General features: G+C 56.8%; 1 protein-coding gene across 1 annotated transcript; it reads right to left on the bottom strand.

Annotated features, from left to right (window-relative positions):
* Positions 1-129,120: 129,120 nt before the first annotated feature.
* On the bottom strand, positions 129,121-131,112 carry LOC126449163 (uncharacterized). Its single transcript, XM_050091009.1, has 2 exons — positions 130,111-131,112; positions 129,121-129,618 (listed from the first exon to the last, which is right to left on the bottom strand). Exons 1-2 carry the CDS (start codon positions 131,110-131,112, stop codon positions 129,121-129,123), a joined length of 1,500 nt encoding a protein of 499 aa, XP_049946966.1.
* Positions 131,113-144,179: the final 13,067 nt, after the last annotated feature.

The following is a 144,179-nucleotide window of genomic DNA, read 5'->3' as shown; positions in this document are numbered from 1 at the left end:
AAACGCACGCACATTCCCCTTCGCACTGACACCGACCGGCTCGCTACCACACACCTCTCGGCAGCCGTTTCACGCCAATTCGCCACACCGCCCACACAGTCGACAAGCGCCCGCCCTGTACGGCACACGCAACGACGCAGCGCAGCCAAGGGCAGGGCAGCACACGCAACACTACCTCTCCTCCCTCTCTCTCTCCGCCGCCCGACGCGCCAACCGCCACACCACACCGCCAGCCACTCGCAAATTGTGCACTGCCACCAGCCACACGTCCAACACGCCGCGCCGCCTCCGGCCACCCGCCAGGGGGCGCTCACGTCCGCGACAACAGCGCGGCCCGCCGGGCCGGGCCGAACCGAACCGAACCGAACCGGGCCGCCGCTGCTCTGCACTCGGCACGGCCACACCCTGCTGCAGACCGGGCTCGTCTCTCTGTACGCGTCTGCCTGCGCATCAACACAACAACGACCTTTTTTTTTTTTTTTTTTTCTCCCTCTCTACCGCCACCCCTTCTTCTCGCGTTTTTACTCGTTGTTGCAGCAGCGGCGCACACCTACACATCCACAGCCCCAGCCGAGCCGGCCTCACCTCAGGGCCCGCCGCCAGCGTCTCCTCCTCGGGCACAGGTGCGGTGCTGTGGCCGCCCATCCAACCGCATTGCTGGCCGTCCAGCCGCCAGGCGTTCCCACTGCCGCGAGCCACGCCGCGCACCGACCCTGCTGCAGAAAACGAAGCATAGCCAGAGACCGACCGGTACACAAAGCAAGCCGTCGCCTCGCCTCTTGTCCTTCCTGCCTTCCTTCCGCCCCCGCCCTTCTCACACCACCGCCTCTCCACTTTCGCCCCCCCCCCCCCTCCTTTTTTTTGTTTTTTTTGTTTTCTTCTTTCTTTCTTTCTTTGGCCCTCTCTCCTTCCAGCCATGGCGGTTACGGCACCGCCTGCAGCGGCAGATTTTTTGCGCCCACAAGCCTACTCCTACCACCATTAACCTTGCCCTGCCCTGCCCATCAACGTCGCAGTCGAACCGACGCTCTCCAACACACTGCCCACGTTCCTTTCTCTTTTCGGCCTACGCCCATTACGCGCCGCCGCCACAGCACCTTCCCTTCCCACAACACACCGACGTCACCACACGCACCCAAAACAGGGGCCACGACCGTGTTCCTCGCCCACTCCCATCCCGCACGGTACGCACATTCCCAACTACTACCGCGCACCCTCCCTTTCCAATCTGTGTGTCTCTCTGTGTCTGTGTCCTGTCCGCGCGTGACGCCTCTCAACATCCGCCGTCCCCCGTCCCGTTTTCGCCCCCATGCCGTCGTCGCGCCGCCCCTGTCCGCCCCGCACCACACCATACACCGCTGCTTGTCCCGGCCGTTGCCACCAAAGGCGCCCACCGCAAACGCGCCACGCCGCAGCCCCCGTGCGTCTCGCGCTCGCTTGCATCTCCGTGCCGGCGCTGCCTCTCTTCCCGCTCGCACTCGACCTCGACAACACAGTCTTTGGCTCCGCCACTGCGTGTTCCGGTGGTACGCACGCTGCAACACCTACGTATTCATTACCAGAGCGATGGCGAGGCATGACAGCATCTCTGTCTGACCAGAGAGTTATTTATCGTTGCTAGTCGGCGCTTGGACCGCGCCAGACGACAGTAGTGGCACGCACCGGGTCGCCAGGAACAGTTGTTATATATATTGTAGCGCGAGTCGGGAGAGGTAGTAGTCGGTCGACAGTAGTAGCGGGTGGACGGTTGTACTGAGCGGGCGTCGGCGGCGTGCTCTGCTCGTCTCGCGACTCTGGTCACGGTTCGGGACGATGTATAGTATATTGTGTTATAATCAAAAGGTAGTGTGAAGCTGCATTGCGCAAATCTGATAACGTATGTTCATTGTACTTATTTTGTTCAACAACAAACAAAAGCCCCACTATTACTTTTTTCTAAAGTAACTCTTGTCTTTTAACGAAAAACATTCACTTTTTAAAGACTACTTCCTATGGCATTTCCCTCCAAGGAGTGCAATTCATTACCAGCCAGCACTCATTCATTGCACACAGCTGTGTAAGGGGTATCTACAATTGAGGGGCGGATATAAATGCAATTTTTTTTTTTTTTTTTTTTTTTTTTTTTGTTTTTTGTGTGTGTTGTAACCTCCCCGCAAATTTTAAACTAATGGACAATGTTATTTACGGACGCTAATGGACATTGCGCTAATTGTAACCTCGCCCACAATGAGAGGTATTGAAAATGGCAACAAAAATGTGCAATTCGCAATCTGACTCAAATATAAATTCTTCACAACATTTAAAGTCCGTTCAGCGACAGGAAACTTCAATTAAACCGAAATATCGGTCTTTGGCCCTGTGCAAAACAATCAGAATTTAAAGTCTTACCTCAGAATAAATGGATGTCACATTTCTGCTCTTGTTGTTGCGCAGCGCTTGGAGGAACTGCATTGCAAATAATAATATTCTCTTTTTTTTGTGATTTTAGTGACATTTTTCTTCAAAGAAGTGGAATGAAATGTGAAGTGCAACGAACTCTTTAGTTCAATAAAAAAATTAAATGTTTGAAAAATGCTTTTGAAATAGAAATTATTATTGGGGAACTTGTTGGAGAATAATTACAATAAATAAAATTCTTCATTATCTAATGATTATATTAATTGACAGTATACCTTATTCACCATCTTGACCAGTGTTGCCGACCGCCTACATCACACAACCGCACTCGGCTGCTACTACTGACCGACCGCTCTGCATGACGACTATTAGCGTACTGCACGCGACGACTACTGACAGAGTACAGCCCTCAACTAGACAGAGCTACAGACTCGCAACGACTGACTGACTGGACTGACTGACTGACTGAGAACCGCTCGCAACACTCGCGCGGTCCAGCGCAAACTCTCTGGTCACAGATGCTACAATGTCTCGCCATCGCTGCTATGTTACATTACATACGTGTTTCAGTGTTCTTTTTCATTGGGGTAACGATCTTTGGCTTTTTTTATTCTGAATACAGGGCCAAAGGTCAACGCTGCTGCCCTTATACAATTTATCACGTTTCATTATGTCTGTTGCAATGTTACATACGGTTCATTCTTTCATTAATCTTATCGTTGGGTTTGTTTTGTAGGACGTTAACATTCTTCTGGCACATTTTTATTATCATCGGACTCTCTGCTATTTGTGCAGGGAGGTTATACCTGGGTCCATTTCATTTCATTTACATTTTAATATTGATAGACGTTTTGTGTCTTTTTTGTTTCTTGTTGTTTTTCCTTCTTTTTTTTTGTTGTTTTTTTTTTTTTTTGTTGTTTTGTTTTTCCCGCTCTCACCACCACCCGCCGCATCACGCCTTCCGTTTTCTTGGTTTCTTTTCTGTTCTTCAACTGCTTCAACATCACCGCGCCCCATTTCCACACCACAGCCATCAGCCTCCAAGACGGGCAGGCGCAGTGTGCCATTTCCGGCGCACAAGCACACCCGTACGGTACTCTCCTCGCCCCCACGCCACCAACAACACAGCGACCACGCGGCTTTCAGGCACGGCACGGCACCGGCGAAATGCGCCGCCCCCGCCCCTCCGCGCATATCCGTCCGTCTCGCCACGTTCACTGACAGCCGCGTCTGCGGCTACACCACGACAACCACAACACAACACCGCTCCCCTCCCTGGCAACTCATTGTTTTTCTCCTCCTCTTTTGCACAAACCACAACGCCGAGCACAGGCGCAAGCCACCCACACCGCGCCCCTCCCCGTCCCGTCTTTGGCCGCCGCTCCTCGTTTGCCCCCTCCCATCTCCCGAAATGCCATGCCAGCAGCGTTACGCATGCCCCTCCCCTGTCCACACAACACTACCGCCAAACGAACAGCCTTCCGGGCCACATGCAGGGCACGCCCACCTCCAAACACTGCCAATTCACGGACGCACGCACACACACACACACACACACACTCACTTTCTCGACACCTTTCTGTACGGAGGGTGCGTCATCTCGACCGTGACAGAGTGACGGCAACTATCGACGATCCATTTCCCCCCACTGGTACAACATGTCCACCAACACCTACATACATCATTCAAGTACACAGACAATAGCATACACACAATGGGAGGGCACACGAACATGGACGGCACGGCACTGTCATACACTCTTCCTCAGAACCATATCAACAAACGTTACGTACATCCGGGAAAGCGAAAGCGAAAGCAAAAGCAAAAGCAAAAGCAAAAGCAAAGGCAAAAGCCCAATGCAGCCGTCAAAGGTAACGTTCACCACGGCAGACACTTGCAGCCGCGCCGCCGTTAAACGCATTTCAGTGCGGCTCCAATACGCCTCCGACGCGGGAACGTTCCGTTGCTCTACGAATGCGTTTCTCCCCTTTTTCCCTTCCTCTCTCTTTTGCCCCCCCTCTGTCCTTTCCTCCTTGCACTCTTGCCTCATTCCTCACGTTCTGCCCAGACATTCGACCGATCAAAGTCAACCTTTCGTTACCGTTCTCAGCGCGACGGTGTACAACAGTATGACGGGTGTGCCCAAGACTTCGGTTCAGTTGCGTGACGCCGGTCTATCGCGCCGATCGACAGTTACTCAGGGGGCGACGGATCGGACCACGTCACCGACACACAAAACACTTTCAAACAAACAAATACATACATACCGGATGGACACAGACAAACACGTGTACAGACATTCGCCAAACAAACGACCGCCGCCGCCGTCGTCGTCGTCTAGCGTCGCGCTTACTGTACTGCACTGGACACGCGTGCATCTTGAATGACGACATCGGTGTGCGTGCGTCGTACGCAATCAGTCAGACACGGCTATCAAAAATCAGAGTCGAATGGTACATCATCGTGCGTGTCGCCGTACACGTACAGTACAATACAACAACAATGCGTCTTAATGGCACGTTCATTTCAACGTCACTCACACACCTCCACGCTGCAGTTGCGTCGCACCATTGTCAAACTCGGCGTACGGCAAAGGGAATAGTGGGCGGCAAAAACAACCAAACAAAAACATTTCACATTTCACCCTCGCCATGTATGATGTGCAAAAAAACAAACCCGCAAACGGCCGTCGTTACGGCGACACAAAAGTCGCCGATCGCACTGTCCCCCCTCGCAGACAGGTAACACACACACACACACCCCAACACCAATGGGTCAAAACCACTCCAACGAGGCGTGCCACCATTCCACGCCACGGCGACCAACCTCGTGGCCGTACCCCGCAACACGCTTTGACGCGCCCACAATCAAAATGCACACATACATCACAGCCGTCCACACAAACAACAACAACAATTCCGCCCTTCCCGCAAAAGGCAAGTTGGTGGCCCTGAAAAGGGCCGTTTTGCCGCTCTCGCAACGGAGGAGCCTTCTCCATCCTTCCATTCCAGAGCCACCTCCTTACTTGGAGCTCGTGTACTTTGTCACCGCCTTCGTGCCCTCGCTCACGGCGTGCTTGGCCAGCTCGCCAGGCAGCAACAGCCGCACAGCGGTCTGGATCTCGCGGGACGTGATGGTCGAGCGCTTGTTGTAGTGCGCCAGGCGAGAAGCCTCGGCCGCAATGCGCTCGAAAATGTCGTTCACGAAGCTGTTCATGATGCTCATCGCCTTCGACGAGATGCCCGTGTCAGGGTGCACCTGCTTCAGCACCTTGTAGATGTAGATGGCATAGCTCTCCTTCCTCTTGCGCTTCTTCTTCTTGTCGCCCTTCGAAATGTTCTTCTGCGCCTTGCCAGCCTTCTTGGCGGCCTTCCCGCTAGTCTTGGGCGGCATCTCGAACGAACGTACGGCAGCAGCAACACCAGTAGCAAGCGCTCCGCTCTAGTCAGCGTCTCCCCACACAGTGGCACCCGCCGCCAGCCGCCGCCGCACCTTTACCAGCTCGCCCTGTTGCGGCCGCCGACCAATGGGGCGCGCGCGCAACCGGCCGCCGCACCCGAGCCCATAAAGCACCCCCACCCCTGCTGCGCCCTCTTGCCAACACTCAGCAAGATCTATGAGCGCCTCCTGCTAAGACCCATACAACAACATATTACCAGAGAGCAAATTCTGCCGGATTTCCAATTTGGGTTCCGGCAGAACCACTCTGCCCCACAACAGGTCATGAGAATGGTTGAAGCAGCCACAGAGGGCTTCAACCACAGAGGCTACTGCGGGATAGTGCTACTAGACGTAGCCAAAGCCTTTGATTCAGTCTGGCATAGAGGGCTACTCTACAAGTTGTACACACAAGGGTTTCCCGGGAGCATAGTTCAGCTCATTAAGAGCTATCTCACGAATAGGACTTTCTCCGTCAAAGTAGAAACTGCCACCTCCACCAGAAGGCGTATTCGTGCCGGGGTGCCACAGGGATCGGTCCTGGGGCCCGTATTGTACAGTTTGTACACTGCGGATACTCCGACGGCCCCCCTGGTGCACACTGCACAGTACGCTGACGATACAGCCTTCTACACGAGAAATGCGAACAAGGACCTGGTCATCCGTAGGCTACAAAAGGTTTTAGATGACACAGAAACTTGGGCCCGTCGCTGGCGCATCACGATCAACTCCGAGAAGACGCAGGCAATGCTGATTACCCGCAGGCTCGGAAGGCGCGAACCTCCTCAACGTCCCCCCCTCCACCTTCACCTAAATGGAATCCAACTCCCCTGGCGCAGAACCGCCAAGTACCTTGGCGTAACCTTGGACTCTCGTCTTACGTGGAAACCCCACATAGACGAGGTCCACAGGAAGGTCTGCGCCAGAATGTCCATTCTATACCCTATCCTGAACACAAACAGCTCCCTTCCCTTCCCAGTAGCAGTAAATGTTTATCAGGCCCTGATCCGGCCAGTAATGGAGTATGCGTGCCCTGTCTGGGGATACGCGGCAAAGCAGCACCTGGACAAACTCCAGAGGCTGCAGAACCGCGCCCTCAGAAGGGCACTGCATCTACCACTCGGATTCCCCATAGACGACCTGCACGCCGCAGCCGAAATCCCACTCCTGAGAGAGCGTTTTCAGGATCTGGCAAGGGCCTTCTATGAGGGTTCTTCCAGATCCGAAAACGCGCTCATCCACTCCCTAGGTCGGTATGACATGTCCCGCGACAAGCATAAGCGCCCTATGACGATCTTCGACGATTAAGTCAAAGAGAAAATCCCAAAACCCAATCCCTAATCCAGTTCCTTCCCATATAACACCAATCTTTTCGCCTACCTCAGGCAAGTACTAGACTCACACACAACAAACATCACAAGTCACAGACACCAAAAAACTATAGAAAAATCACACACACACGTTCACAGGGGAGTAAAAGCCGAAAGGCTACAAACTCCCCCATACACACTTCCCCAAAGAGGGGAAAGTAAAAGATGTGAGCAGGCAGCAGGCAGGCTGCGCCGGCACGCACTCCGCTGCTCGACTCGCTGCCGCTCGCACCGGTCGTTTTCGTTTCCGTTTCGTGTGCACCGTCGCTAGCCCAATCGCCATGTCCGGACGCGGAAAGGGAGGCAAAGTCAAGGGCAAGTCAAAGTCCCGCTCAAGCAGGGCTGGGCTCCAGTTCCCGGTCGGCAGAATCCACCGCCTCCTGCGCAAGGGAAACTACGCAGAGCGCGTCGGCGCCGGGGCGCCCGTCTACCTCGCCGCCGTCATGGAGTACCTCGCGGCTGAGGTGCTCGAGCTGGCCGGAAACGCGGCCCGCGACAACAAGAAGACGCGCATCATCCCGCGCCACCTGCAGCTTGCCATCCGCAACGACGAGTAGCTCAACAAGCTCCTGTCGGGCGTCACCATCGCACAGGGTGGTGTCCTGCCCAACATCCAGGCCGTCCTGCTGCCAAAGAAGACCGAGAAGAAGGCCTAAAGGAGGCCAGGCAATCGCAGCGCCGCGTGCTCCCCTGCACGCAACGCGCTTTGCCGGCTCGGCTCGGCCCACAACAATCGGCCCTTTTCAGGGCCACCACACAAACCTACGTCCAAAGCAAAATTTCAGTCGTCCTCGCCGCACCTTGTTTTGTTTTTAACTTTGCACTTTCACAGCACAGCCGCCGCCGGCGCACGTCCGCCATCTTGTCGTCCACACAGCCCGTGTGGCCCAACACACACACACACACACATTTTGCACGGTCGCAGTCGCCTTCCAAACGACAACGGCAGCAATAATGACCATTGTTAAAGGGAGGCGTGTCGACACACCGCCCTCCACTCCCGCGCGCCGCAACGGCCGTCGACACGAACGAAACAGCTGATCCGGCCGCCTATGCCCACACGCCTAACACACAGAGCCAAACCACGCAAGCAAATAATCACCGCCTCTCGCACAACAACACACAGCCCGCCATCTCCATCGCGATCGATACAAAGACACACAATAACAAACACAAACGAAGCAGCTCCACTCTCACACACACACAGCCAGCCAGCCACATGACACGTTTCCTTTCCTTCTCCCCTCCCAGCCACATCACGTCGCTCAAACGGAAAGAAACAAACAACACAGCGCACACACGCAGCAACAACAACACAGACTCTTTCGCACTTTTCAACTTCCGAACAGTGTGGTGGCCCTGAAAAGGGCCGTTTTCTAGTCTCTCCCACCCACAAGCACGGCCGCGGGAAGGCCAGCGCCCGCTGCGACGCAGCCTAACCGCCGAAACCGTACAGGGTGCGCCCCTGCCTCTTCAGGGCGTACACCACGTCCATGGCCGTCACAGTCTTGCGCTTGGCGTGCTCAGTGTACGTCACCGCGTCGCGGATCACGTTCTCCAGGAACACCTTCAGCACCCCGCGGGTCTCCTCGTAGATCAGACCAGAGATGCGCTTCACGCCGCCCCTGCGAGCCAGGCGGCGGATGGCGGGCTTCGTGATGCCCTGGATGTTGTCGCGCAACACCTTGCGGTGCCGCTTGGCGCCACCCTTGCCGAGCCCCTTTCCTCCCTTGCCGCGGCCTGTCATCCTTCCTTCCTCGGGCAAAGCAAAACGTGCACAAACAGCAGCTGCAGCGGCTGGCGAGTCGGCTACGGTCTGCGCCCAGCGACTCCGTTACTCATGTGCCTACCTGAGGCACGTGTGTGAGCAGGGTAAGCACTTGTGTGCTGTTCCTGCAGGACCTGAAAGAGATGTTTTTGAAAAGACTTCCTAACTGTTGTTGGGGTCCTCTCGGTGTATATCTCGTGGGTCCTGGTGTTGTTGGGGGAAGGGTTATTCCCGCAACAGGTCCGGCCAACGGGTAGTTGGTCGATGGTGTTGCTGCTGGCCCAAGCCCCGAATGAGCCGATTGCGGGATTGACCCGCTTTTTGGTAAAACTGACGTGCTAGGACTCGGAATCGGTCCCGCAACGTCAGGATGCCCGTGTCTTCATGGAGAAAGGTGGTTGGGTAGAACCTGGGAAGGCCCAGCGCAAGCTTCAGCGCCTTGTTTTGGACGCATTGTAGCGATCGTATCGAGGAGTCGGCGGCATTGCCCCACACCACGGCCGCGTACTCTAACACTGGACGTACCAGTGTCAGATACAGCGTGATGCCGTGACGGGAGGGCAATGTGGACTCCGGGTTTAGCAAGGGATAGAGTGCACGAAGCCGCCCTATCGCCTTGTTTCGGATCCACTGGATGTGTGGGGCCCAGGTGAGCCGCTGGTCTAGTCTCACTCCGAGGTAGGTAGCTGTTTTTGACCACGGGATGGGGCCTCCCGCGATGTGTAGGGCTTCTAGGTTTGGCGGCACTCTGCGCTTCGTGAACGCCACCGCCTGGCTCTTGCCAGCGTTAAATTTAAGGCGCCACATGGTGGCCCAAGCACCAAGCGCTTCACATCCTTGCTGGAGGCGACGCCCCATGGTATGCGCGTTCATGCTCCGGGTGAACAGAGCAGTGTCGTCCGCATAGAGGGCCAACTCTACTCCGTTCACTCGCGGAGCGTCGGCGGTGAAGAGCGAGTAGAGTATGGGGCCTAGTACCGATCCCTGCGGTACGCCGGCACGTATGGGTCTGTTTGTGGACCTTCCCTGTTCTGCCCTGACGTGGAAAGTCCTGCCAGATAAGTAGGACCTGAGAAGCACTCCGTGCGACGTCGGTACCCCGAGTACAAACAACTTGTAGACGAGGCCGTCATGCCACACGGAGTCGAAGGCGCGTGAGACGTCCAGGAATACCGCCCCAAGGTATTCCCTCGTCTCCAGCGCCCTCATAGCTGGTTCCACGAGGCGGAGCAGCTGGTGGGTCGTGGAGTGACCTCCACGAAAACCAAACTGTTCGTCTGGCAGTATGTCTTCCTGGTCCACGTGTTGCAGAAGTCGCCGCACGTAAAGTCTCTCGAAAACCTTCGAGAGACATGGGAGGAGGCTGATGGGTCTGTAGCTGGATGGCGACCGGGGGTCCTTGTCTTGCTTCGGGATGGCCACCACCTCGGCATGTTTCCACACCGAGGGGTAGACACCCGAGGCCAGGATTTCGTTAAAGACTGTGGCCAGGTATTGCTCGTACTCCTGAGGAAGATTTCTAAGGAGTGAGTTCGGGATGCCGTCGATGCCACCTGCCCTCCGGGCATTGAGCGATCGGAGTTGCAATGCGACTTCTTCGGCGGTGATGGGGTCTATGCTGTCACCCTCCTCTCGTGCTTCGAGGAAGACTGGGAGACGTTCTTCCACTAGACGGACGTGGGCCACGTCGATGTCTTCTACCACGGGTCGGAAGTTTGCCTCAAAGGTGTCCGCTAGGACACTTGCCTTGGCGTCCGGCTCGCAGTAGTGGTCCTGACCGAGTTGCAGGGGGGGAATGCGCTGCCTGCGGCGCAGAAAACCTCTCACGACTCGCCATGCACTGCCGTCATCTGGGTCGAGGGACTCGACAAGGTCGGCCCATGCTTGGTTGCGGTGTTCGCGGACGGCCGCAGTGATGGCACGACGCATGCGGTTTACGCGGCGTTTCGTTTCTGGCTGTCGCGTTATTTGCCACTCACGGAAGAGATGGTTCTTCGCAACTATAAGCTCCCGTATTGCTTGCGGGAGGCGACGCGACCTGTCTTGCGGCTGACGTGTGCGACCAGGTGTGGCAGTCTCTGCAGCTCGCAGGAGCGCCTGATTTAGGGAGGTGATGGCGGCTTCCGCCCCCACCTCCTCCGGATCAGGGGCATCTGTGAGGTACTCCCGTACCTCGGTTTGGAAGTGCTCGACGTTGATATTTTTGAAGGATGGACGACCGGCCCGCACCGCCGCGCCGACGACGTCTACGTCGAAGATCACCGGCAAGTGATCTGATGACAAAGCCGTCCTCGTCTCGGCAGTCGTAAACCGATCGACCCCCCTCAGTATAGCAACGTCGAGAACGTCTGGTTGTCCGCGCACTGGGATGTGGGTTGGGTCGTAGGGCCCTAGAATGATGGCGCCGTGTCTGAGGGCGGCGCGTTCAAGTCGGCGCCCGCTGACATTTGTGAGGCGGGAGTTCCAGTAGGCGGACTTTGCGTTAAAGTCCCCCCCGATGAACAGCCTCCCCTCCATGTCCAGTAGGGTGTCGAAATCGGCCTCTTGCAGAACACCCCGCGGCGGCCGGTATGCCGCCACGAAGGTGATCTTGCCGACAGACGTGTTGACGGTCACGCCGGTGGCTTCAACGTGCTCGAGTTGTGGCAGTTGCACCGGGTAGTGCCGCAGGGACGACCTAACATACGCCGCCGTTCCGCCGCCGTGGGTCGGCCGGTCGGTGCGGTAGCAGCTGTAGTTTGCGACCCTGACGTGCACACCGGGTTTTAGGAATGTTTCACAGACGAGGCAGATGTCTACTGCCTCGCTGTATAGAAATTCCCTGAATTCACCCTGCTGCGGTATGAGACTGTTTGCGTTAAAAACGCAAATAGTCAGGCCATGGGTATGGTCGTTATCCATGACTGGGGGGCTGGGCGATGGCCTGGAGGGCCGTCGCAGCTGCGGAGACTAGACTGGGTAGTTGTGTCATGATTCTGTTTAATGTTTGCAGTAGCGTCTGCAGATCATCTGTGATAGCGCTCGCGGCCGCGGTGGCGGGTGGCGCTGGGGCTGTACTAGGCTGGCACTGTTTTGCGATGGGTGTCTGCGCAGCAGGGGCAGCCTGTCCATTTCCGGCGCGGGTCGGGGGGGGCGGTGGGAGTAGCCCAGCAGCACTGGGTTCCGACTGTGTGTTGGTAGGTGGTTGCAGGTTGCGGGCGGGTAGGCGGCGTTCACCGCGAGGCGGGGCCTGCTGTTCAGCAGCCCGTCTCCCGGCAACGGACGCAAAACTGACTCCTGGCTGCACTTTTTTGGCGGCCTTGCCACGCTTGCGGGATTTGAATGCGTTACAGCCCCTGTAGCTGGCAACATGCGGCTCACTGCAGTTGCAGCATTTGGGCTGTTCGTCGCGCTTTTTTTCGCAATCACGGCTTTGGTGTGCACCTGCACACTTTACGCAACGCGCGGGCATGGTGCAGTTGTGTGCAACATGGTCTAAGCCTTGGCAAGAGTAACACTGAAGCCTCTTGCCTTTGGCCTTGAGTAGTTCGACTGAAACGTCGATGTCCGCAATTTTGTCGAGTTGGAAGATTTTCCTGTTGTCCTCGTTGTCCACTAGGACGACAAGGAACAACGGCATCTTTTTGTGCGTACGCGGCGATGTCATTAATTCTACCGTGCGCGCGGAAAAACCCGACTCCGCGAGTTCTTGTTTAAGGTGGGTAGGGTCCATCTTGATTGGCAGGTGACGTATAACCACCTTTAGTAGCTTCAGGGACTCGGTGTTGTGGGTATAGCAATGGAGTCCCTGATCCCTAACGAGGTCCATGAGCTTTTTGTGCTCGTCTATGGATGCTGGGAGGATCTTGTAGACGTTGTTCGCTTGGACTTTGAATGACTTTACTTCCACCACATCTTTAATCATGCGGCGGAGGTCCATGAACTCGTCGTCCCACGTCACGACTACTGGAGGGGGGCGTGTGTGTTTACGTGCTGGGGCGGCGGGTTCCGCTTCCATGACAACTTCGGTTGCCTCTGCGAACCGATTTGATGTGGCTGGCGGTGGGGCGAGCACCTTCTCCAGCCTTTTGGGCTTGGCAGTGTGCCGCCGGTTTGGTACGGTAAAACCGTCTTCCTCGGCAGCAGGGGGCGCTGTGGGGGCGTCTGCAGCAGCAGCCTTCTTTTTTGTTTGGCGCCCTTCAGGCGCGGTTGCTGCGGTTTGTTCCTCAGAGTCAGAGGTGGCTGGTCGTTTCCGTGATGCCTGTTGCACATCCATCGGCATTTCTGCCGATAAAAGTGTCCCCAGGTTGGCTTCAGGAATTCCTAGTAGAACTGGCGTTGTTGGGTGCCGTGTTGGGTTTGGGTGGTCGCTGTCAGTCAGTCCCTGTACGGCGAGGACTGGCGCACTAGCGGCTTCTTCACTAGGATTGTCCGTTGGGGCGATCAGCAGCGCACTGGCTTCTTGAGTAGCCAAGACTGGTGACGCAACACCATTCGGGGCCGCCTCCGCCGGAGCAGCAACATCTTGAGTTGCTACACCCAGCAGGGCTCCCGGCGGAACAATCGCCTCTTCTATGGCCGAGCGCGGCAGTTCACTCAGCGGAAAGGAAGACTCTGTTTGCGGCTGTTGTGCCAGGGCGGCGGCTAAGTCGTGGCGCACGAAATGTTCGTACGCCTTTGCCGCGGCCTCTTTTTCTGCGGGTGTATTTGGCTTTGCTAAGCGGTTCATAATCACATACAGCTCAACGGCAGAGATGGGGCGGTAGCCTGAGGGGGCGCAGGAAGCGCCGACCGTGGACGCGGTATCGCTGTAGGCGGGTGGTGTGGCGGATGTTGCCGCCGTCAGAGTGCGATCTGTCGGAACAACATCCTCTATGGCGGTTAGGGAGCTATTATTCGGGTCCATGGGGCACCTGTAATTGAGAAAGAAAAGATGTAGATATCTAACTCTAGTGATCGCGGACTGGTCCCACGTGAAGGGGGTCCTGGATCACAGCGTGCCCTAACGTTCCCTAGGCGTGACGCAAATCGATTCCTGAATCGATTTGTGCCACAGCCAGTTGCAGATAACACGACAATTTTGCCGCTAACCAACCCGCGCGCGAGTAGTCAGCAGGAGAGACAAGCTTTTGCTTTTGCCACGCGGACGCCGTTGACCAACGCACCTTAACAAAGGCGCGCAGACAAAGACGCGCGAGAACAATAGCGCGAGCGAGACAATAACAGCTGCGGTGAGCCAGAGCGTCCTCTCGCTACGGCGGCTCAGCGCAGACTCTGCGCCCAGCGCGCCCGCCGCCCCCCTATATAGACTCTGGCCCGCCCTCCCCCCACCACGCGCAACCGAGGGCATATAAGCGCAGCACGGAGGCGCGCGGGCCCGTTGTCTAGGCAGCACCGGACGCCGCGCCGCACCTAACCTCCACGCACGCCGCTCCGCTACCGCTACCGCTATGGCCCGCACAAAGCAAACGGCCCGCAAGTCCACCGGCGGAAAGGCGCCGCGCAAACAGCTCGCCACCAAGGCGGCGAGGAAGAGCGCGCCCGCCACCGGAGGCGTCAAGAAGCCCCACCGCTACAGGCTGGGCACCGTCGCCCTGCGAGAAATCAGGCGCTACCAGAAGAGCACAGAGCTGCTCATCCGCAAGCTGCCATTCCAGCGCCTAGTGCGCGAGATCGCCCAGGACTTCAAGACCGACCTGCGCTTCCAGAGCTCCGCAGTCATGGCCCTGCAGGAGGCCAGCGAGGCCTACCTCGTCGGCCTCTTCGAAGACACCAACCTGTGCGCAATCCACGCCAAGCGCGTCACCATCATGCCCAAGGACATCCAGCTCGCGCGCCGCATCCGCGGCGAGCGCGCCTAAACCGCGCCGCGGCACCGCACCGCACCGCACAAACAAAAACGGCCCTTTTCAGGGCCACTAACATCTCTCCGTCGCGAGCAAACTTTGTCGGTCGCCTGCCTCTCGCCCCGCAACCCAAAAACAAAAACCACCACTTCCCGTCCGTCCGCCACACCCGCTCACTCTGCCTGCCTGCTAGCAGCGCGCAACAATCACACATCATCCCTCCCCGGCGCTCAAAGCGCACAATACCCAACGGCCGACGTCACACCGCACGGGTGGCTGGCCGGCCGCCGCTTTCGTTTCGAAAACAAAAAAAACCCGCACTCCAACTCCGACGGCCAACGGCCAGGCAGGCGCGCTCGCTCGCTCTACACGCCACCGAAATCCCCCGCCGACTCCTTCCACATCTCAACGTGCCCCCCGTTGCAAAACATAACACACACACACAAAGAAACAAAACAAAGACCAGACACGACTCGACAAGACAGACATCCGAGAAGAACGAACGCAGGCAAGCCAACCAACGTATTCAAACAAAACAACGTGACAGAAAACCACAACCGTCGGCCGCCGCCACAAACACGGCGACAATCAACCACGACAACAACAACAACAACAACAACACCGCTTACCGCTACCGCCGCCCACACCCGCCACCGACCCCCGCAATCCAACCACCACGGCACGCAAACAGCATCCCCACGGGCATACAGAAACGCCAGACAGACAGACACCCACACCAGACGCTACACGACAATCAAAACCTTCCCCGACGTGCTTTGATGGCCCTGAGAAGGGCCGTTTTGGGCCGCGCGTCTCTTGCGCGCCACTAGACGACGACGGGGGGTGGGGACGACGGAGTCAAGCGCCAAACCCTTCCTTTCTCCCATCTCTTTCTCCTCTACTCTACTTCTTCTTCTTGGGCGAAGCCTTCGCCTTAGACGGCGTCGTCGCCTTCTTCGGGCGCGGCGCCTTCGGCTTCTTCGTCGGAACCTTGGCGGCCTTCTTCGCCTTCGACGGCGACTTGGCCTTGGCCGGCTTGGCCGCAGCCGCCTTCTTCGCACCCGCGGGAGCGGCCGACGCCGCAGACGCCTTCTTGGCGGCGCCCGCCTTCCGACCGGTCGCCGCCTTCACGCCACCAGCCTTCTTTGCGCCGGCCGCACGGGCGCCCTTCTTCTCCTTGCTGGCCGGAGCGGCGCGCTTCTTCTTGGCACCGCCAGCACGAGCCTTGCCGCCCTCGGCCGCCCCCCCGCCGCCGGCGCCGGCAAGCTTGAACGAGCCGGACGCGCCCTTCCCCTTCGTCTGCACCAGCTCGCCCGCCACGACGGCCGACTTGAGGTACTTCTTGATAAACGGCGCCAGCTTCTCCGCGTCCAGCTTGTAGTGCGCGGCTATGTACTTCTTGATCGCCTGCAGCGACGACCCGCCGCGCTCCTTCAGACTCTTGATGGCGGCCGTCACCATCTCAGAGGTGCGCGGGTGCGCAGGCTTGGCGCGCGGCTTCTTCGCAGACGACGCAGACTTGGCCTTCTTCGTAGTGCCGGTGGCGGCGGGTGCCGCAGCAGTCTCGTTCGTAGCCGCCTGATCTGCCATTTCGACGACGCGCGTAACACACAGCGAGAGCGAGAGCGAGCGGGACGGCAGGCAGGCACGCAAGCACAGCACAGCAGCAGAGCAGAGAATCACAAGGCCCAGCCAGTGTCGCGGGCGGGCGCGGACGGCCGAGAGAGCGGCCGCCACTCTGCGCGCCGCCGCGCCGCGCCTCCCGCGCTTGCTACCGCCCAACGTCCGACAGCCTGTGCGGAGCAGCCCCAAACCTGCGCCACAACCGCCCGCGCCTTTCAAACCACCGAGGATGGGGCTACACACAGCCACACCACAGTCGCCAACCAGTCGCCACGGCAGCGCCGCAAACCACGGCCAAACTGCAGCTACCGCGCGCTACAGCCTGGGTCGGCCCGCCGAGAATCGCCGCCCCCGCCCAAATGCCGCCCCCACAGCCCCAGCCGACGACCCGCCACAATGGCCAAACCTTCGGCAAAACTCCCACACCGTCGCCGCGGCAGCCCGGCCAGCGCGGCCGGCGCCACAGCCACACAAGCCGAGGCGTGCGGCGATGACGGCCGTGCAAACGCGCCTCCGCCGCCCCATCGCCTTCCGTCGCCCTCCCGCCGTTTCCCGATCGGCCCGCAGCCGTCGGGCCACATCGCGCGCCGTCCTCCTCCTCTCGCCCGCCAACATTCACAGCCGTTTCTTCAACAATTGCCCGCCGCAAACGGACGCCGCCTGCGCAACAGGCGCCGCCGCCCCTCGCCGCTTCCGACCCAACCCCTCGACCGAGGCAAACCGCAATCCGAATCTACAGACCAACCCAATCTGCCGTCAGCACACACGACAGCCGACCTTACACGTTACGCGTTACACATTACGTTTACACGTCTAGGTTAGGTTAGGTTAGGTTAGGTTAGGTGGACGTGGGTTAGGTTAAGGGGACTTGGGTTAGGTTAAGCGTCAAACTTAGGTTAAGCATTCAAACACGTCAGGCGTCACAGGCTAGGTTAGGTTAGGTTACACGTTAGGTTAAGGGGTCAGTGCTAGGTTAAGAAGCGTCAAACGTAGGTTAAAAAAAAAAAAAAAAAAAAGCGTTCAAACGTGAGGCGTGAGCCGGACAGCTTACCTTACGTAGACGTTAGGGGCTCACAGGCTGAGCTCACCTCGCCACACCACGGGTTAGGTTCGGTTCGCTCGGCTCAGCGTAAAGCGCCGAGGTCAGGGTTACGTTCGTTCACCTTCGGGCGCCACACTTTCGGTTGAAAGGTCGCGACGGGACGACGTCGGCAGGCACGCCGCAAACGAACAAAAACGTACAGACGACGTCGAAAACCGCCGACAGACGGGGGAGCAGCACGACCACGACCAGATACCGAGCGCGAACCAGACACACGCGAACCACCCCCACCGGCCAAAGGGCACCACACAACAACCCAGAGCACCACGTGTCGACACCAGAGCAACCCGCCGCTCACGCGACATGGCTGGCACCGAAGGGCAACCGCCCGCAACTGCGCTTTCCGCGCCGGCCCGGATGCACGTCGTGCTACAACAACACCACTACCGTACACAGCCGCTGTTCACAACATCACTATCATGCGCGCCCGCGGCTCGCCGCCGTCGCAGCCGCAGCCCCAACGCCAGCACTTTTGCACCACCATTCACACGCACCGCAACACAGCTCGCCGACACAGCCGAACAAAACAAACACCACACAACAACAGCAACAACGCCGCCGCCTCTACTTGTGCCGGCGACCCACCCCGCCGATGGCGCACCTTTCGCCAGCCGGCAATCGACACACACGCACCCACCCACCCACCCACCCACCCGGGGCCCAGTGCAAAACACAAAAAAAACACACAAAAACAAAACAACACAAACGACACGGGAAGCGCACACCGCCACTTCGCGCGCACGCCACCAACCAGTCGTCGTCTCAAAATAACAAACACAAACAAAATAAACTAACAACTAGGGCAACACAAAACAAAAACGCCTCGCACGAACCGCCCACAAAAAGGACAAGCACACGCACAGCCTCTGCTGACGACCACGACGCAGCGGCACGCTGCTCCTGTCCCGCGCCCCGCGCCCCACTCGATTCACAACTCACGCGACACCGTCAACGACGGGCTCGCTTCCCGCAACCTACCACCTTTCCGCCACGACGCACAGCCCCAGCCCCACCCGACGACGCCCGTGGCAACGACTGCACTTCCACCACCGCCTCCCCCTTCCCCCCCAAAACACACACACACACACACAGCCAGCCAAAAACGCACTCGCGACCCACACATGCACGTGCATCGGCACACGCCAACCAGTCAACGTCGACAACCACACGCAAGGCTCGAAACGAAACCGGCGTCCTTCCACGTTGCCATCAAGCTACGCGACACAAGACACAAGGAACCAACACAACAGCCGGCCCCACTAATTCCCACTCTCACGCCGCAAAAAGCACACCGAAACCGCCAAACGCACGCACATTCCCCTTCGCACTGACACCGACCGGCTCGCTACCACACACCTCTCGGCAGCCGTTTCACGCCAATTCGCCACACCGCCCACACAGTCGACAAGCGCCCGCCCTGTACGGCACACGCAACGACGCAGCGCAGCAAAGGGCGCCCGCAACACATACCTCTCCTCCCTCTCTCTCTCCGCCGCCCGACGCGCCAACCGCCACACCACACCGCCAGCCACTCGCAAATTGTGCACTGCCACCAGCCACACGTCCAACACGCCGCGCCGCCTCCGGCCACCCGCCAGGGGGCGCTCACGTCCGCGACAACAGCGCGGCCCGCCGGGCCGTGCCGAACCGAACCGAGCCGCCGCTGCTCTGCACTCGGCACGGCCACACCCTGCTGCAGACCGGGCTCGTCTCTCTGTACGCGTCTGCCTGCGCATCAACACAACACGACCTTTTTTTTTTCTCTCTACCGTCATCCCTTCTTCTCGCGTTTTACTCGTTGTTGCAGCAGCGGCGCACACCTACACATCCACAGCCCCAGCCGAGCCGGCCTCACCTCAGGGCCCGCCGCCAGCGTCTCCTCCTCGGGCACAGGTGCGGTGCTGTGGCCGCCCATCCAACCGCATTGCTGGCCGTCCAGCCGCCAGGCGTTCCCACTGCCGCGAGCCACGCCGCGCACCGACCCTGCTGCAGAAAACGAAGCATAGCCAGAGACCGACCGGTACACAAAGCAAGCCGTCGCCTCGCCTCTTGTCCTTCCTGCCTTCCTTCCGCCCCCGCCCTTCTCACACCACCGCCTCTCCACTTTCGCCCCCCCCCCCCTCCTTTTTTTTGTTTTTTTTGTTTTCTTCTTTCTTTCTTTCTTTGGCCCTCTCTCCTTCCAGCCATGGCGGTTACGGCACCGCCTGCAGCGGCAGATTTTTTGCGCCCACAAGCCTACTCCTACCACCATTAACCTTGCCCTGCCCTGCCCATCAACGTCGCAGTCGAACCGACGCTTGCCAACACACTGCCCACGTTCCTTTCTCTTTTCGGCCTACGCCCATTACGCGCCGCCGCCACAGCACCTTCCCTTCCCACAACACACCGACGTCACCACACGCACCCAAAACAGGGGCCACGACCGTGTTCCTCGCCCACTCCCATCCCGCACGGTACGCACATTCCCAACTACTACCGCGCACCCTCCCTTTCCAATCTGTGTGTCTCTCTGTGTCTGTGTCCTGTCCGCGCGTGACGCCTCTCAACATCCGCCGTCCCCCGTCCCGTTTTCGCCCCCATGCCGTCGTCGCGCCGCCCCTGTCCGCCCCGCACCACACCATACACCGCTGCTTGTCCCGGCCGTTGCCACCAAAGGCGCCCACCGCAAACGCGCCACGCCGCAGCCCCCGTGCGTCTCGCGCTCGCTTGCATCTCCGTGCCGGCGCTGCCTCTCTTCCCGCTCGCACTCGACCTCGACAACACAGTCTTTGGCTCCGCCACTGCGTGTTCCGGTGGTACGCACGCTGCAACACCTACGTATTCATTACCAGAGCGATGGCGAGGCATGACAGCATCTCTGTCTGACCAGAGAGTTATTTATCGTTGCTAGTCGGCGCTTGGACCGCGCCAGACGACAGTAGTGGCACGCACCGGGTCGCCAGGAACAGTTGTTATATATATTGTAGCGCGAGTCGGGAGAGGTAGTAGTCGGTCGACAGTAGTAGCGGGTGGACGGTTGTACTGAGCGGGCGTCGGCGGCGTGCTCTGCTCGTCTCGCGACTCTGGTCACGGTTCGGGACGATGTATAGTATATTGTGTTATAATCAAAAGGTAGTGTGAAGCTGCATTGCGCAAATCTGATAACGTATGTTCATTGTACTTATTTTGTTCAACAACAAACAAAAGCCCCACTATTACTTTTTTCTAAAGTAACTCTTGTCTTTTAACGAAAAACATTCACTTTTTAAAGACTACTTCCTATGGCATTTCCCTCCAAGGAGTGCAATTCATTACCAGCCAGCACTCATTCATTGCACACAGCTGTGTAAGGGGTATCTACAATTGAGGGGCGGATATAAATGCAATTTTTTTTTTTTTTTTTTTTTTTTTTTGTTTTTTGTGTGTGTTGTAACCTCCCCGCAAATTTTAAACTAATGGACAATGTTATTTACGGACGCTAATGGACATTGCGCTAATTGTAACCTCGCCCACAATGAGAGGTATTGAAAATGGCAACAAAAATGTGCAATTCGCAATCTGACTCAAATATAAATTCTTCACAACATTTAAAGTCCGTTCAGCGACAGGAAACTTCAATTAAACCGAAATATCGGTCTTTGGCCCTGTGCAAAACAATCAGAATTTAAAGTCTTACCTCAGAATAAATGGATGTCACATTTCTGCTCTTGTTGTTGCGCAGCGCTTGGAGGAACTGCATTGCAAATAATAATATTCTCTTTTTTTTGTGATTTTAGTGACATTTTTCTTCAAAGAAGTGGAATGAAATGTGAAGTGCAACGAACTCTTTAGTTCAATAAAAAAATTAAATGTTTGAAAAATGCTTTTGAAATAGAAATTATTATTGGGGAACTTGTTGGAGAATAATTACAATAAATAAAATTCTTCATTATCTAATGATTATATTAATTGACAGTATACCTTATTCACCATCTTGACCAGTGTTGCCGACCGCCTACATCACACAACCGCACTCGGCTGCTACTACTGACCGACCGCTCTGCATGACGACTATTAGCGTACTGCACGCGACGACTACTGACAGAGTACAGCCCTCAACTAGACAGAGCTACAGACTCGCAACGACTGACTGACTGACTGACTGACTGACTGAGAACCGCTCGCAACACTCGCGCGGTCCAGCGCAAACTCTCTGGTCACAGATGCTACAATGTCTCGCCATCGCTGCTATGTTACATTACATACGTGTTTCAGTGTCTTTTTCATTGGGGTAACGATCTTTGGCTCTTTTTATTCTGAATACAGGGCCAAAGGTCAACGCTGCTGCCCTTATACAATTTATCACGTTTCATTATGTCTGTTGCAATGTTACATACGGTTCATTCTTTCATTAATCTTATCGTTGGGTTTGTTTTGTAGGGACGTTAACATTCTTCTGGCACATTTTTATTATCATCGGACTCTCTGCTATTTGTGCAGGGAGGTTATACCTGGGTCCATTTCCATTTCCATTTACATTTTAATATTGATAGACGTTTTGTGTTCTTTTTTGTTTCTTGTTGTTTTTCCTTCTTTTTTTTTGTTGTTTTTTTTTTTTTTTGTTGTTTTGTTTTTCCCGCTCTCACCACCACCGCCGCATCACGCCTTCCGTTTTCTTGGTTTCTTTTCTGTTCTTCAACTGCTTCAACATCACCGCGCCCCATTTCCACACCACAGCCATCAGCCTCCAAGACGGGCAGGCGCAGTGTGCCATTTCCGGCGCACAAGCACACCCGTACGGTACTCTCCTCGCCCCCACGCCACCAACAACACAGCGACCACGCGGCTTTCAGGCACGGCACGGCACCGGCGAAATGCGCCGCCCCCGCCCCTCCGCGCATATCCGTCCGTCTCGCCACGTTCACTGACAGCCGCGTCTGCGGCTACACCACGACAACCACAACACAACACCGCTCCCCTCCCTGGCAACTCATTGTTTTTCTCCTCCTCTTTTGCACAAACCACAACGCCGAGCACAGGCGCAAGCCACCCACACCGCGCCCCTCCCCGTCCCGTCTTTGGCCGCCGCTCCTCGTTTGCCCCCTCCCATCTCCCGAAATGCCATGCCAGCAGCGTTACGCATGCCCCTCCCCTGTCCACACAACACTACCGCCAAACGAACAGCCTTCCGGGCCACATGCAGGGCACGCCCACCTCCAAACACTGCCAATTCACGGACGCACGCACACACACACACACACACACACTCACTTTCTCGACACCTTTCTGTACGGAGGGTGCGTCATCTCGACCGTGACAGAGTGACGGCAACTATCGACGATCCATTTCCCCCCACTGGTACAACATGTCCACCAACACCTACATACATCATTCAAGTACACAGACAATAGCATACACACAATGGGAGGGCACACGAACATGGACGGCACGGCACTGTCATACACTCTTCCTCAGAACCATATCAACAAACGTTACGTACATCCGGGAAAGCGAAAGCGAAAGCAAAAGCAAAAGCAAAAGCAAAAGCAAAGGCAAAAGCCCAATGCAGCCGTCAAAGGTAACGTTCACCACGGCAGACACTTGCAGCCGCGCCGCCGTTAAACGCATTTCAGTGCGGCTCCAATACGCCTCCGACGCGGGAACGTTCCGTTGCTCTACGAATGCGTTTCTCCCCTTTTTCCCTTCCTCTCTCTTTTGCCCCCCCTCTGTCCTTTCCTCCTTGCACTCTTGCCTCTTTCCTCACGTTCTGCCCAGACATTCGACCGATCAAAGTCAACCTTTCGTTACCGTTCTCAGCGCGACGGTGTACAACAGTATGACGGGTGTGCCCAAGACTTCGGTTCAGTTGCGTGACGCCGGTCTATCGCGCCGATCGACAGTTACTCAGGGGGCGACGGATCGGACCACGTCACCGACACACAAAACACTTTCAAACAAACAAATACATACATACCGGATGGACACAGACAAACACGTGTACAGACATTCGCCAAACAAACGACCGCCGCCGCCGTCGTCGTCGTCTAGCGTCGCGCTTACTGTACTGCACTGGACACGCGTGCATCTTGAATGACGACATCGGTGTGCGTGCGTCGTACGCAATCAGTCAGACACGGCTATCAAAAATCAGAGTCGAATGGTACATCATCGTGCGTGTCGCCGTACACGTACAGTACAATACAACAACAATGCGTCTTAATGGCACGTTCATTTCAACGTCACTCACACACCTCCACGCTGCAGTTGCGTCGCACCATTGTCAAACTCGGCGTACGGCAAAGGGAATAGTGGGCGGCAAAAACAACCAAACAAAAACATTTCACATTTCACCCTCGCCATGTATGATGTGCAAAAAAACAAACCCGCAAACGGCCGTCGTTACGGCGACACAAAAGTCGCCGATCGCACTGTCCCCCCTCGCAGACAGGTAACACACACACACACACCCCAACACCAATGGGTCAAAACCACTCCAACGAGGCGTGCCACCATTCCACGCCACGGCGACCAACCTCGTGGCCGTACCCCGCAACACGCTTTGACGCGCCCACAATCAAAATGCACACATACATCACAGCCGTCCACACAAACAACAACAACAATTCCGCCCTTCCCGCAAAAGGCAAGTTGGTGGCCCTGAAAAGGGCCGTTTTGCCGCTCTCGCAACGGAGGAGCCTTCTCCATCCTTCCATTCCAGAGCCACCTCCTTACTTGGAGCTCGTGTACTTTGTCACCGCCTTCGTGCCCTCGCTCACGGCGTGCTTGGCCAGCTCGCCAGGCAGCAACAGCCGCACAGCGGTCTGGATCTCGCGGGACGTGATGGTCGAGCGCTTGTTGTAGTGCGCCAGGCGAGAAGCCTCGGCCGCAATGCGCTCGAAAATGTCGTTCACGAAGCTGTTCATGATGCTCATCGCCTTCGACGAGATGCCCGTGTCAGGGTGCACCTGCTTCAGCACCTTGTAGATGTAGATGGCATAGCTCTCCTTCCTCTTGCGCTTCTTCTTCTTGTCGCCCTTCGAAATGTTCTTCTGCGCCTTGCCAGCCTTCTTGGCGGCCTTCCCGCTAGTCTTGGGCGGCATCTCGAACGAACGTACGGCAGCAGCAACACCAGTAGCAAGCGCTCCGCTCTAGTCAGCGTCTCCCCACACAGTGGCACCCGCCGCACGGCACGGCACGGCAAAACTTGACGGGACTTTCGTCCGCTTATGTGCTGAAGGATCGCTCTTGGCCTGCCTTCAGAATGAGTGATTAGGTTCGAAATGGCTTTGTTATGTTTCTAGGTCGGTATAAATGGTAAAAATTGATAGGTTAAAAGATCAGGAGTGACCCAACTGCGGTGAAACCGTCAGTTGGTACGGTATCGGCGCTGGAGTATCAGCGTCGGATGGGCGTAGGGAATATCTCCAACAGGACGACGAAGGACTGTGAGGTGATCATGTGGTGAATTTTGTAGGAAGGCGAGGGTGTTTGAGGCGCGAAGGCGAATTTGCTGGACCAGCGGAGGAATGTGGAGAAGTCTACGGATATCGTTGTTGGAGACATATCGTGGAGCGTTTGATATGATCCTAAGTGATTTGCTTTGTACTATTTGTACCTGGAGAACATGTGTGTCAGCTGCTAGTCCCCACAGTTCACAGCCATATAGTAGGAGTGAGAGGACACAGGACGTCCAGATGAGTAGCTTAGATTGTGTCGAAAGGCCTGGGCTCTTCAACAGAGGGTAGAGTTTGTGTGTCATTCCGTAAGCCTTGTGGCAGACGCCATCAACATGGGGTTTCCATGTGAGGCGGCTGTCGAAGGTGAGACCAAGGTAGGTTACTGTCTGAGACCATGGTATGCGTCGGCCTTCCAGCTCTACCAGGCGAGCCGGCGGCGTTCGTTTGTTTGTAAAGAGGATGGCCTGTGTCTTGTCGGCATTAATTTTTATTTTCCATATGTTGCTCCATTGAGTGATCTGTTCTAGGTGACGTGTGAGGTTCAGAGCGATAAATTGGAGGTTTCGGTGCGAGTTGAATACTGCAGTGTCATCCGCGTATAACGCGAGATGGTTGTTGACACGGGATGGGATGTCATTTGTGTATACTGCGTACAGAATTGGGGAGAGTAAAGACCCCTGAGGTACACCAGCTTCCACGGGCCGGATTGAGCTTCGGTTTCGGCCTTGCATGACATAAAAGGAACGCCTGGTTAAGAAGCGTTTGAGAATGTGAATTATGTGGAGAGGGCAGCCGTATTCTGCAAGTTTATATAGTAAACCGTCGTGCCATACTCTGTCAAACGCTTTTTCTATGTCCAGCAGGACCATGCCTGTACTTTTGCGCTCCAGTTGCGCTGTACGGATGGTGTCGTGGAGGCGGATGAGTTGGTGGACCGTGCCATGGCCCGCCCGAAACCCAAACTGTTGTGGAATGAGGACTGAGTGTGCGTCGAGAAAGGATTGGAGGTGGGAGAGGATAATACGTTCGAGAATCTTGCCAAGGAAGTTGAGGAGGGAAATGGGGCGGTAGTTCTGTGGGAAGAGTGGATCTTTTCGAGGTTTCGGGAGGGCAATGACACGGGCCAGCTTCCATACAGGAGGGAAGTAGTTGTATGAAAGGCAGCTATTGTATAGATTGACCAGATAGGAAAGCGCAGTTGGAGAGAGGTGGTGAAGGAGGGCCGGCCGGATACCATCGGGACCGGGGGCTTTTCGGGATGGTATGTTGCTGATGTATGTCGCCACCTCCGGTAGAGTGACCGGTGGAAAGATGGTGTCAGTATGACGGCGAAGGAGCTGACGGACCCGGCGATGGACGCGGGTCTCGTGGGCGTCAGCTTCGTCGTCGTCGACCTCGTTTAGGCGAAATTGGCGCTCGAGGGTATGTGCGAGGGCCTCCGCCTTGTCCTGAGGTGAGTACACCAGGCCTTGGGGACCATGGAGGGGCTGAGAAGGAGGAGGAGTGGATGTGGTCTCTTTTACTATGCGCCATAGACGGTCGGGGCGGTCAGCGGCGTCACGGAGGCGCCGATTCCATGTTTGATCGTGGACCTCTTGTAATCGAGCTCGAAGCTCTTGAGCTAATGCTTGCCAAATCCGCTTGTCGACTGGGTCGCGGAGGCGTTGCCACCGGCGACGAAATCGACGTTTTGTGCGGATTAATTCCTGGACGTCTGGCGGAAGGTCCAGGCGACGAGGAGGCTGAAGGACTCGTCGGGAAGAGGTGCGGTAACATTCAGTGAAGATTTTTGCTAATCGGTCCGCCGTCGGATTAATGTGGCTGCGGCGGGTGATGGGCGGAAGCTCAAGGACATGGAGGTCAACGAGTTGTTGGTAGCGTTCCCAGTTTGTATTGATAACGTAAGCCGGACGGAGCTGGTCTTGTGGACGTGCGTCAAGAAATTCGAGGGTCACCGGATTGTGATCAGAGTCAAGCTCTGAGATCACAGAGATGCGGTGGACCCACGGAATATCCCGAGCCAGAAAGATGTCAAGGATATCAGGACGGTAGCGAGCTGTTTTGTGGAAGTGAGTGGGTGAATCTGGAGCAATGACTCGGATAGCGGCATTCAGTTCGAGGTACTGAAATAGCCGACGTCCATTTGCGTTGGTAGAACGGCATCCCCACGTCCCGTGCTTGGAGTTGAAGTCCCCTCCCACGAGGACCTTGGGGCCCAGGTGGAAGAGGATATCCAAGTCGGTCGGGACTATAGCGCGAGCGGGGGAGTTGTAAGCTGCGGCAAGGGTCAACGGCAGTCCATATAGCTGTATATCTATAGCTGTGGCTTCCAGGTGTTGCATGTTCGGTATCTGCCGGAGTCGGTGCGTAATGCACTGTTTAACTAGGATAAGAGTGCCGCCGTGTGGCCGATCCGCGCGGTCGGATCGATATGCAAAGTAATTGGGAACGGAAAACTGTTGGTGAGGTTTTAGGTGCGTTTCGCAAATAAGGGCTATGTCGACACCTCTGTCTTCCAGAAAGGCTTCAAGGGAATGACGTTGGCGTAGAATACCATCGGCGTTCCAACTGATTATACGAAATGGGCGGTGTTGATTAGGGTCCATCTGAGAAGTAGGAGATGAAGGCAGAAAGGATTATCATTAGTTTACTGAATGGGTCAGAAGCAGAATTGAGTTGTTGGATAGTAGAACGAACAAGAGAGATGATTTTGGGAATGTTGAACTGCTGCAACAAGGCAGCAAGGTCAGCAAGGTGGTTGGAAAAGGGGAAGGAGAAAGTAGGGGGCGGGGGTGCAGAGGGCTCTGGAGAGGGGTTTGCAGTTCCCCAAGCTGAGTGGGGAGCAGTCGCCGGTCGTGAGGCAGGACGTCGCGGTGGCGTCGGCCCCGTGCCGGCAGCAGAGGAAGATGGTGGAGTAGGGGCGCGACGTGCTCGCAGTTGTGGAAAATTTTCAGTATTAACTGGTGGAGCAGCTGGCGTCGAAGGTGCCGAGGCTGCATGAGTGGAGGAGCTGCGAGATTTCACCAGCGCTTTTTGATATGCTGAACATTTTCTGTAATTGGCTGGGTGAGCCTGTCCGCAATTGCAGCATTTGGGCGGGTCGGTAGGTTTCTTTTGACAAAGTCGTGTGAGGTGGTCAGCGCCACACTTGACGCAACGCGGCAGGCGGCCGCAGTTGCGGGAGCCGTGTCCAAAACGCTGGCAATTGAAACATTGTGTCAAGCCAGATTCGTTACGGTATGATTCCACATCCACCTTCATGTGAAGGAGGAATTTAATTTTATAGACGTCGTATACATTTGGTGTGCAATGGAGTACAGCAACAAACAGGGGCCATTTAATATCTGTAAGTTTTCCTTGTGCGTCTGGCACCTGCTGGTGCATAACTGTGACAGATTGTACTGTGAAGCCCAGTTCCTCCAGCGCTTCCTTGACGTCAGCGGGAGGGGTCGTGGGTTCGAGGTGCCTGACGACGACCTTCAATATTTTGAGGGGGTCGAGGTCGTAAGTATGGTATTGAATGGCACGTGCTTTTAGGTACTCAATCATATACCGATAATCGGAAGGATTTTCGAATTCATATCGGATATTGCCCCTTTTGTACTGACAGGAAAAGGAACCCTTTAGGTGCCCCTTCAGTTCCTTTATTCGATCGAGGTAATTGGTTGTATCATGAACAATGATAGGTGGCACCTTTGGGGTTTTGAGAGGAGTAGGAGCCGGGAGATTGTCAGAGTTTTGTTCAGCTGGTGTGATATCATCTAAACTTTCGTATCTGTTTGACGTCGGTACTGTAACCTCGTAAGCCTCAACCATGTCGACCTGACTGGTATCAGTCGGCGCATGGGAAGCGGAGGTATTCTGAGGCGGAGCAGGGTCCTGACGGTCGGTTGATTGTTTCTTTCTGTCAGGTGCCCTGGATTCTGTTGATTCAGAATCGGTAACCGAAGGGGGATGCGCGTGCTTGCGAGAGGCATGTGAGTACGGCGCATCCCGCGCCTTCGTTGTTGATTTCATTGATTTACGACGTGTAGCGGGAGCTGCAGCGTCAGCGGAGCCGGGTGTAGGGGCGGCCAGGACGGCTTCGTTGTCACCGTTAGGTATCCCGCCGGAGCCTGACCCCACGCTACTCGGCCCTGGGCCGGTCGAACCCAGCTCAACGCTGTCAAGCTGCGTCTGCTCAACCGCTTGATTGATATTTTCTTTAGTAATTTGAGTTATCGGATCCGACAGCCGCCGGTGATCTGATCGACTGGAAGATAGACAAGATTCGGACGAATACGACAATAATTCGGCGCATGACATGATATTCTTGCCAGACGAGGGAAACAACCCACGAGAACCGGCAGAGGGAGCGGCCATCGTGGCCTTTGACTCCGCCGCGGACGACGAAATCAACGCGCGCGACGACCGATAGCAACGCAGAAAATAACCGCCTCGATTGAAAGACGATGCGGAACAACGCAGAAAGCGAACGTCCGACTAACGCCGAACACAGAAAAACGCGCGGAAAATACACTCAACTATCACGTAACACAGCAAGCGCTCCGCTCTAGTCAGCGTCTCCCCACACAGTGGCACCCGCCGCCAGCCGCCGCCGCACCTTTACCAGCTCGCCCTGTTGCGGCCGCCGACCAATGGGGCGCGCGCGCAACCGGCCGCCGCACCCGAGCCCATAAAGCACCCCCACCCCGGCTGCGCCGGCACGCACTCCGCTGCTCGACTCGCTGCCGCTCGCACCGGTCGTTTTCGTTTCCGTTTCGTGTGCACCGTCGCTAGCCCATCGCCATGTCCGGACGCGGAAAGGGAGGCAAAGTCAAGGGCAAGTCAAAGTCCCGCTCAAGCAGGGCTGGGCTCCAGTTCCCGGTCGGCAGAATCCACCGCCTCCTGCGCAAGGGAAACTACGCAGAGCGCGTCGGCGCCGGGGCGCCCGTCTACCTCGCCGCCGTCATGGAGTACCTCGCGGCTGAGGTGCTCGAGCTGGCCGGAAACGCGGCCCGCGACAACAAGAAGACGCGCATCATCCCGCGCCACCTGCAGCTTGCCATCCGCAACGACGAGGAGCTCAACAAGCTCCTGTCGGGCGTCACCATCGCACAGGGTGGTGTCCTGCCCAACATCCAGGCCGTCCTGCTGCCAAAGAAGACCGAGAAGAAGGCCTAAAGGAGGCCAGGCAATCGCAGCGCCGCGTGCTCCCCTGCACGCAACGCGCTTTGCCGGCTCGGCCCACAACAATCGGCCCTTTTCAGGGCCACCACACAAACCTACGTCCAAAGCAAAATTTCAGTCGTCCTCGCCGCACCTTGTTTTGTTTTAACTTTGCACTGTCACAGCACAGCCGCCGCCGGCGCACGTCCGCCATCTTGTCGTCCACACAGCCCGTGTGGCCCAACACACACACACACATTTTGCACGGTCGCAGTCGCCTTCCAAACCGACAACGGCAGCAATAATGACCATTGTTAAAGGGAGGCGTGTCGACACACCGCCCTCCACTCCCGCGCGCAACGGCCGTCGACACGAACGAAACAGCTGATCCGGCCGCCTTGCCTCGGAAACCCCAACGCCGCCGCAAACAAACACACAGAGCCAAACCACGCAAGCAAATAATCACCGCCTCTCGCACAACAACACACAGCCCGCCATCTCCGTCGCGATCGATACAACGACACACAAACGAAGCAGCTCCACACACAGCCAGCCACATGACACGTTTCCTTTCCTTCTCCCCTCCCAGTCACATCACGTCGCTCAAACACGGAAACAAACAAACAAACAACACAGCGCACACACGCAGCAACAACACAGACTCTTTCGCACTTTTCAACTTCCGAACAGTGTGGTGGCCCTGAAAAGGGCCGTTTTCTAGTCTCTCCCACCCACAAGCACGGCCGCGGGAAGGCCAGCGCCCGCTGCGACGCAGCCTAACCGCCGAAACCGTACAGGGTGCGCCCCTGCCTCTTCAGGGCGTACACCACGTCCATGGCCGTCACAGTCTTGCGCTTGGCGTGCTCAGTGTACGTCACCGCGTCGCGGATCACGTTCTCCAGGAACACCTTCAGCACCCCGCGGGTCTCCTCGTAGATCAGACCAGAGATGCGCTTCACGCCGCCCCTGCGAGCCAGGCGGCGGATGGCGGGCTTCGTGATGCCCTGGATGTTGTCGCGCAACACCTTGCGGTGCCGCTTGGCGCCACCCTTGCCGAGCCCCTTTCCTCCCTTGCCGCGGCCTGTCATCCTTCCTTCCTCGGGCAAAGCAAAACGTGCACAAACAGCAGCTGCAGCGGCTGGCGAGTCGGCTACGGTCTGCGCCCAGCGCGCCCGCCGCCCCCCTATATAGACTCTGGCCCGCCCTCCCCCCACCACGCGCAACCGAGGGCATATAAGCGCAGCACGGAGGCGCGCGGGCCCGTTGTCAAGGCAGCACCGGACGCCGCGCCGCACCTAACCTCCACGCACGCCGCTCCGCTACCGCTACCGCTACCGCTACCGCCATGGCCCGCACAAAGCAAACGGCCCGCAAGTCCACCGGCGGAAAGGCGCCGCGCAAACAGCTCGCCACCAAGGCGGCGAGGAAGAGCGCGCCCGCCACCGGAGGCGTCAAGAAGCCCCACCGCTACAGGCCGGGCACCGTCGCCCTGCGAGAAATCAGGCGCTACCAGAAGAGCACAGAGCTGCTCATCCGCAAGCTGCCATTCCAGCGCCTAGTGCGCGAGATCGCCCAGGACTTCAAGACCGACCTGCGCTTCCAGAGCTCCGCAGTCATGGCCCTGCAGGAGGCCAGCGAGGCCTACCTCGTCGGCCTCTTCGAAGACACCAACCTGTGCGCAATCCACGCCAAGCGCGTCACCATCATGCCCAAGGACATCCAGCTCGCGCGCCGCATCCGCGGCGAGCGCGCCTAAACCGCGCCGCGGCACCGCACCGCACAAACAAAAAACGGCCCTTTTCAGGGCCACTAACATCTCTCCGTCGCGAGCAAACTTTGTCGGTCGCCTGCCTCTCGCCCCGCAACCCAAAAACAAAAACCACCACTTCCCGTCCGTCCGCCACACCCGCTCACTCTGCCTGCCTGCTAGCGGCGCGCAACAATCACACATCATCCCTCCCCGGCGCTCAAAGCGCACAATACCCAACGGCCGACGTCACACCGCACGGGTGGCTGGCCGGCCGCCGCTTTCGTTTCGAAAACAAAAAAAACCCGCACTCCACTCCGACGGCCAACGGCCAGGCAGGCGCGCTCGCTCCCTCTACACGCCACCGAAATCCCCGCCGACTCCTTCCGCATCTCAACGTGCCCCCCGTTGCAAAACATAACACACACACACACACAAAGGAACAAAACAAAACAAAGACCAGACACGACTCGACAAGACAGACATCCGAGAAGAACGAACGCAGGCAAGCCAACCAACGTATTCAAACTAAACAACGTGACAGAAAACCAACCGTCGGCCGCCGCCACAAACACGGCGACAATCAACCACGACAACAACAACAACAACAACACCGCTTACCGCTACCGCCGCCCACACCCGCCACCGACCCCCGCAATCCAACCACCACGGCACGCAAACAGCATCCCCACGGGCATACAGAAACGCCAGACAGACAGACACCCACACCAAACGCAACACGACAATCAAAACCTTCCCCGACGTGCTTTGATGGCCCTGAGAAGGGCCGTTTTGGGCCGCGCGTCTCTTGCGCGCCACTAGACGACGACGGGGGGTGGGGACGACGGAGTCAAGCGCCAAACCCTTCCTTTCTCCCATCTCTTTCTCCTCTACTCTACTTCTTCTTCTTGGGCGAAGCCTTCGCCTTAGACGGCGTCGTCGCCTTCTTCGGGCGCGGCGCCTTCGGCTTCTTCGTCGGAACCTTGGCGGCCTTCTTCGCCTTCGACGGCGACTTGGCCTTGGCCGGCTTGGCCGCAGCCGCCTTCTTCGCACCCGCGGGAGCGGCCGACGCCGCAGACGCCTTCTTGGCGGCGCCCGCCTTCCGACCGGTCGCCGCCTTCACGCCACCAGCCTTCTTTGCGCCGGCCGCACGGGCGCCCTTCTTCTCCTTGCTGGCCGGAGCGGCGCGCTTCTTCTTGGCACCGCCAGCACGAGCCTTGCCGCCCTCGGCCGCCCCCCCGCCGCCGGCGCCGGCAAGCTTGAACGAGCCGGACGCGCCCTTCCCCTTCGTCTGCACCAGCTCGCCCGCCACGACGGCCGACTTGAGGTACTTCTTGATAAACGGCGCCAGCTTCTCCGCGTCCAGCTTGTAGTGCGCGGCTATGTACTTCTTGATCGCCTGCAGCGACGACCCGCCGCGCTCCTTCAGACTCTTGATGGCGGCCGTCACCATCTCAGAGGTGCGCGGGTGCGCAGGCTTGGCGCGCGGCTTCTTCGCAGACGACGCAGACTTGGCCTTCTTCGTAGTGCCGGTGGCGGCGGGTGCCGCAGCAGTCTCGTTCGTAGCCGCCTGATCTGCCATTTCGACGACGCGCGTAACACACAGCGAGAGCGAGCGGGACGGCAGGCAGGCACGCAAGCACAGCACAGCAGCAGAGCAGAGAATCACAAGGCCCAGCCAGTGTCGCGGGCGGGCGCGGACGGCCGAGAGAGCGGCCGCCACTCTGCGCGCCGCCGCGCCGCGCCTCCCGCGCTTGCTACCGCCCAACGTCCGACAGCCTGTGCGGAGCAGCCCCAAACCTGCGCCACAACCGCCCGCGCCTTTCAAACCACCGAGGATGGGGCTACACACAGCCACACCACAGTCGCCAACCAGTCGCCACGGCAGCGCCGCAAACCACGGCCAAACTGCAGCTACCGCGCGCTACAGCCTGGGTCGGCCCGCCGAGAATCGCCGCCCCCGCCCAAATGCCGCCCCCACAGCCCCAGCCGACGACCCGCCACAATGGCCAAACCTTCGGCAAAACTCCCACACCGTCGCCGCGGCAGCCCGGCCAGCGCGGCCGGCGCCACAGCCACACAAGCCGAGGCGTGCGGCGATGACGGCCGTGCAAACGCGCCTCCGCCGCCCCATCGCCTTCCGTCGCCCTCCCGCCGTTTCCCGATCGGCCCGCAGCCGTCGGGCCACATCGCGCGCCGTCCTCCTCCTCTCGCCCGCCAACATTCACAGCCGTTTCTCAACAATTGCCCGCCGCAAACGGACGCCGCCTGCGCAACAGGCGCCGCCGCCCCTCGCCGCTTCCGACCCAACCCCTCGACCGAGGCAAACCGCAATCCGAATCTACAGACCAACCCAATCTGCCGTCAAGCACACACGACAGCCGACCTTACACGTTACGCGTTACACATTACGTTTACACGTCTACGTTAGGTTAGGTCAGGTGGACGTGGGTTAGGTTAAGCGTCAAACTTAGGTTAAGCATTCAAACACGTCAGGCGTCAGAGGTTAGGTTAGGTTAGGTTAGGTTAGGTTAGGTTAGGTTAGGTTAGGTTAGGTTACACGTTAGGTTAAGGGGTCAGTGCTAGGTTAAGAAGCGTGAAACGTAGGTTAAAAAAAAGCGTTCGAACGTGAGGCGTGAGCCGGACAGCTTACCTTACGTAGACGTTAGGGGCTCACAGGCTGAGCTCACCTCGCCACACCACAGGTTAGGTTCGGTTCGGTTCGGTTCGGTTCGCTCGGCTCAGCGTAAAGCGCCGAGGTCAGGGTTACGTTCGTTCACCTTCGGGCGCCACACTTTCGGTTGAAAGGTCGCGACGGGACGACGTCGGCAGGCACGCCGCAAACGAACAAAAACGTACAGACGACGTCGGAAACCGCCGACAGACGGGGGAGCAGCACGACCACGACCACGACCAGACACCGAGCGCGAACGAGACACACGCGAACCACCCCCACCGGCCAAAGGGCACCACACAACAACCCAGAGCACCACGTGTCGACACCAGAGCAACCCGCCGCTCACGCGACATGGCTGGCACCGAAGGGCAACCGCCCGCAACTGCGCTTTCCGCGCCGGCCCGGATGCACGTCGTGCTACAACAACACCACTACCGTACACAGCCGCTGTTCACAACATCACTATCAATGGCGCGCCCGCGGCTCGCCGCCGTCGCAGTCGCAGCCCCAACGCCAGCACTTTTGCACCACCATTCACACGCACCGCAACACAGCTCGCCGACACAGCCGAACAAAACAAACACCACACAACAACAGCAACAACGCCGCCGCCTCTACTTGTGCCGGCGACCCACCCCGCCGATGGCGCACCTTTCGCCAGCCGGCAATCGACACACACGCACCCACCCACCGGGGCCCAGTGCAAAAAAAAAAAAAAAAAAAAAAAAAAAAAAAAAAACCACAAAAAAACCAAACAACACAAACGACACGGGAAGCGCACACCGCCACTTCGCGCGCACGCCACCAACCAGTCGTCGTCTCAAAATAACAAACACAAACAAAATAAACTAACAACTAGGGCAACACAAAACAAAAACGCCTCGCACGAACCGCCCACAAAAAGGACAAGCACACGCACAGCCTCTGCTGACGACCACGACGCAGCGGCACGCTGCTCCTGTCCCGCGCCCCGCGCCCCACTCGATTCACAACTCACGCGACACCGTCAACGACGGGCTCGCTTCCCGCAACCTACCACCTTTCCGCCACGACGCACAGCCCCAGCCCCAGCCCCAGCCCCACCCGACGACGCCCGTGGCAACGACTGCACTTTCACCACCGCCTCCCCCTTCCCCCCCAAAACACACACACACACACACACACACACACACACAGCCAGCCAAAAACGCACTCGCGACCCACACATGCACGTGCATCGGCACACGCCAACCAGTCAACGTCGACAACCACACGCAAGGCTCGAAACGAAACCGGCGTCCTTCCACGTTGCCATCAAGCTACGCGACACAAGACACAAGGAACCAACACAACAGCCGGCCCCACTAATTCCCACTCTCACGCCGCAAAAAGCACACCGAAACCGCCAAACGCACGCACATTCCCCTTCGCACTGACACCACCGACCGGCTCGCTACCACACACCTCTCGGCAGCCGTTTCACGCCAATTCGCCACACCGCCCACACAGTCGACAAGCGCCCGCCCTGTACGGCACACGCAACGACGCAGCGCAGCAAAGGGCGCCCGCAACACATACCTCTCCGCCGCCCGACGCGCCAACCGCCACACCACACCGCCAGCCACTCGCAAATTGTGCACTGCCACCAGCCACACGTCCAACACGCCGCGCCGCCTCCGGCCACCCGCCAGGGGGCGCTCACGTCCGCGACAACAGCGCGGCCCGCCGGGCCGGGCCGAACCGAACCGAGCCGCCGCTGCTCTGCACTCGGCACGGCCACACCCTGCTGCAGACCGGGCTCGTCCCTCTGTACGCGTCTGCCTGCGCATCAACACAACACGACCTTTTTTTTTTTTTTTTTTTTTTTTTTTTCTCTCTCTCTACCGCCATCCCTCCTTCTCGCGTTTTACTCGTTGTTGCAGCAGCGGCGCACACCTACACATCCACAGCCCCAGCCGAGCCGGCCTCACCTCAGGGCCCGCCGCCAGCGTCTCCTCCTCGGGCACAGGTGCGGTGCTGTGGCCGCCCATCCAACCGCATTGCTGGCCGTCCAGCCACCAGGCGTTCCCACTGCCGCGAGCCACGCCGCGCACCGACCCTGCTGCAGAAAACGAAGCATAGCCAGAGACCGACCGATACACAAAGCAAGCCGTCGCCTCGCCTCTTGTCCTTCCTGCCTTCCTTCCGCCCCCGCCCTTCTCACACCACTGCCTCTCCACTTTCGCCCCCCCCCCCCCCTCCTTTTTTTTTTTTTTGTTTTCTTCTTTCTTTCTTTCTTTCTTTCTTTCTTTCTTTCTTTCTTTGGCCCTCTCTCCTTCCCGCCATGGCGGTTACGGCACCGCCTGCAGCGGCAGATTTTTTGCGCCCACACGCCTACTCCTACCACCATTAACCTTGCCCTGCCCTGCCCTGCCCATCAACGTCGCAGTCGAACCGACGCTTGCCAACACACTGCCCACGTTCCTTTCTCTTTTCGGCCTACGCCCATTACGCGCCGCCGCCACAGCACCTTCCCTTCCCACAACACACCGACGTCATCACACGCACCCAAAACAGGGGCCACGACCGTGTTCCTCGCCCACTCCCATCCCGCACGGTACGCACATTCCCAACTACTACCGCGCACCCTCCCTTTCCAATCTGTGTGTCTCTGTGTCTGTGTCCTGTCCGCGCGTGACGCCTCTCAACATCCGCCGTCCCCCGTCCCGTTTTCGCCCCCATGCCGTCGTCGCGCCGCCTCCTCCCCGTCCACCGCCGCCCCTGTCCGCCCCGCACCACACCATACACCGCTGCTTGTCCCGGCCGTTGCCACCAAAGGCGCCGACCGCAAACGCGCCACGCCGCAGCCCCCGTGCGTCTCGCGCTCGCTTGCATCTCCGTGCCGACGCTGCCTCTCTTCCCACTCGCACTCGACCTCGACAACACAGTCTTTGGCTCCGCCACTGCGTGTTCCGGTGGTACGCACGCTGCAACACGTATGTATTCATTACCAGAGCGATGGCGAGGCATGACAGCATCTCTGTCTGACCAGAGAGTTCTTTATCGCTGCTAGTCGGCGCTTGGACCGCGCCAGACGACAGTAGTGGCACGCACCGGGTCGCCAGGAACAGTTGTTATATATATTGTAGCGCGAGTCGGGAGAGGTAGTAGTCGGTCGACAGTAGTAGCGGGTGGACGGTTGTACTGAGCGGGCGTCGGCGGCGTGCTCTGCTCGTCTCGCGACTCTGGTCACGGTTCGGGACGATGTATAGTATATTGTGTTATAATCAAAAGGTGGTGTGACGCTGCATTGCGCAAATCTGATAACGTATGTTCATTGTACTTATTTTGTTCAACAACAAAAGCCCCACTATTACTTTTTTTCTAAAGTAACTTTTGTCTCTTAACGAAAAACATTCACTTTTTAAAGACTACTTCCTATGGCATTTCCCTCCAAGGAGTGCAATTAATTACCAGCCAGCACTCATTCATTGCACACAGCTGTGTAAGGGGTATCTACAATTGAGGAGCGGATATAAATGCAATTTTTTGTTTTTTTTTTTGTGTGTGTGTTGTAACCTCCCAGCAAAATTTAAAATAATGGACAATGTTATTTACGGATGCTAATGGACATTGGCGCTAATTGTAACCTCGCCCACAATGAGAGGTATTGAAAATGGCAACAACAATGTGAAATTCGCAATCTGACTCAAATATAAAGTCTTCACACAACATTTAAAAAAGTCCGTTCAGTGACAAGAAACTTCAATTAAACCGAAATATCGGTCTTTGGCCCTGTGCAAAACAATCAGAATTAAAGTCTTACCTCCGAATAAATGGACGTCACATTTCTGCTCTGGTTGTTGCGCAGCGCTTGGAGGAACTGCATTGCAAATAATAATATTCTCTTTTTTTGTGATTTTAGTGACATTTTTCTTCAAAGAAGTGGAATGAAATGTGAAGTGCAACGAACTCTTTAGTTCAATAAAAAATTAAATGTTTGAAAAATGCTTTTGAAATAAAAATTATTATTGGGGAACTTGTTGGAGAATAATTACAATTTTTCATTATCTAATGATTATATTAATTAAACAGTATACCTTATTCACCATCTTGACCAGTGTTGCCGACCGCCTACATCACACAACCGCACTCGGCTGCTACTACTGACCGACCGCTCTGCATGACGACTATTAGCGTACTGAACGCGACGACTACTGACAGAGTACAGCCCTCAACTACACAGAGCTACGGACTCGCAACGACTACTGACAGACTGACTGACTGAGAACCGCTCGCAACACTCGCGCAGTCCAGCGCAAACTCTCTGGTCACAGATGCTACAATGTCTCGCCATCGCTACTATGTTACATACGTGTTTCAGTGTCTTTTTCATTGGGGTAACGATCTTTGGCTCTTTTTATTCTGAATACAGGGCCAAAGGTCAACGCTGCTGCCCTTATACAATTTATCAGGTTTCGTTATGTCTGTTGCAATGTTACATACGGTTCACTCTTTCATTAATATTATCGTTGGGTTTGTTTTGTAGGGACGTTAACATTCTGGCACATTTTTATTATCATCGGACTCTCTGCTATTTGTGCAGGGAGGTTATACCTGGGTCCATTTCCATTTCCATTTCCATTTTAATATTGATAGACTTTTTGTTTTCTTTTTTGTTTCTTGTTGTTTTTCCTTCTTTTTTTTTTTTTTTTTTTTTTTTTCCCGCTCTCACCACCACCGCCGCATCACGCCTTCCGTTTTCTTCGTTTCTTTTCTGTTCTTCAACTGCTTCAACATCACCGCGCCCCATTTCCACACCACAGCCATCAGCCTCCAAGACGGGCGGGCGCAGTGTGCCATTTCCGGCGCACAAGCACACCCGTGCGGTACTCTCCTCGCCCCCACGCCACCAACAACACAGCGACCACGCGGCTTTCAGGCATGGCACGGCACGGCACCGGCGAAATGCGCCGCCCCCGCCCCTCCGCGCATCCGTCCGTCTCGCCACGTTCACTGACAGCCGCGTCTGCGGCTACACCACGACAACCACAACACAACACCGCTCCCCTCCCTGGCAACTCACATTGTTTTTCTCCTCCTCTTTTGCACAAACCACAACGCCGAGCACAGGCGCAAGCCACCCACACCGCGCCCCTCCCCGTCCCGTCTTTGGCCGCCGCTCCTCGTTTCCTCGTTTGCCCCCTCCCATCTCCCGAAATGCCATGCCAGCAGCGTTACGCATGCCCCTCCCCTGTCCACACAACACTACCGCCTAACGAACAGCCTTTTCCGGGCCACATCCAGGGCACGCCCACCTCCAAACACTGCCAATTCACGGACGCACACACACACACACACACACACACACACACACACTCACTTTCTCGACACCTTTCTGTACGGAGGGTGCGTCATCTCGACCGTGACAGAGTGACGGCAACTATCGACGATCCATTTCCCCCCCACTGGTAAAACATGTCCACTAACACCTACATACATCATTCAAGTACACAGACAATAGCATTACACACAATGGGAGGGCACACGAACATGGACGGCACGGCACTGTCATACACTCTTCCTCAGAACCATATCAACAAACGTTACGTACATCCGGGAAAGCGAAAGCGAACGCGAAAGCGAAAGCAAAAGCAAAGGCAAAGCCCAATGCAGCCGTCAAAGGTAACGTTCACCACGGCAGACACTTGCAGCCGCGCCGCCGTTAAACGCATTTCAGTGCGGCTCCAATACGCCTCCGACACGGGAACGTTCCGTTGCTCTACGAATGCGTTTCTCCCCTTTTTCCCTTCCTCTCTCTTTTGCCCCCCCTCCTTGCACTCTTGCCTCATTCCTCACGTTCTGCCCAGACATTCGACCGATCAAAGTCAACCTTTCGTTACCGTTCTCAGCGCGACGGTGTACAACAGTATGACGGGTGTGCCCAAGACTTCGGTTCAGTTGCGTGACGCCGGTCTATCGCGCCGATCGACAGTTACTCAGGGGGCGACGGATCGGACCACGTCACCGACACACAAAACACTTTCAAACAAACAAATACATACCGGATGGACACAGACAAACACGTGTACAGACATTCGCCAAACAAACGACCGCCGCCGCCGCCGTCGTCGTCTAGCGTGCATCTTGAATGACGACATCGGTGTGCGTGCGTCGTACGCAATCAGTCAGACACGGCTATCAAACATCAGAGTCGAATGGTACATCATCGTGCGTGTCGCCGTACACGTACAGTACAATACAACAACAATGCGTCTTAATGGCACGTTCATTTCAACGTCACTCACACACCTCCACGCTGCAGTTACGTCGCACCATTGTCAAACTCGGCGTACAGCAAAGGGAATAGTGGGCGGCAAAAAAAAACCAAACAAAAACATTTCACATTTCACCCTCGCCATGTATGATGTGCAAAAAAACAAACCCGCAAACGGCCGTCGTTACGGTGACACAAAAGTCGCCGATCACACTGTCCCCCCTCGCAGACGGGTAACACACACACACACACACACACACACACACACACACACACACACACACCAACAACACCAATGGGTCAGAAACCACGCCAACGAGGCGTGCCACCATTCCACGCCACGGCGACCAACCTCGTGGCCGTACCCCGCGCAACACGCTTTGACGCGCCCCCCCACCCACAATCAAAATGCACACATACATCACAGCCGTCCACACAAACAACAACAACAATTCCGCCCTTCCCGCAAAAGGCAAGTTGGTGGCCCTGAAAAGGGCCGTTTTGCCGCTCTCGCAACGGAGGAGCCTTCTCCATCCTTCCTTCCATTCCAGAGCCACCTCCTTACTTGGAGCTCGTGTACTTGGTCACCGCCTTCGTGCCCTCGCTCACGGCGTGCTTGGCCAGCTCGCCAGGCAGCAACAGCCGCACAGCGGTCTGGATCTCGCGGGACGTGATGGTCGAGCGCTTGTTGTAGTGCGCCAGGCGAGAAGCCTCGGCCGCAATGCGCTCGAAAATGTCGTTCACGAAGCTGTTCATGATGCTCATCGCCTTCGACGAGATGCCCGTGTCAGGGTGCACCTGCTTCAGCACCTTGTAGATGTAGATGGCATAGCTCTCCTTCCTCTTGCGCTTCTTCTTCTTGTCGCCCTTCGAAATGTTCTTCTGCGCCTTGCCAGCCTTCTTGGCGGCCTTCCCGCTAGTCTTGGGCGGCATCTCGAACCAACGTACGGCAGCAGCAACACCAGTAGCAAGCGCTCCGCTCTAGTCAGCGTCTCCCCACACAGTGGCACCCGCCGCCAGCCGCCGCCGCACCTTTACCAGCTCGCCCTGTTGCGGCCGCCGACCAATGGGGCGCGCGCGCAACCGGCCGCCGCACCCGAGCCCATAAAGCACCCCCACCCCGGCTGCGCCGGCACGCACTCCGCTGCTCGACTCGCTGCCGCTCGCACCGGTCGTTTTCGTTTCCGTTTCGTGTGCACCGTCGCTAGCCCATCGCCATGTCCGGACGCGGAAAGGGAGGCAAAGTCAAGGGCAAGTCAAAGTCCCGCTCAAGCAGGGCTGGGCTCCAGTTCCCGGTCGGCAGAATCCACCGCCTCCTGCGCAAGGGAAACTACGCAGAGCGCGTCGGCGCCGGGGCGCCCGTCTACCTCGCCGCCGTCATGGAGTACCTCGCGGCTGAGGTGCTCGAGCTGGCCGGAAACGCGGCCCGCGACAACAAGAAGACGCGCATCATCCCGCGCCACCTGCAGCTTGCCATCCGCAACGACGAGGAGCTCAACAAGCTCCTGTCGGGCGTCACCATCGCACAGGGTGGTGTCCTGCCCAACATCCAGGCCGTCCTGCTGCCAAAGAAGACCGAGAAGAAGGCCTAAAGGAGGCCAGGCAATCGCAGCGCCGCGTGCTCCCCTGCACGCAACGCGCTTTGCCGGCTCGGCTCGGCCCACAACAATCGGCCCTTTTCAGGGCCACCACACAAACCTACGTCCAAAGCAAAATTTCAGTCGTCCTCGCCGCACCTTGTTTTGTTTTAACTTTGCACTGTCACAGCACAGCCGCCGCCGGCGCACGTCCGCCATCTTGTCGTCCACACAGCCCGTGTGGCCCAACACACACACACACATTTTGCACGGTCGCAGTCGCCTTCCAAACCGACAACGGCAGCAATAATGACCATTGTTAAAGGGAGGCGTGTCGACACACCGCCCTCCACTCCCGCGCGCAACGGCCGTCGACACGAACGAAACAGCTGATCCGGCCGCCTTGCCTCGGAAACCCCAACGCCGCCGCAAACAAACACACAGAGCCAAACCACGCAAGCAAATAATCACCGCCTCTCGCACAACAACACACAGCCCGCCATCTCCGTCGCGATCGATACAACGACACACAAACGAAGCAGCTCCACACACAGCCAGCCACATGACACGTTTCCTTTCCTTCTCCCCTCCCAGTCACATCACGTCGCTCAAACACGGAAACAAACAAACAAACAACACAGCGCACACACGCAGCAACAACACAGACTCTTTCGCACTTTTCAACTTCCGAACAGTGTGGTGGCCCTGAAAAGGGCCGTTTTCTAGTCTCTCCCACCCACAAGCACGGCCGCGGGAAGGCCAGCGCCCGCTGCGACGCAGCCTAACCGCCGAAACCGTACAGGGTGCGCCCCTGCCTCTTCAGGGCGTACACCACGTCCATGGCCGTCACAGTCTTGCGCTTGGCGTGCTCAGTGTACGTCACCGCGTCGCGGATCACGTTCTCCAGGAACACCTTCAGCACCCCGCGGGTCTCCTCGTAGATCAGACCAGAGATGCGCTTCACGCCGCCCCTGCGAGCCAGGCGGCGGATGGCGGGCTTCGTGATGCCCTGGATGTTGTCGCGCAACACCTTGCGGTGCCGCTTGGCGCCACCCTTGCCGAGCCCCTTTCCTCCCTTGCCGCGGCCTGTCATCCTTCCTTCCTCGGGCAAAGCAAAACGTGCACAAACAGCAGCTGCAGCGGCTGGCGAGTCGGCTACGGTCTGCGCCCAGCGCGCCCGCCGCCCCCCTATATAGACTCTGGCCCGCCCTCCCCCCACCACGCGCAACCGAGGGCATATAAGCGCAGCACGGAGGCGCGCGGGCCCGTTGTCAAGGCAGCACCGGACGCCGCGCCGCACCTAACCTCCACGCACGCCGCTCCGCTACCGCTACCGCTACCGCTACCGCCATGGCCCGCACAAAGCAAACGGCCCGCAAGTCCACCGGCGGAAAGGCGCCGCGCAAACAGCTCGCCACCAAGGCGGCGAGGAAGAGCGCGCCCGCCACCGGAGGCGTCAAGAAGCCCCACCGCTACAGGCCGGGCACCGTCGCCCTGCGAGAAATCAGGCGCTACCAGAAGAGCACAGAGCTGCTCATCCGCAAGCTGCCATTCCAGCGCCTAGTGCGCGAGATCGCCCAGGACTTCAAGACCGACCTGCGCTTCCAGAGCTCCGCAGTCATGGCCCTGCAGGAGGCCAGCGAGGCCTACCTCGTCGGCCTCTTCGAAGACACCAACCTGTGCGCAATCCACGCCAAGCGCGTCACCATCATGCCCAAGGACATCCAGCTCGCGCGCCGCATCCGCGGCGAGCGCGCCTAAACCGCGCCGCGGCACCGCACCGCACAAACAAAAAACGGCCCTTTTCAGGGCCACTAACATCTCTCCGTCGCGAGCAAACTTTGTCGGTCGCCTGCCTCTCGCCCCGCAACCCAAAAACAAAAACCACCACTTCCCGTCCGTCCGCCACACCCGCTCACTCTGCCTGCCTGCTAGCGGCGCGCAACAATCACACATCATCCCTCCCCGGCGCTCAAAGCGCACAATACCCAACGGCCGACGTCACACCGCACGGGTGGCTGGCCGGCCGCCGCTTTCGTTTCGAAAACAAAAAAAACCCGCACTCCACTCCGACGGCCAACGGCCAGGCAGGCGCGCTCGCTCCCTCTACACGCCACCGAAATCCCCGCCGACTCCTTCCGCATCTCAACGTGCCCCCCGTTGCAAAACATAACACACACACACACACAAAGGAACAAAACAAAACAAAGACCAGACACGACTCGACAAGACAGACATCCGAGAAGAACGAACGCAGGCAAGCCAACCAACGTATTCAAACTAAACAACGTGACAGAAAACCAACCGTCGGCCGCCGCCACAAACACGGCGACAATCAACCACGACAACAACAACAACAACAACACCGCTTACCGCTACCGCCGCCCACACCCGCCACCGACCCCCGCAATCCAACCACCACGGCACGCAAACAGCATCCCCACGGGCATACAGAAACGCCAGACAGACAGACACCCACACCAAACGCAACACGACAATCAAAACCTTCCCCGACGTGCTTTGATGGCCCTGAGAAGGGCCGTTTTGGGCCGCGCGTCTCTTGCGCGCCACTAGACGACGACGGGGGGTGGGGACGACGGAGTCAAGCGCCAAACCCTTCCTTTCTCCCATCTCTTTCTCCTCTACTCTACTTCTTCTTCTTGGGCGAAGCCTTCGCCTTAGACGGCGTCGTCGCCTTCTTCGGGCGCGGCGCCTTCGGCTTCTTCGTCGGAACCTTGGCGGCCTTCTTCGCCTTCGACGGCGACTTGGCCTTGGCCAGCTTGGCCGCAGCCGCCTTCTTCGCACCCGCGGGAGCGGCCGACGCCGCAGACGCCTTCTTGGCGGCGCCCGCCTTCCGACCGGTCGCCGCCTTCACGCCACCAGCCTTCTTTGCGCCGGCCGCACGGGCGCCCTTCTTCTCCTTGCTGGCCGGAGCGGCGCGCTTCTTCTTGGCACCGCCAGCACGAGCCTTGCCGCCCTCGGCCGCCCCCCCGCCGCCGGCGCCGGCAAGCTTGAACGAGCCGGACGCGCCCTTCCCCTTCGTCTGCACCAGCTCGCCCGCCACGACGGCCGACTTGAGGTACTTCTTGATAAACGGCGCCAGCTTCTCCGCGTCCAGCTTGTAGTGCGCGGCTATGTACTTCTTGATCGCCTGCAGCGACGACCCGCCGCGCTCCTTCAGACTCTTGATGGCGGCCGTCACCATCTCAGAGGTGCGCGGGTGCGCAGGCTTGGCGCGCGGCTTCTTCGCAGACGACGCAGACTTGGCCTTCTTCGTAGTGCCGGTGGCGGCGGGTGCCGCAGCAGTCTCGTTCGTAGCCGCCTGATCTGCCATTTCGACGACGCGCGTAACACACAGCGAGAGCGAGCGGGACGGCAGGCAGGCACGCAAGCACAGCACAGCAGCAGAGCAGAGAATGGCTGTCGCATCATGGTGTAGTGTCCTCCAGGTTGACACTACTGGTGTGTGGGTGAAGTTCTGGTAGAATCGCTCTACCCTTCCTTCAACAAGTGGGACATCAGTGTCCTTCCAGGTTTTTCTTAGAGAGAAGCTTTTGGGTGTCTATGCTGCCCTGCTTCGTGGGCAATTTGATAATTGATGCTTGCTGCGGTTTTTTTTTTTTTTTTTTTTTTTTTTTTTTTTTTTTTTTTTTTTTTTTTCGCAGCAGATGTGGCTAGGCGCTACTTGTTACGTAGCAATGTCTTCTAATCTGGTAGGGCGGCAACGTCTGCTGGCCGTCTCAGCAGGTCCGGCCAGCGGAGTGTGCGTCGCCAGTGTGGACGTTGTCCCAGATTCCTTATCAGCGGGTTGGTGGATGTACCCGCTTTGTTGTAGAAGTTTGTGGCCGCTTCTTCGAACCGCCTGCGTAGCGGTTCGATGTCTGCGACCACGTGAGTGTCCTCCGTCGGGAAGTCCCTTGGGAGGTGAAGAGCTAACCTGAGAGCCCTGTTCTGCAGTTTTTGCAGCCGCTCCAGGTTAGTTTGCGCCGTGTTGCCCCACACTACCGCCGCGTATTCGAGGAGAGGTCGAATTACGGACTTATATAGCGTGAGGCCGACGCAGGTAGGCAGCGTCGTAGTGGGGTTTAGCAGTGGGTAGAGGAGTCTTAGTCTACCCAGTGCTTTGCCCCTGATGCTCTCCACGTGTGGCCTCCAGGTGAGGTGCCGGTCCAGTGTGACGCCCAGGTACTTCGCAGTACCGTTCCACGGGACCGGGACGCCTCGGACCGAGACTGTGGGCGCGTCGTCCTTGACGTGTCTCGTCGCAATGACGATGGCCTGGGATTTCTCCCCATTGTAGGCCAGGCGCCATTTTTTCGCCCAGTCAGTGAGGGCGTCGGTGGCCGTCTGAAGTTTCCGCTGCAACGCCTCGACGCATCTGCTGCGGCTGTACACGGCCGTGTCGTCCGCATACAGCGCCAGGTTGACGTGGGCTGTGCGCGGTGGGTCGGCCGTGTACAGAGAGTAGAGCGTCGGCCCAACGACCGAGCCTTGAGGTACACCCGCGAGTATACGACGCTCCGTGGAGATTCCACTGTCTGCTCTGACGTGGAACGTTCTGCCCTCGAGGTAGCTCTGTAAGAGCTTCACGTGCGACACCGGGACGCCCAGGTCAAATAGTTTGAACAGGAGGCCCCGATGCCACACGGAGTCGAAGGCACGCGACACGTCGAGCAGGAGAGCGCCGAAATACTCGCGTCGGTCGATGGCACCGAACGCCTCCTCTGTTAGGCGCAGCAGCTGGTGTGTCGTGGCGTGTTGACTCCTGAAGCCAAACTGTTCGTTTGGTAGGAGTTGTTCTGCCTCGATGATCGCCCGCAGGCGGACCAGATACAGGCGTTCGAATATTTTCGAAAGTGCTGGAAGCAGGCTGATTGGCCTGTAGTTTTTCGCCCTTCGAATGTCCTTCCCTGGCTTGGGGAGGGCTACTATTTCAGCATGCTTCCAGCACGACGGGAACTGTTTGCTGAGCAGCACCTGGTTGAAGGTTGACGCGAGGACGTCGGCTGCCGTGTCTGGTAGCTGCTTCAGCATTATGTTCGTTACGTCATCTGGTCCACCTGCTTTTTTAGCATTTAGGTGGCGAAGTTGCAGCTTGACTTCGTCGGCTGAGATAGGCGGAATGGCTTCTTCTACCTCGTCATACTCCGCATCGAGGAAGACGGGGAGGCGTTCTTCTACCATCTGGATGTGGGCGGCGTCTATCGGGTCGTCGACCGGAGTGAAATTCGCGGCGAACGCGTCCGCTAGGGCTTCTGCCTTCGCGTTCGGCTCGCTCACGAATTCGGCTCCCACTTGCAGCGGCGGAATCCGTTGCATACGGCGCAGGTAGCCTTTTACGGCTTTCCACGCCGAGCCGTCATCGATGTTTAGTTGCTCCACCTTGCGCGCCCACTCCTGATTGCGGTGCGTGTCTACATCAGCCTTGATGTGCCGGCACAGTCTATTTAATTCTCGCTTAGTGGCTCGATTTCTTGTCCTCTGCCACTCGCGCTGTAGGCGGTTCTTTTGCGCTATAGCCTCCCGGATGTGTCGTGGCAGAGGGTGTGGCCGGCAGTCGATGTTGGCGTCGTCTCTGACAGGCGTGGCCGCTGCCGCGGCGTCAACTATCGACTGCCTGATGTGTTGAAGTGCTGCGTCTGCTCCGTGTTCCGCCGCGTCCGGTGTGGCCTCAAGGGAATCGGCGACGGCGTTGCGGAACTCGTCCCAGCTGATGTCTCGTATGTCGAGCCCTCTCCGCTGTCTTGGGAGAGCGTCGGCGTCGAGGTCAAATATGACCGGTACGTGGTCGGAGGACATCTTTGGCCGCGTACCGGCCGTGACGTGCAGGCGAGCGCCCTTGATGATCAAGATATCCAGGATATCCGGGTGGCCCCGGTTCCGTGGATATATTGTCGGTTCGTGAGGACCGATGACGACAGCTTCGTGGCGTTCCGCGACATGGAGTAAGCGCCGCCCGCTTGTGTTGGTCGTCCTGCTGTTCCAGACCGCATGCTTCGCGTTGAAGTCTCCCCCCAGTATGATTTTTCCGGGGAGAGCCAGCAACTTGTTGCAGTCTCCCGGTAGGAGCGCTCCTCTAGGCGGTCTGTAGACAGCGACGAACGTTATGGCGCCGTGTGCCGTCTCCACTGATACGGCAGTCGCTTCTGTCTTCGCCAGTTCCGGTATTTGGACGCGGTGGTGTCGTAGCGTCCTCCGTACATATACCGCTGTGCCGCCTCCGTGTGTTTGCCTGTCGTCCCTGTAGCATTCGTAGTTCGCTACGCCGACTCGGACGCCAGGCTTAAGCCACGTTTCGGTGACGAGACATACGTCGATGTTTTCGTCCCGTATAAGCTGCCGGAATTCGCCTGCCTGCTTAAGGAGTCCCTCGGCGTTGAAGACGCAGGCTGTTAAACTCCTTAGCGCTTCAGGCATGATGGCTGCATGGCTGGATGGCGGATGCAACTTTCTGCACCACGGCCAGGAGCTCAGTCATCTGCTGCATCATTGTTTCCATGCAGCTGAGCATCCGTTCCACGCGGGCTTCATTGGCAGCGTTGCCGCCGACAACATGGCGCGCGTTGGTCTCCATTTGTCCGCCATCTTGTCGGGCGCCGACAGTATGGCGGGGCGCCGTGGGACGCCGCCATCTTGGCTCCGGGAAGTCCTTCGGGCTCGCAAGGTCAGGCGCGGCTGTCGGTGGTTGGTCCGCTGCGTGTGCCGGCGGGGCCGGGAAGGCTCGCGCTGATTGGCCCGCGGCGCGTTGGGTCGCTGCAGGGAGGGGAGCCTGGCGCTGCAGGGGTGCAGCGGCCGGGACTACCTGCCTGCGCGGCAGCGCTGTGGGCGGGGCAGCGGCGCTTTGTCCTGCAGATGGGCCAGCTGCCGGCTGGGCTCCGGTAGGCGGAGTCTGTCCGCCATTTCTCGTCGATGCGTGCGGAGCGGGGGCTCCATTTTGTGGCGCCGCATTGTCTGCGACTTGGCGCGCTTTTTCGGTCGTTGCCCTGCCTCGGCGGCCGCCTCTCCTGTTGTTCCGCTTCTTCCGGGGCTGGGTACTGCGTTGGCGGGAACTCTGCCTTTGTGTTCCCTTGTCTTCGTTCCCGCGCGCGCGATCAGCGAAGTCGAGGAGCACTGGGCAGCCACGGTAACTTGCCACGTGTTTGCCTTGGCAGAGCTTGCAAGTCGGGATGAAATCTTTGTGTGGCACCCCTTTAAGCGCGCACGACTCAGTTGAGTGTTGCTCGCCGCACTTCACGCAGTAGTCTGGCATTGCACAGTACTTACTGACGTGACCAGGTTCAAGGCAGCGGTAACATTGTGCGTAGGCCGCCTTGTTTCGCAGTTCTTCAGCTTTCACTTCCACATTGCCTATTTTTGTGAGGCTGAAGAGCTGCCTGTTATGAGTTGTATTGCTGGCTATTACCAGCATAAGTGGGCCACGCCTGCGTGTGCGAAAAGGACGCATTCTTACGACCTCTTCGACCACGAATCCCATGTTCTCCAGGTCCTCCTTTACTTCTGAAGGCAGGATTGTGCGTGGCAAGTGCCGAAATACTACTTTGAGCGGCTTTGTTCTTAAGGGGCTGAACGTATAGTGCGACCACTTTTTGTCCTGCACCAGCTGAGACACTTTTTGATATTCTTCAGATGTTTTGGTGCATATTTTGAAAAGTTCGTCACCAGTCACGCGCACTGTATAGTTGTCTTTTCCAATGCAGAGGCTGATAGCGTTTTGCAGCTCTCTAAAATGCTCGTCAAATTTTATGACAATTGGTGGCGGCTTGCGACGCTGTTGCGCCTTGGGGATTTCAATGTCCTCCTCCTCCGCATCACTAAGGGCGCCAAAGCTGTTACTCACGTTTACAGGTGTGGTGTCCTTTGTGAGCACAGCCTTTGCAGTTTTTCTCGCGGTGGTGAAGCCGTCTTTGTCGGTCGTGTTGGTGCGGCCGCGCCTGCGGTTCTGCTTGGAGGGGAGCGGTGGAGTGTTGCTTTCCCTCCTGTATTTGTTGACTGACGGTATGTCGCCAGTCAGGCCGCGTTTCCTTGAGGTAGGCTGCTTTTGCTGCGGTGCGTCGTGCTCCATGGCGTCCTCCTCCTCGTCGCTATCCGGAAGTGGAGTAGCCAGAGCGTGGGGTAGCATCCCCACAAGCAGCTGAAGGGCTGCGTCAGAGTCACTTGGTGTGGATGTAACACCTGGATGCGACGTATCCACAGATGTCGGCGTCACGGTCGCGGTAGCACACGGCACTGCGGTAACGGCACTATCACTAAATGACGCGGACACACCGGAAATTTCGCATAAACTAGTGTCGCTCCTTAGGGGAGGAGTACTATCGGCGGTACACGATTGTGCCACCGACGTACTCGACTCTACCCTTGCGTGCAGGGACGCGACCCTGTCCGCGGGAGTCGGCACTGTCGCTTCAGCTTGCGGCGTGGCGGAGCGCTCGGCGCGTACGTCCGTCTCGCACGGCATCGCTGACTCGAGTGGGGAGCAGAGAATCACAAGGCCCAGCCAGTGTCGCGGGCGGGCGCGGACGGCCGAGAGAGCGGCCGCCACTCTGCGCGCCGCCGCGCCGCGCCTCCCGCGCTTGCTACCGCCCAACGTCCGACAGCCTGTGCGGAGCAGCCCCAAACCTGCGCCACAACCGCCCGCGCCTTTCAAACCACCGAGGATGGGGCTACACACAGCCACACCACAGTCGCCAACCAGTCGCCACGGCAGCGCCGCAAACCACGGCCAAACTGCAGCTACCGCGCGCTACAGCCTGGGTCGGCCCGCCGAGAATCGCCGCCCCCGCCCAAATGCCGCCCCCACAGCCCCAGCCGACGACCCGCCACAATGGCCAAACCTTCGGCAAAACTCCCACACCGTCGCCGCGGCAGCCCGGCCAGCGCGGCCGGCGCCACAGCCACACAAGCCGAGGCGTGCGGCGATGACGGCCGTGCAAACGCGCCTCCGCCGCCCCATCGCCTTCCGTCGCCCTCCCGCCGTTTCCCGATCGGCCCGCAGCCGTCGGGCCACATCGCGCGCCGTCCTCCTCCTCTCGCCCGCCAACATTCACAGCCGTTTCTCAACAATTGCCCGCCGCAAACGGACGCCGCCTGCGCAACAGGCGCCGCCGCCCCTCGCCGCTTCCGACCCAACCCCTCGACCGAGGCAAACCGCAATCCGAATCTACAGACCAACCCAATCTGCCGTCAAGCACACACGACAGCCGACCTTACACGTTACGCGTTACACATTACGTTTACACGTCTACGTTAGGTTAGGTTAGGTGGACGTGGGTTAGGTTAAGCGTCAAACTTAGGTTAAGCATTCAAACACGTCAGGCGTCAGAGGTTAGGTTAGGTTAGGTTAGGTTAGGTTAGGTTAGGTTAGGTTAGGTTACACGTTAGGTTAAGGGGTCAGTGCTAGGTTAAGAAGCGTCAAACGTAGGTTAAAAAAAAGCGTTCGAACGTGAGGCGTGAGCCGGACAGCTTACCTTACGTAGACGTTAGGGGCTCACAGGCTGAGCTCACCTCGCCACACCACAGGTTAGGTTCGGTTCGGTTCGGTTCGGTTCGCTCGGCTCAGCGTAAAGCGCCGAGGTCAGGGTTACGTTCGTTCACCTTCGGGCGCCACACTTTCGGTTGAAAGGTCGCGACGGGACGACGTCGGCAGGCACGCCGCAAACGAACAAAAACGTACAGACGACGTCGGAAACCGCCGACAGACGGGGGAGCAGCACGACCACGACCACGACCAGACACCGAGCGCGAACGAGACACACGCGAACCACCCCCACCGGCCAAAGGGCACCACACAACAACCCAGAGCACCACGTGTCGACACCAGAGCAACCCGCCGCTCACGCGACATGGCTGGCACCGAAGGGCAACCGCCCGCAACTGCGCTTTCCGCGCCGGCCCGGATGCACGTCGTGCTACAACAACACCACTACCGTACACAGCCGCTGTTCACAACATCACTATCAATGGCGCGCCCGCGGCTCGCCGCCGTCGCAGTCGCAGCCCCAACGCCAGCACTTTTGCACCACCATTCACACGCACCGCAACACAGCTCGCCGACACAGCCGAACAAAACAAACACCACACAACAACAGCAACAACGCCGCCGCCTCTACTTGTGCCGGCGACCCACCCCGCCGATGGCGCACCTTTCGCCAGCCGGCAATCGACACACACGCACCCACCCACCGGGGCCCAGTGCAAAAAAAAAAAAAAAAAAAAAAAAAAAAAAACCACAAAAAAACCAAACAACACAAACGACACGGGAAGCGCACACCGCCACTTCGCGCGCACGCCACCAACCAGTCGTCGTCTCAAAATAACAAACACAAACAAAATAAACTAACAACTAGGGCAACACAAAACAAAAACGCCTCGCACGAACCGCCCACAAAAAGGACAAGCACACGCACAGCCTCTGCTGACGACCACGACGCAGCGGCACGCTGCTCCTGTCCCGCGCCCCGCGCCCCACTCGATTCACAACTCACGCGACACCGTCAACGACGGGCTCGCTTCCCGCAACCTACCACCTTTCCGCCACGACGCACAGCCCCAGCCCCAGCCCCAGCCCCACCCGACGACGCCCGTGGCAACGACTGCACTTTCACCACCGCCTCCCCCTTCCCCCCCAAAACACACACACACACACACACACACACACACACACAGCCAGCCAAAAACGCACTCGCGACCCACACATGCACGTGCATCGGCACACGCCAACCAGTCAACGTCGACAACCACACGCAAGGCTCGAAACGAAACCGGCGTCCTTCCACGTTGCCATCAAGCTACGCGACACAAGACACAAGGAACCAACACAACAGCCGGCCCCACTAATTCCCACTCTCACGCCGCAAAAAGCACACCGAAACCGCCAAACGCACGCACATTCCCCTTCGCACTGACACCACCGACCGGCTCGCTACCACACACCTCTTGGCAGCCGTTTCACGCCAATTCGCCACACCGCCCACACAGTCGACAAGCGCCCGCCCTGTACGGCACACGCAACGACGCAGCGCAGCAAAGGGCGCCCGCAACACATACCTCTCCGCCGCCCGACGCGCCAACCGCCACACCACACCGCCAGCCACTCGCAAATTGTGCACTGCCACCAGCCACACGTCCAACACGCCGCGCCGCCTCCGGCCACCCGCCAGGGGGCGCTCACGTCCGCGACAACAGCGCGGCCCGCCGGGCCGGGCCGAACCGAACCGAGCCGCCGCTGCTCTGCACTCGGCACGGCCACACCCTGCTGCAGACCGGGCTCGTCCCTCTGTACGCGTCTGCCTGCGCATCAACACAACACGACCTTTTTTTTTTTTTTTTTTTTTTTTTTTTCTCTCTCTCTACCGCCATCCCTCCTTCTCGCGTTTTACTCGTTGTTGCAGCAGCGGCGCACACCTACACATCCACAGCCCCAGCCGAGCCGGCCTCACCTCAGGGCCCGCCGCCAGCGTCTCCTCCTCGGGCACAGGTGCGGTGCTGTGGCCGCCCATCCAACCGCATTGCTGGCCGTCCAGCCACCAGGCGTTCCCACTGCCGCGAGCCACGCCGCGCACCGACCCTGCTGCAGAAAACGAAGCATAGCCAGAGACCGACCGATACACAAAGCAAGCCGTCGCCTCGCCTCTTGTCCTTCCTGCCTTCCTTCCGCCCCCGCCCTTCTCACACCACCGCCTCTCCACTTTCGCCCCCCCCCTCCTTTTTTTTTTTTTTTGTTTTCTTCTTTCTTTCTTTCTTTCTTTCTTTCTTTCTTTCTTTCTTTGGCCCTCTCTCCTTCCCGCCATGGCGGTTACGGCACCGCCTGCAGCGGCAGATTTTTTGCGCCCACACGCCTACTCCTACCACCATTAACCTTGCCCTGCCCTGCCCTGCCCATCAACGTCGCAGTCGAACCGACGCTTGCCAACACACTGCCCACGTTCCTTTCTCTTTTCGGCCTACGCCCATTACGCGCCGCCGCCACAGCACCTTCCCTTCCCACAACACACCGACGTCATCACACGCACCCAAAACAGGGGCCACGACCGTGTTCCTCGCCCACTCCCATCCCGCACGGTACGCACATTCCCAACTACTACCGCGCACCCTCCCTTTCCAATCTGTGTGTCTCTGTGTCTGTGTCCTGTCCGCGCGTGACGCCTCTCAACATCCGCCGTCCCCCGTCCCGTTTTCGCCCCCATGCCGTCGTCGCGCCGCCTCCTCCCCGTCCACCGCCGCCCCTGTCCGCCCCGCACCACACCATACACCGCTGCTTGTCCCGGCCGTTGCCACCAAAGGCGCCGACCGCAAACGCGCCACGCCGCAGCCCCCGTGCGTCTCGCGCTCGCTTGCATCTCCGTGCCGACGCTGCCTCTCTTCCCACTCGCACTCGACCTCGACAACACAGTCTTTGGCTCCGCCACTGCGTGTTCCGGTGGTACGCACGCTGCAACACGTATGTATTCATTACCAGAGCGATGGCGAGGCATGACAGCATCTCTGTCTGACCAGAGAGTTCTTTATCGCTGCTAGTCGGCGCTTGGACCGCGCCAGACGACAGTAGTGGCACGCACCGGGTCGCCAGGAACAGTTGTTATATATATTGTAGCGCGAGTCGGGAGAGGTAGTAGTCGGTCGACAGTAGTAGCGGGTGGACGGTTGTACTGAGCGGGCGTCGGCGGCGTGCTCTGCTCGTCTCGCGACTCTGGTCACGGTTCGGGACGATGTATAGTATATTGTGTTATAATCAAAAGGTGGTGTGACGCTGCATTGCGCAAATCTGATAACGTATGTTCATTGTACTTATTTTGTTCAACAACAAAAGCCCCACTATTACTTTTTTTCTAAAGTAACTTTTGTCTCTTAACGAAAAACATTCACTTTTTAAAGACTACTTCCTATGGCATTTCCCTCCAAGGAGTGCAATTAATTACCAGCCAGCACTCATTCATTGCACACAGCTGTGTAAGGGGTATCTACAATTGAGGAGCGGATATAAATGCAATTTTTTGTTTTTTTTTTTGTGTGTGTGTTGTAACCTCCCAGCAAAATTTAAAATAATGGACAATGTTATTTACGGATGCTAATGGACATTGGCGCTAATTGTAACCTCGCCCACAATGAGAGGTATTGAAAATGGCAACAACAATGTGAAATTCGCAATCTGACTCAAATATAAAGTCTTCACACAACATTTAAAAAAGTCCGTTCAGTGACAAGAAACTTCAATTAAACCGAAATATCGGTCTTTGGCCCTGTGCAAAACAATCAGAATTAAAGTCTTACCTCCGAATAAATGGACGTCACATTTCTGCTCTGGTTGTTGCGCAGCGCTTGGAGGAACTGCATTGCAAATAATAATATTCTCTTTTTTTGTGATTTTAGTGACATTTTTCTTCAAAGAAGTGGAATGAAATGTGAAGTGCAACGAACTCTTTAGTTCAATAAAAAATTAAATGTTTGAAAAATGCTTTTGAAATAAAAATTATTATTGGGGAACTTGTTGGAGAATAATTACAATTTTTCATTATCTAATGATTATATTAATTAAACAGTATACCTTATTCACCATCTTGACCAGTGTTGCCGACCGCCTACATCACACAACCGCACTCGGCTGCTACTACTGACCGACCGCTCTGCATGACGACTATTAGCGTACTGAACGCGACGACTACTGACAGAGTACAGCCCTCAACTACACAGAGCTACGGACTCGCAACGACTACTGACAGACTGACTGACTGAGAACCGCTCGCAACACTCGCGCAGTCCAGCGCAAACTCTCTGGTCACAGATGCTACAATGTCTCGCCATCGCTACTATGTTACATACGTGTTTCAGTGTCTTTTTCATTGGGGTAACGATCTTTGGCTCTTTTTATTCTGAATACAGGGCCAAAGGTCAACGCTGCTGCCCTTATACAATTTATCAGGTTTCGTTATGTCTGTTGCAATGTTACATACGGTTCACTCTTTCATTAATATTATCGTTGGGTTTGTTTTGTAGGGACGTTAACATTCTGGCACATTTTTATTATCATCGGACTCTCTGCTATTTGTGCAGGGAGGTTATACCTGGGTCCATTTCCATTTCCATTTCCATTTTAATATTGATAGACTTTTTGTTTTCTTTTTTGTTTCTTGTTGTTTTTCCTTCTTTTTTTTTTTTTTTTTTTTTTTTTCCCGCTCTCACCACCACCGCCGCATCACGCCTTCCGTTTTCTTCGTTTCTTTTCTGTTCTTCAACTGCTTCAACATCACCGCGCCCCATTTCCACACCACAGCCATCAGCCTCCAAGACGGGCGGGCGCAGTGTGCCATTTCCGGCGCACAAGCACACCCGTGCGGTACTCTCCTCGCCCCCACGCCACCAACAACACAGCGACCACGCGGCTTTCAGGCATGGCACGGCACGGCACCGGCGAAATGCGCCGCCCCCGCCCCTCCGCGCATCCGTCCGTCTCGCCACGTTCACTGACAGCCGCGTCTGCGGCTACACCACGACAACCACAACACAACACCGCTCCCCTCCCTGGCAACTCACATTGTTTTTCTCCTCCTCTTTTGCACAAACCACAACGCCGAGCACAGGCGCAAGCCACCCACACCGCGCCCCTCCCCGTCCCGTCTTTGGCCGCCGCTCCTCGTTTCCTCGTTTGCCCCCTCCCATCTCCCGAAATGCCATGCCAGCAGCGTTACGCATGCCCCTCCCCTGTCCACACAACACTACCGCCTAACGAACAGCCTTTTCCGGGCCACATCCAGGGCACGCCCACCTCCAAACACTGCCAATTCACGGACGCACACACACACACACACACACACACACACACACTCACTTTCTCGACACCTTTCTGTACGGAGGGTGCGTCATCTCGACCGTGACAGAGTGACGGCAACTATCGACGATCCATTTCCCCCCCACTGGTAAAACATGTCCACTAACACCTACATACATCATTCAAGTACACAGACAATAGCATTACACACAATGGGAGGGCACACGAACATGGACGGCACGGCACTGTCATACACTCTTCCTCAGAACCATATCAACAAACGTTACGTACATCCGGGAAAGCGAAAGCGAACGCGAAAGCGAAAGCAAAAGCAAAGGCAAAGCCCAATGCAGCCGTCAAAGGTAACGTTCACCACGGCAGACACTTGCAGCCGCGCCGCCGTTAAACGCATTTCAGTGCGGCTCCAATACGCCTCCGACACGGGAACGTTCCGTTGCTCTACGAATGCGTTTCTCCCCTTTTTCCCTTCCTCTCTCTTTTGCCCCCCCTCCTTGCACTCTTGCCTCATTCCTCACGTTCTGCCCAGACATTCGACCGATCAAAGTCAACCTTTCGTTACCGTTCTCAGCGCGACGGTGTACAACAGTATGACGGGTGTGCCCAAGACTTCGGTTCAGTTGCGTGACGCCGGTCTATCGCGCCGATCGACAGTTACTCAGGGGGCGACGGATCGGACCACGTCACCGACACACAAAACACTTTCAAACAAACAAATACATACCGGATGGACACAGACAAACACGTGTACAGACATTCGCCAAACAAACGACCGCCGCCGCCGCCGTCGTCGTCTAGCGTGCATCTTGAATGACGACATCGGTGTGCGTGCGTCGTACGCAATCAGTCAGACACGGCTATCAAACATCAGAGTCGAATGGTACATCATCGTGCGTGTCGCCGTACACGTACAGTACAATACAACAACAATGCGTCTTAATGGCACGTTCATTTCAACGTCACTCACACACCTCCACGCTGCAGTTACGTCGCACCATTGTCAAACTCGGCGTACAGCAAAGGGAATAGTGGGCGGCAAAAAAAAACCAAACAAAAACATTTCACATTTCACCCTCGCCATGTATGATGTGCAAAAAAACAAACCCGCAAACGGCCGTCGTTACGGTGACACAAAAGTCGCCGATCACACTGTCCCCCCTCGCAGACGGGTAACACACACACACACACACACACACACACACACACACACACACACACCAACAACACCAATGGGTCAAAAACCACGCCAACGAGGCGTGCCACCATTCCACGCCACGGCGACCAACCTCGTGGCCGTACCCCGCGCAACACGCTTTGACGCGCCCCCCCACCCACAATCAAAATGCACACATACATCACAGCCGTCCACACAAACAACAACAACAATTCCGCCCTTCCCGCAAAAGGCAAGTTGGTGGCCCTGAAAAGGGCCGTTTTGCCGCTCTCGCAACGGAGGAGCCTTCTCCATCCTTCCTTCCATTCCAGAGCCACCTCCTTACTTGGAGCTCGTGTACTTGGTCACCGCCTTCGTGCCCTCGCTCACGGCGTGCTTGGCCAGCTCGCCAGGCAGCAACAGCCGCACAGCGGTCTGGATCTCGCGGGACGTGATGGTCGAGCGCTTGTTGTAGTGCGCCAGGCGAGAAGCCTCGGCCGCAATGCGCTCGAAAATGTCGTTCACGAAGCTGTTCATGATGCTCATCGCCTTCGACGAGATGCCCGTGTCAGGGTGCACCTGCTTCAGCACCTTGTAGATGTAGATGGCATAGCTCTCCTTCCTCTTGCGCTTCTTCTTCTTGTCGCCCTTCGAAATGTTCTTCTGCGCCTTGCCAGCCTTCTTGGCGGCCTTCCCGCTAGTCTTGGGCGGCATCTCGAACCAACGTACGGCAGCAGCAACACCAGTAGCAAGCGCTCCGCTCTAGTCAGCGTCTCCCCACACAGTGGCACCCGCCGCCAGCCGCCGCCGCACCTTTACCAGCTCGCCCTGTTGCGGCCGCCGACCAATGGGGCGCGCGCGCAACCGGCCGCCGCACCCGAGCCCATAAAGCACCCCCACCCCGGCTGCGCCGGCACGCACTCCTGTGCTTGACTCGCTGCGACGCGGACTCTGTGCTGCTAGCCTCGAGCCTCGAGAACACAAAGAGCGAACAAAGGAAGCGGGAAATGCCTTCCACTGATGTGTAAGCGCACTCCCATCCTGAGTTCACTCCAAGATATAAAAGCAAATTGTCGTGTCTCCCATCACAGCTAGGCGAGATGTTCTGGAAAGCTGGAACGTAGGGAAACTGATAGTCAGGGATTGTCGCAAGTCAGGGCCCTGTCCGCGGACAGACCAGCCCGCGCTTGCAGCGCAAAGGCCAGAATAATAGGGTGAGTTTCACATTACACACATTACACCACACAGAAAAACTACTGCCATAACACAGCAACACGCGGAAGGACGACATGTCGTCCCACGCGACTACCAGCGCGTGCGAAAGCTCGCGCATAATCATTGCGGGTGACAACACTGCACCGACGATGACGACCGCGAACCCAAATCCGACCGCGAACCCAAATCCGACCCTGCCACTGACACCGGACCAAGAGTTGATGCCACCACCGAATCACGACCCAGCACCCGCCCACGCATCGGACAAAATACTGTCTGACGCAACGGATGACGAAAGTCAACAAACTGGAGACCGCAAACGGACTAGGAAGACGAGCACTAACCCAAAGTCAAGACCCAAAAAACCTGGGGACTCAAAACCGAAGCAGACAAAAGCGCCACAAACAACAAATAAGGAGTCACCGATCGACAAACCCCAGCTACAGGACAACCCACCACTCCATCAGAGCACACAAGAAACGACAGAAACACACAAAAAAACTGGGGAACAAGATGATGACGACGGGGAATGGGAGACAATAACCAGCAAGCGTACACGACGTAACACGGCAGACAAAACGGACACTCAAGAACAACCAGTAATTCAAACCAGAGAAGAAATCAAACTAAAAGTTGAAAATCTCAACTCAGACGAAACGCAAAAAACACTCTACGAACAACTAAAGAGATACAATGTACTCCAACATATTACAACCATGGAAGTACACAGAAACCAGACAGCGCTCATAACAAGCCAACACCCTGACATAGAAACCATAATCCACAAAACCATCTGTACCCAATACCGACCAGAGGCAAAAGTCAGCAGAATTAGCAAACCCTTCCGTCAAACACAACAAAAACACTTTAACGAACCACTGCTCAGTGTAGTCATCACAAAAGTCGAGTACGAAATAACAGAAAAAGACATTGAGGAAGAGCTAACGAACTTAGGACTGCAATACACAAAAGTGAAAAGGATCATGTCCAGGGAATATGGAAAACCCATACAAAAAATGCGGGTAATCACCAGAAGTAAAGACACAATCGACAGCCTGTTAAAGAACCATTTCAAACTATTCTGCAAGTTCCACCCAGTTGAAGAATCGCACATACCACCACCACAGCCTGCACAATGCGCCAAATGTCACACATTTGAACACACCACAGAAAATTGCAAAAGCAAAATCCGATGCAATAGGTGCGGAGGCCCACACGTAATCGCGGCATGCCAACAAGAACCTGGCAAACCAATTTGCGTAAACTGCTCAGGTGAACACCTATCAACAGACGTCAAATGCCCCAAGCGCCCAAAGGCGCCGACATCAATCGAAGCGACGGCTAAAATTATATGCACCGACGAACCCGTGCACATAAAAACAACTGGCAACAAATGCGATGAACCACAAGCGGTAGCATGCGAAGACTTCCTCAGGGCAACAACACTCGCCCTAATGAACATACTTCCAGACAGAAAAAACCTGGTCCTGAGCGCTATGAGGGAGGTCTCCAAAACCTTCTTTAAACGCGAAATAAACGTCACACAGGCATGGAACAAGGTCCACTTCAGCATCTCACCAGTCAGCGACAACAAAAAAGCGCAGGGGGAGAGAAACAACCACACAAATAATCAATCACCTTCGCAGACATGATCAAGAACAGTGCGAAACTCGGCTTCGTTAATGCCAATGGTTTTAACACGAAGAAACCGCTCATTGAGCGGCTCATAAGGGGCGAAAATGTGCAAATACTAGGTATCACAGAAACCAGGGCAGGACAGGCACCCATCAGCATATCAAACCACACATGCTACCGCAAGGATTCCATAACAGAAGCCAGACACAGGGGATGGGCCCACGGGGGAGTAGCACTGTTACATCACAAAAAAATACCAGCAGTACAGATACAGCTCCCACAATGCTACGACGACCAACAAATCATTGTAATTAAAGTAGCGACCAGACATATAAAAACAGTACACGTAGCCATACTTTATGTGCCGCCAACCGAGGAACTATCGAAAAACTTAATACAACACATAACCACATTGGGGCCAAGCATCATATTCGGAGACTTCAACGCCAGATCCGTCAACTTTGGAGACCATAGGACTAACAGAAATGGAACAATACTGGAGGAACTACTACAGGAGAACGAACACATCATAAAGTTACCCAATGAAGAGCCAACATTCATAAACCACACGGGAACCTCAATACCAGACCATGTACTCATCACAACCAACATAGCGCGGCACATAGGGGATATAACAATAGGAGAAAGCATCGGCAGCGACCATCTACCACTACTCATGAAAACAACGCTACTTTACCCCGAAACAACGAAACCAGAGAAAAAGACATTTAAAGACAGAAAAAATATAGATGCAGAAAAATACGTCCAACACATAACGCAAAACCTTACAATAACCGACGCGGACATAACGACGGAGAACGACATGGAAACACTTAACGAACACATAACAAGCACAATCAATGAAGCCATAGAAATTAGTGCACCAACAAGGACCATAATAGAGGGGAGACCTAAGATTCCGGCAACCATCCTGACACTAATTAAACAAAAAAGGCAGGTCTATGCCCAATACAAGAGGACTGGGGACCCAACTGTAAAAAATCAGTGGAACAGGTTAAATGGACAAGTCAGGCACCTACTCAGGGAGTACAGAGCCAAAACTCTGAATGAAAAAATACAAAAACTTGATCCAAAAGATCCAGCAGACTTTTGGCGTAAATTCAAAAGAATTACAGAACAAAAACAAGGCGAAGAAACACCACTAATCGTTAACGGTGAAATAACGACATCTGAAAGAGACAAAGCCCAAGCATTCATGGAAACACTAAAAGAAGTTTACACACACCCGCTAGACGCCAGGTTCGACGACAAACAACAAAGAACAATAGAGATGGAAACCACCAAACACCTGGAAGAAACGTATCACAACATATACGACGAAGACCAAATGGCACTTCTAACAGATATCACGACAACAGAAATCAGACAGGCAATAGCCAGCGGAAAAGTCACGGCACCAGGCGCGGACGGCATCACTCGCAGGCACCTGAGACTAATACCAGCAGACATAATAACACCAGCACTACAGAAACTCTACAACGCAGCACTAAATCTACATAAAACACCACAGCAGTGGAAAAATGCTGAGATTAGGATGCTACCGAAACCCAACAAACCAAAACACGACGCCAGGTCATACAGACCCATTGCCCTACTACCGGTTATCGCCAAAACATTCGAAACTATTCTAACAGAAAGACTACAAAAATTCGCGGACAACAAAAATATACTACCTGACGAACAAGCAGGCTTCCGAAAAAACAGAAGCACAATAGACCCGATCTTAAGAATGATCAGTAGTAGCGTTGAGGCAATAAACAGCGGAAACGCGGCAGCAACGCTCCTACTGGACATTGAAAGGGCCTTTGATAAAGTATGGCATATGGGTCTGATTAACAAGCTCATCAAATACAGAATCCCAATCGAGACAATAAAGCTCATACAAAACATAATAACGGAGCGGTACATCCGAATTAAAGTAGGGAGCGAACTGTCCGAGAGATTCCAACCAAAGGCAGGCGTACCCCAAGGAGCCATAATATCGCCACTGCTCTATAACTTATACACAGCTGACATCCCAATTCCAGTAGGACTAAACGAGGAAATAGCCCTCTACGCCGATGATACAGCTTTCTGGTGTCAGGCGGCTACTACAGAATTAATAGCCTCAAAAACAAATAGATACATCCAGGCGCTAGAAGAATGGATGTCGGTCTGGAGAATCCGCCCCAACCCTACTAAATCACAACTACTGATAATAAGGCATAGAAACCTAACACAAGATAATAAACAAGACCCAAAGAACGCCCAAATAGCACTATGGGGACAGAAACTTGAACCAACAAAGACAGCGAAATACCTTGGACTTGAAATTGACAATCTGCTTAACTGGGAGAGGAACACCACGCAAAAAATAGGAATAGCAAACGCAAAACTAACTAGGATCCGACTACTTCAACACCGAAATGGAGGAGCCTCTACACCTGTGGCACTACACATATACAAAATGTACGTACGACCAATCATAGAATATGGTGCGATAGCCTGGTGCGGAACAACAACCCAGTGCAACAAGATAATGTCCGCAGATAGAAGAATGCTGAGGACAATCGGCAAAATCCCATATGAACGGACAGCCACGCTACACACCACTCTTGGGATTGACCCAATGGAAAACCGACTCCTAAAACAAATTGCCACATACGGAAACAATAGGTTACAAACAAATGAAAATATAAAACAGCTCATACAGAGAACTCCGTATCACCTAAACATACCTAGATTTAAATACCCGTATCCGCCACTCATAATAGCAATAGCGACAGAAAAAATCCATCCAGGGAAACACCCAGACATCAGGACCATCACAGAAGACAAGGAATTACCACATCACCTACAAACACAATAAAATACAAAAAAAAAAAAAAAAAAAAAAAAAAAAAAAAAAAAAAAAAAAAGACACAAGAACAAGGAACCCAACCCAACTCCAGCTGAGGTTTTAGGGGGTTTCCCTCAGCCGTAAGGTAAATACCGGAGTTGCGTATATCCCCCTGCACAAAAAGTGCAAAATGACAATAATATCAAAAAGAAAAGAACAAAAAATTCAGAAACCAAACCAAAAACAAAGAAAGATCCTATACCCTATGAAGCAAAATAAATGGTACCACCACAGAAAAACGTAAGAATATGCTAAGGCTCCAAAGCGGCAATAAGCCCTCCATGAGCCCGCCCCACCCTTCCGGTGGAGGAATGAAAGTTAAAAAAAAAAAAAAAAAAAAAAAAAAAAAAAAAAAAAAAAAACTCCGCTGCTCGACTCGCTGCCGCTCGCACCGGTCGTTTTTGTTTCCGTTTCGTGTGCACCGTCGCTAGCCCATCGCCATGTCCGGACGCGGAAAGGGAGGCAAAGTCAAGGGCAAGTCAAAGTCCCGCTCAAGCAGGGCTGGGCTCCAGTTCCCGGTCGGCAGAATCCACCGCCTCCTGCGCAAGGGAAACTACGCAGAGCGCGTCGGCGCCGGGGCGCCCGTCTACCTCGCCGCCGTCATGGAGTACCTCGCGGCTGAGGTGCTCGAGCTGGCCGGAAACGCGGCCCGCGACAACAAGAAGACGCGCATCATCCCGCGCCACCTGCAGCTTGCCATCCGCAACGACGAGGAGCTCAACAAGCTCCTGTCGGGCGTCACCATCGCACAGGGTGGTGTCCTGCCCAACATCCAGGCCGTCCTGCTGCCAAAGAAGACCGAGAAGAAGGCCTAAAGGAGGCCAGGCAATCGCAGCGCCGCGTGCTCCCCTGCACGCAACGCGCTTTGCCGGCTCGGCTCGGCCCACAACAATCGGCCCTTTTCAGGGCCACCACACAAACCTACGTCCAAAGCAAAATTTCAGTCGTCCTCGCCGCACCTTGTTTTGTTTTAACTTTGCACTGTCACAGCACAGCCGCCGCCGGCGCACGTCCGCCATCTTGTCGTCCACACAGCCCGTGTGGCCCAACACACACACACACATTTTGCACGGTCGCAGTCGCCTTCCAAACCGACAACGGCAGCAATAATGACCATTGTTAAAGGGAGGCGTGTCGACACACCGCCCTCCACTCCCGCGCGCAACGGCCGTCGACACGAACGAAACAGCTGATCCGGCCGCCTTGCCTCGGAAACCCCAACGCCGCCGCAAACAAACACACAGAGCCAAACCACGCAAGCAAATAATCACCGCCTCTCGCACAACAACACACAGCCCGCCATCTCCGTCGCGATCGATACAACGACACACAAACGAAGCAGCTCCACACACAGCCAGCCACATGACACGTTTCCTTTCCTTCTCCCCTCCCAGTCACATCACGTCGCTCAAACACGGAAACAAACAAACAAACAACACAGCGCACACACGCAGCAACAACACAGACTCTTTCGCACTTTTCAACTTCCGAACAGTGTGGTGGCCCTGAAAAGGGCCGTTTTCTAGTCTCTCCCACCCACAAGCACGGCCGCGGGAAGGCCAGCGCCCGCTGCGACGCAGCCTAACCGCCGAAACCGTACAGGGTGCGCCCCTGCCTCTTCAGGGCGTACACCACGTCCATGGCCGTCACAGTCTTGCGCTTGGCGTGCTCAGTGTACGTCACCGCGTCGCGGATCACGTTCTCCAGGAACACCTTCAGCACCCCGCGGGTCTCCTCGTAGATCAGACCAGAGATGCGCTTCACGCCGCCCCTGCGAGCCAGGCGGCGGATGGCGGGCTTCGTGATGCCCTGGATGTTGTCGCGCAACACCTTGCGGTGCCGCTTGGCGCCACCCTTGCCGAGCCCCTTTCCTCCCTTGCCGCGGCCTGTCATCCTTCCTTCCTCGGGCAAAGCAAAACGTGCACAAACAGCAGCTGCAGCGGCTGGCGAGTCGGCTACGGTCTGCGCCCAGCGCGCCCGCCGCCCCCCTATATAGACTCTGGCCCGCCCTCCCCCCACCACGCGCAACCGAGGGCATATAAGCGCAGCACGGAGGCGCGCGGGCCCGTTGTCAAGGCAGCACCGGACGCCGCGCCGCACCTAACCTCCACGCACGCCGCTCCGCTACCGCTACCGCTACCGCTACCGCCATGGCCCGCACAAAGCAAACGGCCCGCAAGTCCACCGGCGGAAAGGCGCCGCGCAAACAGCTCGCCACCAAGGCGGCGAGGAAGAGCGCGCCCGCCACCGGAGGCGTCAAGAAGCCCCACCGCTACAGGCCGGGCACCGTCGCCCTGCGAGAAATCAGGCGCTACCAGAAGAGCACAGAGCTGCTCATCCGCAAGCTGCCATTCCAGCGCCTAGTGCGCGAGATCGCCCAGGACTTCAAGACCGACCTGCGCTTCCAGAGCTCCGCAGTCATGGCCCTGCAGGAGGCCAGCGAGGCCTACCTCGTCGGCCTCTTCGAAGACACCAACCTGTGCGCAATCCACGCCAAGCGCGTCACCATCATGCCCAAGGACATCCAGCTCGCGCGCCGCATCCGCGGCGAGCGCGCCTAAACCGCGCCGCGGCACCGCACCGCACAAACAAAAAACGGCCCTTTTCAGGGCCACTAACATCTCTCCGTCGCGAGCAAACTTTGTCGGTCGCCTGCCTCTCGCCCCGCAACCCAAAAACAAAAACCACCACTTCCCGTCCGTCCGCCACACCCGCTCACTCTGCCTGCCTGCTAGCGGCGCGCAACAATCACACATCATCCCTCCCCGGCGCTCAAAGCGCACAATACCCAACGGCCGACGTCACACCGCACGGGTGGCTGGCCGGCCGCCGCTTTCGTTTCGAAAACAAAAAAAACCCGCACTCCACTCCGACGGCCAACGGCCAGGCAGGCGCGCTCGCTCCCTCTACACGCCACCGAAATCCCCGCCGACTCCTTCCGCATCTCAACGTGCCCCCCGTTGCAAAACATAACACACACACACACACAAAGGAACAAAACAAAACAAAGACCAGACACGACTCGACAAGACAGACATCCGAGAAGAACGAACGCAGGCAAGCCAACCAACGTATTCAAACTAAACAACGTGACAGAAAACCAACCGTCGGCCGCCGCCACAAACACGGCGACAATCAACCACGACAACAACAACAACAACAACACCGCTTACCGCTACCGCCGCCCACACCCGCCACCGACCCCCGCAATCCAACCACCACGGCACGCAAACAGCATCCCCACGGGCATACAGAAACGCCAGACAGACAGACACCCACACCAAACGCAACACGACAATCAAAACCTTCCCCGACGTGCTTTGATGGCCCTGAGAAGGGCCGTTTTGGGCCGCGCGTCTCTTGCGCGCCACTAGACGACGACGGGGGGTGGGGACGACGGAGTCAAGCGCCAAACCCTTCCTTTCTCCCATCTCTTTCTCCTCTACTCTACTTCTTCTTCTTGGGCGAAGCCTTCGCCTTAGACGGCGTCGTCGCCTTCTTCGGGCGCGGCGCCTTCGGCTTCTTCGTCGGAACCTTGGCGGCCTTCTTCGCCTTCGACGGCGACTTGGCCTTGGCCGGCTTGGCCGCAGCCGCCTTCTTCGCACCCGCGGGAGCGGCCGACGCCGCAGACGCCTTCTTGGCGGCGCCCGCCTTCCGACCGGTCGCCGCCTTCACGCCACCAGCCTTCTTTGCGCCGGCCGCACGGGCGCCCTTCTTCTCCTTGCTGGCCGGAGCGGCGCGCTTCTTCTTGGCACCGCCAGCACGAGCCTTGCCGCCCTCGGCCGCCCCCCCGCCGCCGGCGCCGGCAAGCTTGAACGAGCCGGACGCGCCCTTCCCCTTCGTCTGCACCAGCTCGCCCGCCACGACGGCCGACTTGAGGTACTTCTTGATAAACGGCGCCAGCTTCTCCGCGTCCAGCTTGTAGTGCGCGGCTATGTACTTCTTGATCGCCTGCAGCGACGACCCGCCGCGCTCCTTCAGACTCTTGATGGCGGCCGTCACCATCTCAGAGGTGCGCGGGTGCGCAGGCTTGGCGCGCGGCTTCTTCGCAGACGACGCAGACTTGGCCTTCTTCGTAGTGCCGGTGGCGGCGGGTGCCGCAGCAGTCTCGTTCGTAGCCGCCTGATCTGCCATTTCGACGACGCGCGTAACACACAGCGAGAGCGAGCGGGACGGCAGGCAGGCACGCAAGCACAGCACAGCAGCAGAGCAGAGAATCACAAGGCCCAGCCAGTGTCGCGGGCGGGCGCGGACGGCCGAGAGAGCGGCCGCCACTCTGCGCGCCGCCGCGCCGCGCCTCCCGCGCTTGCTACCGCCCAACGTCCGACAGCCTGTGCGGAGCAGCCCCAAACCTGCGCCACAACCGCCCGCGCCTTTCAAACCACCGAGGATGGGGCTACACACAGCCACACCACAGTCGCCAACCAGTCGCCACGGCAGCGCCGCAAACCACGGCCAAACTGCAGCTACCGCGCGCTACAGCCTGGGTCGGCCCGCCGAGAATCGCCGCCCCCGCCCAAATGCCGCCCCCACAGCCCCAGCCGACGACCCGCCACAATGGCCAAACCTTCGGCAAAACTCCCACACCGTCGCCGCGGCAGCCCGGCCAGCGCGGCCGGCGCCACAGCCACACAAGCCGAGGCGTGCGGCGATGACGGCCGTGCAAACGCGCCTCCGCCGCCCCATCGCCTTCCGTCGCCCTCCCGCCGTTTCCCGATCGGCCCGCAGCCGTCGGGCCACATCGCGCGCCGTCCTCCTCCTCTCGCCCGCCAACATTCACAGCCGTTTCTCAACAATTGCCCGCCGCAAACGGACGCCGCCTGCGCAACAGGCGCCGCCGCCCCTCGCCGCTTCCGACCCAACCCCTCGACCGAGGCAAACCGCAATCCGAATCTACAGACCAACCCAATCTGCCGTCAAGCACACACGACAGCCGACCTTACACGTTACGCGTTACACATTACGTTTACACGTCTACGTTAGGTTAGGTTAGGTGGACGTGGGTTAGGTTAAGCGTCAAACTTAGGTTAAGCATTCAAACACGTCAGGCGTCAGAGGTTAGGTTAGGTTAGGTTAGGTTAGGTTAGGTTAGGTTAGGTTAGGTTAGGTTAGGTTACACGTTAGGTTAAGGGGTCAGTGCTAGGTTAAGAAGCGTCAAACGTAGGTTAAAAAAAAGCGTTCGAACGTGAGGCGTGAGCCGGACAGCTTACCTTACGTAGACGTTAGGGGCTCACAGGCTGAGCTCACCTCGCCACACCACAGGTTAGGTTCGGTTCGGTTCGGTTCGGTTCGCTCGGCTCAGCGTAAAGCGCCGAGGTCAGGGTTACGTTCGTTCACCTTCGGGCGCCACACTTTCGGTTGAAAGGTCGCGACGGGACGACGTCGGCAGGCACGCCGCAAACGAACAAAAACGTACAGACGACGTCGGAAACCGCCGACAGACGGGGGAGCAGCACGACCACGACCACGACCAGACACCGAGCGCGAACGAGACACACGCGAACCACCCCCACCGGCCAAAGGGCACCACACAACAACCCAGAGCACCACGTGTCGACACCAGAGCAACCCGCCGCTCACGCGACATGGCTGGCACCGAAGGGCAACCGCCCGCAACTGCGCTTTCCGCGCCGGCCCGGATGCACGTCGTGCTACAACAACACCACTACCGTACACAGCCGCTGTTCACAACATCACTATCAATGGCGCGCCCGCGGCTCGCCGCCGTCGCAGTCGCAGCCCCAACGCCAGCACTTTTGCACCACCATTCACACGCACCGCAACACAGCTCGCCGACACAGCCGAACAAAACAAACACCACACAACAACAGCAACAACGCCGCCGCCTCTACTTGTGCCGGCGACCCACCCCGCCGATGGCGCACCTTTCGCCAGCCGGCAATCGACACACACGCACCCACCCACCGGGGCCCAGTGCAAAAAAAAAAAAAAAAAAAAAAAAAAAAAAAAAAAAAAACACACAAAAAAACCAAACAACACAAACGACACGGGAAGCGCACACCGCCACTTCGCGCGCACGCCACCAACCAGTCGTCGTCTCAAAATAACAAACACAAACAAAATAAACTAACAACTAGGGCAACACAAAACAAAAACGCCTCGCACGAACCGCCCACAAAAAGGACAAGCACACGCACAGCCTCTGCTGACGACCACGACGCAGCGGCACGCTGCTCCTGTCCCGCGCCCCGCGCCCCACTCGATTCACAACTCACGCGACACCGTCAACGACGGGCTCGCTTCCCGCAACCTACCACCTTTCCGCCACGACGCACAGCCCCAGCCCCAGCCCCAGCCCCACCCGACGACGCCCGTGGCAACGACTGCACTTTCACCACCGCCTCCCCCTTCCCCCCCAAAACACACACACACACACACACACACACACACACAGCCAGCCAAAAACGCACTCGCGACAGACACATGCACGTGCATCGGCACACGCCAACCAGTCAACGTCGACAACCACACGCAAGGCTCGAAACGAAACCGGCGTCCTTCCACGTTGCCATCAAGCTACGCGACACAAGACACAAGGAACCAACACAACAGCCGGCCCCACTAATTCCCACTCTCACGCCGCAAAAAGCACACCGAAACCGCCAAACGCACGCACATTCCCCTTCGCACTGACACCACCGACCGGCTCGCTACCACACACCTCTCGGCAGCCGTTTCACGCCAATTCGCCACACCGCCCACACAGTCGACAAGCGCCCGCCCTGTACGGCACACGCAACGACGCAGCGCAGCAAAGGGCGCCCGCAACACATACCTCTCCGCCGCCCGACGCGCCAACCGCCACACCACACCGCCAGCCACTCGCAAATTGTGCACTGCCACCAGCCACACGTCCAACACGCCGCGCCGCCTCCGGCCACCCGCCAGGGGGCGCTCACGTCCGCGACAACAGCGCGGCCCGCCGGGCCGGGCCGAACCGAACCGAGCCGCCGCTGCTCTGCACTCGGCACGGCCACACCCTGCTGCAGACCGGGCTCGTCCCTCTGTACGCGTCTGCCTGCGCATCAACACAACACGACCTTTTTTTTTTTTTTTTTTTTTTTTTTTCTCTCTCTCTCTACCGCCATCCCTCCTTCTCGCGTTTTACTCGTTGTTGCAGCAGCGGCGCACACCTACACATCCACAGCCCCAGCCGAGCCGGCCTCACCTCAGGGCCCGCCGCCAGCGTCTCCTCCTCGGGCACAGGTGCGGTGCTGTGGCCGCCCATCCAACCGCATTGCTGGCCGTCCAGCCACCAGGCGTTCCCACTGCCGCGAGCCACGCCGCGCACCGACCCTGCTGCAGAAAACGAAGCATAGCCAGAGACCGACCGATACACAAAGCAAGCCGTCGCCTCGCCTCTTGTCCTTCCTGCCTTCCTTCCGCCCCCGCCCTTCTCACACCACCGCCTCTCCACTTTCGCCCCCCCCCCCTCCTTTTTTTTTTTTTTTGTTTTCTTCTTTCTTTCTTTCTTTCTTTCTTTCTTTCTTTCTTTCTTTGGCCCTCTCTCCTTCCCGCCATGGCGGTTACGGCACCGCCTGCAGCGGCAGATTTTTTGCGCCCACACGCCTACTCCTACCACCATTAACCTTGCCCTGCCCTGCCCTGCCCATCAACGTCGCAGTCGAACCGACGCTTGCCAACACACTGCCCACGTTCCTTTCTCTTTTCGGCCTACGCCCATTACGCGCCGCCGCCACAGCACCTTCCCTTCCCACAACACACCGACGTCATCACACGCACCCAAAACAGGGGCCACGACCGTGTTCCTCGCCCACTCCCATCCCGCACGGTACGCACATTCCCAACTACTACCGCGCACCCTCCCTTTCCAATCTGTGTGTCTCTGTGTCTGTGTCCTGTCCGCGCGTGACGCCTCTCAACATCCGCCGTCCCCCGTCCCGTTTTCGCCCCCATGCCGTCGTCGCGCCGCCTCCTCCCCGTCCACCGCCGCCCCTGTCCGCCCCGCACCACACCATACACCGCTGCTTGTCCCGGCCGTTGCCACCAAAGGCGCCGACCGCAAACGCGCCACGCCGCAGCCCCCGTGCGTCTCGCGCTCGCTTGCATCTCCGTGCCGACGCTGCCTCTCTTCCCACTCGCACTCGACCTCGACAACACAGTCTTTGGCTCCGCCACTGCGTGTTCCGGTGGTACGCACGCTGCAACACGTATGTATTCATTACCAGAGCGATGGCGAGGCATGACAGCATCTCTGTCTGACCAGAGAGTTCTTTATCGCTGCTAGTCGGCGCTTGGACCGCGCCAGACGACAGTAGTGGCACGCACCGGGTCGCCAGGAACAGTTGTTATATATATTGTAGCGCGAGTCGGGAGAGGTAGTAGTCGGTCGACAGTAGTAGCGGGTGGACGGTTGTACTGAGCGGGCGTCGGCGGCGTGCTCTGCTCGTCTCGCGACTCTGGTCACGGTTCGGGACGATGTATAGTATATTGTGTTATAATCAAAAGGTGGTGTGACGCTGCATTGCGCAAATCTGATAACGTATGTTCATTGTACTTATTTTGTTCAACAACAAAAGCCCCACTATTACTTTTTTTCTAAAGTAACTTTTGTCTCTTAACGAAAAACATTCACTTTTTAAAGACTACTTCCTATGGCATTTCCCTCCAAGGAGTGCAATTAATTACCAGCCAGCACTCATTCATTGCACACAGCTGTGTAAGGGGTATCTACAATTGAGGAGCGGATATAAATGCAATTTTTTGTTTTTTTTTTTGTGTGTGTGTTGTAACCTCCCAGCAAAATTTAAAATAATGGACAATGTTATTTACGGATGCTAATGGACATTGGCGCTAATTGTAACCTCGCCCACAATGAGAGGTATTGAAAATGGCAACAACAATGTGAAATTCGCAATCTGACTCAAATATAAAGTCTTCACACAACATTTAAAAAAGTCCGTTCAGTGACAAGAAACTTCAATTAAACCGAAATATCGGTCTTTGGCCCTGTGCAAAACAATCAGAATTAAAGTCTTACCTCCGAATAAATGGACGTCACATTTCTGCTCTGGTTGTTGCGCAGCGCTTGGAGGAACTGCATTGCAAATAATAATATTCTCTTTTTTTGTGATTTTAGTGACATTTTTCTTCAAAGAAGTGGAATGAAATGTGAAGTGCAACGAACTCTTTAGTTCAATAAAAAATTAAATGTTTGAAAAATGCTTTTGAAATAAAAATTATTATTGGGGAACTTGTTGGAGAATAATTACAATTTTTCATTATCTAATGATTATATTAATTAAACAGTATACCTTATTCACCATCTTGACCAGTGTTGCCGACCGCCTACATCACACAACCGCACTCGGCTGCTACTACTGACCGACCGCTCTGCATGACGACTATTAGCGTACTGAACGCGACGACTACTGACAGAGTACAGCCCTCAACTACACAGAGCTACGGACTCGCAACGACTACTGACAGACTGACTGACTGAGAACCGCTCGCAACACTCGCGCAGTCCAGCGCAAACTCTCTGGTCACAGATGCTACAATGTCTCGCCATCGCTACTATGTTACATACGTGTTTCAGTGTCTTTTTCATTGGGGTAACGATCTTTGGCTCTTTTTATTCTGAATACAGGGCCAAAGGTCAACGCTGCTGCCCTTATACAATTTATCAGGTTTCGTTATGTCTGTTGCAATGTTACATACGGTTCACTCTTTCATTAATATTATCGTTGGGTTTGTTTTGTAGGGACGTTAACATTCTGGCACATTTTTATTATCATCGGACTCTCTGCTATTTGTGCAGGGAGGTTATACCTGGGTCCATTTCCATTTCCATTTCCATTTTAATATTGATAGACTTTTTGTTTTCTTTTTTGTTTCTTGTTGTTTTTCCTTCTTTTTTTTTTTTTTTTTTTTTTTTTCCCGCTCTCACCACCACCGCCGCATCACGCCTTCCGTTTTCTTCGTTTCTTTTCTGTTCTTCAACTGCTTCAACATCACCGCGCCCCATTTCCACACCACAGCCATCAGCCTCCAAGACGGGCGGGCGCAGTGTGCCATTTCCGGCGCACAAGCACACCCGTGCGGTACTCTCCTCGCCCCCACGCCACCAACAACACAGCGACCACGCGGCTTTCAGGCATGGCACGGCACGGCACCGGCGAAATGCGCCGCCCCCGCCCCTCCGCGCATCCGTCCGTCTCGCCACGTTCACTGACAGCCGCGTCTGCGGCTACACCACGACAACCACAACACAACACCGCTCCCCTCCCTGGCAACTCACATTGTTTTTCTCCTCCTCTTTTGCACAAACCACAACGCCGAGCACAGGCGCAAGCCACCCACACCGCGCCCCTCCCCGTCCCGTCTTTGGCCGCCGCTCCTCGTTTCCTCGTTTGCCCCCTCCCATCTCCCGAAATGCCATGCCAGCAGCGTTACGCATGCCCCTCCCCTGTCCACACAACACTACCGCCTAACGAACAGCCTTTTCCGGGCCACATCCAGGGCACGCCCACCTCCAAACACTGCCAATTCACGGACGCACACACACACACACACACACACACACACACACTCACTTTCTCGACACCTTTCTGTACGGAGGGTGCGTCATCTCGACCGTGACAGAGTGACGGCAACTATCGACGATCCATTTCCCCCCCACTGGTAAAACATGTCCACTAACACCTACATACATCATTCAAGTACACAGACAATAGCATTACACACAATGGGAGGGCACACGAACATGGACGGCACGGCACTGTCATACACTCTTCCTCAGAACCATATCAACAAACGTTACGTACATCCGGGAAAGCGAAAGCGAACGCGAAAGCGAAAGCAAAAGCAAAGGCAAAGCCCAATGCAGCCGTCAAAGGTAACGTTCACCACGGCAGACACTTGCAGCCGCGCCGCCGTTAAACGCATTTCAGTGCGGCTCCAATACGCCTCCGACACGGGAACGTTCCGTTGCTCTACGAATGCGTTTCTCCCCTTTTTCCCTTCCTCTCTCTTTTGCCCCCCCTCCTTGCACTCTTGCCTCATTCCTCACGTTCTGCCCAGACATTCGACCGATCAAAGTCAACCTTTCGTTACCGTTCTCAGCGCGACGGTGTACAACAGTATGACGGGTGTGCCCAAGACTTCGGTTCAGTTGCGTGACGCCGGTCTATCGCGCCGATCGACAGTTACTCAGGGGGCGACGGATCGGACCACGTCACCGACACACAAAACACTTTCAAACAAACAAATACATACCGGATGGACACAGACAAACACGTGTACAGACATTCGCCAAACAAACGACCGCCGCCGCCGCCGTCGTCGTCTAGCGTGCATCTTGAATGACGACATCGGTGTGCGTGCGTCGTACGCAATCAGTCAGACACGGCTATCAAACATCAGAGTCGAATGGTACATCATCGTGCGTGTCGCCGTACACGTACAGTACAATACAACAACAATGCGTCTTAATGGCACGTTCATTTCAACGTCACTCACACACCTCCACGCTGCAGTTACGTCGCACCATTGTCAAACTCGGCGTACAGCAAAGGGAATAGTGGGCGGCAAAAAAAAACCAAACAAAAACATTTCACATTTCACCCTCGCCATGTATGATGTGCAAAAAAACAAACCCGCAAACGGCCGTCGTTACGGTGACACAAAAGTCGCCGATCACACTGTCCCCCCTCGCAGACGGGTAACACACACACACACACACACACACACACACACACACACACACACACCAACAACACCAATGGGTCAAAAACCACGCCAACGAGGCGTGCCACCATTCCACGCCACGGCGACCAACCTCGTGGCCGTACCCCGCGCAACACGCTTTGACGCGCCCCCCCACCCACAATCAAAATGCACACATACATCACAGCCGTCCACACAAACAACAACAACAATTCCGCCCTTCCCGCAAAAGGCAAGTTGGTGGCCCTGAAAAGGGCCGTTTTGCCGCTCTCGCAACGGAGGAGCCTTCTCCATCCTTCCTTCCATTCCAGAGCCACCTCCTTACTTGGAGCTCGTGTACTTGGTCACCGCCTTCGTGCCCTCGCTCACGGCGTGCTTGGCCAGCTCGCCAGGCAGCAACAGCCGCACAGCGGTCTGGATCTCGCGGGACGTGATGGTCGAGCGCTTGTTGTAGTGCGCCAGGCGAGAAGCCTCGGCCGCAATGCGCTCGAAAATGTCGTTCACGAAGCTGTTCATGATGCTCATCGCCTTCGACGAGATGCCCGTGTCAGGGTGCACCTGCTTCAGCACCTTGTAGATGTAGATGGCATAGCTCTCCTTCCTCTTGCGCTTCTTCTTCTTGTCGCCCTTCGAAATGTTCTTCTGCGCCTTGCCAGCCTTCTTGGCGGCCTTCCCGCTAGTCTTGGGCGGCATCTCGAACCAACGTACGGCAGCAGCAACACCAGTAGCAAGCGCTCCGCTCTAGTCAGCGTCTCCCCACACAGTGGCACCCGCCGCCAGCCGCCGCCGCACCTTTACCAGCTCGCCCTGTTGCGGCCGCCGACCAATGGGGCGCGCGCGCAACCGGCCGCCGCACCCGAGCCCATAAAGCACCCCCACCCCGGCTGCGCCGGCACTCGCTGAGTAGCAGTCGAGGGTTGAGCATCGCTCCTCTCACTCGCGTACTGTCAGCCATAGGCCCCCGCTAGTACGGGAGTACCAACAGAAGTGTTCTCCGGCTTCTGTTTTTATCAAAACATTGACGGGCACTTGCGCCTAGGTCTTAGCACGGACGGCACTTGGAGAAAATTTTGCATGGCGTCGCCTGGCAGAGTTGTCGTGTCTTCTCGCCGTTGTGGAATGTCGAGCTTGGGTGGCGCCTTGGGGTCGCGGCGGTCTCTTTCCGCCGACGACACGAGGCGCGTTTTCTTGTTGCCGCGGGCCGCGCGGTCGGCCGTCTCTAGCACCTCGGCTGCCGCAGAGTCAGTCTCTGCCCCCCCCAAGAACAGGGAAAATGTAGGCCAGGACCTGGAAGCGGGCCGCGGAACCACAGAAATGTTTTCCGCCGCCCCCGTTCAGAATTCCGCGTCTGCCATCGTGATAGTAGGGTCAGCACTGCCACCGGAAAACCTAACGGTGACAACAAAGGTGGCAACTGACAATAACCTGGCAGCAAGCCCCCTTCCCGCTACGGACATGGCAAACCTACACAAATCACAGACAGACAAATACATCGTCAGGACTTGCGATCCCGCCCCTCCCTCCACTCTCCTCAGCCCTCTCCTGCTTGCCAACGGCTGTGGCCTCCTTGCTGAACATATCCGCAGCCTAAATGGCAAGCAGAAGCCCAGTCAACCGACTAAAATCCTCCCCAAACCCGCGACTGCCACCCAACCCCCTACCAGATCCCAATTCCTCAAATCCCCCCCACTCAAGTCCACCACATCCCGACAAAGGCGTGTAAGGAAGAACAAGCAGGAGAAGCACTCCAAGGGGAAAAAGCAATCCACCACCCCCATCCCAACCACTTCCACACCCTCTGAGGAGCCCGCGCCCCCGACAGCACCTGTCGTCGTCCTAGGAGGGGACCAGGAAACACCGGAACTGGAAGGGAACCGCATAAACGGGCAGGATTCGGATGGTTTCGTGCTGGCGAGGAAAACCTTTCGCCAGCCGAGGCTCCCGCCGGCCCGGGGAGTTGAACCCACCCCGAACAGGTTCCAGGCGGTGGCCGATGAGCCAGAGGCACCACAAGACACTACAACACAAACACAAAATCATGTCACCCACCACCTCCCTCCGATCGTCGCAGAGTTCACTGAGAACTACGAGGAACTCTACGAAATGTTAAAAACAGCAATCGGGGGAGGCAATTTCAAGGCGAAACCTGCTGGTGGTGACAAAATAAAAATTACATTAATCACACTCGAGCACTACACCACAATAAGAACACTTCTGAACAGCAAAAACATACCCCACTACACTTTCCCCACAACAAAAACACGTAATAAAAACATAGTCATCAGGGACCTACCAAGACGAGTGGCCCCCCAGGCGATCAAAACAGACCTGACTGCCCAGGGGTACATCGTCAAGGCGGTCCAACAGATGGGAAACATTGGGAGCAAATGGCCCCTGTATCAGGTGACACTGCCGGACGTCCCACAAAACAAAAGGGACATTAAGATGATCCTGGCGGTCCCTGTGACCACTGAACCACTGCGCCGCAAAAACAAGACGGTGCAGTGCTTCAGATGTCAGGGCCTCAACCACATTGCGGCACACTGCTCCATGGCAGTGAGGTGCAGAAAATGCGCCGAGGCCCATGACACAAGAACTTGTAACGTAAAACACACGGACCCGCAAATAAGGTGCGCGCTGTGTGGCAAAAACCACACGGAGGGCTACCAAGGTTGCGAGGTCCATAAAAAACACACACAACAGGCAAAGGGCGCAAAGGCCGCCCCCCACACACGAAAAGGAAACACCACGAACCCATCCAGACACACAAGACACCAAAACATGACAACACACACAGACAAGGCCTGGGTAAAACCAAGGCCGGACACACCGAGGGCGACTTACGCGGAAGTGGTTTCTCCTCCGAAAAACCATGAAAGCGTGGCCCAATCATCGCAACACCAGACACTATCACAACAACAACACCGGGAAACACACAGCAACAACGACCAGGTCCTCCATGACGGAGGAAGCTCTAGGGAACCCCACACACACTCCCCCCCCATGGATCAGTTGTTAGGCGTGATGGTGCAGACCATGAACCTCGTCATGGAAATGATGAAGGAATTCAGGGAAGCCCAAAAGCAAAACACACAGATCCTCGTCGCCCTACAGGCAACAGTCCAGCAGTCGCTCCCCTCTGCGACTTCCCCAGTAGTATCAACACCCCATCATGAATAGACGCCCGAATATTCAAGGCCTGACAATGTGCGTCTTTAACGCAGACGGCATTGTTAATCAAGAGGTCGAGTTCAGAGAACTCATGAAGGAGTTCTCCATCGACATATGCATGATGGGGGAAACCCACCTGAAACCGGGAGTAAAAGCGACAGTTCCCAACTACATTAGCTACCGTAAAGACAGGCCAACCCAAGGCGGAGGAGTGGCCATATACGTAAAAAGAGGGATCCCCCACCACCAGGTATTCTTACCAGCTACCAACAAAATCGAAGCAGTAGCAGTGGAAGTAACCACTGCCACTGGACCCCTAACAATTGTTGCAGTCTACCGACCCCCACATGACCAGATAGATGAGGGAGACATAGCTGCTCTAGGGCAAATTGAAGGCAAACTCGTAATAGGGGGAGACTTCAATGCCAAACACCCTGACTGGAATTCTAGAGTAACCTCCAGAGCAGGCGCCAAGCTGCAACAACTAGCGCGCGCCCACCACTTCGAAACATGGGGTCCAGTCGAGCCCACACATTTTCCGAAAAACGGAAGCAGGCCCGATGTGTTAGACATAGCTCTCACTAGGAGGATCGCAGGATTTGTGACCGCAAGGACAATCAACAGAATGTCCTCCGACCACAACCCAGTGATTCTAGAAGTCGATGTGGGAGAATGGGTAGCACTCCCACGGTACCAGACGTCTTACAAACGAATAGACTGGGAGCGATACCAAGAAACTGTCGCCTCTGATATCGCTCGCGCTCCGCCACCTACTGCCGAAACAGTAGATCAAGCGCTACTAGACTTGACAGGCACCATCTTGCAGGCAGCGGAAGAGGCCACCCCACCACAAAGGGATGGCCCTCCACCGCAAATACAGCTCCCGGAACACTTACTAGCTCAAATCCGTCACAAGAACAGAGTGGCAAAAGAGTGGAAGATCACCAGAAATCAGGCCACCAGGAGGCTGCTCAATCGTCTACAGAGAGAACTGAAGGTAGCGCTCAATGAGCACAGAAACCAGCAATGGCAAAACCGCCTCACAGCTCTCAAAGTAGACGATCATACACTTTGGCAAGCAACCAAACAATTCACAAAAAGACGCGCTAGGATGCCGCCACTGCACGGCGAGCGGGGATTGGTCTACAGCAATGCTGAGAAGGCCAACGCCCTCGCCGACTCCTTCGAGAAGCAGTTCCAAACGGCAGAACCCGAGGATGAAGAGCATGAAGAGGTAGTCAGTCGTCAACTGGCTGTCTTCCTCAATGCTGAGGAGGACCCAGAGGACGAACCCATACTCTTTGCCCCCGAGGACGTGGCAAGAGTAATCAGGTCCCTCCCTACAAAAAAGGCGCCAGGGCACGACAGTGTCACAAACCAGTTAGTCAAAAAACTCCCACCCACAGCGATCACACACCTCGCGAACGTCCTCAACGAGATTACTCGTTCCCGTGAGTTCCCAGCTTGCTGGAAACATGCGGAAGTGGTCGCGATACACAAACCAGGAAAAGACCCTCTATTCCCGCAGCACTACAGGCCGATTAGCCTCTTGCCAACACTCAGCAAGATCTATGAGCGCCTCCTGCTAAAACCCATGCAAGAACATATTACCAGAGAGCAAATTCTGCCGGATTTCCAATTTGGATTCCGGCAGAACCACTCTGCCCCACAACAGGTCATGAGAATGGTTGAAGCAGCCACAGAGGGCTTCAACCACAGAGGCTACTGCGGGATAGTGCTACTAGACGTAGCCAAAGCCTTTGATTCAGTATGGCATAGAGGGCTACTCTACAAGTTGTACTCACAAGGGTTTCCAGGGAGCATAGTTCAGCTAATCAAGAGCTACCTCACGAATAGGACTTTCTCCGTCAAAGTAGAAACTGCCACCTCCACCAGAAGGCGCATTCGTGCTGGAGTGCCACAGGGATCGGTCCTGGGGCCCGTATTGTACAGCTTGTACACTGCGGACACTCCAACGGCCCCCCTGGTGCACACCGCGCAGTACGCCGATGACACAGCCTTTTACACGAGAAATGCGAACAAGGACCTGGTCATTCGTAGGCTACAAAGGGTTTTAGATGACACAGAAACCTGGGCCCGTCGCTGGCGCATCACCATCAACTCGGAAAAGACGCAGGCAATGCTGATTACCCGCAGGCTCGGAAGGCGCGAACCTCCTCAACGTCCCCCCCTCCACCTCCACCTAAATGGAACCCAACTCCCCTGGCGCAGAACCGCCAAGTACCTTGGCGTAACCTTGGACTCTCGTCTCACGTGGAAACCCCACATAGACGAGGTCCACAGGAAGGTCTGCGCCAGAATGTCCATCCTATACCCTATCCTGAACACAAACAGCTCCCTTCCCTGCCCAGTAGCACTGAACGTCTATCAGGCCCTGATCCGGCCAGTAATGGAGTATGCGTGCCCTGTCTGGGGATACGCGGCGAAGCAGCACCTGGACAAACTCCAGAGGCTGCAGAACCGCGCCCTCAGAAGGGCACTGCATCTACCTCTCGGTTTCCCCACAGACGACCTGCACGCCGCAGCCGATATCCCACTCCTGAGAGAGCGTTTCCAGGATCTGGCAAGGGCCTTCTATGAAGGTACTTCCAGATCCGGAAATGCACTCATCCACTCCCTTGGTCGGTATGACATGTCCCGTGACAAACACAAGCGCCCTATGACGATCTTCGACGATTAAGTCGAAGAGAAAAATCCCAATACCCAATCCCTAATCCAGTTCCTTCCCATATATCACCAATCATCTCGCCTACCTCAGGCAAGTCCCAGATACACACACAACAATTCATCACATATCACAGACACCAAAAATATATAGAAAAATCACACACACATGTACACAGGGGAGTAAAAGCCAAAAGGCTATAAACTCCCCCTCACACTTCCCCAAAGAGGGGAAAGTATTAGATGAGTGCAGCAGCAGCAGCAGGCTGCGCCGGCACGCACTCCGCTGCTCGACTCGCTGCCGCTCGCACCGGTCGTTTTCGTTTCCGTTTCGTGTGCACCGTCGCTAGCCCATCGCCATGTCCGGACGCGGAAAGGGAGGCAAAGTCAAGGGCAAGTCAAAGTCCCGCTCAAGCAGGGCTGGGCTCCAGTTCCCGGTCGGCAGAATCCACCGCCTCCTGCGCAAGGGAAACTACGCAGAGCGCGTCGGCGCCGGGGCGCCCGTCTACCTCGCCGCCGTCATGGAGTACCTCGCGGCTGAGGTGCTCGAGCTGGCCGGAAACGCGGCCCGCGACAACAAGAAGACGCGCATCATCCCGCGCCACCTGCAGCTTGCCATCCGCAACGACGAGGAGCTCAACAAGCTCCTGTCGGGCGTCACCATCGCACAGGGTGGTGTCCTGCCCAACATCCAGGCCGTCCTGCTGCCAAAGAAGACCGAGAAGAAGGCCTAAAGGAGGCCAGGCAATCGCAGCGCCGCGTGCTCCCCTGCACGCAACGCGCTTTGCCGGCTCGGCTCGGCCCACAACAATCGGCCCTTTTCAGGGCCACCACACAAACCTACGTCCAAAGCAAAATTTCAGTCGTCCTCGCCGCACCTTGTTTTGTTTTAACTTTGCACTGTCACAGCACAGCCGCCGCCGGCGCACGTCCGCCATCTTGTCGTCCACACAGCCCGTGTGGCCCAACACACACACACACATTTTGCACGGTCGCAGTCGCCTTCCAAACCGACAACGGCAGCAATAATGACCATTGTTAAAGGGAGGCGTGTCGACACACCGCCCTCCACTCCCGCGCGCAACGGCCGTCGACACGAACGAAACAGCTGATCCGGCCGCCTTGCCTCGGAAACCCCAACGCCGCCGCAAACAAACACACAGAGCCAAACCACGCAAGCAAATAATCACCGCCTCTCGCACAACAACACACAGCCCGCCATCTCCGTCGCGATCGATACAACGACACACAAACGAAGCAGCTCCACACACAGCCAGCCACATGACACGTTTCCTTTCCTTCTCCCCTCCCAGTCACATCACGTCGCTCAAACACGGAAACAAACAAACAAACAACACAGCGCACACACGCAGCAACAACACAGACTCTTTCGCACTTTTCAACTTCCGAACAGTGTGGTGGCCCTGAAAAGGGCCGTTTTCTAGTCTCTCCCACCCACAAGCACGGCCGCGGGAAGGCCAGCGCCCGCTGCGACGCAGCCTAACCGCCGAAACCGTACAGGGTGCGCCCCTGCCTCTTCAGGGCGTACACCACGTCCATGGCCGTCACAGTCTTGCGCTTGGCGTGCTCAGTGTACGTCACCGCGTCGCGGATCACGTTCTCCAGGAACACCTTCAGCACCCCGCGGGTCTCCTCGTAGATCAGACCAGAGATGCGCTTCACGCCGCCCCTGCGAGCCAGGCGGCGGATGGCGGGCTTCGTGATGCCCTGGATGTTGTCGCGCAACACCTTGCGGTGCCGCTTGGCGCCACCCTTGCCGAGCCCCTTTCCTCCCTTGCCGCGGCCTGTCATCCTTCCTTCCTCGGGCAAAGCAAAACGTGCACAAACAGCAGCTGCAGCGGCTGGCGAGTCGGCTACGGTCTGCGCCCAGCGCGCCCGCCGCCCCCCTATATAGACTCTGGCCCGCCCTCCCCCCACCACGCGCAACCGAGGGCATATAAGCGCAGCACGGAGGCGCGCGGGCCCGTTGTCAAGGCAGCACCGGACGCCGCGCCGCACCTAACCTCCACGCACGCCGCTCCGCTACCGCTACCGCTACCGCCATGGCCCGCACAAAGCAAACGGCCCGCAAGTCCACCGGCGGAAAGGCGCCGCGCAAACAGCTCGCCACCAAGGCGGCGAGGAAGAGCGCGCCCGCCACCGGAGGCGTCAAGAAGCCCCACCGCTACAGGCCGGGCACCGTCGCCCTGCGAGAAATCAGGCGCTACCAGAAGAGCACAGAGCTGCTCATCCGCAAGCTGCCATTCCAGCGCCTAGTGCGCGAGATCGCCCAGGACTTCAAGACCGACCTGCGCTTCCAGAGCTCCGCAGTCATGGCCCTGCAGGAGGCCAGCGAGGCCTACCTCGTCGGCCTCTTCGAAGACACCAACCTGTGCGCAATCCACGCCAAGCGCGTCACCATCATGCCCAAGGACATCCAGCTCGCGCGCCGCATCCGCGGCGAGCGCGCCTAAACCGCGCCGCGGCACCGCACCGCACAAACAAAAAACGGCCCTTTTCAGGGCCACTAACATCTCTCCGTCGCGAGCAAACTTTGTCGGTCGCCTGCCTCTCGCCCCGCAACCCAAAAACAAAAACCACCACTTCCCGTCCGTCCGCCACACCCGCTCACTCTGCCTGCCTGCTAGCGGCGCGCAACAATCACACATCATCCCTCCCCGGCGCTCAAAGCGCACAATACCCAACGGCCGACGTCACACCGCACGGGTGGCTGGCCGGCCGCCGCTTTCGTTTCGAAAACAAAAAAAACCCGCACTCCACTCCGACGGCCAACGGCCAGGCAGGCGCGCTCGCTCCCTCTACACGCCACCGAAATCCCCGCCGACTCCTTCCGCATCTCAACGTGCCCCCCGTTGCAAAACATAACACACACACACACACAAAGGAACAAAACAAAACAAAGACCAGACACGACTCGACAAGACAGACATCCGAGAAGAACGAACGCAGGCAAGCCAACCAACGTATTCAAACTAAACAACGTGACAGAAAACCAACCGTCGGCCGCCGCCACAAACACGGCGACAATCAACCACGACAACAACAACAACAACAACACCGCTTACCGCTACCGCCGCCCACACCCGCCACCGACCCCCGCAATCCAACCACCACGGCACGCAAACAGCATCCCCACGGGCATACAGAAACGCCAGACAGACAGACACCCACACCAAACGCAACACGACAATCAAAACCTTCCCCGACGTGCTTTGATGGCCCTGAGAAGGGCCGTTTTGGGCCGCGCGTCTCTTGCGCGCCACTAGACGACGACGGGGGGTGGGGACGACGGAGTCAAGCGCCAAACCCTTCCTTTCTCCCATCTCTTTCTCCTCTACTCTACTTCTTCTTCTTGGGCGAAGCCTTCGCCTTAGACGGCGTCGTCGCCTTCTTCGGGCGCGGCGCCTTCGGCTTCTTCGTCGGAACCTTGGCGGCCTTCTTCGCCTTCGACGGCGACTTGGCCTTGGCCGGCTTGGCCGCAGCCGCCTTCTTCGCACCCGCGGGAGCGGCCGACGCCGCAGACGCCTTCTTGGCGGCGCCCGCCTTCCGACCGGTCGCCGCCTTCACGCCACCAGCCTTCTTTGCGCCGGCCGCACGGGCGCCCTTCTTCTCCTTGCTGGCCGGAGCGGCGCGCTTCTTCTTGGCACCGCCAGCACGAGCCTTGCCGCCCTCGGCCGCCCCCCCGCCGCCGGCGCCGGCAAGCTTGAACGAGCCGGACGCGCCCTTCCCCTTCGTCTGCACCAGCTCGCCCGCCACGACGGCCGACTTGAGGTACTTCTTGATAAACGGCGCCAGCTTCTCCGCGTCCAGCTTGTAGTGCGCGGCTATGTACTTCTTGATCGCCTGCAGCGACGACCCGCCGCGCTCCTTCAGACTCTTGATGGCGGCCGTCACCATCTCAGAGGTGCGCGGGTGCGCAGGCTTGGCGCGCGGCTTCTTCGCAGACGACGCAGACTTGGCCTTCTTCGTAGTGCCGGTGGCGGCGGGTGCCGCAGCAGTCTCGTTCGTAGCCGCCTGATCTGCCATTTCGACGACGCGCGTAACACACAGCGAGAGCGAGCGGGACGGCAGGCAGGCACGCAAGCACAGCACAGCAGCAGAGCAGAGAATCACAAGGCCCAGCCAGTGTCGCGGGCGGGCGCGGACGGCCGAGAGAGCGGCCGCCACTCTGCGCGCCGCCGCGCCGCGCCTCCCGCGCTTGCTACCGCCCAACGTCCGACAGCCTGTGCGGAGCAGCCCCAAACCTGCGCCACAACCGCCCGCGCCTTTCAAACCACCGAGGATGGGGCTACACACAGCCACACCACAGTCGCCAACCAGTCGCCACGGCAGCGCCGCAAACCACGACCAAACTGCAGCTACCGCGCGCTACAGCCTGGGTCGGCCCGCCGAGAATCGCCGCCCCCGCCCAAATGCCGCCCCCACAGCCCCAGCCGACGACCCGCCACAATGGCCAAACCTTCGGCAAAACTCCCACACCGTCGCCGCGGCAGCCCGGCCAGCGCGGCCGGCGCCACAGCCACACAAGCCGAGGCGTGCGGCGATGACGGCCGTGCAAACGCGCCTCCGCCGCCCCATCGCCTTCCGTCGCCCTCCCGCCGTTTCCCGATCGGCCCGCAGCCGTCGGGCCACATCGCGCGCCGTCCTCCTCCTCTCGCCCGCCAACATTCACAGCCGTTTCTCAACAATTGCCCGCCGCAAACGGACGCCGCCTGCGCAACAGGCGCCGCCGCCCCTCGCCGCTTCCGACCCAACCCCTCGACCGAGGCAAACCGCAATCCGAATCTACAGACCAACCCAATCTGCCGTCAAGCACACACGACAGCCGACCTTACACGTTACGCGTTACACATTACGTTTACACGTCTACGTTAGGTTAGGTTAGGTGGACGTGGGTTAGGTTAAGCGTCAAACTTAGGTTAAGCATTCAAACACGTCAGGCGTCAGAGGTTAGGTTAGGTTAGGTTAGGTTAGGTTAGGTTAGGTTAGGTTAGGTTAGGTTAGGTTACACGTTAGGTTAAGGGGTCAGTGCTAGGTTAAGAAGCGTCAAACGTAGGTTAAAAAAAAGCGTTCGAACGTGAGGCGTGAGCCGGACAGCTTACCTTACGTAGACGTTAGGGGCTCACAGGCTGAGCTCACCTCGCCACACCACAGGTTAGGTTCGGTTCGGTTCGGTTCGGTTCGCTCGGCTCAGCGTAAAGCGCCGAGGTCAGGGTTACGTTCGTTCACCTTCGGGCGCCACACTTTCGGTTGAAAGGTCGCGACGGGACGACGTCGGCAGGCACGCCGCAAACGAACAAAAACGTACAGACGACGTCGGAAACCGCCGACAGACGGGGGAGCAGCACGACCACGACCACGACCAGACACCGAGCGCGAACGAGACACACGCGAACCACCCCCACCGGCCAAAGGGCACCACACAACAACCCAGAGCACCACGTGTCGACACCAGAGCAACCCGCCGCTCACGCGACATGGCTGGCACCGAAGGGCAACCGCCCGCAACTGCGCTTTCCGCGCCGGCCCGGATGCACGTCGTGCTACAACAACACCACTACCGTACACAGCCGCTGTTCACAACATCACTATCAATGGCGCGCCCGCGGCTCGCCGCCGTCGCAGTCGCAGCCCCAACGCCAGCACTTTTGCACCACCATTCACACGCACCGCAACACAGCTCGCCGACACAGCCGAACAAAACAAACACCACACAACAACAGCAACAACGCCGCCGCCTCTACTTGTGCCGGCGACCCACCCCGCCGATGGCGCACCTTTCGCCAGCCGGCAATCGACACACACGCACCCACCCACCGGGGCCCAGTGCAAAAAAAAAAAAAAAAAAAAAAAAAAAAAAAAAACCACAAAAAAACCAAACAACACAAACGACACGGGAAGCGCACACCGCCACTTCGCGCGCACGCCACCAACCAGTCGTCGTCTCAAAATAACAAACACAAACAAAATAAACTAACAACTAGGGCAACACAAAACAAAAACGCCTCGCACGAACCGCCCACAAAAAGGACAAGCACACGCACAGCCTCTGCTGACGACCACGACGCAGCGGCACGCTGCTCCTGTCCCGCGCCCCGCGCCCCACTCGATTCACAACTCACGCGACACCGTCAACGACGGGCTCGCTTCCCGCAACCTACCACCTTTCCGCCACGACGCACAGCCCCAGCCCCAGCCCCAGCCCCACCCGACGACGCCCGTGGCAACGACTGCACTTTCACCACCGCCTCCCCCTTCCCCCCCAAAACACACACACACACACACACACACACACACACAGCCAGCCAAAAACGCACTCGCGACCCACACATGCACGTGCATCGGCACACGCCAACCAGTCAACGTCGACAACCACACGCAAGGCTCGAAACGAAACCGGCGTCCTTCCACGTTGCCATCAAGCTACGCGACACAAGACACAAGGAACCAACACAACAGCCGGCCCCACTAATTCCCACTCTCACGCCGCAAAAAGCACACCGAAACCGCCAAACGCACGCACATTCCCCTTCGCACTGACACCACCGACCGGCTCGCTACCACACACCTCTCGGCAGCCGTTTCACGCCAATTCGCCACACCGCCCACACAGTCGACAAGCGCCCGCCCTGTACGGCACACGCAACGACGCAGCGCAGCAAAGGGCGCCCGCAACACATACCTCTCCGCCGCCCGACGCGCCAACCGCCACACCACACCGCCAGCCACTCGCAAATTGTGCACTGCCACCAGCCACACGTCCAACACGCCGCGCCGCCTCCGGCCACCCGCCAGGGGGCGCTCACGTCCGCGACAACAGCGCGGCCCGCCGGGCCGGGCCGAACCGAACCGAGCCGCCGCTGCTCTGCACTCGGCACGGCCACACCCTGCTGCAGACCGGGCTCGTCCCTCTGTACGCGTCTGCCTGCGCATCAACACAACACGACCTTTTTTTTTTTTTTTTTTTTTTTTTTTTTCTCTCTCTCTACCGCCATCCCTCCTTCTCGCGTTTTACTCGTTGTTGCAGCAGCGGCGCACACCTACACATCCACAGCCCCAGCCGAGCCGGCCTCACCTCAGGGCCCGCCGCCAGCGTCTCCTCCTCGGGCACAGGTGCGGTGCTGTGGCCGCCCATCCAACCGCATTGCTGGCCGTCCAGCCACCAGGCGTTCCCACTGCCGCGAGCCACGCCGCGCACCGACCCTGCTGCAGAAAACGAAGCATAGCCAGAGACCGACCGATACACAAAGCAAGCCGTCGCCTCGCCTCTTGTCCTTCCTGCCTTCCTTCCGCCCCCGCCCTTCTCACACCACCGCCTCTCCACTTTCGCCCCCCCCCCCCTCCTTTTTTTTTTTTTTTGTTTTCTTCTTTCTTTCTTTCTTTCTTTCTTTCTTTCTTTCTTTCTTTGGCCCTCTCTCCTTCCCGCCATGGCGGTTACGGCACCGCCTGCAGCGGCAGATTTTTTGCGCCCACACGCCTACTCCTACCACCATTAACCTTGCCCTGCCCTGCCCTGCCCATCAACGTCGCAGCCGAACCGACGCTTGCCAACACACTGCCCACGTTCCTTTCTCTTTTCGGCCTACGCCCATTACGCGCCGCCGCCACAGCACCTTCCCTTCCCACAACACACCGACGTCATCACACGCACCCAAAACAGGGGCCACGACCGTGTTCCTCGCCCACTCCCATCCCGCACGGTACGCACATTCCCAACTACTACCGCGCACCCTCCCTTTCCAATCTGTGTGTCTCTGTGTCTGTGTCCTGTCCGCGCGTGACGCCTCTCAACATCCGCCGTCCCCCGTCCCGTTTTCGCCCCCATGCCGTCGTCGCGCCGCCTCCTCCCCGTCCACCGCCGCCCCTGTCCGCCCCGCACCACACCATACACCGCTGCTTGTCCCGGCCGTTGCCACCAAAGGCGCCGACCGCAAACGCGCCACGCCGCAGCCCCCGTGCGTCTCGCGCTCGCTTGCATCTCCGTGCCGACGCTGCCTCTCTTCCCACTCGCACTCGACCTCGACAACACAGTCTTTGGCTCCGCCACTGCGTGTTCCGGTGGTACGCACGCTGCAACACGTATGTATTCATTACCAGAGCGATGGCGAGGCATGACAGCATCTCTGTCTGACCAGAGAGTTCTTTATCGCTGCTAGTCGGCGCTTGGACCGCGCCAGACGACAGTAGTGGCACGCACCGGGTCGCCAGGAACAGTTGTTATATATATTGTAGCGCGAGTCGGGAGAGGTAGTAGTCGGTCGACAGTAGTAGCGGGTGGACGGTTGTACTGAGCGGGCGTCGGCGGCGTGCTCTGCTCGTCTCGCGACTCTGGTCACGGTTCGGGACGATGTATAGTATATTGTGTTATAATCAAAAGGTGGTGTGACGCTGCATTGCGCAAATCTGATAACGTATGTTCATTGTACTTATTTTGTTCAACAACAAAAGCCCCACTATTACTTTTTTTCTAAAGTAACTTTTGTCTCTTAACGAAAAACATTCACTTTTTAAAGACTACTTCCTATGGCATTTCCCTCCAAGGAGTGCAATTAATTACCAGCCAGCACTCATTCATTGCACACAGCTGTGTAAGGGGTATCTACAATTGAGGAGCGGATATAAATGCAATTTTTTGTTTTTTTTTTTGTGTGTGTGTTGTAACCTCCCAGCAAAATTTAAAATAATGGACAATGTTATTTACGGATGCTAATGGACATTGGCGCTAATTGTAACCTCGCCCACAATGAGAGGTATTGAAAATGGCAACAACAATGTGAAATTCGCAATCTGACTCAAATATAAAGTCTTCACACAACATTTAAAAAAGTCCGTTCAGTGACAAGAAACTTCAATTAAACCGAAATATCGGTCTTTGGCCCTGTGCAAAACAATCAGAATTAAAGTCTTACCTCCGAATAAATGGACGTCACATTTCTGCTCTGGTTGTTGCGCAGCGCTTGGAGGAACTGCATTGCAAATAATAATATTCTCTTTTTTTGTGATTTTAGTGACATTTTTCTTCAAAGAAGTGGAATGAAATGTGAAGTGCAACGAACTCTTTAGTTCAATAAAAAATTAAATGTTTGAAAAATGCTTTTGAAATAAAAATTATTATTGGGGAACTTGTTGGAGAATAATTACAATTTTTCATTATCTAATGATTATATTAATTAAACAGTATACCTTATTCACCATCTTGACCAGTGTTGCCGACCGCCTACATCACACAACCGCACTCGGCTGCTACTACTGACCGACCGCTCTGCATGACGACTATTAGCGTACTGAACGCGACGACTACTGACAGAGTACAGCCCTCAACTACACAGAGCTACGGACTCGCAACGACTACTGACAGACTGACTGACTGAGAACCGCTCGCAACACTCGCGCAGTCCAGCGCAAACTCTCTGGTCACAGATGCTACAATGTCTCGCCATCGCTACTATGTTACATACGTGTTTCAGTGTCTTTTTCATTGGGGTAACGATCTTTGGCTCTTTTTATTCTGAATACAGGGCCAAAGGTCAACGCTGCTGCCCTTATACAATTTATCAGGTTTCGTTATGTCTGTTGCAATGTTACATACGGTTCACTCTTTCATTAATATTATCGTTGGGTTTGTTTTGTAGGGACGTTAACATTCTGGCACATTTTTATTATCATCGGACTCTCTGCTATTTGTGCAGGGAGGTTATACCTGGGTCCATTTCCATTTCCATTTCCATTTTAATATTGATAGACTTTTTGTTTTCTTTTTTGTTTCTTGTTGTTTTTCCTTCTTTTTTTTTTTTTTTTTTTTTTTTTTCCCGCTCTCACCACCACCGCCGCATCACGCCTTCCGTTTTCTTCGTTTCTTTTCTGTTCTTCAACTGCTTCAACATCACCGCGCCCCATTTCCACACCACAGCCATCAGCCTCCAAGACGGGCGGGCGCAGTGTGCCATTTCCGGCGCACAAGCACACCCGTGCGGTACTCTCCTCGCCCCCACGCCACCAACAACACAGCGACCACGCGGCTTTCAGGCATGGCACGGCACGGCACCGGCGAAATGCGCCGCCCCCGCCCCTCCGCGCATCCGTCCGTCTCGCCACGTTCACTGACAGCCGCGTCTGCGGCTACACCACGACAACCACAACACAACACCGCTCCCCTCCCTGGCAACTCACATTGTTTTTCTCCTCCTCTTTTGCACAAACCACAACGCCGAGCACAGGCGCAAGCCACCCACACCGCGCCCCTCCCCGTCCCGTCTTTGGCCGCCGCTCCTCGTTTCCTCGTTTGCCCCCTCCCATCTCCCGAAATGCCATGCCAGCAGCGTTACGCATGCCCCTCCCCTGTCCACACAACACTACCGCCTAACGAACAGCCTTTTCCGGGCCACATCCAGGGCACGCCCACCTCCAAACACTGCCAATTCACGGACGCACACACACACACACACACACACACACACACACACTCACTTTCTCGACACCTTTCTGTACGGAGGGTGCGTCATCTCGACCGTGACAGAGTGACGGCAACTATCGACGATCCATTTCCCCCCCACTGGTAAAACATGTCCACTAACACCTACATACATCATTCAAGTACACAGACAATAGCATTACACACAATGGGAGGGCACACGAACATGGACGGCACGGCACTGTCATACACTCTTCCTCAGAACCATATCAACAAACGTTACGTACATCCGGGAAAGCGAAAGCGAACGCGAAAGCGAAAGCAAAAGCAAAGGCAAAGCCCAATGCAGCCGTCAAAGGTAACGTTCACCACGGCAGACACTTGCAGCCGCGCCGCCGTTAAACGCATTTCAGTGCGGCTCCAATACGCCTCCGACACGGGAACGTTCCGTTGCTCTACGAATGCGTTTCTCCCCTTTTTCCCTTCCTCTCTCTTTTGCCCCCCCTCCTTGCACTCTTGCCTCATTCCTCACGTTCTGCCCAGACATTCGACCGATCAAAGTCAACCTTTCGTTACCGTTCTCAGCGCGACGGTGTACAACAGTATGACGGGTGTGCCCAAGACTTCGGTTCAGTTGCGTGACGCCGGTCTATCGCGCCGATCGACAGTTACTCAGGGGGCGACGGATCGGACCACGTCACCGACACACAAAACACTTTCAAACAAACAAATACATACCGGATGGACACAGACAAACACGTGTACAGACATTCGCCAAACAAACGACCGCCGCCGCCGCCGTCGTCGTCTAGCGTGCATCTTGAATGACGACATCGGTGTGCGTGCGTCGTACGCAATCAGTCAGACACGGCTATCAAACATCAGAGTCGAATGGTACATCATCGTGCGTGTCGCCGTACACGTACAGTACAATACAACAACAATGCGTCTTAATGGCACGTTCATTTCAACGTCACTCACACACCTCCACGCTGCAGTTACGTCGCACCATTGTCAAACTCGGCGTACAGCAAAGGGAATAGTGGGCGGCAAAAAAAAACCAAACAAAAACATTTCACATTTCACCCTCGCCATGTATGATGTGCAAAAAAACAAACCCGCAAACGGCCGTCGTTACGGTGACACAAAAGTCGCCGATCACACTGTCCCCCCTCGCAGACGGGTAACACACACACACACACACACACACACACACACACACACACACACACACACACCAACAACACCAATGGGTCAAAAACCACGCCAACGAGGCGTGCCACCATTCCACGCCACGGCGACCAACCTCGTGGCCGTACCCCGCGCAACACGCTTTGACGCGCCCCCCCACCCACAATCAAAATGCACACATACATCACAGCCGTCCACACAAACAACAACAACAATTCCGCCCTTCCCGCAAAAGGCAAGTTGGTGGCCCTGAAAAGGGCCGTTTTGCCGCTCTCGCAACGGAGGAGCCTTCTCCATCCTTCCTTCCATTCCAGAGCCACCTCCTTACTTGGAGCTCGTGTACTTGGTCACCGCCTTCGTGCCCTCGCTCACGGCGTGCTTGGCCAGCTCGCCAGGCAGCAACAGCCGCACAGCGGTCTGGATCTCGCGGGACGTGATGGTCGAGCGCTTGTTGTAGTGCGCCAGGCGAGAAGCCTCGGCCGCAATGCGCTCGAAAATGTCGTTCACGAAGCTGTTCATGATGCTCATCGCCTTCGACGAGATGCCCGTGTCAGGGTGCACCTGCTTCAGCACCTTGTAGATGTAGATGGCATAGCTCTCCTTCCTCTTGCGCTTCTTCTTCTTGTCGCCCTTCGAAATGTTCTTCTGCGCCTTGCCAGCCTTCTTGGCGGCCTTCCCGCTAGTCTTGGGCGGCATCTCGAACCAACGTACGGCAGCAGCAACACCAGTAGCAAGCGCTCCGCTCTAGTCAGCGTCTCCCCACACAGTGGCACCCGCCGCCAGCCGCCGCCGCACCTTTACCAGCTCGCCCTGTTGCGGCCGCCGACCAATGGGGCGCGCGCGCAACCGGCCGCCGCACCCGAGCCCATAAAGCACCCCCACCCCGGCGCTAGAATGCCGCCTCTGCACGGCGAACGTGGACTGCAGTTCAGCGCCGTAGACAAAGCAAACGCGCTAGCCGACGTGTTCGAGAAGCAATTCACGCCAGCAGAGGCACAGGACAGGGAACACGTCGAAACAGTTCGCAGACAACTGGCCACCTTTTTAGCAGCAGAAGACGAAGATGAATACACGCCACTCTTCAGCCCTGAAGACGTGGCAGGAGCCATCAAGTCACTGCCAATAAAAAAGGCACCAGGCCACGACCAGCTCACCAACGAACTCCTAAAACATATCCCGCCACTGGCAATAACCCACTTAGCTGATATCTTCAATGAAATTACGCGATCACAAAAATTCCCGACCCAGTGGAAACATGCAGAAGTAGTCGCGATCGCAAAACCAGGGAAAGACCCGGTGTTCCCGCAGCACTACAGACCAATTAGTCTCCTGCCCACCCTCAGCAAACTGTACGAGCGCCTCCTCTTAACTCCGATTCAAGATCACATCAGAAGAGAGCAAATTATGCCAAAATTTCAATTCGGTTTCCAGCAACAACACTCCGCCCCCCAACAAATAATGAGGGTAGTTGAAGCAGCTACAGAAAGCTTCAACCGAAAGGGCTACTGCGGGATCGTCTTATTAGACGTCGCCAAGGCTTTTGATTCAGTCTGGCACACCGGAATCTTGCACAAAATGTACACCCAAGGCTTCCCAGGGACGATAGTAAAACTTATACAGAGCTATCTAACCAGTAGGACATTCTCCGTTAAGATCAATCGATCACAGTCGAGCAGGAGAAGAATACGCGCTGGAGTGCCCCAAGGGTCCGTACTGGGTCCTACCCTGTACAACCTTTACACAGCCGACATCCCTGTAACGCAGCACGTCCAAACAGCACAATATGCAGACGACACCGCCTTCTTCTCCTGCTCCACGAACAGGAACCTGGTAACGAGAAGACTACAAACGGCACTAAACAGGACTGACTCATGGGCCAAGAAATGGCGCATCTCATTGAATACTGAAAAGACCCAGGCACTTATGATAACAAGACGCATCGGGAAACGCCGCCCCCTAAGAAGACCCATCCAACTGCTGCAGCTACAAGGGCAAAATCTCCCCTGGAGAAACACGGCGAGATACCTCGGTGTGACACTGGACAAGCGACTAACTTGGAAGTGCCACATCGAGGAACTCCGCAAGAAAGCCCTTGGAAGGATGCAAGTCCTCTACCCTATATTGAATGAACGCAGTTCACTAGACCCCAGCACCGGAGTAGCGGTCTATAGAAGCCTTATTAGGCCGATACTGGAATACGCATGCCCCGTATGGGGCTATGCAGCCAGATCGACAATAGGCCGCCTACAAAAAATTCAAAACAGAGCTCTCCGGAGAGCCTTACACTTACCTCCGCGATTCCCCACAGCAGATCTACATGCTGCGGCGGATATCGATACACTACAAACACGGTTCCGAAACCTGGCAGAACAGTTCTATGCCACAGCCGGTACCGCACATAATGAACTCATCAACACACTTGGCCAATACGACCAAACAAATGATAAATACAAGCGACCCAAATCAGTACTCTCCTGAGTAAAACAACAGAACCACACACCTCTTACGAGTAAAATAACAGAACCACACACCTCTCACCACAACAGATAAAAACAAGAGAACAGTACATCCAAAACACACAGCCACAGTGAAGGAAATGTCCCCAAGGGACAATAACCTTCCCAGCAACACCTTCCAATAAGAGGAAGAAATTAGAGAGGAGCGCGCTGCGCCGGCGTCGCTGCGCGGCGGCCGGAAGTGGCGGACGCGGCCGGGTCGGCCGCGCCTGAGCCGACCGCGCCTGCCAACACAAAGGCCGACCGGGCCACGTGCAGCGGCGGCCAGCAGGGCCAGGTAGCAGCGGAACAAAGCGCCTGCGCTGTGACGGCTAGCGCGCCCCCCGAGGCGGCCGGGCGGCTGCGCCCCGAGGTGAATGCGCAAAAGCACGAAGGCGCGGAGGCGGGTGCGCGCGGGCGGCGGAAGGAAACCGATACCGCCGGCGCGGGCTCGCCACCGCGGGGGAATGCCGGAGCGGAGGAACCTCGGAGCGTTGCTGGGGTGTGCGCTGAGGGGAGCGAGCGATGCGGAAGCAGCGCAGAGATCGCCACGCAGGAAATTGACGACGAGGGATTCCAGCTGGCACGTAAAACCGCCAGACGATCCCCCGTCTTAGACACACCAGCCCCAATACACACCGCCAACAGATTCGACGCGGTGGGAGAATCTGCGCAAAATGCACCGCCAGAAGCAGATGACACTGAGGGAAACGAACAACACAAATCCCTCAGAATCCCGCCCATAGTCGTGCAATTCGAAAATGACTATAAAGCACTTTACGATGTCATCACGAACACGGTAGGGCAAGACAGATTCACCGCCAAAACAACTGGCGGTGACAAAGTTAAGATCACTCTTAGAAACGTCGACGACTACAAGGCAGTGAGGAAGGTGCTAGAGGAGCGGAAACTTCATTTCTACACCTTCCCACTAGCAGCGAGAAGGCCGATTAGACTGGTGTTCCGCGGTGTACCACATACCACCGACACTGCGGACATCAAACAGTTCCTTCAGGAGGAAGGTTTCGAGGTTAGTTCGGTGGTGTTGACGCGACCGAACCGACCCTGGCCCCTTCATACGGTCACCCTCCCAGACTCTGCCCAAAACCGAAAGATCTGGGAGGTCAAAAGGATACTGGCGCTAACGGTCACTCCCGAGAAGCTCAAAAAGAGATCGGGACCAGGCCGCTGCTATAACTGCCAGGCCCTAGGACACATCGCGCGAGACTGCACGATGCCAGTGGTGTGCGTCAGATGCACTGAACACCACACTTACGAGCAGTGCAAACTGCCAAGGGGGGAGGGAAAAGAAAAGTGCGCCAATTGCAGGGGAGCGCACCCAGCCAGCTACTTAGGATGTCCTGAGTACAGAGCTGCAAGGGACAGGCAGAGGGGCAAAGCTATCAATAAAACCCCGAATCACAATAGGAGCATGCCAGCACCCAGGCCACCCCCCCCACCACCCCAGAGAAGAAACCAGGACACAGTAAGAACACAGGTCTTCGCATCTACCAAATATTCCCGTGCACTTACCGGTGACCCACCCGACCCGCCGAACCACCTACCACCACCACCACACACCAGTAAACAGGTTCCTCAAGCTGATGGAAGCCCTAGGGAAGTCAGTCCACCACGCCATCCACAAACCAGTCCGCGAGAAGCAGTCGAGTCTGCTGCAATCCAGCAACTCGCGTCGTCCATCCGACTGCTACAGGCACAGATGACCCAGCTAGTGGGCATTCTAGCAACATTGACGCAGCTCCCCGCCGACCTCAGATCGGCAGCACAGCAGTCGCCTGTAGCAGCGACAGCCACAGGAAAAATTGTCCCCCACCATGGATAGGAGACCTAATATACAAGGTCTCAAAATATGCGCGTTTAACGCAGACAACCTTACTCGCCAACCCACGGAGTTTAGAGAATTCATACAGGAAGAAAAAGTTGACATATGCCTAGTGGGAGAAACATTCCTCAAACCAGGACTAAGAGTTTCTGTACCAAACTACATTTGTTACAGAAACGACCGACCCACTCACGGAGGCGGGGTAGCGGTATATGTCAAAAAAGGTATCAGACACCATCAAATATACCCCCCCAATACAGCAGAAATAGAAACAGCGGCAATCGAAGTGGCTACAGTAACTGGCCCCCTAACAGTCGTTGCAGTGTATCGCCCCCCTTCCCAAAGACTAGAAGAGGACGACATAGCTGCACTAAGTCGCATTAGAGGCAAACTACTAATAGCAGGGGACCTAAATGCCAAGCACGCGGACTGGAACTCGAGACGCCGAAATCAAGCTGGTCAACAACTGCAACGACTCGCGCGCACACACCAGTTACAAATATGGGGCCCAGAGGAACCGACACACTTCCCAAAGAACGGAGGAAGACCGGACGTCCTCGACATAGCCATCACAAAGAATCTGGTGGGCTTTGTATCCGCGACATCGGTAAACAGAATGTCGTCGGACCACAATCCCGTGATTTTCGAGGTCGACATGGGAGAATGGCTCTCTAGCCCACAACGGCATGCGACATACAAGCGCATCAATAAGGAGCAATTCAGCAATGCAGTAGCAGCTGAACTTGCCCAGACCCCGCCTCCAACTGCAGAGACAGCAGAACAGGCACTAGACGACCTCACAAGAGCGATCCTACAAGCTGCTGAGGGAGCCACACCGCCTCCTGCGGGGCCCCCCCGCTCCAGGCAACTCCCACCGCACTTGCTTGCGCAAATACGGCACAAAAACAGGATCGCCAAAGAGTGGAAGCTCACCAGAAATAGGGATACACGGAGGCTACTCAATAGGCTACAGAGAGAGCTGAAAGCTGATCTCAATGAGTACCGCAACCAACAATGGTCGGCAAGGCTCTCAGCTCTCAAACTAGACGACAATAGTTTATGGCAAGCCACCAAACAGTACACAAAAAGACGCGCAAAAATGCCACCACTCCATGGCGAACGCGGACTGCAGTTCAGCCCCATCGACAAAGCTAACGCACTAGCCGACGTGTTCGAAAAACAGTTCAGACCAGCAGAAGTACAGGACAGAGAACACGTCGCAACAGTCCGCAGAGAACTGGCCGTGTTCCTGGAAGCAGACGACGAAGATGACTACACGCCACTCTTCAATACTGAAGATGTGGCGCGCTGCATCAAGTCCCTGCCCACCAGGAAAACCCCGGGTCACGACCAGGTCACAAATGAATTGCTGAAACTCCTCCCGCCTCTGGCAATCACCCACCTGACCGATATAGTTAATGAACTGACGCGATCACAAAAATTCCCGGCGCAGTGGAAGCACGCAGAAGTTATTGCGATCGCGAAACCAGGAAAAGACCCGGTGTTCCCGCAACACTATAGACCAATTAGTCTACTGCCTACCCTCAGTAAACTTTACGAGCGCCTCCTACTAACCCCCATACAGGACTATATCACAAGAGAGCAGATTCTGCCGAAATTCCAATTCGGATTTAGGCAAAGACACTCCGCCCCCCAGCAAATCATGAGGGTGGTTGAAGCAGCCACAGACAGCTTCAACCGAAAGGGCTACTGCGGGCTTGTCTTGTTAGACGTAGCAAAAGCCTTCGACTCAGTCTGGCACACCGGGATATTACACAAGATGTACACCCTAGGCTTCCCCGGAAAGATAGTCAAAATCGTTAAAAACTATCTCTCCGGTAGGACTTTCTCAGTCAAGATCGATGGATCCCTGTCGACCAGGAGAAGAATCAGTGCAGGCGTGCCCCAGGGCTCAGTCCTGGGACCCGTCCTCTACAGTGTCTACACTGCTGACATCCCTACGACTCAGCATGTAAACACTGCACAGTACGCAGACGACACTGCATTCTTCTCCTGCTCGACAAACAGGAACCTGGTTACAAGGCGTCTGCAAACCGCCCTAAACAGGACGGAAAACTGGGCAAAGCAGTGGCGCATCTCAATTAACTCTGAGAAAACACAAGCCATGCTGCTCACCAGACGCTATGGGAAACGCCGACCCCCAAGAAGACCATACCAACTGCTGAGATTGCAGGGGCAGAATTTGCCATGGAGAAATTCTGCGAAGTACCTCGGTGTCACACTTGACAGACGCCTGACATGGAAGTGCCACATAGAGGAGCTTCGCAGAAAGGCTCACGCCAGGATGCAGATTCTGTACCCTGTCTTGAACAGCACCAGTTCCCTCGACCCCGCAACAGGAGTAGCGATCTATCGAAGTCTAATTCGACCGATACTGGAATATGCGTGCCCTGTATGGGGCTACGCAGCCAGATCGACGATAGATCGCTTACAAAAGACTCAAAACAGAGCGTTAAGACGAGCCCTACACGTCCCCACGCGCTTCCCCACGGCAGATTTGCACGAAGCCGCAGACATAGAGCCAATCACCACAAGATTCCGCGCCCTGGCAGAAGTGTTCTACGCCACGGCGCGGAAGTCAGAAAACGAATTAATCAACACCCTTGGGCAATACGAACCCCATAGGCAGAGATATAACAGACCCAAGTCGTTACTCCTGCAGTAGCAGAAAAAGAACAACTAAAGAAAACTCTCAACGAACAGCAACCAACAAAAGCAAAGAAACAAAAACAACACAAAAGAAAAGAGGAGGAAATGTCCTAATGTGACAACAACCTCCACCAGCACACCCTCTAAAGGTAGAGGAATAAAAGAGAGAAGCAGCTGCGCCGGCATACGCTGAGCAGCAGCCGGTGCGAACGCACGCGTGTTAGGCTACGCTAGTTCCACCGACCGCGCTGACTGTGAAGCCTTAGGAACCTCGCTTGCGAGGAACACTGCGGGGGCATTTGGTGAATTCCAGTGCAGCCCCGAGTGAGAAGTGTCCCGGTTGTGTTCTTGTTAGGGCACAAACGGGCCTTGTAGGGCCAGCGGTTTCGTTTAGAATCGTGCAAGGCGGCACCCTGAGCTTTTTAGCGTCAGCGGGAGCCGTTGGGCAAATTGTCGTTGTGTTTGGTGAGTTGGAGCGGCGCCTTGGGAGTCGCTGCAGTTATTACTGCCGCGACGCAAGGCGCGTCTTCTTGTTGCCGTGGGCTGTTTTGCCGCCCGGCTCGGGCGCCCCAGCTGCCGCGGGGTATCTCCCTGCTCCCCCGAGAAGTAGGGCATTTACGTGTCAGGGCCTGGAAGACGACCAGAACCGCCAGGAACTGCTCGCCGGCCAGTATACCCGCGCACGTCAGACGTTAGGGCTGAGTGTTGGCCGGAAACGTATACGGTGTCAACAAAGGCCTCACTCAGCAATCCCTTGGCAGCCCTTGACTTTGCCGCCCCCACCCTGCGCATGGAGATGGAAGACTCGGTGGAGATCCATGTGGCGAGAGAAGGGACGAGTTTCACGATAGAAAGGAGGGATCGCAGGGGACTAGGCTCGATACTCAATTGCCCGCTAATTCAGAACGTTCTTCCACACCTCGACCCCGAAGAGGAGAAGAGGCTGATGGAGAGAGTTATTAGGACGGAAAAACGTAGGGAACGGAGGAGAGAGGAACAACGGAGGGAACAGACAAGACAAGACACAAAAATCAGTAGGGAAATAGAGAGGAAAGCAGAAAGGAAAATTCTCCCAAAGGCGACAGCAAAACTGCTCGTCAGGGAGAAAAGGAAACGCGCTAAGTCACCAAAGCGCAAAGCAGATGCGCCTGTGCTTCCTTCTCTAGCTTTCCAAACACAGTCAGACATAGATAGGGCGGACACAGTTGCAGGGCAGGCCAATCCAGGCCCAAGCAACACACACGTGAGGGAACCGACTGCGACTGACGAGCCCTCCGCAGACGCACTAGCGACAGACGGGACTGCAAATGACGAACCAAAAGCAGGCACGACTGCGACAGACGCGCCTCCCGCTGACGCACTAGTGACAGACGAGACTGCAAATGACGAACCAAAAGCAGACACGTCCTCCCTAACACACAACACACATGACACACCGGCCCAAATACACAACACACACAACACCATACACGACACACCGGCCACGGACTCGCCCCAGAGCCCAGAGCCGGCACACACAGGCACCAGCGCAGCAGCAGAGAATTCGCCCGCCACAGCCGAGGAACCGGAAGATAACGGGACCTTCGAACTGGCGCGGCGCACGGCCAAGGCCACGCCACCACCAACCGCGGCCGGCACTGCATGCGCCACACAAAATAAATTCGCCGCGCTCGATGAAGACGCGCAAGCACAAGCACCACCACCACCGATACAGCAAAACACACACACCCCAAAGCACGAAAAACTGCCACCCATAGTAGCCACATTTCCCGACACATACAAAAAGATGTACGATCTTATCACCGCCGCCGTAGGCGACGAGCGCTTCCACGCAAAATCCGCCGGCGGGGATAAGATCAAAATCACCTTAAAAACACTAGAAGACTACACCACCATCAAGAACACACTAAAAACACACAAGATAGCGCACTACACGTACCCAACAGGCGCACAGAAGACCCTGAAAGTCGTTCTGAGAGGCTTCCCCACACGCACCGATCCCGTCGATATCAAAGAAGCCATAACGGCGAAAGGATACGACGTAAGATCGGTGCGCAAACAGGGCTCAAAGAACCGAGACCCGCTCTACTGTGCCACACTAACCGACACCCCACAGCACCGGAAGCTGTTCCAGGAAACCCGACTAATGGGCCTTGGAATAACTACGGAACCACTGAAGCAGAGAGCAAGGGCACCTCAGTGCTTCAATTGCCAAATCATCGGGCATGTTAACTATCACTGCGATATGCCACCACGCTGCGTGAAGTGCGCTGGCAACCACGCGTCCAGGGAGTGCCGAATGACACCCCAAGACAAACCAAAATGCGCCAACTGCAGTGGCGCCCACACAGCCAGTTACCAAGGCTGTCCAGCACACAAGAGGGCCAAAACCCGACAAACAGGGCAAATCACAAACTACAGAAACACTAACCAAGCACTAACACGAAACAACACTAACAAACGAACCAGCACCACTCAAAAAACGCAAACTGAAGACACAAAAACAAAACCACGAAACAAAGAAAAAGAAGACAACACAAACACGCAAACTACCGGCCCAAGTACACGAACACAGGACGACACACGCTCTTACGCAAGAGCAGTATCACCCGCAAAGACCCCCACAACCGAAAACACGAACCCAGCAGCAACAACAACACAAACAAGCAACACACCCATACACCACTTCTCCCAAGCCCTGACGGAAGTCATCAAGCTCATGGACAAGCTCATGCAGACCATGACAAAGAAATTTGACCAGCTCTCCGCCGACATCTCATCGGCAGTTAGGCCCTCGCAGACCACTGCGACAACAAGCGCTACAACACCGCAGCATGGCTAGGCCAGCAATTCAGGGTTTCAAACTATGCACGTTTAACGCCATGAGCCTCTTCCCCCAGGGTCTAGAATTTAGACAATTCCTGGCGGAAGAAGAAATAGACATATGCATGGTGCAGGAGACCAACCTGAAACCGGGAATCAGAGTTTCTGCACCAAACTACCTCTGCTACAGACGAGACCGACCAACTGCAGGGGGCGGGGTAGCAATCTATATAAAAAGGGGGATTCCGCACCACCAGATTCACACACCAGAAATGACGCAGTTGGAAACAGTAGCACTAGAGGTACAGACATCCACAGGACCGGTAACTGTGGTGTCAGCATATCGACAACCCAAAAACCACAGGTTAGTTGAAGACGACATCGTCAAATTAGGACAAATTGGAGGCAAGCTGATACTTGGAGGAGACCTTAACTCCAAGCACTCCGACTGGAACTCCAGAAGGACGAACCAAGCCGGCCGACAGTTGAAAAGCATTGCGCGCATCCACCACATGCACGTGTGGGCCCCCGAGGAGCCCACACACTTTCCCAGAAACGGAAACAACCCGGATGTAATCGACGTAGCAATCACGAAAGGTCTCGCAGGGTTTGTGACGGCGCATTCACTGAATAGAATGTCGTCCGATCACAATCCCGTCACATTCGAGATTGACATGGGCGGCTGGCTACCGCGCAACCAGCATTCAACCTCGTACAAACACATCGACTGGGAAAGATTCAAAACACAAGTCATGGAAGAACTTACCAACACCCCGCTCCCGACAGAGGACACAGAACAAACGCTGAGTACTCTCACAGACGCGGTCCTGCAAGCAGCACAGGGCGCAACACCTGAACAACCTCCGCCCCCTCCCCACACACAGCGACTGCCACCCCAGCTGCTTGCCCAGATTAGGCACAAAAACAGGACCGCGAAGGAATGGAAACTTACGCGAAATCCGGACACCAGGAAGCTGCTTAATAGGCTACAGAGAGAACTTAAGGTGGCGCTCACTGAGCACAGAAACCAGCAATGGTCAAACCGCCTTACAGCTCTCAAAGTGCAGGACAACAGCCTCTGGCAAGCCACCAAGCAGTTCACTAAAAGACGCGCAAGAATGCCGCCTCTGCAGGGCGAGAGAGGACTAGTGTTCAGCGCCCAAGATAAAGCCAACGCACTCGCCGACGTCTTCGAGAAACAGTTCACACCAGCAGAGGCGCAGGATCACGAACATGAAAGAATGGTCCGCAGACAACTAACCGCATTTCTGGCAGCGGATGACGACGTCGATGACGATCCACCTGCCTTCTCCACGGAGGAGGTAGCGAAAGCCATCAAATCGCTGCCCAACAAGAAAGCCCCAGGACACGATCTCCTCACCAATGAACTGCTTAAGCACCTGCCCCAGCTAGCGATAGAAAAATTGACAGAGACGTTCAACGAAATCACGCGATCACAAAAATTCCCTAAACAGTGGAAACATGCGGAAGTGGTCGCGATCGCTAAGCCTGGAAAAGATCCCATCTTTCCCCAGCACCATCGCCCCATAAGCCTACTCCCAACACTGAGTAAGCTGTACGAGCGCCTCCTTCTAGTGCACATAGACAGGCACATAAGAAGAGAGAACATGCTCCCCAAATTCCAGTTCGGATTTCGCAACCAACACTCAGCACCCCAACAACTCATGCGAGTGGTCGAAGCCGCAACAGAAGCCTTTAACCGGAAAGGTTACTGTGGACTAGTGCTGCTAGACGTAGCCAAGGCCTTCGACAGTGTGTGGCACACTGGACTACTGTACAAATTGTACACATTAGGATTCCCTGGCCATGTCGTTAAGCTCCTGAAGAGCTACCTAGCCAACCGCACATTTTGCGTCAAAGTGGACACTGCGAGGTCCTCAAAGCGCACCATCGAAGCTGGAGTACCACAGGGCTCGGTGTTAGGCCCAATACTGTACAACCTGTACACGGCCGACACACCATCTGCCCCACAGACCCAGACAGCCCAATACGCCGACGACACGGCATTCTTCGCCGTTAGTACAAATAGGGGGATAGTGACGACAAGACTCCAAAATCTTCTACACCAGACGGAAGCCTGGGCCAGGAAATGGCGGATTACAATAAATGGGGAGAAAACACAAGCAATAATGCTCACCCAAAGGAGAGGCAAACGCAACCCTGACCACCGCCGACGACAAAACAGACAACTAAGACTACACAGACGAGACATCCCATGGAGGGCCACGGCCAAATACCTGGGTGTCACGCTTGACAAAAGACTGACATGGCGCACACATATCGACGACATCAGAAGGAAGGCCAGTGCCAGACTCAACGACATTTACCCCATACTAAATACAGAAAGCAGCTTGGCGGCAACTACAGGAGTGAGGCTGTACTGTACGCTTGTCCGCCCTATCATCGAATATGCCTGCCCAGTCTGGGGCTATGCAGCCAAAACGCACCTGCAAAGGCTGCAGAGAGTCCAAAATCGGGCACTCAGACGGGCAATTCACGTCAGGACGCGCTTCCCCACTGCCGACACCCACGAGGCAACGGAAGTAAAGATGCTGAAAGATAGGTTCAGAGAACTCGCGGTAGCATTCTACCAAACTGCGAGCCACTCCGATAACCAACTGATAAGCAACTTAGGGAATTACGACACAGACAACCTAAAATACAGGAGGCCAAAATGCATCCTAAGTTAAAAACAAAACAAAAAAAAAAACTACCATAAACAAAGTAGCGGTTCACAAAACAAAAAAGCATAAAAAGCAAGGGTAAAAACTAAAAGTAAGGTGCATGTAAAATGCAAAATTTAACGTATAGACTTGGAGGAAATGTCAAAGGACAAAAACCTCCACCACAAGACTACTCAACGTCCGAGTACGTCATATATGCGAGAGAGAGCTGCGCCGGCACACTTCGAGTGTTGCCGTTGTGCTGAGAGGACGTCTCCGCTGCCGACCGCCAGTCGCAGCATCCGAAGCGCCGACGCTCCGCACCACGCCGTAGTAGGGGTCCAGCGCCGCGCGCTGATTGGCTCCCGCGCCCCCCCACCACTGAGGCACTCACCGCCCCGCCGCTGACGCTGCGCCGAGACGCGGGTATAAGTACCCCGCCGCCAGGCGCTGCAAACCAGAAGCAAGCCAGCAGCGGTAGCGGTCACTTCGGTGACTGCTGCTCACTAGCAGCTTCCAGGCCTAACAGGCAGAAGAATCTCCCGCCGGGATACTCGGAGGTCGACTTCGAGACTCTCGCCGCCAGAAGACTCGAAGATCGCCGAGAACTCCGAGAGCAGGCGAACAGAAGACATCGTCTCCCCGCTACAACGGAGACGAAAAAGCAAAATTGTCGTACAAGAGTCAACAGACTCACAGCTCCTGTGTGCCTGCACACAAACTCTCTTCCGGCCTGCAATAGGGATTGATCAGAATCAATCGCTATTGCGCCTAGGGACCGCTAGGGCATTTTGTAAGTCAGGGCCCCCTTCACGTGGGACAAGCTCGCGCTTACTCGATTAGCAATCTGTCATCTTTCTCCCCACTTCTGACACGCCCCGAAAATGAATAGGGACACACGAACACCAACGCCAAATTCCCGCCAAGGGCCACCGTCGCCTTCCTCCCGCGACTACCTGGAAGACCAGGCGGAATTCCAGGTGGCGCTGAGAGACGCGGCATCCACAACCGCAAGCAGGAGGTCTACCAGCCGCGGCAGTCCAAGTGACATGCCGCAAACCACAGCAGCCGACCTCACGCCTGCAGCAGCGACTACTACCGCAAGGACAACCGATGCAGCATCAGCGCCCGAGGATCCAGAACCCCAGCAGCAGATGGACTTCGAGGAGGAGTCAAGGAAGAGGAAGAATGCCGACTCTCCAACCGCCTCCACCTCCACCGCCCCCACAACTAGGGACAAACGTGCAAGAGGCACCACAGATGAGGACGGCTTCATAAGGGCCACCCGCACAGTGCCACCCAGACACCTGCAAACCGCCGCACCGGCAGCCACAGCAAATGCGTTCCAGGCACTAGAAACCGTCGACGGAAGAGACCAACCGGTCCCAGCCCCGAGGCCAAGCACGAAACTCCCTCCAATCATCATACAATGCGAAGAGATGTATGATGAACTGTTAGAAGCCATCAGAGCAGTCGCAACATCGCCCTTCCAGTTTAAAACAGCTGGGAAGGACGTATACCGACTACACATCCAGACGCTTGAAGACTTCGAAAAGACGACCGAAGAACTGAAAAAAAGGAACTGGGGCTACTACACGTACTCCACAGTCAAAGACAGCCCCATAAACCTTGTCATGAGGGGCCTGCCATTCCGAACATCTATCGCTAAGGTGAAAGCAGAGCTAGAGAAGATCCAGATCACCACTCGCTCCATCACGCGAGTCAAGTCACCCAAGACGGGGGAAGATACGCCGCTACTGGAGATTGTGGCAGCTGACACTCCTGACAACAGACGTCTACGAAACCTCACCTCCCTTGCCAACACTGACGTCACCATGGAGAAACCAAGAAGACGGAAGGGTCCGCGCAGGTGCTACAGATGCCAAGGCCTAGACCATATAGCCAGACACTGCACAATGCAGGTAAAATGCCCCAAGTGTGCAGGAAACCACCCAGCCACAGAATGCCAAAAGGAAAAAGACGCGCCGCCCACATGTGCCCGCTGTCACAAGCAACACCCCGCAAACTACATGGGGTGTGAAGTTGTAAAGGCTCACATTGCCAGGCAACGGCGCCCACCAGCGAACCGGCGACCAGGAGTTACATACGCCAACGCAACAACGAGAGACAATCGGCAACGAAACATCCCGCACCGACCTGCGCCACCTCCCCCGATAACAACCAAGACAACCCACATGCAGACAACAGTTCAACCGACACCGCCAGAAGACAACAGCCCAGTCACCATGCGCATGCTCAAAGAAGCAGTTGCTGCCGCAGTTGCATCCGCCATGGAGGTTATGACGAGGAACATAGCCAGCCAGGTGAACACCGCAGTACAAGCCGCCCTAGGGGCAATGACCAATGCTCCCAACAGAATATAATGGCTGCACAACGCCAAGGACTAACCGTCGTCGCCTGGAATGCTGGGCGCAAGCTGTTTGATCAGCAGGGAGAATTCAGGCAATTCCTGCACGATGAGAGAGTGGACATCTGCCTAGTGCAGGAAACCAGCCTGAAACCTGGAATCAACGTTAGGGCGGCAAACTTCAATTGTTACCGTACCGACAGGCTGACTGCTGGAGGGGGAACCGCAGTGTATGTGAGAACATCACTACAACAACACCCCATTAACCTTCCGCAACTGACAACAACAGAGGCCACCGGAGTAGCTGTCAAGACAACTCGTGGGACAATAAACTTCATATCGCTATACAGACCACCCGCAGGAAACCTTGACCCGCAGGACTTCGACGAGCTCCTCACGATCCCAGGAAATGTGTTCCTCGCGGGAGATTTCAACGCGAAGCACGTCAGCTGGAACAGTCGCCTAACAAACGTGAGTGGAAGAAGACTGCACAGAACTGTGATCCGAAACAACGCCAACGTGATCGCCCCCTTTGAGCCCACTATCTATCCAAGAAGCAGAGGGCAACCAGATGTCATAGACTTCGCTGTAGTAAAGGGTCTACAGTTAGACGCATCAGCCACTCCACTCTGCGCACTGTCCTCCGACCATGTTCCCGTCGTGTTCGACATCGACCTGCACGGAACAGAAAAGCAGCACAGAGGTATAAACATAAGCGGGATTAACTGGGAAACATACCGAGAGACCCTGGAAGAGACACTAAGTATGGTCCCAGACCCAGAAACGGCAGGAACGGAGGCCACACTAATGCACATCACGACGCACGCACTAGAAGCAGCAGCGGCAGCAGTCCCACAAAGACAGCAGCGACCAAGAGACAACCACAGACAGTTACCACAGGAAGTGCTTCTACTAATCACAAGGAAAAACAGGCTGAACAGGGAATGGCATGCAACAAGACTCCCCGCCACCAAGCGGGAAGTAAATAGACTCCAAAGAGAAATCAAATCAGCAGTACAACACCACAGGAACAAAGAGTGGGCAGACAAAGTAGCAACGCTAAACCTCCAGGACCAGTCAGCCTGGAAGACTGTAAAACACATCCTAAACCACACGAGCCGCATACCACCCCTCACGGTCGGGAACGATACAATCTGCGAACCGGACGCTAAGGCGAACGCACTAGCGGACGTGTTCGCAAGCAAATTCCGGCCCATCGACCAACCAGTCGACCAGGCACACATAGATACAGTAGCTCAACGACTGCCGGCTTTCCTAGCCCACCGAGATGAACTAGACCACATAGAGGGCATATCGGAAGAAGAAGTCGCAGCACAAATACGCTGGATCAACACAAAGAAAGCAAGTGGACCCGACCTACTCACAAATATGCTAATCAAGCAAATGCCTCCGACAGCCATTCCGCTACTGACAGCAGCCTTCAACAACATAATAAACACAGGCAGCTACCCGAAGGCCTGGAAGCACGCTGAGATCATAGCGATCCCAAAACCAGGAAAAGATCACAAGCAACCAGAAAGCTACAGGCCAATCAGCCTGTTGCCCGCAGTGTCCAAAATATTCGAAAGAATATATGCTAAAAAACTGCTAAAACATGTACAGGATGAGAGAATACTGCCAGACGTCCAGTTCGGGTTTAGAAGCGGTCACTCCACCACCCAGCAATTATTACGACTTGTCGAGGAAGCCCTCGATGCCAGGGAGAGACGTGAATACTTCGCAGCGATATTCCTCGATGTCGCGGCAGCCTTCGACACAGTGTGGCACGAGGGCCTCTTGTACAAGCTGCTCACGCAAGGGGTACCCGTGTCACACGTCACACTGCTGAAGAGCTACATCGAGGGAAGAACCTTCCACGTAAGGGCGCAGGAGGGGACCTCCACTGTACGACCCATCAACGCTGGTGTACCGCAGGGCAGCGTCCTGGGACCTCTGCTATACATACTATACACAGCCGACACCCCAACGATAGACAGAGTCCACCTAGCCTTGTATGCAGACGACACTGCCCTGTACTCACGCAGCACCAACGCAGGACATCTACAAAGAAGACTGCAGAATGCCTGTGATGAACTAACGTCATGGGCCACAAAATGGCGCCTCTCGTTCAATGCGGCAAAAACACAGGCCATCACAATATGCCGCAAGCATATCCCCAGAAATTACCAACAAGTAGAAGTAAGGGGCACGCCAGTACCATGGTCCAGGACGGCGAAATATCTGGGGGTAACGATGGATCGGTACCTCACCTGGAAACCGCACATAGTGGACACTCGGAAGAAAGCCTATGGACGACTACAAGCCCTCTACCCAATATTGAACGAGACCTCGACGCTGCCGCCACGACTGGGAGTCATCATCTACCTCGCACAGGTGCGGCCTATACTGGAGTACGCCGCGGTTGTGTGGGGTAACGCTGCTCCCACACACCTCAAGAAACTACAGACTGTGCAGAGCCGCGCCCTGAAGAGAGCGCTGCGCCTCCCACACCGGTTCTCCACAGCGGAGGTACACCGGATGGCGGACGTGCAGCTACTCACCACCAGGATACGGCAGACCGCAACCATATTCTACGAGAAAACGAGGGACTCACCAAACCCGCTCATCCAGCAACTAGGACAGCGGGTCCACCGACTAGCCACGACCAGATGGCCGGACCTCCTGCGTGAATGAATGAGTGAATGAGCGTATGAATGTGAAAAAACAGATGACCCAGAGTCAACTAACTCATCCCTGTCCCAACAACCAACCCCCCTTAGAATAGAAAAATACTAAGCAGACAGCCAGCCTGGCTGCCACCCACAAACGCATCCGAACACCCCTCCCTTAGGATTAACTACCATGCAACCGATCAACAGGGCTGCTCACCCCCCAGTGCAATAAGCCACCAACCCTGCTCCCTCCACTAGCGATAAGACCCAGGCCCCACAGACTAGCATCTAAGCAACCCCCCGCCCCCCCTCACATCCCTAGATTTAAGGACGCACCCATACCAACTTAGAATATAAGAACGCCCATGCAAATAATAAAATTCAGGCCCCACAAACCAGACGGTCGAACGCCCGCACGTCTGTCTCAGAAGCAAAATTGTAAAGGGCTCCACTCATCCCCATCATCACTAGAATTAAGAACACTCCAACAGCACCTAGTATGTAAGTCATCATGCACCATCAGCATATCGATAACCCATACCCATCAACACCAGGCTGTCCATGTCCACCAGCCTCCCACAGCGCAAAATTGTCGTTGGGACAAGTGTCATCATCATCACTAGCTCCTAAGTTTCATCACAATATCTCACACCTAATTATAAATATATAGAAATACATGCTTATCTCTAACTATCCCACTCTATCTATCAAATAAACTCCGACTGCTCCATTCTGTTATATATATATATATTAAAAAAAAAAAAAAAAAAAAAAAAAAAAAAAAAAAAAAAAAAAAAAAACCGCTCCCCAGCCATCAATTTGATTCACAACAGACCGCTGCTACTTGCAGCAAATGTAGATATAAAAGCAGCAGCAGATACACCAAAATCGACCACACTACCACTGAATTTCTCAACCCAGCAACAATGTCAGAAGGAAATGCAGCAATGCAAACACTTCTCAAACACCGAGGTGCCCAGGAACCTCGATTAAGATGCTGCAGCGGCTGCGCCGGCACGCACTCCGCTGCTCGACTCGCTGCCGCTCGCACCGGTCGTTTTCGTTTCCGTTTCGTGTGCACCGTCGCTAGCCCATCGCCATGTCCGGACGCGGAAAGGGAGGCAAAGTCAAGGGCAAGTCAAAGTCCCGCTCAAGCAGGGCTGGGCTCCAGTTCCCGGTCGGCAGAATCCACCGCCTCCTGCGCAAGGGAAACTACGCAGAGCGCGTCGGCGCCGGGGCGCCCGTCTACCTCGCCGCCGTCATGGAGTACCTCGCGGCTGAGGTGCTCGAGCTGGCCGGAAACGCGGCCCGCGACAACAAGAAGACGCGCATCATCCCGCGCCACCTGCAGCTTGCCATCCGCAACGACGAGGAGCTCAACAAGCTCCTGTCGGGCGTCACCATCGCACAGGGTGGTGTCCTGCCCAACATCCAGGCCGTCCTGCTGCCAAAGAAGACCGAGAAGAAGGCCTAAAGGAGGCCAGGCAATCGCAGCGCCGCGTGCTCCCCTGCACGCAACGCGCTTTGCCGGCTCGGCTCGGCCCACAACAATCGGCCCTTTTCAGGGCCACCACACAAACCTACGTCCAAAGCAAAATTTCAGTCGTCCTCGCCGCACCTTGTTTTGTTTTAACTTTGCACTGTCACAGCACAGCCGCCGCCGGCGCACGTCCGCCATCTTGTCGTCCACACAGCCCGTGTGGCCCAACACACACACACACATTTTGCACGGTCGCAGTCGCCTTCCAAACCGACAACGGCAGCAATAATGACCATTGTTAAAGGGAGGCGTGTCGACACACCGCCCTCCACTCCCGCGCGCAACGGCCGTCGACACGAACGAAACAGCTGATCCGGCCGCCTTGCCTCGGAAACCCCAACGCCGCCGCAAACAAACACACAGAGCCAAACCACGCAAGCAAATAATCACCGCCTCTCGCACAACAACACACAGCCCGCCATCTCCGTCGCGATCGATACAACGACACACAAACGAAGCAGCTCCACACACAGCCAGCCACATGACACGTTTCCTTTCCTTCTCCCCTCCCAGTCACATCACGTCGCTCAAACACGGAAACAAACAAACAAACAACACAGCGCACACACGCAGCAACAACACAGACTCTTTCGCACTTTTCAACTTCCGAACAGTGTGGTGGCCCTGAAAAGGGCCGTTTTCTAGTCTCTCCCACCCACAAGCACGGCCGCGGGAAGGCCAGCGCCCGCTGCGACGCAGCCTAACCGCCGAAACCGTACAGGGTGCGCCCCTGCCTCTTCAGGGCGTACACCACGTCCATGGCCGTCACAGTCTTGCGCTTGGCGTGCTCAGTGTACGTCACCGCGTCGCGGATCACGTTCTCCAGGAACACCTTCAGCACCCCGCGGGTCTCCTCGTAGATCAGACCAGAGATGCGCTTCACGCCGCCCCTGCGAGCCAGGCGGCGGATGGCGGGCTTCGTGATGCCCTGGATGTTGTCGCGCAACACCTTGCGGTGCCGCTTGGCGCCACCCTTGCCGAGCCCCTTTCCTCCCTTGCCGCGGCCTGTCATCCTTCCTTCCTCGGGCAAAGCAAAACGTGCACAAACAGCAGCTGCAGCGGCTGGCGAGTCGGCTACGGTCTGCGCCCAGCGCGCCCGCCGCCCCCCTATATAGACTCTGGCCCGCCCTCCCCCCACCACGCGCAACCGAGGGCATATAAGCGCAGCACGGAGGCGCGCGGGCCCGTTGTCAAGGCAGCACCGGACGCCGCGCCGCACCTAACCTCCACGCACGCCGCTCCGCTACCGCTACCGCTACCGCCATGGCCCGCACAAAGCAAACGGCCCGCAAGTCCACCGGCGGAAAGGCGCCGCGCAAACAGCTCGCCACCAAGGCGGCGAGGAAGAGCGCGCCCGCCACCGGAGGCGTCAAGAAGCCCCACCGCTACAGGCCGGGCACCGTCGCCCTGCGAGAAATCAGGCGCTACCAGAAGAGCACAGAGCTGCTCATCCGCAAGCTGCCATTCCAGCGCCTAGTGCGCGAGATCGCCCAGGACTTCAAGACCGACCTGCGCTTCCAGAGCTCCGCAGTCATGGCCCTGCAGGAGGCCAGCGAGGCCTACCTCGTCGGCCTCTTCGAAGACACCAACCTGTGCGCAATCCACGCCAAGCGCGTCACCATCATGCCCAAGGACATCCAGCTCGCGCGCCGCATCCGCGGCGAGCGCGCCTAAACCGCGCCGCGGCACCGCACCGCACAAACAAAAAACGGCCCTTTTCAGGGCCACTAACATCTCTCCGTCGCGAGCAAACTTTGTCGGTCGCCTGCCTCTCGCCCCGCAACCCAAAAACAAAAACCACCACTTCCCGTCCGTCCGCCACACCCGCTCACTCTGCCTGCCTGCTAGCGGCGCGCAACAATCACACATCATCCCTCCCCGGCGCTCAAAGCGCACAATACCCAACGGCCGACGTCACACCGCACGGGTGGCTGGCCGGCCGCCGCTTTCGTTTCGAAAACAAAAAAAACCCGCACTCCACTCCGACGGCCAACGGCCAGGCAGGCGCGCTCGCTCCCTCTACACGCCACCGAAATCCCCGCCGACTCCTTCCGCATCTCAACGTGCCCCCCGTTGCAAAACATAACACACACACACACACAAAGGAACAAAACAAAACAAAGACCAGACACGACTCGACAAGACAGACATCCGAGAAGAACGAACGCAGGCAAGCCAACCAACGTATTCAAACTAAACAACGTGACAGAAAACCAACCGTCGGCCGCCGCCACAAACACGGCGACAATCAACCACGACAACAACAACAACAACAACACCGCTTACCGCTACCGCCGCCCACACCCGCCACCGACCCCCGCAATCCAACCACCACGGCACGCAAACAGCATCCCCACGGGCATACAGAAACGCCAGACAGACAGACACCCACACCAAACGCAACACGACAATCAAAACCTTCCCCGACGTGCTTTGATGGCCCTGAGAAGGGCCGTTTTGGGCCGCGCGTCTCTTGCGCGCCACTAGACGACGACGGGGGGTGGGGACGACGGAGTCAAGCGCCAAACCCTTCCTTTCTCCCATCTCTTTCTCCTCTACTCTACTTCTTCTTCTTGGGCGAAGCCTTCGCCTTAGACGGCGTCGTCGCCTTCTTCGGGCGCGGCGCCTTCGGCTTCTTCGTCGGAACCTTGGCGGCCTTCTTCGCCTTCGACGGCGACTTGGCCTTGGCCGGCTTGGCCGCAGCCGCCTTCTTCGCACCCGCGGGAGCGGCCGACGCCGCAGACGCCTTCTTGGCGGCGCCCGCCTTCCGACCGGTCGCCGCCTTCACGCCACCAGCCTTCTTTGCGCCGGCCGCACGGGCGCCCTTCTTCTCCTTGCTGGCCGGAGCGGCGCGCTTCTTCTTGGCACCGCCAGCACGAGCCTTGCCGCCCTCGGCCGCCCCCCCGCCGCCGGCGCCGGCAAGCTTGAACGAGCCGGACGCGCCCTTCCCCTTCGTCTGCACCAGCTCGCCCGCCACGACGGCCGACTTGAGGTACTTCTTGATAAACGGCGCCAGCTTCTCCGCGTCCAGCTTGTAGTGCGCGGCTATGTACTTCTTGATCGCCTGCAGCGACGACCCGCCGCGCTCCTTCAGACTCTTGATGGCGGCCGTCACCATCTCAGAGGTGCGCGGGTGCGCAGGCTTGGCGCGCGGCTTCTTCGCAGACGACGCAGACTTGGCCTTCTTCGTAGTGCCGGTGGCGGCGGGTGCCGCAGCAGTCTCGTTCGTAGCCGCCTGATCTGCCATTTCGACGACGCGCGTAACACACAGCGAGAGCGAGCGGGACGGCAGGCAGGCACGCAAGCACAGCACAGCAGCAGAGCAGAGAATCACAAGGCCCAGCCAGTGTCGCGGGCGGGCGCGGACGGCCGAGAGAGCGGCCGCCACTCTGCGCGCCGCCGCGCCGCGCCTCCCGCGCTTGCTACCGCCCAACGTCCGACAGCCTGTGCGGAGCAGCCCCAAACCTGCGCCACAACCGCCCGCGCCTTTCAAACCACCGAGGATGGGGCTACACACAGCCACACCACAGTCGCCAACCAGTCGCCACGGCAGCGCCGCAAACCACGGCCAAACTGCAGCTACCGCGCGCTACAGCCTGGGTCGGCCCGCCGAGAATCGCCGCCCCCGCCCAAATGCCGCCCCCACAGCCCCAGCCGACGACCCGCCACAATGGCCAAACCTTCGGCAAAACTCCCACACCGTCGCCGCGGCAGCCCGGCCAGCGCGGCCGGCGCCACAGCCACACAAGCCGAGGCGTGCGGCGATGACGGCCGTGCAAACGCGCCTCCGCCGCCCCATCGCCTTCCGTCGCCCTCCCGCCGTTTCCCGATCGGCCCGCAGCCGTCGGGCCACATCGCGCGCCGTCCTCCTCCTCTCGCCCGCCAACATTCACAGCCGTTTCTCAACAATTGCCCGCCGCAAACGGACGCCGCCTGCGCAACAGGCGCCGCCGCCCCTCGCCGCTTCCGACCCAACCCCTCGACCGAGGCAAACCGCAATCCGAATCTACAGACCAACCCAATCTGCCGTCAAGCACACACGACAGCCGACCTTACACGTTACGCGTTACACATTACGTTTACACGTCTACGTTAGGTTAGGTTAGGTGGACGTGGGTTAGGTTAAGCGTCAAACTTAGGTTAAGCATTCAAACACGTCAGGCGTCAGAGGTTAGGTTAGGTTAGGTTAGGTTAGGTTAGGTTAGGTTAGGTTAGGTTAGGTTAGGTTACACGTTAGGTTAAGGGGTCAGTGCTAGGTTAAGAAGCGTCAAACGTAGGTTAAAAAAAAGCGTTCGAACGTGAGGCGTGAGCCGGACAGCTTACCTTACGTAGACGTTAGGGGCTCACAGGCTGAGCTCACCTCGCCACACCACAGGTTAGGTTCGGTTCGGTTCGGTTCGGTTCGCTCGGCTCAGCGTAAAGCGCCGAGGTCAGGGTTACGTCGGCAGGCACGCCGCAAACGAACAAAAACGTACAGACGACGTCGGAAACCGCCGACAGACGGGGGAGCAGCACGACCACGACCAGACACCGAGCGCGAACCAGACACACGCGAACCACCCCCACCGGCCAAAGGGCACCACACAACAACCCAGAGCACCACGTGTCGACACCAGAGCAACCCGCCGCTCACGCGACATGGCTGGCACCGAAGGGCAACCGCCCGCAACTGCGCTTTCCGCGCCGGCCCGGATGCACGTCGTGCTACAACAACACCACTACCGTACACAGCCGCTGTTCACAACATCACTATCAATGGCGCGCCCGCGGCTCGCCGCCGTCGCAGTCGCAGCCCCAACGCCAGCACTTTTGCACCACCATTCACACGCACCGCAACACAGCTCGCCGACACAGCCGAACAAAACAAACACCACACAACAACAACAGCAACAACGCCGCCGCCTCTACTTGTGCCGGCGACCCACCCCGCCGATGGCGCACCTTTCGCCAGCCGGCAATCGACACACACGCACCCACCCACCGGGGCCCAGTGCAAAAAAAAAAACACACAAAAACAAAAAAACAAAACAACACAAACGACACGGGAAGCGCACACCGCCACTTCGCGCGCACGCCACCAACCAGTCGTCGTCTCAAAATAACAAACACAAACAAAATAAACTAACAACTAGGGCAACACAAAACAAAAACGCCTCGCACGAACCGCCCACAAAAAGGACAAGCACACGCACAGCCTCTGCTGACGACCACGACGCAGCGGCACGCTGCTCCTGTCCCGCGCCCCGCGCCCCACTCGATTCACAACTCACGCGACACCGTCAACGACGGGCTCGCTTCCCGCAACCTACCACCTTTCCGCCACGACGCACAGCCCCAGCCCCACCCGACGACTGCACTTTCACCACCGCCTCCCCCTTCCCCCCCAAAACACACACACACACACACACACACAGCCAGCCAAAAACGCACTCGCGACCCACACATGCACGTGCATCGGCACACGCCAACCAGTCAACGTCGACAACCACACGCCACGCAAGGCTCGAAACGAAAACGAAACCGGCGTCCTTCCACGTTGCCATCAAGCTACGCGACACAAGACACAAGGAACCAACACAACAGCCGGCCCCACTAATTCCCACTCTCACGCCGCAAAAAGCACACCGAAACCGCCAAACACGCACGCACATTCCCCTTCGCACTGACACCACCGACCGGCTCGCTACCACACACCTCTCGGCAGCCGTTTCACGCCAATTCGCCACACAGTCGACAAGCGCCCGCCCTGTACGGCACACGCAACGACGCAGCGCAGCAAAGGGCGCCCGCAACACATACCTCTCCGCCGCCCGACGCGCCAACCGCCACACCACACCGCCAGCCACTCGCAAATTGTGCACTGCCACCAGCCACACGTCCAACACGCCGCGCCGCCTCCGGCCACCCGCCAGGGGGCGCTCACGTCCGCGACAACAGCGCGGCCCGCCGGGCCGGGCCGAACCGAACCGAGCCGCCGCTGCTCTGCACTCGGCACGGCCACACCCTGCTGCAGACCGGGCTCGTCCCTCTGTACGCGTCTGCCTGCGCATCAACACAACACGACCTTTTTTTTTTTTCTCTCTCTCTCTACCGCCATCCCTTCTTCTCGCGTTTTACTCGTTGTTGCAGCAGCGGCGCACACCTACACATCCACAGCCCCAGCCGAGCCGGCCTCACCTCAGGGCCCGCCGCCAGCGTCTCCTCCTCGGGCACAGGTGCGGTGCTGTGGCCGCCCATCCAACCGCATTGCTGGCCGTCCAGCCACCAGGCGTTCCCACTGCCGCGAGCCACGCCGCGCACCGACCCTGCTGCAGAAAACGAAGCATAGCCAGAGACCGACCGATACACAAAGCAAGCCGTCGCCTCGCCTCTTGTCCTTCCTGCCTTCCTTCCGCCCCCGCCCTTCTCACACCACCGCCTCTCCACTTTCGCCCCCCCCTCCTTTTTTTTTTTTTTTTTTTGTTTTCTTCTTTCTTTCTTTGGCCCTCTCTCCTTCCCGCCATGGCGGTTACGGCACCGCCTGCAGCGGCAGATTTTTTGCGCCCACACGCCTACTCCTACCACCATTAACCTTGCCCTGCCCTGCCCTGCCCTGCCCTGCCCTGCCCTGCCCTGCCCTGCCCATCAACGTCGCAGTCGAACCGACGCTTGCCAACACACTGCCCACGTTCCTTTCTCTTTTCGGCCTACGCCCATTACGCGCCGCCGCCACAGCACCTTCCCTTCCCACAACACACCGACGTCATCACACGCACCCAAAACAGGGGCCACGACCGTGTTCCTCGCCCACTCCCATCCCGCACGGTACGCACATTCCCAACTACTACCGCGCACCCTCCCTTTCCAATCTGTGTGTCTCTGTGTCTGTGTCCTGTCCGCGCGTGACGCCTCTCAACATCCGCCGTCCCCCGTCCCGTTTTCGCCCCCATGCCGTCGTCGCGCCGCCTCCGCCCCTGTCCGCCCCGCACCACACCATACACCGCTGCTTGTCCCGGCCGTTGCCACCAAAGGCGCCGACCGCAAACGCGCCACGCCGCAGCCCCCGTGCGTCTCGCGCTCGCTTGCATCTCCGTGCCGACGCTGCCTCTCTTCCCGCTCGCACTCGACCTCGACAACACAGTCTTTGGCTCCGCCACTGCGTGTTCCGGTGGTACGCACGCTGCAACACGTATGTATTCATTACCAGAGCGATGGCGAGGCATGACAGCATCTCTGTCTGACCAGAGAGTTCTTTATCGCTGCTAGTCGGCGCTTGGACCGCGCCAGACGACAGTAGTGGCACGCACCGGGTCGCCAGGAACAGTTGTTATATATATATATTGTAGCGCGAGTCGGGAGAGGTAGTAGTCGGTCGACAGTAGTAGCGGGTGGACGGTTGTACTGAGCGGGCGTCGGCGGCGTGCTCTGCTCGTCTCGCGACTCTGGTCACGGTTCGGGACGATGTATAGTCTATTGTGTTATAATCAAAAGGTGGTGTGACGCTGCATTGCGCAAATCTGATAACGAAGTTTCATTGTACTTATTTTGTTCAACAACAAAAGCCCCACTATTACTTTTTTTCTAAAGTAACTTTTGTCTCTTAACGAAAAACATTCACTTTTTAAAGACTACTTCCTATGGCATTTCCCTCCAAGGAGTGCAATTAATTACCAGCCAGCACTCATTCATTGCACACAGCTGTGTAAGGGGTATCTACAATTGAGGAGCGGATATAAATGCAATTTTTTTTTTTTTTTTTTTTTTTTTTGTGTGTGTGTTGTAACCTCCCAGCAACATTTAAAATAATGGACAATGTTATTTACGGATGCTAATGGACATTGCGCTAATTGTAACCTCGCCCACAATGAGAGGTATTGAAAATGGCAACAAAAATGTGAAATTCGCAATCTGACTCAAATATAAAGTCTTCACACAACATTTAAAAACGTCCGTTCAGTGACAAGAAACTTCAATTAAACCGAAATATCGGTCTTTGGCCCTGTGCAAAACAATCAGAATTAATGTCTTACCTCCGAATAAATGGATGTCACATTTCTGCTCTGGTTGTTGCGCAGCGCTTGGAGGAACTGCATTGCAAATAATAATATTCTCTTTTTTTGTGATTTTTGTGACATTTTTCTTCAAAGAAGTGGAATGAAATGTGAAGTGCAACGAACTCTTTAGTTCAATAAACAATTAAATGTTTGAAAAATGCTTTTGAAATAAAAATTATTACTGGGGAACTTGTTGGAGAATAATTACAATAAATACAATTTTTCATTATCTAATGATTATATTAATTAACAGTATACCTTATTCACCATCTTGACCAGTGTTGCCGACCGCCTACATCACACAACCGCACTCGGCTGCTACTACTGACCGACCGCTCTGCATGACGACTATTAGCGTACTGCACGCGACGACTACTGACAGAGTACAGCCCTCAACTACACAGAGCTACGGACTCGCAACGACTACTGACTGACTGACTGACTGAGAACCGCTCGCAACACTCGCGCAGTCCAGCGCAAACTCTCTGGTCACAGATGCTACAATGTCTCGCCATCGCTACTATGTTACATACGTGTTTCAGTGTCTTTTTCATTGGGGTAACGATCTTTGGCTCTTTTTATTCTGAATACAGGGCCAAAGGTCAACGCTGCTGCCCTTATACAATTTATCAGGTTTCATTATGTCTGTTGCAATGTTACATACGGTTCACTCTTTCATTAATATTATCGTTGGGTTTGTTTTGTAGGGACGTTAACATTCTGGCACATTTTTATTATCATCGGACTCTCTGCTATTTGTGCAGGGAGGTTATACCTGGGTCCATTTCCATTTCCATTTACATTTTAATATTGATAGACTTTTTGTTTTTCCTTCTTTTTTTTTTTTTTTTTGTTGTTTTTTTTTTGTTTTGTTTTTCCCGCTCTCACCACCACCGCCGCATCACGCCTTCCGTTTTCTTGGTTTCTTTTCTGTTCTTCAACTGCTTCAACATCACCGCGCCCCATTTCCACACCACAGCCATCAGCCTCCAAGACGGGCGGGCGCAGTGTGCCATTTCCGGCGCACAAGCACACCCGTACGGTACTCTCCTCGCCCCCACGCCACCAACAACACAGCGACCACGCGGCTTTCAGGCATGGCACGGCACGGCACCGGCGAAATGCGCCGCCCCCGCCCCTCCGCGCATCCGTCCGTCTCGCCACGTTCACTGACAGCCGCGTCTGCGGCTACACCACGACAACCACAACACAACACCGCTCCCCTCCCTGGCAACTCACATTGTTTTTCTCCTCCTCTTTTGCACAAACCACAACGCCGAGCACAGGCGCAAGCCACCCACACCGCGCCCCTCCCCGTCCCGTCTTTGGCCGCCGCTCCTCGTTTCCTCGTTTGCCCCCTCCCATCTCCCGAAATGCCATGCCAGCAGCGTTACGCATGCCCCTCCCCTGTCCACACAACACTACCGCCTAACGAACAGCCTTCCGGGCCACATGCAGGGCACGCCCACCTCCAAACACTGCCAATTCACGGACGCACGCACGCACGCACGCACGCACGCACGCACACACACACACACACACACACACACACACTCACTTTCTCGACACCTTTCTGTACGGAGGGTGCGTCATCTCGACCGTGACAGAGTGACGGCAACTATCGACGATCCATTTCCCCCCACTGGTAAAACATGTCCACTAACACCTACATACATCATTCAAGTACACAGACAATAGCATACACACAATGGGAGGGCACACGAACATGGACGGCACGGCACTGTCATACACTCTTCCTCAGAACCATATCAACAAACGTTACGTACATCCGGGAAAGCGAAAGCGAACGCGAAAGCGAAAGCAAAAGCAAAGGCAAAGCCCAATGCAGCCGTCAAAGGTAACGTTCACCACGGCAGACACTTGCAGCCGCGCCGCCGTTAAACGCATTTCAGTGCGGCTCCAATACGCCTCCGACACGGGAACGTTCCGTTGCTCTACGAATGCGTTTCTCCCCTTTTTCCCTTCCCCCCCTCCTTGCACTCTTGCCTCATTCCTCACGTTCTGCCCGGACATTCGACCGATCAAAGTCAACCTTTCGTTACCGTTCTCAGCGCGACGGTGTACAACAGTATGACGGGTGTGCCCACGACTTCGGTTCAGTTGCGTGACGCCGGTCTATCGCGCCGATCGACAGTTACTCAGGGGGCGACGGATCGGACCACGTCACCGACACACAAAACACTTTCAAAACAAACAAATACATACCGGATGGACACAGACAAACACGTGTACAGACATTCGCCAAACAAACGACCGCCGCCGCCGTCGTCGCGCTTACTGTATACTGCACTGGACACGCGTGCATCTTGAATGACGACATCGGTGTGCGTGCGTCGTACGCAATCAGTCAGACACGGCTATCAAACATCAGAGTCGAATGGTACATCATCGTGCGTGTCGCCGTACACGTACAGTACAATACAACAACAATGCGTCTTAATGGCACGTTCATTTCAACGTCACTCACACACCTCCACGCTGCAGTTACGTCGCACCATTGTCAAACTCGGCGTACAGCAAAGGGAATAGTGGGCGGCAAAAAAAAAAAAAGAAACCAAACAAAAACATTTCACATTTCACCCTCGCCATGTATGATGTGCAAAAAAAAACAAACCCGCAAACGGCCGTCGTTACGGTGACACAAAAGTCGCCGATCGCACTGTCCCCCCTCGCAGACGGGTAACACACACACACACACCAACAACACCAATGGGTCAAAAACCACGCCAACGAGGCGTGCCACCATTCCACGCCACGGCGACCAACCTCGTGGCCGTACCCCGCGCAACACGCTTTGACGCGCGCCCCCCCCCCCCCCACCCACAATCAAAATGCACACATACATCACAGCCGTCCACACAAACAACAACAACAACAATTCCGCCCTTCCCGCAAAAGGCAAGTTGGTGGCCCTGAAAAGGGCCGTTTTGCCGCTCTCGCAACGGACGAGCCTTCTCCATCCTTCCTTCCTTCCTTCCATTCCAGAGCCACCTCCTTACTTGGAGCTCGTGTACTTGGTCACCGCCTTCGTGCCCTCGCTCACGGCGTGCTTGGCCAGCTCGCCAGGCAGCAACAGCCGCACAGCGGTCTGGATCTCGCGGGACGTGATGGTCGAGCGCTTGTTGTAGTGCGCCAGGCGAGAAGCCTCGGCCGCAATGCGCTCGAAAATGTCGTTCACGAAGCTGTTCATGATGCTCATCGCCTTCGACGAGATGCCCGTGTCAGGGTGCACCTGCTTCAGCACCTTGTAGATGTAGATGGCATAGCTCTCCTTCCTCTTGCGCTTCTTCTTCTTGTCGCCCTTCGAAATGTTCTTCTGCGCCTTGCCAGCCTTCTTGGCGGCCTTCCCGCTAGTCTTGGGCGGCATCTCGAACCAACGTACGGCAGCAGCAACACCAGTAGCAAGCGCTCCGCTCTAGTCAGCGTCTCCCCACACAGTGGCACCCGCCGCCAGCCGCCGCCGCACCTTTACCAGCTCGCCCTGTTGCGGCCGCCGACCAATGGGGCGCGCGCGCAACCGGCCGCCGCACCCGAGCCCATAAAGCACCCCCACCCCGGCTGCGCCGGCAGAAAACCCAAGCCATCATGATCACCCGCAAACTGGGCAAGCGGGCTCCCGCCCGTCGGCCGCTACTGCTCAAGCTGAACGGCCAAGAGCTTCCATGGCGACGTACCGCCAGGTATCTTGGAGTCACTCTCGACACCAGGCTCACCTGGAGGGCTCACATCGGGGACTTGCGCCGGAAAGCTAGTGGTAGGATGCAAATGTTGTATCCTATCCTTAACACCCACAGCACCCTAGCGGCTGACATAGGAGTTAGAACGTACTGTTCCTTAATAAGACCAATAATGGAGTACGCTTGCCCAGTCTGGGGATACGCGGCGGATTGGCACCTCCGCAAACTCCAGGCAGTGCAAAACCGTGCACTTAAAAGGGCATTACACCTTCCCTTCCGCTTCCCCACTGCTGACCTGCACGAAGCAGCGGGAATTCCAACGCTCCATGAGCGATTCAAAGAACTGGCCGAAAGCTTCTACGAGAACTCGGCCAGATCAGACAATAGACTTATCAAAAACCTGGGACTGTATGACACATCACTGGACAGACACAGACGACCTAAATTCATGATTACAAATTAAAACAGCCGAAAAGGCAGCACAGAAACACTAAACACACTGCACCATAAAATGACGTACCAAAAAACATCGACCATTTACCCACTCAACATAGAGGAGGAAATGTCCAGAAGGACAACACCCTCCATTACATACGCTCTCCTCGAAAGTGAGGAAGCTCAAATGCAGTAACGGCTGCGCCGGCACGCACTCCGCTGCTCGACTCGCTGCCGCTCGCACCGGTCGTTTTCGTTTCCGTTTCGTGTGCACCGTCGCTAGCCCATCGCCATGTCCGGACGCGGAAAGGGAGGCAAAGTCAAGGGCAAGTCAAAGTCCCGCTCAAGCAGGGCCGGGCTCCAGTTCCCGGTCGGCAGAATCCACCGCCTCCTGCGCAAGGGAAACTACGCAGAGCGCGTCGGCGCCGGGGCGCCCGTCTACCTCGCCGCCGTCATGGAGTACCTCGCGGCTGAGGTGCTCGAGCTGGCCGGAAACGCGGCCCGCGACAACAAGAAGACGCGCATCATCCCGCGCCACCTGCAGCTTGCCATCCGCAACGACGAGGAGCTCAACAAGCTCCTGTCGGGCGTCACCATCGCACAGGGTGGTGTCCTGCCCAACATCCAGGCCGTCCTGCTGCCAAAGAAGACCGAGAAGAAGGCCTAAAGGAGGCCAGGCAATCGCAGCGCCGCGTGCTCCCCTGCACGCAACGCGCTTTGCCGGCTCGGCCCACAACAATCGGCCCTTTTCAGGGCCACCACACAAACCTACGTCCAAAGCAAAATTTCTGTCGTCCTCGCCGCACCTTGTTTTGTTTCAACTTTGCACTGTCACAGCACAGCCGCCGCCGGCGCACGTCCGCCATCTTGTCGTCCACACAGCCCGTGTGGCCCAACACACACACACACATTTTGCACGGTCGCAGTCGCCTTCCAAACCGACAACGGCAGCAATAATGACCATTGTTAAAGGGAGGCGTGTCGACACACCGCCCTCCACTCCCGCGCGCAACGGCCGTCGACACGAACGAAACAGCTGATCCGGCCGCCTATGCCCACACGCCTTGCCTCGGAAACCCCAACGCCGCCGCAAACAAACACACAGAGCCAAACCACGCAAGCAAATAATCACCGCCTCTCGCACAACAACACACAGCCCGCCATCTCCGTCGCGATCGATACAAAGACACACAAACGAAGCAGCTCCACACACAGCCAGCCACATGACACGTTTCCTTTCCTTCTCCCCTCCCAGTCACATCACGTCGCTCAAACGGAAAGAAAGAAAGAAACAAACAAACACACGCAGCAACAACACAGACTCTTTCGCACTTTTCAACTTCCGAACAGTGTGGTGGCCCTGAAAAGGGCCGTTTTCTAGTCTCTCCCACCCACAAGCACGGCCGCGGGAAGGCCAGCGCCCGCTGCGACGCAGCCTAACCGCCGAAACCGTACAGGGTGCGCCCCTGCCTCTTCAGGGCGTACACCACGTCCATGGCCGTCACAGTCTTGCGCTTGGCGTGCTCAGTGTACGTCACCGCGTCGCGGATCACGTTCTCCAGGAACACCTTCAGCACCCCGCGGGTCTCCTCGTAGATCAGACCAGAGATGCGCTTCACGCCGCCCCTGCGAGCCAGGCGGCGGATGGCGGGCTTCGTGATGCCCTGGATGTTGTCGCGCAACACCTTGCGGTGCCGCTTGGCGCCACCCTTGCCGAGCCCCTTTCCTCCCTTGCCGCGGCCTGTCATCCTTCCTTCCTCGGGCAAAGCAAAACGTGCACAAACAGCAGCTGCAGCGGCTGGCGAGTCGGCTACGGTCTGCGCCCAGCGACTCCGACTCCGTTACTCATGTGCCTACCTGAGGCACGTGTGTGAGCAGGGTAAGCACTTGTGTGCTGTTCCTGCAGGACCTGAAAGAGATGTTTTTGAAAAGACTTCCTAACTGTTGTTGGGGTCCTCTCGGTTTTTATCTCGTGTGTCCTGGTGTTGTTGGGGGAAGGGTTATTCCCGCAACAGGTCCGGCCAACGAGTAGTTGGTCGATGGTGTTGCTGCTGGCCCAAGCCCCGAATGAGCCGATTGCGGGATTGACCCGCTTTTTGGTAAAACTGACGTGCTAGGACTCGGAATCGGTCCCGCAACGTCAGGATACCCGTGTCTTCATGGAGAAAGGTGGTTGGGTAGAACCTGGGAAGGCCCAGCGCAAGCTTCAGCGCCTTGTTTTGGACGCATTGTAGCGATCGTATCGAGGAGTCGGCGGCATTGCCCCACACCACGGCCGCGTACTCTAACACTGGACGTACCAGTGTCAGATACAGCGTGATGCCGTGACGGGAGGGCAATGTGGACTCCGGGTTTAACAAGGGATAGAGTGCGCGAAGCCGCCCTATCGCCTTGTTTCGGATCCACTGGATGTGTGGGGCCCAGGTGAGCCGCTGGTCTAGTCTCACTCCGAGGTAGGTAGCTGTTTTTGACCACGGGATGGGGCCTCCCGCGATGTGTAGGGCTTCTAGGTTTGGCGGCACTCTGCGCTTCGTGAACGCCACCGCCTGGCTCTTGCCAGCGTTAAATTTAAGGCGCCACATGGTGGCCCAAGCACCGAGCGCTTCACATCCTTGCTGGAGGCGACGCCCCATGGTATGCGCGTTCATGCTCCGGGTGAACAGAGCAGTGTCGTCCGCATAGAGGACCAACTCTACTCCGTTCACTCGCGGAGCGTCGGCGGTGAAGAGCGAGTAGAGTATGGGGCCTAGTACCGATCCCTGCGGTACGCCCGCACGTATGGGTCTGTTTGTGGACCTTCCCTGTTCTGCCCTGACGTGGAAAGTCCTGCCAGATAAGTAGGACCTGAGAAGCACTCCGTGCGACGTCGGTACCCCGAGTACAAACAACTTGTAGACGAGGCCGTCATGCCACACGGAGTCGAAGGCGCGTGAGACGTCCAGGAATACCGCCCCAAGGTATTCCCTCGTCTCCAGCGCCCTCATAGCTGGTTCCACGAGGCGGAGCAGCTGGTGGGTCGTGGAGTGACCTCCACGAAAACCAAACTGTTCGTCTGGCAGTATGTCTTCCTGGTCCACGTGTTGCAGAAGTCGCCGCACGTAAAGTCTCTCGAAAACCTTCGAGAGACTTGGGAGGAGGCTGATGGGTCTGTAGCTGGATGGCGACCGGGGGTCCTTGTCTTGCTTCGGGATGGCCACCACCTCGGCATGTTTCCACACCGAGGGGTAGACACCCGTGGCCAGGATTTTGTTAAAGACTGTGGCCAGGTATTGCTCGTACTCCTGAGGAAGATTTCTAAGGAGTGAGTTCGGGATGCCGTCGATGCCACCTGCCCTCCGGGCATTGAGCGATCGGAGTTGCAATGCGACTTCTTCGGCGGTGATGGGGTCTATGCTGTCACCCTCCTCTCGTGCGTCGAGGAAGACTGGGAGACGTTCTTCCACTAGACGGACGTGGACCACGTCGATGTCTTCTACCACGGGTCGGAAGTTTGCCTCAAAGGTGTCCGCTAGGACACTTGCCTTGGCGTCCGGCTCGCAGTAGTGGTCCTGACCGAGTTGCAGGGGAGGTATGCGCTGCCTGCGGCGCAGAAAACCTCTCACGACTCGCCATGCACTGCCGTCATCTGGGTCGAGGGACTCGACAAGGTCGGCCCATGCTTGGTTGCGGTGTTCGCGGACGGCCGCAGTGATGGCACGACGCATGCGGTTTACGCGGCGTTTCGTTACCGGCTGTCGCGTTATTTGCCACTCACGGAAGAGATGGTTTTTCGCAACTATGAGCTCCCGTATTGCTTGCGGGAGGCGTCGCGACCTGTCTTGCGGCCGATGAGTGCGACCAGGTGTGGCAGTCTCTGCCGCTCGCAGGAGTGCCTGATTTAGGGAGGTGATGGCGGCTTCCGCCCCCACCTCCTCCGGATCAGGGGCATCTGTGAGGTACTCCCGTACCTCGGTTTGGAAGTGCTCGACGTTGATATTTTTGAAGGATGGACGACCGGCCCGCACCGCCGCGCCGACGACGTCTATGTCGAAGATCACCGGCAAGTGATCTGATGACAAAGCCGTCCTCGTCTCGGCAGTCGTAAACCGATCGACCCCCCTCAGTATAGCAACGTCGAGAACGTCAGGTTGTCCGCGCACTGGGATGTGGGTTGGGTCGTAGGGCCCTAGAACGATGGCGCCGTGTCTGAGGGCGGCGCGTTCAAGTCGGCGCCCGCTGACATTTGTGAGGCGGGAGTTCCAGTGGGCGGACTTTGCGTTAAAGTCCCCCCCGATGAACAGCCTCCCCTCCATGTCCAGTAGGGTGTCGAAATCGGCCTCTTGCAGAACACCCCGCGGCGGCCGGTATGCCGCCACGAAGGTGATCTTGCCGACAGACGTGTTGACGGTCACGCCGGTGGCTTCAACGTGCTCGAGTTGTGGCAGTTGCACCGGGTAGTGCCGCAAGGACGACCTAACATACGCCGCCGTTCCGCCGCCGTGGGTCGGCCGGTCGGTGCGGTAGCAGCTGTAGTTTGCGACCCTGACGTGCACACCGGGTTTTAGGAATGTTTCACAGACGAGGCAGATGTCTACTGCCTCGCTGTATAGAAATTCCCTAAATTCACCCTGCTGCGGTATAAGACTGTTTGCGTTAAAAACGCAAATAGTCAGGCCATGGGTATGGTCGTTATCCATGACTGGGGGGCTGGGCGATGGCCTGGAGGGCCGTCGCAGCTGCGGAGACTAGACTGGGTAGTTGTGTCATGATTCTGTTTAATGTTTGCAGTAGCGTCTGCAGGTCATCACTGATAGCGCTCGCGGCCGCGGGGGCGGGTGGCGCTGGGGCTGTACTAGGCTGGCACTGTTTTGCGACGGGTGTCTGCGCAGCAGAGGCAGCCTGTCCATTTTCGGCGCGGGTCGGGGGGGGCGGTGGGAGTAGCCCAGCAGCACTGGGTTCCGGCTGTGTGTTGGTAGGTGGTTGCAGGTTGCGGGCAGGTAGGCGGCGTTCACCGCGAGGCGGGGCCTGCTGTTCAGCAGCCCGTCTCCCGGCAACGGACGCAAAACTGACTCCTGGCTGCACTTTTTTGGCAGCCTTGCCACGCTTGCGGGATTTGAATGCGTTACAGCCCCTGTAGCTAGCAACATGCGGCTCACTGCAGTTGCAGCATTTGGGCTGTTCGTCGCGCTTTTTTGCGCAGTCACGGCTTTGGTGTGCACCTGCACACTTTACGCAACGCGCGGGCATGGTGCAGTTGTGTGCAACATGGTCTAAGCCTTGGCAAGAGTAACACTGAAGCCTCTTGCCTTTGGCCTTGAGTAGTTCAACTGAGACGTCGATGTCCGCAATTTTGTCGAGTTGGAAGATTTTCCTGTTGTCCTCGTTGTCCACTAGGACGACAAGGAACAACGGCATCTTTTTGTGCGTACGCGGCGATGTCATTAATTCTACCGTGCGCGCGGAAAAACCCGACTCCGCGAGTTCTTGTTTAAGGTGGGTAGGGTCCATCTTGATTGGCAGGTGGCGTATAACCACCTTTAGTAGCTTCAGGGACTCGGTGTTGTGGGTATAGCAATGGAGTCCCTGATCCCTAACGAGATCCATGAGCTTTTTGTGCTCGTCTATGGATGTTGGGAGGATCTTGTAGACGTTATTCGCTTGGACTTTGAATGACTTTACTTCCACCACTTCTTTAATCATGCGGCGGAGGTCCATGAACTCGTCGTCCCACGTCACGACTACTGGAGGGGGGCGTGTGTGTTTACGTGCTGGGGCGGCGGGTTCCGCTTCCATGACAACTTCGGTTGCCTCTGCGAACCGATTTGATGTGGCTGGCGGTGGGGCGAGCACCTTCTCCAGCCTTTTGGGCTTGGCAGTGTGCCGCCGGTTTGGTACGGTAAAACCGTCTTCCTCGGCTGCAGGGGGCGCTGTGGGGGCGTCTGCAGCAGCAGCCTTCTTTTTTGTTTGGCGCCCTTCAGGCGCGGTTACTGCGGTTTGTTCCTCAGAGTCAGAGGTGGCTGGTCGTTTCCGTGATGCCTGTTGCACATCCATCGGCATTTCTGCCGATAGAAGTGTCCCCAGGTTGGCTTCAGGAATTTCTAGTAGAACTGGCGTTGTTGGGTGCCGTGTTGGGTTTGGGTGGTCGCTGTCAGTCAGTCTCTGCGCGGCGAGGACTGGCGCGCTAGCGGCTTCTTCACTGGAATTGTCCGTTGGGGCGATCAGCAGCGCACTGGCTTCTTGAGTAGCCAAGACTGGTGACGCAACACCATTCGGGGCCGCCTCCGCCAGAGCAGCAACATCTTGAGTTGCTACACCCAGCAGGGCTCCCGGCGGAACAATCACCTCTTCTATGGCCGAGCGCGGCAGTTCACTCAGCGGAAAGGAAGACTCTGTTTGCGGCTGTTGTGCCCGGGCGGCGGCTAAGTCGTGGCGCACGAAATGTGCGTACGCCCTTTCCGCGGCCTCTTTTTCTGCGGGTGTTTCTGGCTTTGCTATGCGATTCATAATCACATACAGCTCAACAGCAGAGATGGGGCGGTAGCCTGAGGGGGCGCAAGAAGCGCCGACCGTGGACGCGGTATCGCTGTGGGCGGGTGGTGTGGCGGATGTTGCCGCCGACAGAGTGCGGTCTGTCGTGACAACATCCTCTATGGCGGTTAGGCAGCTATTATTTGGGTCCATGGGGCACCTGTAATTGAGAAAGAAAAGATGTAGATATCTAACTCTAGTGATCGCGGACTGGTCCCACGTGAAGGGGGTCCTGGATCACAGCGTGCCCTAACGTTCCCTAGGCGTGACGCAAATCGATTCCTGAATCGATTTGTGCCACAGCCAGTAGCAGATAACACGACAATTTTGCCGCTAACCAACCCGCGCGCGAGTAGTCAGCAGGAGAGACAAGCTTTTGCTTTTGCCACGCGGACGCCGTTGACCAACGCACCTTAACAAAGGCGCGCAGACAAAGACGCGCGAGAACAATAGCGCGAGCGAGACAATAGCAGCTGCGGTGAGCCAGAGCGTCCTCTCGCTACGGCGGCTCAGCGCGGTCTTCTGCGCCCAGCGCGCCCGCCGCCCCCCTATATAGACTCTGGCCCGCCCTCCCCCCACCACGCGCAACCGAGGGCATATAAGCGCAGCACGGAGGCGCGCGGGCCCGTTGTCAAGGCAGCACCGGACGCCGCGCCGCACCTAACCTCCACGCACGCCGCTCCGCTACCGCTACCGCTACCGCCATGGCCCGCACAAAGCAAACGGCCCGCAAGTCCACCGGCGGAAAGGCGCCGCGCAAACAGCTCGCCACCAAGGCGGCGAGGAAGAGCGCGCCCGCCACCGGAGGCGTCAAGAAGCCCCACCGCTACAGGCCGGGCACCGTCGCCCTGCGAGAAATCAGGCGCTACCAGAAGAGCACAGAGCTGCTCATCCGCAAGCTGCCATTCCAGCGCCTAGTGCGCGAGATCGCCCAGGACTTCAAGACCGACCTGCGCTTCCAGAGCTCCGCAGTCATGGCCCTGCAGGAGGCCAGCGAGGCCTACCTCGTCGGCCTCTTCGAAGACACCAACCTGTGCGCAATCCACGCCAAGCGCGTCACCATCATGCCCAAGGACATCCAGCTCGCGCGCCGCATCCGCGGCGAGCGCGCCTAAACCGCGCCGCGGCACCGCACCGCACAAACAAAAACGGCCCTTTTCAGGGCCACTAACATCTCTCCGTCGCGAGCAAACTTTGTCGGTCGCCTGCCTCTCGCCCCGCAACCCAAAAAACAAAAAACCACCACTTCCCGTCCGTCCGCCACACCCGCTCACTCTGCCTGCCTGCTAGCAGCGCGCAACAATCACACATCATCCCTCCCCCGGCGCTCCAAGCGCACAATACCCAACGGCCGACGTCACACCGCACGGCTGGCTGGCTGGCCGGCCGCCCGCCGCTTTCGTTTCGAAAACAAAAAAAAAACCCGCACTCCACTCCGACGGCCAACGGCCAGGCAGGCGCGCTCGCTCGCTCTACACGCCGCCGAAATCCCCGCCGACTCCTTCCACATCTCAACGTGCCCCCCGTTGCAAAACATAACACACACAAAGGAACAAAACAAAGACCAGACACGACTCGACAAGACAGACATCCGAGAAGAACGAACGCAGGCAAGCCATCCAACGTATTCAAACAAAACAACGTGACAGAAAACCAACCGTCGGCCGCCGCCACAAACACGGCGACAATCAACCACGACAACAACAACACCGCTTACCGCTACCGCCGCCCACACCCGCCACCGACCCCCGCAATCCAACCACCACGGCACGCAAACAGCATCCCCACGGGCATACAGACAGACACCCACACCAAACGCAACACGACAATCAAAACCTTCCCCGACGTGCTTTGATGGCCCTGAGAAGGGCCGTTTTGGGCCGCGCGTCTCTTGCGCGCCACTAGACGACGACGGGGGGTGGGGACGACGGAGTCAAGCGCCAAACCCTTCCTTTCCCATCTCTTTCTCCTCTACTCTACTCTACTTCTTCTTCTTGGGCGAAGCCTTCGCCTTAGACGGCGTCGTCGCCTTCTTCGGGCGCGGCGCCTTCGGCTTCTTCGTCGGAACCTTGGCGGCCTTCTTCGCCTTCGACGGCGACTTGGCCTTGGCCGGCTTGGCCGCAGCCGCCTTCTTCGCACCCGCGGGAGCGGCCGACGCCGCAGACGCCTTCTTGGCGGCGCCCGCCTTCCGACCGGTCGCCGCCTTCACGCCACCAGCCTTCTTTGCGCCGGCCGCACGGGCGCCCTTCTTCTCCTTGCTGGCCGGAGCGGCGCGCTTCTTCTTGGCACCGCCAGCACGAGCCTTGCCGCCCTCGGCCGCCCCCCCGCCGCCGGCGCCGGCAAGCTTGAACGAGCCGGACGCGCCCTTCCCCTTCGTCTGCACCAGCTCGCCCGCCACGACGGCCGACTTGAGGTACTTCTTGATAAACGGCGCCAGCTTCTCCGCGTCCAGCTTGTAGTGCGCGGCTATGTACTTCTTGATCGCCTGCAGCGACGACCCGCCGCGCTCCTTCAGACTCTTGATGGCGGCCGTCACCATCTCAGAGGTGCGCGGGTGCGCAGGCTTGGCGCGCGGCTTCTTCGCAGACGACGCAGACTTGGCCTTCTTCGTAGTGCCGGTGGCGGCGGGTGCCGCAGCAGTCTCGTTCGTAGCCGCCTGATCTGCCATTTCGACGACGCGCGTAACACACAGCGAGAGCGAGCGGGACGGCAGGCACGCAAGCACAGCACAGCAGCAGAGCAGAGAATCACAAGGCCCAGCCAGTGTCGCGGGCGGGCGCGGACGGCCGAGAGAGCGGCCGCCACTCTGCGCGCCGCCGCGCCGCGCCTCCCGCGCTTGCTACCGCCCAACGTCCGACAGCCTGTGCGGAGCAGCCCCAAACCTGCGCCACAACCGCCCGCGCCTTTCAAACCACCGAGGATGGGGCTACACACAGCCACACCACAGTCGCCAACCAGTCGCCACGGCAGCGCCGCAAACCACGGCCAAACTGCAGCTACCGCGCGCTACAGCCTGGGTCGGCCCGCCGAGAATCGCCGCCCCCGCCCAAATGCCGCCCCCACAGCCCCAGCCGACGACCCGCCACAATGGCCAAACCTTCGGCAAAACTCCCACACCGTCGCCGCGGCAGCCCGGCCAGCGCGGCCGGCGCCACAGCCACACAAGCCGAGGCGTGCGGCGATGACGGCCGTGCAAACGCGCCTCCGCCGCCCCATCGCCTTCCGTCGCCCTCCCGCCGTTTCCCGATCGGCCCGCAGCCGTCGGGCCACATCGCGCGCCGTCCTCCTCCTCTCGCCCGCCAACATTCACAGCCGTTTCTCAACAATTGCCCGCCGCAAACGGACGCCGCCTGCGCAACAGGCGCCGCCGCCCCTCGCCGCTTCCGACCCACAACCCCTCGACCGAGGCAAACCGCAATCCGAATCTACAGACCAACCCAATCTGCCGTCAAGCACACACGACAGCCGACCTTACACGTTACGCGTTACACATTACGTTTACACGTCTACGTTAGGTTAGGTTAGGTGGACGTGGGTTAGGTTAAGGGGACTTGGGTTAGGTTAAGCGTCAAACTTAGGTTAAGCATTCAAACACGTCAGGCGTCAGAGGTTAGGTTAGGTTAGGTTAGGTTACACGTTAGGTTAGGTTAAGGGGTCAGTGCTAGGTTAAGAAGCGTCAAACGTAGGTTAAAAAAGCGTTCAAACGTGAGGCGTGAGCCGGACAGCTTACCTTACGTAGACGTTAGGGGCTCACAGGCTGAGCTCACCTCGCCACACCACAGGTTAGGTTCGGTTCGGTTCGGTTCGCTCGGCTCAGCGTAAAGCGCCGAGGTCAGGGTTACGTTCGTTCACCTTCGGGCGCCACACTTTCGGTTGAAAGGTCGCGACGGGACGACGTCGGCAGGCACGCCGCAAACGAACAAAAACGTACAGACGACGTCGGAAACCGCCGACAGACGGGGGAGCAGCACGACCACGACCAGACACCGAGCGCGAACCAGACACACGCGAACCACCCCCACCGGCCAAAGGGCACCACACAACAACCCAGAGCACCACGTGTCGACACCAGAGCAACCCGCCGCTCACGCGACATGGCTGGCACCGAAGGGCAACCGCCCGCAACTGCGCTTTCCGCGCCGGCCCGGATGCACGTCGTGCTACAACAACACCACTACCGTACACAGCCGCTGTTCACAACATCACTATCAATGGCGCGCCCGCGGCTCGCCGCCGTCGCAGTCGCAGCCCCAACGCCAGCACTTTTGCACCACCATTCACACGCACCGCAACACAGCTCGCCGACACAGCCGAACAAAACAAACACCACACAACAACAACAGCAACAACGCCGCCGCCTCTACTTGTGCCGGCGACCCACCCCGCCGATGACGCACCTTTCGCCAGCCGGCAATCGACACACACGCACCCACCCACCGGGGCCCAGTGCAAAAAAAAAAACACACAAAAACAAAAAAACAAAACAACACAAACGACACGGGAAGCGCACACCGCCACTTCGCGCGCACGCCACCAACCAGTCGTCGTCTCAAAATAACAAACACAAACAAAATAAACTAACAACTAGGGCAACACAAAACAAAAACGCCTCGCACGAACCGCCCACAAAAAGGACAAGCACACGCACAGCCTCTGCTGACGACCACGACGCAGCGGCACGCTGCTCCTGTCCCGCGCCCCGCGCCCCACTCGATTCACAACTCACGCGACACCGTCAACGACGGGCTCGCTTCCCGCAACCTACCACCTTTCCGCCACGACGCACAGCCCCAGCCCCACCCGACGACTGCACTTTCACCACCGCCTCCCCCTTCCCCCCCAAAACACACACACACACACACACACACAGCCAGCCAAAAACGCACTCGCGACCCACACATGCACGTGCATCGGCACACGCCACGCAAGGCTCGAAACGAAAACGAAACCGGCGTCCTTCCACGTTGCCATCAAGCTACGCGACACAAGACACAAGGAACCAACACAACAGCCGGCCCCACTAATTCCCACTCTCACGCCGCAAAAAGCACACCGAAACCGCCAAACACGCACGCACATTCCCCTTCGCACTGACACCACCGACCGGCTCGCTACCACACACCTCTCGGCAGCCGTTTCACGCCAATTCGCCACACAGTCGACAAGCGCCCGCCCTGTACGGCACACGCAACGACGCAGCGCAGCAAAGGGCGCCCGCAACACATACCTCTCCGCCGCCCGACGCGCCAACCGCCACACCACACCGCCAGCCACTCGCAAATTGTGCACTGCCACCAGCCACACGTCCAACACGCCGCGCCGCCTCCGGCCACCCGCCAGGGGGCGCTCACGTCCGCGACAACAGCGCGGCCCGCCGGGCCGGGCCGAACCGAACCGAGCCGCCGCTGCTCTGCACTCGGCACGGCCACACCCTGCTGCAGACCGGGCTCGTCCCTCTGTACGCGTCTGCCTGCGCATCAACACAACACGACCTTTTTTTTTTTTCTCTCTCTCTCTACCGCCATCCCTTCTTCTCGCGTTTTACTCGTTGTTGCAGCAGCGGCGCACACCTACACATCCACAGCCCCAGCCGAGCCGGCCTCACCTCAGGGCCCGCCGCCAGCGTCTCCTCCTCGGGCACAGGTGCGGTGCTGTGGCCGCCCATCCAACCGCATTGCTGGCCGTCCAGCCACCAGGCGTTCCCACTGCCGCGAGCCACGCCGCGCACCGACCCTGCTGCAGAAAACGAAGCATAGCCAGAGACCGACCGATACACAAAGCAAGCCGTCGCCTCGCCTCTTGTCCTTCCTGCCTTCCTTCCGCCCCCGCCCTTCTCACACCACCGCCTCTCCACTTTCGCCCCCCCCTCCTTTTTTTTTTTTTTTTTTTGTTTTCTTCTTTCTTTCTTTGGCCCTCTCTCCTTCCCGCCATGGCGGTTACGGCACCGCCTGCAGCGGCAGATTTTTTGCGCCCACACGCCTACTCCTACCACCATTAACCTTGCCCTGCCCTGCCCTGCCCTGCCCTGCCCTGCCCTGCCCTGCCCTGCCCATCAACGTCGCAGTCGAACCGACGCTTGCCAACACACTGCCCACGTTCCTTTCTCTTTTCGGCCTACGCCCATTACGCGCCGCCGCCACAGCACCTTCCCTTCCCACAACACACCGACGTCATCACACGCACCCAAAACAGGGGCCACGACCGTGTTCCTCGCCCACTCCCATCCCGCACGGTACGCACATTCCCAACTACTACCGCGCACCCTCCCTTTCCAATCTGTGTGTCTCTGTGTCTGTGTCCTGTCCGCGCGTGACGCCTCTCAACATCCGCCGTCCCCCGTCCCGTTTTCGCCCCCATGCCGTCGTCGCGCCGCCTCCGCCCCTGTCCGCCCCGCACCACACCATACACCGCTGCTTGTCCCGGCCGTTGCCACCAAAGGCGCCGACCGCAAACGCGCCACGCCGCAGCCCCCGTGCGTCTCGCGCTCGCTTGCATCTCCGTGCCGACGCTGCCTCTCTTCCCGCTCGCACTCGACCTCGACAACACAGTCTTTGGCTCCGCCACTGCGTGTTCCGGTGGTACGCACGCTGCAACACGTATGTATTCATTACCAGAGCGATGGCGAGGCATGACAGCATCTCTGTCTGACCAGAGAGTTCTTTATCGCTGCTAGTCGGCGCTTGGACCGCGCCAGACGACAGTAGTGGCACGCACCGGGTCGCCAGGAACAGTTGTTATATATATATATTGTAGCGCGAGTCGGGAGAGGTAGTAGTCGGTCGACAGTAGTAGCGGGTGGACGGTTGTACTGAGCGGGCGTCGGCGGCGTGCTCTGCTCGTCTCGCGACTCTGGTCACGGTTCGGGACGATGTATAGTCTATTGTGTTATAATCAAAAGGTGGTGTGACGCTGCATTGCGCAAATCTGATAACGTATGTTCATTGTACTTATTTTGTTCAACAACAAAAGCCCCACTATTACTTTTTTTCTAAAGTAACTTTTGTCTCTTAACGAAAAACATTCACTTTTTAAAGACTACTTCCTATGGCATTTCCCTCCAAGGAGTGCAATTAATTACCAGCCAGCACTCATTCATTGCACACAGCTGTGTAAGGGGTATCTACAATTGAGGAGCGGATATAAATGCAATTTTTTGTTTTTTTTTTTTTTTTTTTGTGTGTGTGTTGTAACCTCCCAGCAACATTTAAAATAATGGACAATGTTATTTACGGATGCTAATGGACATTGCGCTAATTGTAACCTCGCCCACAATGAGAGGTATTGAAAATGGCAACAAAAATGTGAAATTCGCAATCTGACTCAAATATAAAGTCTTCACACAACATTTAAAAACGTCCGTTCAGTGACAAGAAACTTCAATTAAACCGAAATATCGGTCTTTGGCCCTGTGCAAAACAATCAGAATTAATGTCTACCTCCGAATAAATGGATGTCACATTTCTGCTCTGGTTGTTGCGCAGCGCTTGGAGGAACTGCATTGCAAATAATAATATTCTCTTTTTTTGTGATTTTTGTGACATTTTTCTTCAAAGAAGTGGAATGAAATGTGAAGTGCAACGAACTCTTTAGTTCAATAAACAATTAAATGTTTGAAAAATGCTTTTGAAATAAAAATTATTACTGGGGAACTTGTTGGAGAATAATTACAATAAATACAATTTTTCATTATCTAATGATTATATTAATTAACAGTATACCTTATTCACCATCTTGACCAGTGTTGCCGACCGCCTACATCACACAACCGCACTCGGCTGCTACTACTGACCGACCGCTCTGCATGACGACTATTAGCGTACTGCACGCGACGACTACTGACAGAGTACAGCCCTCAACTACACAGAGCTACGGACTCGCAACGACTACTGACTGACTGACTGACTGAGAACCGCTCGCAACACTCGCGCAGTCCAGCGCAAACTCTCTGGTCACAGATGCTACAATGTCTCGCCATCGCTACTATGTTACATACGTGTTTCAGTGTCTTTTTCATTGGGGTAACGATCTTTGGCTCTTTTTATTCTGAATACAGGGCCAAAGGTCAACGCTGCTGCCCTTATACAATTTATCAGGTTTCATTATGTCTGTTGCAATGTTACATACGGTTCACTCTTTCATTAATATTATCGTTGGGTTTGTTTTGTAGGGACGTTAACATTCTGGCACATTTTTATTATCATCGGACTCTCTGCTATTTGTGCAGGGAGGTTATACCTGGGTCCATTTCCATTTCCATTTACATTTTAATATTGATAGACTTTTTGTTTTTCCTTCTTTTTTTTTTTTTTTGTTGTTTTTTTTTTGTTTTGTTTTTCCCGCTCTCACCACCACCGCCGCATCACGCCTTCCGTTTTCTTGGTTTCTTTTCTGTTCTTCAACTGCTTCAACATCACCGCGCCCCATTTCCACACCACAGCCATCAGCCTCCAAGACGGGCGGGCGCAGTGTGCCATTTCCGGCGCACAAGCACACCCGTACGGTACTCTCCTCGCCCCCACGCCACCAACAACACAGCGACCACGCGGCTTTCAGGCATGGCACGGCACGGCACCGGCGAAATGCGCCGCCCCCGCCCCTCCGCGCATCCGTCCGTCTCGCCACGTTCACTGACAGCCGCGTCTGCGGCTACACCACGACAACCACAACACAACACCGCTCCCCTCCCTGGCAACTCACATTGTTTTTCTCCTCCTCTTTTGCACAAACCACAACGCCGAGCACAGGCGCAAGCCACCCACACCGCGCCCCTCCCCGTCCCGTCTTTGGCCGCCGCTCCTCGTTTCCTCGTTTGCCCCCTCCCATCTCCCGAAATGCCATGCCAGCAGCGTTACGCATGCCCCTCCCCTGTCCACACAACACTACCGCCTAACGAACAGCCTTCCGGGCCACATGCAGGGCACGCCCACCTCCAAACACTGCCAATTCACGGACGCACGCACGCACGCACGCACGCACGCACGCACACACACACACACACACACACACACACACTCACTTTCTCGACACCTTTCTGTACGGAGGGTGCGTCATCTCGACCGTGACAGAGTGACGGCAACTATCGACGATCCATTTCCCCCCACTGGTAAAACATGTCCACTAACACCTACATACATCATTCAAGTACACAGACAATAGCATACACACAATGGGAGGGCACACGAACATGGACGGCACGGCACTGTCATACACTCTTCCTCAGAACCATATCAACAAATGTTACGTACATCCGGGAAAGCGAAAGCGAACGCGAAAGCGAAAGCAAAAGCAAAGGCAAAGCCCAATGCAGCCGTCAAAGGTAACGTTCACCACGGCAGACACTTGCAGCCGCGCCGCCGTTAAACGCATTTCAGTGCGGCTCCAATACGCCTCCGACACGGGAACGTTCCGTTGCTCTACGAATGCGTTTCTCCCCTTTTTCCCTTCCCCCCCTCCTTGCACTCTTGCCTCATTCCTCACGTTCTGCCCGGACATTCGACCGATCAAAGTCAACCTTTCGTTACCGTTCTCAGCGCGACGGTGTACAACAGTATGACGGGTGTGCCCACGACTTCGGTTCAGTTGCGTGACGCCGGTCTATCGCGCCGATCGACAGTTACTCAGGGGGCGACGGATCGGACCACGTCACCGACACACAAAACACTTTCAAAACAAACAAATACATACCGGATGGACACAGACAAACACGTGTACAGACATTCGCCAAACAAACGACCGCCGCCGCCGTCGTCGCGCTTACTGTATACTGCACTGGACACGCGTGCATCTTGAATGACGACATCGGTGTGCGTGCGTCGTACGCAATCAGTCAGACACGGCTATCAAACATCAGAGTCGAATGGTACATCATCGTGCGTGTCGCCGTACACGTACAGTACAATACAACAACAATGCGTCTTAATGGCACGTTCATTTCAACGTCACTCACACACCTCCACGCTGCAGTTACGTCGCACCATTGTCAAACTCGGCGTACAGCAAAGGGAATAGTGGGCGGCAAAAAAAAAAAAAAAAACCAAACAAAAACATTTCACATTTCACCCTCGCCATGTATGATGTGCAAAAAAAAACAAACCCGCAAACGGCCGTCGTTACGGTGACACAAAAGTCGCCGATCGCACTGTCCCCCCTCGCAGACGGGTAACACACACACACACACCAACAACACCAATGGGTCAAAAACCACGCCAACGAGGCGTGCCACCATTCCACGCCACGGCGACCAACCTCGTGGCCGTACCCCGCGCAACACGCTTTGACGCGCGCCCCCCCCCCCACCCACAATCAAAATGCACACATACATCACAGCCGTCCACACAAACAACAACAACAACAATTCCGCCCTTCCCGCAAAAGGCAAGTTGGTGGCCCTGAAAAGGGCCGTTTTGCCGCTCTCGCAACGGACGAGCCTTCTCCATCCTTCCTTCCTTCCTTCCATTCCAGAGCCACCTCCTTACTTGGAGCTCGTGTACTTGGTCACCGCCTTCGTGCCCTCGCTCACGGCGTGCTTGGCCAGCTCGCCAGGCAGCAACAGCCGCACAGCGGTCTGGATCTCGCGGGACGTGATGGTCGAGCGCTTGTTGTAGTGCGCCAGGCGAGAAGCCTCGGCCGCAATGCGCTCGAAAATGTCGTTCACGAAGCTGTTCATGATGCTCATCGCCTTCGACGAGATGCCCGTGTCAGGGTGCACCTGCTTCAGCACCTTGTAGATGTAGATGGCATAGCTCTCCTTCCTCTTGCGCTTCTTCTTCTTGTCGCCCTTCGAAATGTTCTTCTGCGCCTTGCCAGCCTTCTTGGCGGCCTTCCCGCTAGTCTTGGGCGGCATCTCGAACCAACGTACGGCAGCAGCAACACCAGTAGCAAGCGCTCCGCTCTAGTCAGCGTCTCCCCACACAGTGGCACCCGCCGCCAGCCGCCGCCGCACCTTTACCAGCTCGCCCTGTTGCGGCCGCCGACCAATGGGGCGCGCGCGCAACCGGCCGCCGCACCCGAGCCCATAAAGCACCCCCACCCCGGCTGCGCCGGCACGCACTCCGCTGCTCGACTCGCTGCCGCTCGCACCGGTCGTTTTCGTTTCCGTTTCGTGTGCACCGTCGCTAGCCCATCGCCATGTCCGGACGCGGAAAGGGAGGCAAAGTCAAGGGCAAGTCAAAGTCCCGCTCAAGCAGGGCCGGGCTCCAGTTCCCGGTCGGCAGAATCCACCGCCTCCTGCGCAAGGGAAACTACGCAGAGCGCGTCGGCGCCGGGGCGCCCGTCTACCTCGCCGCCGTCATGGAGTACCTCGCGGCTGAGGTGCTCGAGCTGGCCGGAAACGCGGCCCGCGACAACAAGAAGACGCGCATCATCCCGCGCCACCTGCAGCTTGCCATCCGCAACGACGAGGAGCTCAACAAGCTCCTGTCGGGCGTCACCATCGCACAGGGTGGTGTCCTGCCCAACATCCAGGCCGTCCTGCTGCCAAAGAAGACCGAGAAGAAGGCCTAAAGGAGGCCAGGCAATCGCAGCGCCGCGTGCTCCCCTGCACGCAACGCGCTTTGCCGGCTCGGCCCACAACAATCGGCCCTTTTCAGGGCCACCACACAAACCTACGTCCAAAGCAAAATTTCAGTCGTCCTCGCCGCACCTTGTTTTGTTTCAACTTTGCACTGTCACAGCACAGCCGCCGCCGGCGCACGTCCGCCATCTTGTCGTCCACACAGCCCGTGTGGCCCAACACACACACACACATTTTGCACGGTCGCAGTCGCCTTCCAAACCGACAACGGCAGCAATAATGACCATTGTTAAAGGGAGGCGTGTCGACACACCGCCCTCCACTCCCGCGCGCAACGGCCGTCGACACGAACGAAACAGCTGATCCGGCCGCCTATGCCCACACGCCTTGCCTCGGAAACCCCAACGCCGCCGCAAACAAACACACAGAGCCAAACCACGCAAGCAAATAATCACCGCCTCTCGCACAACAACACACAGCCCGCCATCTCCGTCGCGATCGATACAAAGACACACAAACGAAGCAGCTCCACACACAGCCAGCCACATGACACGTTTCCTTTCCTTCTCCCCTCCCAGTCACATCACGTCGCTCAAACGGAAAGAAAGAAAGAAACAAACAAACACACGCAGCAACAACACAGACTCTTTCGCACTTTTCAACTTCCGAACAGTGTGGTGGCCCTGAAAAGGGCCGTTTTCTAGTCTCTCCCACCCACAAGCACGGCCGCGGGAAGGCCAGCGCCCGCTGCGACGCAGCCTAACCGCCGAAACCGTACAGGGTGCGCCCCTGCCTCTTCAGGGCGTACACCACGTCCATGGCCGTCACAGTCTTGCGCTTGGCGTGCTCAGTGTACGTCACCGCGTCGCGGATCACGTTCTCCAGGAACACCTTCAGCACCCCGCGGGTCTCCTCGTAGATCAGACCAGAGATGCGCTTCACGCCGCCCCTGCGAGCCAGGCGGCGGATGGCGGGCTTCGTGATGCCCTGGATGTTGTCGCGCAACACCTTGCGGTGCCGCTTGGCGCCACCCTTGCCGAGCCCCTTTCCTCCCTTGCCGCGGCCTGTCATCCTTCCTTCCTCGGGCAAAGCAAAACGTGCACAAACAGCAGCTGCAGCGGCTGGCGAGTCGGCTACGGTCTGCGCCCAGCGCGCCCGCCGCCCCCCTATATAGACTCTGGCCCGCCCTCCCCCCACCACGCGCAACCGAGGGCATATAAGCGCAGCACGGAGGCGCGCGGGCCCGTTGTCAAGGCAGCACCGGACGCCGCGCCGCACCTAACCTCCACGCACGCCGCTCCGCTACCGCTACCGCTACCGCCATGGCCCGCACAAAGCAAACGGCCCGCAAGTCCACCGGCGGAAAGGCGCCGCGCAAACAGCTCGCCACCAAGGCGGCGAGGAAGAGCGCGCCCGCCACCGGAGGCGTCAAGAAGCCCCACCGCTACAGGCCGGGCACCGTCGCCCTGCGAGAAATCAGGCGCTACCAGAAGAGCACAGAGCTGCTCATCCGCAAGCTGCCATTCCAGCGCCTAGTGCGCGAGATCGCCCAGGACTTCAAGACCGACCTGCGCTTCCAGAGCTCCGCAGTCATGGCCCTGCAGGAGGCCAGCGAGGCCTACCTCGTCGGCCTCTTCGAAGACACCAACCTGTGCGCAATCCACGCCAAGCGCGTCACCATCATGCCCAAGGACATCCAGCTCGCGCG

The sequence above is a fragment of the Schistocerca serialis genome, unplaced genomic scaffold (genome assembly GCF_023864345.2).
Source record: "Schistocerca serialis cubense isolate TAMUIC-IGC-003099 unplaced genomic scaffold, iqSchSeri2.2 HiC_scaffold_698, whole genome shotgun sequence".
Classification (NCBI taxonomy): Eukaryota; Metazoa; Arthropoda; class Insecta; order Orthoptera; family Acrididae; genus Schistocerca; species Schistocerca serialis.
Note: the sequence above shows the minus strand (reverse complement) of the source record. Positions and strands in the feature narration are given on the sequence as shown.

What these genes read in the sequence shown, in the direction of transcription:
- LOC126449163 (XM_050091009.1), bottom strand. Translation starts at nt 131,112, where the DNA reads ATGGACCCAAATAATAGCTGCCTAACCGCCATAGAGGATGTTGTCACG. An exon ending in TGATTAAAGAAGTGGTGGAA is followed by an intron (nt 129,619 to 130,110) that starts GTAAAGTCATTC and finishes TGCGCAAAAAAG; the next exon opens with CGCGACGAACAGCCCAAATG.